Source organism: Phyllobates terribilis, unplaced genomic scaffold, assembly GCF_046119375.1.
Source record: "Phyllobates terribilis strain yellow unplaced genomic scaffold, ASM4611937v1 Scaffold_348__1_contigs__length_1988982, whole genome shotgun sequence".
NCBI lineage: Eukaryota > Metazoa > Chordata > Amphibia > Anura > Dendrobatidae > Phyllobates > Phyllobates terribilis.
Genome location: NW_027363108.1, coordinates 645,112 through 789,290, shown reverse-complemented (window position 1 = coordinate 789,290; position 144,179 = coordinate 645,112). Strand labels below are relative to the sequence as shown.

At 48.4% G+C, this 144,179-nt stretch overlaps 1 pseudogene; it reads left to right on the top strand.

Moving 5' to 3' along the window:
- The first annotated feature begins 62,213 nt into the window (after positions 1-62,213).
- On the top strand, positions 62,214-115,607 carry LOC141222239 (cingulin-like; annotated as a pseudogene).
- Positions 115,608-144,179: the final 28,572 nt, after the last annotated feature.

Genomic DNA, 144,179 nt, shown 5'->3' with positions numbered 1-144,179 from the left:
TCCTAACAGTATGTTTTTGTCATCCTTCAAAACCACACTGGGGTGCTACCCCTGTGGCCACTGCCTGGCCTGCACGAATGTACTTCGCTGCAAGACCTTTGACTCTGCTGGAGGTGACCGACAATTTAAGAGCCTACATTGGATCTTGTGTAGTAGCAGCAATGTGATCTATTATGCTTCATCTATGTGGGACTCACCTCCAGAGAACTCAGTCAGGGTCCGCGAACACGTTAGGGACATTAATGCGGCGAGGCATGTGACCGATGCCTCGAACCTTAAAACGATTCCCCGTCATTTTAAAGAATTCCACAACTGCGACCCTCGATCCCTCATGATTAGGGGTATCGATTTGATACACCTTGGGATAAGAGGTGGCAATAAAAAAAAAACTTCTTGCACGATGGATCGTTACGCTTGACACCATGGCCCCCAAGGGCCTCAATGAGTCTTAGTTTTGCCTCTTTCCTCTAGATGACCTCTTTGTTTTCTTAAGGATTAAAGAATTGTCCAATTTTGTTATTATGTTATTTCCCCTGCTTTTCCCTTTTTTTCTGCTTCAGTTCTGTTTCCCCTTTCTTTAACCCCTCCTACCCCATATTTTCTTTTAGGGTTTTATTTTATCCCCCTTTTTTTCTTTTTCTCAATTCTCATTTTTTGTCATTTGTGGATTTGGTGTTTGCTTTGTCTGTGTTACTGCCCCATTTTATATATTGGTTCTTTATGAGGGTTTATATTAATTTTTGTAATATGTATTTTATTTAGGATCCTTTTTTGTCTCCGATTATTGGCCTTTGCAAGCATCTTAGTATCATATTCTACAATGCACATCACCTCTGGGATGATCGTTTCTGAGGTGGGACATAAACCATTCTTCTTGGATAAATGTTCAAGATTGACACCTGTCTCCTCCCCCTTTTGTGGAACAAATTAAAAATTGATGTTCTTCTTATTTGTTTTTGTTTATTCGTTCCACCTTTAATATTTATGGGGTTCAGGTTGGTTATGCACTGTCAGTATAACTACACTACATGGATAATTTTCTTGTTTGCTTACCATTGGTGGCGCTGTGGAGCGCATGCTCCTCCTGGGGTCGCGTCCCCCTGCCACCTCTCGGTGTCTCTATGCCCGCGCGCGCACTGCGGCAGCTGGCTCGGCTGACTGTCTGCGGTGTGCGCACATTGCGGGCTTGACCGCTGGGAGTGCAGCGGGGGGTCATGGCCTGCCGGACGCACATGCGCCTTTCTAAGCAGTGCCATTGGACTGCAGCCGGTCACATGACATTCGATGTGACCGGTTGTTACGGTTACTTGAAGGTCCTAGAGGGGCAATTCTAGTACCTTCCCTTGAAAAAGCAACGCACGGTCAACACGAAACGCGCATTGGGAAGCTGCAACGGCACCTTTTCCATCCCATTGGGGGGGGTCTCCAGCCTCTGGGTAAGTGACTTACCATAAGTCCAATTTCAGTGACATCCTTGGCACTCTACCTTATGAGGGTTACTAGTTTTTGCTGCTTGGCTCTGGCCATTCGTGAGGCATTTAGCAGCATTGTCTGCCCATCTCTACAGGTTACATATATTTAAAAGGTTCTTCCTGTGCCAGTTTGCTCTATATGTGGACTTGTGCGTTTATGAACTTTTATACAATTTTGCACTTTAATATATCTATACCCTCACTACCCTTGGCTGGTTACTCATCAGAGTGTCTGTTCTCCTCTAACCACACTTGATTGTAAAAAGTCATGTAAAGTACATTAAAATACAAATATGTATTTAATAAAGAATTTTTCTATTTGCATTTAAAAAGCTCCATTTGTCTCCTGTTTCACATGTATTTTGGAGTTATGCTGCTGTTGTGGCACACTCTCGCTTATGGGTGTTGATGTGTTTCCAGACATTATGTATCTGAGTTCTTTGTTACTAAGATCTTGGAAGAGCCCTGACACGACCTGCCTGATGATAATGTGTCCTATAGAGCAGGTCTTGGTACCGGACTGCCCTATACATATTCACCACTAGCTGGGAACCAGTTACTTACAAGGTCTAGTTTCGAATGTGTTTCCAGGATCTGTAGTTATCAGCATTTTATCCTTAAGACTGAGTTATATTATCACTGTAACACTATCGCCTTGTACCTGTATACCTGCACGGTGTGCTGCACAAAAGTATATAACAAAATGTGTGTACACAGATATCTATCTCCTGAATGGTATTATTGCTAGATCTCCTGTAAATAGAAATATGAGGTTCTTAGCGCACATTTTGAGCAAATTGTGCGAGCCCATCTGCCAACATCAAGGCGACCTCTTCAGATGGGTCCCTACACTAACACTACACTAACTTAGTAACTGGGAATAGTTTTTTGTATTATTATTATTACCACCATTTTTACTATTTATTATTATTGCATTAATGCAATTAATTGTAACTTATAAAACTAATTAAAGAAATTTAAATTCAATTTTTTTTTTATTATTCTTGTGATTCTGATAATGGTATTACTAAAATCCCTATGCCTAAGCTGTTGATCCAGAAGAAGGCAAAAACCCCAGGACACCTTCAGCCAATTTGTGTCACAGTGGAAAAATTCCTTCTTGACCCCGGGAAAAGGCGATCAGTCCTAGGACCCCAGATCAAACCTAATAATGTTATTACAAGTTATATAATATTACACTAATTATTGTACTACTGGAGTTATTTTAATTTGTTTTTATAAATCTAACTATTTGATATGGTTATTAACATTGTGCTATCTTATTACAGTATTATTCCTCTTTCCTATCACTATTAATACTGCCCTATACCTACAGTATTACTACTTTCCTGCTATTATTACTTTGGTGGATTTATACTTACCAGCCGGTATTGCCGTATGATGTTATTGGCAGAGAGGTCCCCATGATGTTCCTCTTTCCTCTCAAATAACATTTGATGTAATGGCGGATGTTGGTCTGGTTCTGCTTCTTCCTTTTTGCTGTAGGGTCAATTGTTGTCTTTTCTGGCCTTTGGCCATCCCTTTCCCCCTAGGGATCTTAAGGTGCAGTAAGTCCTCTTCTGTCCTCTTCTGACCTCTTCTGGCCTCTTCTCAGGAAACACAACCAGATATTGGGAGCAATCCTCAACTGACAGAGTGCCACTATTGATCCCCATCCCGCTAAGTAAAAGTGTTTTTCCTCTTTAACACATAATGCAGTCTACCGTGCAGCAACCTCTACGCCAGAGGGGCCACAGGAAACTGGAGTGAATAATGACCTCCTCTCCCTATAGATTACGCTTAGGCCGTGTTCTCACTGATGCTATCGGTTTCCATTGGAGATTTAAGCTTTTTGGTATTTTTGATGCTGTATAGTTAGTCACAAAGTTAACTGAGTCGTAATAAATAGCATGAACGCTGCAGTAATTTTTTTAGAATAAATAGATATATACTGCTCAAAAAAATAAAGGGAACACTTAGACAACAGAATAAAACTCCAAGTAAATCAAACTTCTGTGAAATCAAACTGTCCACTTAGGAAGCGACACTGATTGACAATCAATTTCACAAGCTGTGATGGCAATTATTGGCAATTATCAAGACACCCTCAATAAAGGAGTGGTTCTGCAGGTGGGGACCACAGACCATATCTCAGTACCAGTGCTTTCTGGCTGATGTTCTCAGTACCAGTGCTTTCTGGCTGATGTTTTTGTCACTTTTGAATGTTGGTTGTGCTTTCACACTCGTGGTAGCATGAGACGGACTCTACAACCCACAGAAGATGCTCAGGTAGTGCAGCTCATCCAGGATGGCACATCAATGAGAGCTGTGGCAAGAAGGTTTGCTGTCTCTGTCAGTGTAGTGTCCAGAGGCTGGAGACGCTACCAGGCGATGTGGAGGGGGCCGTAGGAGGGCAACAACCCAGCAGCAGGACCGCTACCTCCGCCTTTGTGTAAGGAGGAACAGGAGGAGCACTGCCAGAGCCCTGCAAAATGACCTCCAGCCAGCCACAAATGTGCATGTGTCTGCACAAACGGTTAGAAACCGACTCCATGAGGGTGGTATGAGGGCCCGACATCCACAGATGGGGGTTGTGCTCACAGCCCAACATCATGCAGGATGCTTGGCATTTGCCACAGAACACCAGGATTGGCAAAGTCGCCACTGGCTCCCTGTGCTCTTCACAGATTTGGCAGTGGGTCAGTAATGGTGTGGGGTGGCATTTCTTGCTGGAGTGTGTCAGCAGTTCCTGCACGATGAAGGCATTGAAGCTATGGACTGGCCCGCCTGTTCCCCAGAGCTGAATCCGATTGAGCACATCTGGGACATCATGTCTCGCTCCATCCACCAACGTCACATTGCACCACAGACTGTCCAGGAGTTGGCGGATGCTTTAGTCAAGGTCTGGGAGGAGATCCCACAGGAGACCATCCGCAATCTCATCAGGAGCATGCCCAGGCTTTGTAGGGAGGTCATACAGGCACGTGGAGGCCACACACAATACTGAGCCTCATTTTGAATTGTTTAAAGGACATTACATCAAAGTTGGATCAGCCTGTAGTGTGTTTTTCCGATCTAGGATGTGTTATTTGCTGTACAGACCAAAAGTTTGAACACACCTTCTCATTTAACGATTTTTCTGTATTTTCATGACTATGAAAATTGTACATTCACACTGAAGGCATCAAAACTATGAATTAACACATGTGGAATTATATACTTAACAAAAAAGTGTGAAACAACTGAAAATATCATCAATATATCTTCAACGTAGCCACCTTTTGCTTTGATGACTGCTTTGCACACTCTTGGCATTCTCTTGATGAGCTTCAAGAGGTAGTCACCGGAAATGGTTTTCACTTCACAGGTGTGCCCTGTCAGGTTTAATAAGTGGGATTTCTTGCCTTATAAATGGGGTTGTGACCATCAGTTGTGTTGTGCAGAAGTCTGGTGGATACACAGCTGATAGTCCTACTGAATAGACTGTTAGCTGCTTTTTTCTTACCATAATACAAATTCTAAGTAAAGAAAAACAAGTGGCCATCATTACTTTAAGAAATGAAGGTCAGTCAGTGCGAAAAATTGGGAAAACTTTCAAAGTGTCCCCAAGTGCAGTTGCAAAAACCATCAAGCGCTACAAAGAAACTGGCTAACATGAGGACCGCCCCAGGAAAGGAAGACCAAGAGTCACCTCTGCTTCTGAGGATAAGTTTATCCGAGTCACCAGCCTCAGAAATCGCTGGTTAACAGCAGCTCAGATTAGAGACCAGGTCAATGCCACAGCAGACACATCTCTACAACAACTGTTAAGAGGAGACTTTGTGCAGCAGGCCTTCATGGTGTAATAGCTGCTAGGAAACCACTGCTAAGGACAGGCAACAAGCAGAAGAGACTTGTTTGGGTTAAAGAACACAAGGAATGGACATTAGACCAGTGGAAATCTGTACTTTGGTCTGATGAGTCCAAATTTGAGATCTTTGGTTCCAACCACCGTGTCTTTGTGCGACGCAGAAAAGGTGAACGGATGGACTCTACATGCCTGGTTCCCAACGTGAAGCATGGAGGAGGAGGTGTGATGGTGTGGGCATGCTTTGCTGGTGACACTGTTGGGGATTTTTTCAAAATTGAAGGCATACTAAGCCAGCATGGCTACCACAGCATCTTGCAGCGGCATGCTATTCCATCCTGTTTGTGTTTACTTGGACCATCATTTATTTGTCCAAGTTCACCTTTTCTGCGTCGCACAAAGACACGGTGGTTGGAACCAAAGATCTCAAATTTGGACTCATCAGACCAAAGCACAGATTTCCACTGGTCTAATGTCCATTCCTTGTGTTCTTTAGCCCAAACAAGTCTCTTCTGCTTGTTGCCTGTCCTTAGCAGTGGTTTCCTAGCAGCTATTTTACCATGAAGGCCTGCTGCACAAAGTCTCCTCTCAACAGTTGTTGTAGAGATGTGTCTGCTGTGGCATTGACCTGGTCTCTAATCTGAGCTGCTGTTAACCTGCGATTTCTGAGGCTGGTGACTCGGATAACTCATCCTCAGAAGCAGATGTGACTCTTGGTCTTCCTTTTCCTGGGGCGGTCCTCATATGAGCGAGTTTCTTTGTAGCGCTTGATGGTTTTTGCAACTGCACTTGGGGACACTTTGAAAGTTTTCCCAATTTTTCGGACTGACTGACCTTCAGTTCTTAGAGTAATGATGGCCACTCGTTTTTCTTTACTTAGCTGATTTTTTCTTGCCATAATACAAATTCTAACAGTCTATTCAGTAGGACTATCAGCTGTGTATCCACCAGACTTCTGCACAACACAACTGATGGTCCCAACCCCATTTATAAGGCAAGAAATCCCACTTATTAAACCTGACAGGGCACACCTGTGAAGTGAAAACCATTTCCGGTGACTACCTCTTGAAGCTCATCAAGAGAATGCCAAGAGTGTGCAAAGCAGTCATCAAAGCAAAAGGTGGCTACTTTGAAGAACCTATATATATATATATATATTAAAACCCCACACGTTCAACTCACCTCCCACTAAAAATAAAGATAATAAAAATATACACATTTGTGGTATGATCTATTCCAGAGGAATACAATCTATAAAAAAAAAACCTGATCAGTAAAGACAGGGAAAAATTCAAAAAGCCAAAATTGCATTTTTTCGTTCGCCACAATACTGCAGAAAATCCTGTAAGAAGCGATGACCATGTCATATGTGTCTCAAAATGTTAAGTTAAATAGAGTCCGATTAGAACTGGACAATATTCACATAGGTGGTCCCCACCAGATAAGTAACTATTTTCTAATAGTCCCAAAATGTTATCAATAAAGTCCTCTTGCCCTTCAAAAAATAAGCCCCCACACAGCTCCATCAACCTGAAAAATGAATATGTTATGGGTCTCAGGAAAAATGGTGACACAATCAAAAAAAGTTTTTTTCTTTTGCCAAAACTAATGGAGAAGTTTGGTCTTGCTGTAATCACACTGCGGAGTAGGATCCTATTACCAGGTCGTTTTTACCACACAATGTACGCCATTAAAACCGTTCCCAGAAAAACAATGTCAGGCTTTTGTTTTTCGTACTTTTACTGCACTTGGAATTTTTTTCCCGTTTTCTAGTACTATGTGGTAAATGAATGGTGTCATTTATAAGTACAGCTCATCCTGCAAAATAAGACCTCACACTTGCTTTGATGACTGCTTTGCACACTCTTGGCATTCTCTTGATGAGCTTCAAGAGTAGTGTTGAGCCACCCCCGTAGTGCTCGAGTTCGGTTCGGTTCGTTGAACACCCGTGTGTTTACCGAACTGTTCGTCGAACTGTTCGTCGAACACCTTCGAACACCGTTAAAACCAATGGCAGGCAAACAAAAACACATAGAAACACATAGAAAACACCTTCAAAGGTGTCCAAAAGCTGACAAACTGCTCAGAAGACACAACTAACACATGGAAAAGTGACAAGTACATATAGTCATGCGAAAAGAAAAGAGGTGGAGGAGTAAAAGGAGGGGGAGACACAGATATAGGCATGTCATGCCCTTCTAAAATCCAAAAAGTGAGAAGCCGACACGTTCAGTCCGCTCCTGTCCGTGCCACCTCCGTGTCGCCGGGTTTGTGCCAGAGCCGCGGTGAACCCTGACGGCTAGCCCCCCTCTCCCAATACTGGTGCCTGTCCGCTGGTGGGTCGAGCGAGCCCCCCTGTGGTGGAGGCAGCTCTAAGCTTTTTAATTTAAATTGTCTCTCTAATTTGAATGAATACACTTTAAATCCATTTACAAGGATCTATTGGAGGGCAAGTCTCATGCCAGCAGCCGCGTAATTCCAGCTCCAGTGGCGTCCACTAAAGCTGCTGCAGTTAAAAAGCTTTTATAAGGATCGAGCTCGGCTGTCCACCGCAAGGCATCCTACTGCCAGTCCCAGCCCCTATGCCTTGGGGTGCCTCCTGATGCTCTTCACTGAGTATCCCATGGTCCCGAAGCATTTCCTTTGAAAAAATTAAGTGTCCAAACTACAGGTGGTGTAGCTTGCTTAACAGCCGGGATAATCCGCTGACTAGCAGACACTGCTACTAGGCACAAAGTATTTCCTGGGCTAGATGCAGTTAAAAATTTGTAATTAGATACTCTCGTTGGATGCTGAGAAAGCATTCCATAGAGTCTCCTGGCACGCCATATATGATTCTCTTAAAAAGCTTGGGGTAGGGGTCTAGGGGACCCTTTTATAGCCAAAATCACGGCCCTGTATCACAATACGTCACCTAGGCTGAAGATAAATGGAACTGTAGCACCCTGAGGGCTCGGTTGCTACAGACGTATTGCACCTCACCCAGAGGTGTGATACCTCACTCTCAGGTAAGGATGGAGTGTGGATCAGGACCCGACACCTGCATGCATTACACCACATTGCCGTGGGGCAGGGCGACCAATATGCCCCTGAGATGGGCACGACAGTCCCTGTCCCTGGCTGGAGGGAACACTGAGGAAGGGGAACCCGGTAGTGCAGGAGCAGGGAGGAAGCAGTTCCTGGGTGCATTGAGAAGGGAGTATAAAAGGTGGGCACCATCTTAGTTCAGTGCAGAGAAGTCTGAGCAGAAGTGGCAGGGAGCAGGGGCTCTGCATGAGCTCTGCTCCGGAGGCGGGCCTAGTAACAGAGGCCCAGGCCTGGAAGAGGGAGAAGGAAGGAAGAGGAGCGGAGAAGGCTCCAGGAACGAGGAATGAAGGGATCCCAGGGGTGCGGACGGGCGAGTCGCCACCGCACGCCCGAATCCACCTGCGTGGAGGGGTCAGGCCAAAGGGGGAGACCGGTCCCCGAACTAGTGGAGGCAGGAAACGACCCTCAGCTAGAAACCGGAGGCTCTGACATTTTATGTGGCGCAGCCCCTCGCTACACCCGCTAGGAAGGCACCACATAGGGTCAGGGAAACTGGCGCCAAGTTTACCAAGAGGAGGCCCGAGGCAGCCGGACAGAAGTGTTGGTAAGAAAGGCCAGACAAAGGACACACAAAGGGGGTCCTGTGAAGTGCTCCAAGGTTATCTGGGAGTTGTCTGAGCCCCTCACCTGGTGAGCACAGTACGACGTGGGCAGCCGTTACCTGCAGACGTGGTCTGGATAATAAGAACTGTGAGTAAAGGCCCTGAACTGCATCACTGACTCCGTGTCGTTACTGCTGCTGCCCTGCACCATCACCTCCATCCTCCGCATACACTGCCCTGAGGCTATACTCCTCCCGTGGGGAGTTATGCTACGCTCTGCTGCACCCACAACACCAGCCTCAGCGGTCTGCCCTGTAGCGGCGGTTCACTCTGACCGCAATCCACGGGTGGCGTAGTCGGACATTTAAACATGAAAACCAAATAAATAGTTCCGCCACTGGTTTGACCGCCCTGAGCCACGGAACCGGGTCGCCGCCACGAAGACTACAACCACCAGCATCCACCAAAAAGGGTCCGGCTCCGGGTGTCCCAAGGCCCAGGGGGTGCGTCAGAACATTTTCATCACCTTTCACAATCACCAATGGGACAAGGCAGTGATGTCCTCTGTCCCCTCTCTTATACATCCTAGTGACGGAGCACCTGCTCTCATCAATTCGCCATAACCCCAATATTAGGTGGATTGAGGTGGGAGGCACCGAGTACAAGTGCTCTCTATTTGCTGATGATGTCCTAGTATATATCACTCAATCACATATATCCATCCATGCTGTTATGGCTGAAATAGATCACTTTGTTACATGGTCAAATTTTAAAATCAATGCAGCGAAGTCTGAGGCCCTCGATGTCTCCCTCCCCAAATCCATATAGGATTCCATCCAGTCCAACTTTCCCTTTGCCTGTCCCTCACAGGGTATCAAATACTTAGGAATTTCTATTCATAGAGACCTCTCCCATCTATGTTATCTTAATTTTGGGCCCTTTATTGAACAACTCCATACAGACCACGGTTGGCAAGTTAGAACTGTAAGATTCACTACGTGAACCGCTGGTGTTTTGTGGAAAAGCACATGTACACTGCGTTCCAAATTATTATGCAAAAAGTGTTTAGGAGTGATAAGGGAAGAATTTGTTTGTTTGTCAGTTAAACTCATTGATGGTGATGTGTGTCAGGGCTCTTTATATCACTGTAAGCAATTGCAGACACCTGTGCTAATTAGTTTGGCAGGTGTGTCCAATGAAAGGCAAGACTACTTAAGAAGGCTCTCTCACATTATTAAGCAGCCTACATTTTCTGCCAAAATGGGAAAGAAAAAGGATGTGTCGGCTGCTGAGAAGCAACAAATTGTGGAGTGTTTAGGTCAAGGCATGACTACAATCAACATTGTGCGATGATCAGGATGAAGTGTCTTGGCAATCAAGAAGTATGTAGCTGATTCACAGTACACACGTGTGCGTGCTGATAAGGGCAAATTGAGGACTCTTTCCTACAGGCAATTACGTCAGGTTGAAAGAGCAGCGGCAAAAAAGCCTTGTCATAGCAGCAGACAAGTTTTTGAAGCTGCTTGTGCCTCCAACGTCCCCCGAACAACAAGATGCAGGGTCCTTCAGAGGTTTGCAGCTGTGCATACGCCATCCTGTCGACCTCCTCTATCCACTTCACACAAGCAGAAACGGCTCCAGTGGGCCAAACATTACATGAAGACTGATTTCAAAACAGTTTTGTTCACGGATGAGTGCCGTGCAGCGCTCGATGGTCCAGATGGATGGAGTGGAGGATGGCTGGTTGATGGACACCCCACGCAAACACGGCTACAGCGCCAACAAGGAGGAGGTGGAGTAATGTTTTGGGCTGGAATCATGGGGAGAGAGATTGTCGGCCCCTTTAGGATCCCTGAAGGCACTAAAGATGAACTCCATAATGTATGTGGATTTTCTCAAACAGCACTTCCTGCCATGGTTCAAGAAGAAGAACCGTGTATTTCACAGCAAGATCATTTTTCTGCATGATAATGCACCATCTCATGCTGCACATAAAACATCTGCATCTCTGGCTGATATGGGCATAAAAGGGGACAAACTTATGGTGTGACCCCCATGCTCCCCTGACCTCTACCCCATTCAGAACCTTTGGAGCATCATTAAAAGGAGTGTCTATGATGGCGGGAGGCAGTTCACATCTAAGCAACAGCTCTGGGAGGGTATTCTGTCCTCATGCAAAACAATTGAAGCAGAAACCATCCAAAACCTGACAAATTCAATGGACGAGAGAGTTCAGAAGCTCCTTTCGAACAAGGGGTCCTATGTGAAAATGTAACATCACCTAGAATAAAGTTTTGAGTTGAAAACTGTTTGATTTCAGTTTCTAACAACCTGCTAATGCTTATAATTTCAAAAATGATCATTTTTTTGGTCTTTATTAAAATGAAAAGGTTGATCGAAAAGTTTGGGGGATCTAAGAGTGTGGCAACCCAGTAGTCATGATTACTTCGAATTCTGACAATATGAGAGTCATGCTGCAGGTAGTGCAGCAAGAAGGCACTTATGTGTCTTGCGCATCTCGGAGCCCCAAAATTATTTTCCGGGCTAGATGCAGCTAAAAATTATTTTTAATTTTAAATCTGGTGAAGCTTTAGTATAGATGGCCTAATAGGATCAGTGCTGCACACTGCTACAAAGCCCAAATTATTTTCCAGTCAAGACACAGATAAACATGATTAGTAATTTGAAAGCTTAAAACGGTTGGTAGGGTGATTTTAACCAATCATCAAGCTTTTACTCTCCCCAGGATGACACAGGGGTAGAAAAGTCGTTTCGGATCCATGATTTGTTCATCTTTATGAACGTGAGTCTGTCTACATTATCAGTGGAGAGCCGCGTGCGCTTATCTGTCAGCACACCACCAGCAGCGCTGAACACACGTTCAGACAGAACGCTGGCTGCGGGGCATGACAAGATCTCCAAGGCGTAAGTGGCTAGCTCCGGCCATTTATCCAGATTGGAAGCCCAAAAAGAGCAAGGGTCCAGTGACACAGTCGTGGCTTCAATGTTTACTTGGAGATACTCCTGTACCATCGTCTCTAGGCGTTGACTATGTGTCAGACTTCTTGTCTCCTGTGGCCTTGCAAAGGATGGGCTAAAAAAGTGGTGAAATGATTCCGCAAAATTGATGTTACCAGCAGATACTGTGGTTCTGTTACGGTTTGAGTGCTGAACACTTGACGGTCCCACGGTTGGCAAGTTGGAACTGTGAGATTCACTACGTGCACCACTGGTATTTTGTGGAAAAGCACATGTAAGATTCTGCAACAGTCTCTGCTGATACTCCTGCATGCGTGCATCCCTTTCTATGGCAGGAATAATTTCTGCAAATTTACTTTTGTACCGGGGATCTAACAGTGTGGCAACCCAGTAGTCAGGATTATTTCTAATTCTCACAATTCAAGGGTCATGTTGCAGGTAGTGTAGCAAGAAGGCACTCATGTGTGTTGCGCATCCAGGAGCACCAAGTCCCTGTTGTGTTGGTGGCGAGGTAACAATCATGCTTCCTTCCTCTGTCCTCTCCCCCCAACCTCGCACAACAGAAATGTGATCAAGGTCTCCCTCATCTGATGAGTCTTCCATCAGTTCGTCCTCCACTTCTTCCTGGGCTCCTGCACCTTCCTCACTAGTTTGGCTGCCACCATGCACCCTGGTAAAACCATCTCCCCCACCCTCACATGCCTGCCGCCTTGGTGCTGCCGACCGTCTGGACCTTGCAGATGTTAGCCCTTCCGCATACAACTCCTCCTCCTCTACTTCCTCCACCTCCTCTTGTGCCACCACCTGACTCCGAATTCTGTTTAACATGTGCTCCAGCATGTAAATCACCGGAATAGTCATGCTGATAATGGCATCGTCAGCACTAAACATCTTCGTCGCCATTTCAAAACTGTGCAGAAGGGTGCATAGGTCCCTGATCTGAGACCACTCCTCCAGCGTGATTTGCCCCACCTCTGAATCTCGTTGGCCCAGGCTATACGTCAGAACGTATTGCACCAGGGCTTGTCGGTGTTGCCACAGTCGCTGCAACATGTGCAGAGTTGAATTCCACCGGGTAGGAACATCGCATTTTAGCCGGTGAAGTGGCAGGCCCAACGACTTCTGTAGAGATGTAAGTCGCTGAGCTGCGGGATGCGAACGGCGGAAGTGAGCACACAGCGACCGTGCCCTCTGCAGAAGGCCATCTAGTCTGGGATAGTGGGCTAAAAATTGCTGGACAACCAGGTTCAACACGTGAGCCATACAAGGCACGTGTGTGACATTGCCCCGGCGAAGGTTTGCAGCATTGTCGCACACGGCCTTCCCTGGTTTCAGGTCCAGTGGAGACAACCATTCATGAAATTGGTTCTCCAGAGCTGACCACAACTCCTCAGCTGTGTGACTCACATTTCCCAGACATTTCAATGTAAATGTAGCACCCTGAGGATTCGGCTGCTACAGGGGTATTGCACCTCAACCCAGAGGTGTGATATTCCACTCCCGGGTAAGGATGGAGTGTGGAACTGAGCTCAGTTAGCTGCATGCACTACACACATCCCATTTCCGAGGAACAGACCGATGGTACTCCCACTAGAGAAATGTGCAGGTACGACAGTGTCTGTTCCTGGCTGGAGTGGGAGGGGGGGTGGAACATCCCAGTAGTGTAGGGGCAGATAGGGGGAGCAGCCTGGGTAAAGCTAGGAGCTCATTGGGTGCTGGTCACCTGAGCTCACACATAGAGGGAGTATATAAGGTGGGCACCATCTTAGATCAGGGTCTTTGTAGAGGAAGAGAGCAGAGGAGAAGAGCAGCTCCAAGGCCAAGAGAGAGAGAGAGGAGAAGGAAAGACCCAGAGGGGGAGAAAGAAGGAACTCCAAGAGCCCAAATAAGACCAGAGGGTGAAGAGTTGGCAACAGGGTACCGGATCCCAAGCTGGCAGAGGCTACAGCACACCTTAGCCAGGAACCGGAGGTCATGGGCAGGATCTGCCACGATCACCCACTAAATCCACCCGGAAGGCAGACCAGGAATAGGGTCAGGGAACCCAGAGACAAGGGTTTACCACCAAGAGGCCCGAGGGAACCGGACATAGGTGGATCCCTGGTGGGGAAGGCCAGAGAAGAGGACAGGACAGAAAGGGAGCTCAGGACCACGCTCCAGAATCACCTGGGGGTTGGCCGAGTCCAGGACCTGGTGGACGCAGCACGGCTCGGGTGGTCACTTAAGGCCGGAGTGACCAGAACAACTGCAGTAAGTAAACAAACCCTGAACTGCACAGCCCGACTCTGCGTCTCATTTCCATCCTCGCTGCACCACTACAACCCCCATCCTCTGCAACTGACCCCCTGAGGCTATACCCCTCCCGTTGGGGGTTATACTACCTGAGCTGCACATACATCACCAGCCTCAGCGGACCCTGCTGCAGCGGCGGCCGTACTGACCGCAATTCAACGGGTGGCGTAGTCGACACAAAAGAACATCTAGTAACATCATAAGGACTGCCACACACTGAGCTTGACACCCTGGGCACGGACCGGGTCACAGCCACTCGGAGACTACAACCCCCATCTGATCCGGCTCCGGGTATCCCTAATAGAGTTGAGCGTTGTTCTACTCGAACTGTTCGCCAATCTCAAATTCGAGCTGTTTTGGGCGGTGTTCGAGCCGGTCGGCGAACACGAACAATTTGAGAAAAATTCGGCTGTTCGAGGTTATGTTCGATAACTGTTCGTGCACCAAAATCATAACTGGATTTTTTCTCAGTAATGATGAAAATTAATGTTAATACGCAGTTTGAGTGTACAGCGGGGCGGGGGGAGGGGCAGGGGATGGATCTCTGCAGGAACAATGAAGATCTCCATTTTTTTTTCTCTTTCCCGCTTTTGCAGTGGGGAGGTGCAATCTGTCAGCCTATCAGCAGCGCACACACAGAGCGAAGTGCTTTTTTTCACACAAGCAAGGGCATGTGTGATTGGCAGTGTATGTCACATGTCCTTGCCCTATAAGACCAAGCCATTTTCCCCGTCGCCACCATTTTCTCACTGCTGCAGCTGCGTGTTAGACGGCACCGCTGTTGCTGTGTGCGCTATACCTTGTTAATTTCAAGCCAATTTTCGCACAAATATACAGATAGCTTGGGAGTAGGGAATAGTTGTGATTGCAGTCCTTTTAAGGACTAGGTTACAGCATTTCCTACGACTTTTATCAGGCAGGTCTGTGCTCTTAAATAGATAGATTGTGGGAGTAAAGACTAATTGTAATTGGAGTCCTTTTCAGGACTAGGTTACATCAGTTCCTATCAGTTTTTGCCAGGCAGGTCTGTGCCAGTGCTGTGCAAGTTTTTTTCACAGCATTTGGCTGAATCTAGCAAAGCTAATCCTTTTTGGCCTATTGCAGAGTGTGTTAGTCAGTGGAGTAGCCTATCTGTGTTGCAAGATATACCACCTGTGTATAGAATACCAATTTTTTTACTGCACCTAGTGAAGTAAAATCTTTTGGGCATAGCATCATTCTATTAGTCCATCTATACTGACCTCCATCAGGTTGCAAACTGAATATAATTTTTTTCTGCATCTAGCTCTGAAAAAATATTTGGGCTTCTAGCAGTGTGTGGGACTTGGTCTATTAGGCCATCTATACTGACCTCCATCAGGTTGCAAATTAAAAATAATTTTTTTCTTCATTTAGCTCTGAAAAAATATTTGGGCTTCTAGCAGTGTGTGGGACTTGTTCTATTAGTCCTTCTATACTGACCTCCAGCAGGTTGCAAATTGAATATAATTTTTTTCTGCATCTAGCTCTGAAAAAATATTTGGGCTTCTAGCGGTGTGTGGGACTTGGTCTATTAGTCCATCTATACTGACCTCCATCAGGTTGCAAATTAAAAATAATTTTTTTCTGCATCTAGCTCTGAAAAAATATTTGGGCTTCTAGCAGTGTGTGGGACTTGGTCTATTAGTCCATCTATACTGACCTCCATCAGGTTGCAAATTAAAAATAATTTTTTTCTTCATTTATCTCTGAAAAAATATTTGGGCTTCTAGCAGCGTGTGGGACTTGTTCTATTAGTCCATCTATACTGACCTCCATCAGGTTGCAAATTAAAAATAATTTTTTTCTGCATCTAGCTCTGAAAAAATATTTGGGCTTCTAGCAGTGTGTGGGACTTGGTCTATTAGTCCATCTATACTGACCTCCATCAGGTTGCAAATTAAAAATAATTTTTTTCTGCATCTAGCTCTGAAAAAATATTTGGGCTTCTAGCAGTGTGTGGGACTTGGTCTATTAGTCCATCTATACTGACCTCCATCAGGTTGCAAATTGAATAAAAAAATTTTCTGCATCTAGCTCTGAAAAAATATTTGGGCTTCTAGCGGTGTGTGGGACTTGGTCTATTAGTCCATCTATACTGACCTCCATCAGGTTGCAAATTAAAAATATTTTTTTTCTGCATCTAGCTCTGAAAAAATATTTGGGCTTCTAGCAGTGTGTGGGACTTGGTCTATTAGTCCATCTATACTGACCTCCATCAGGTTGCAAATTAAAAATAATTTTTTTCTTCATTTAGCTCTGAAAAAATATTTGGGCTTCTAGCAGTGTGTGGGACTTGTTCTATTTGTCCTTCTATACTGACGTCCAGCAGGTTGCAAATTGAATATAATTTTTTTCTGCATCTAGCTCTGAAAAAATATTTGGGCTTCTAGCGGTGTGTGGGACTTGGTCTATTAGTCCATCTATACTGACCTCCATCAGGTTGCAAATTAAAAATAATTTTTTTCTGCATCTAGCTCTGAAAAAATATTTGGGCTTCTAGCAGTGTGTGGGACTTGGTCTATTAGTCCATCTATACTGACCTCCATCAGGTTGCAAATTAAAAATAATTTTTTTCTGCATCTAGCTCTGAAAAAATATTTGGGCTTCTAGCAGTGTGTGGGACTTGGTCTATTAGTCCATCTATACTGACCTCCATCAGGTTGCAAATTAAAAATAATTTTTTTCTTCATTTAGCTCTGAAAAAATATTTGGGCTTCTAGCAGTGTGTGGGACTTGTTCTATTAGTCCTTCTATACTGACCTCCAGCAGGTTGCAAATTGAATATAATTTTTTTCTGCATCTAGCTCTGAAAAAATATTTGGGCTTCTAGCGGTGTGTGGGACTTGGTCTATTAGTCCATCTATACTGACCTCCATCAGGTTGCAAATTAAAAATAATTTTTTTCTGCATCTAGCTCTGAAAAAATATTTGGACTTCTAGCGGTGTGTGGGACTTGGTCTATTAGTCCATCTATACTGACCTCCATCAGGTTGCAAATTAAAAATAATTTTTTTCTGCATCTAGCTCTGAAAAAATATTTGGGCTTCTAGCAGTGTGTGGGACATGGTCTATTAGTCCATCTATACTGACCTCCATCAGGTTGCAAATTGAATAAAAAAATTTTCTGCATCTAGCTCTGAAAAAATATTTGGGCTTCTAGCGGTGTGTGGGACTTGGTCTATTAGTCCATCTATACTGACCTCCATCAGGTTGCAAATTAAAAATATTTTTTTTCTGCATCTAACCCAGCCAATAGTTTTGGCCTAATACCACAGTTTGGCCACTCAGCTCTGCTCGGTTACCATCCATTGTTTTTTTGTGCAAACAACTCCAGAGTTGTGAATTAGTTAACCACCAAAATGAGTGGAAAAAGGCCTGCTGCTGGTGGAAAGGGGAATAGGCGTGTTGGGAAGGGGAAAAAAGGTTGTGTCCGTGGGGTAGGTGCAGAAGAAAGACCATCTTCCAGCCAAACTAAAATGTCTACTTCTTTTAGCAGACAATGTGATAAGATCCCTTTCTTACGGCCACGCCAATCGCTACAAATTCCAGATGAGGCACAAAAACAGCAGGTGCTTCAACGGATATCAAGTGCTCCTTTAAGTGGGCTCTCCTCCACATCAACTTCAACATCTCAAATACTCCAGTCCTCAAAGGTGTCACCCAAATCGCACTTGCTTCCTCACAGCTCCCAAATCTCCAGCTGCCCGTCTGAGTATGAGGTAGAACAGATGGTTGAGTCTGCAGAGCTGTTTACTCATACTATAGCCTGGGAATCAGAGGTCGACTCCAGCGCTTCTGTGAATCCAGACGAGGAAATGATCTGCACTGATGCCCAGAATCTTTATGAGTCGGATCCAGGACCAGACGCAGAAGGTTCTGACCATAATGTAGACCCTCATTCCCAAACTGTAACTCCTGTTGGTGGAGACAATGAGGAAGACGATGATAAGACTCAAATACCTGATTGGAGCGACAACTTTAGTTTTTTGTCAGGGCAGGAACAGGTTGGCTCTGAGGACGACGGGTGTGATAACGCACAGGGTGATGATGATGAGGTCGGAGATCCCACTTACTGTCAACCCACAGTCAGCCAAGAGATGAGGTCAGCAGAGGAGGTGGAGGAAGATGCTAGTGACGACGAGGTCAGGTTGCGCCTTCCTGGACAGAGACGTAGTACTGGAAGCACGTCAACAACTGCATCCTCAAACACAACTCTGCCTCTCACCACAAGTCGTGGTGGCTCTTCAGGTCGCATGGGTGCTAAGCCTTGCATAGCCTGGGCATTTTTTCAGATCGATAAAGATGACCCAACTCGTGTTATCTGTAACATTTGTCAGCAAAAGCTAAGTAGAGGCCAAAAAATACATAGTTTGAGTACTTCATGCATGAACTGGCACATGGACATGAAGCATAAGTTGCAGTGGGAAGCTCAGTGTGCTACAATGCGGTCTAGCCGGCCGGGCCAACCACCGACTGCCATATCTTGTGCATCCGCGGCCTCTTCATCCTCTGTGACTGGGGGGACAGCAGTCACACCTGTTTTGGGGCGCAGACCTGCCACCTCTTTACCCGCAACAGCCAGCGTGATTGGCAGGTCATCATTTTCTTTGGAGGTGGTAACACCAGCTGGTCTTGAGCGCTGTCCGACATCGATAGCACCACCTTTGGATCAAGGCAACCTAACATGTCCGCCTGCATCTTCCTCACAGACCGGCAGTTTGCCGGGGACACCCTTATCAACCCCGTCTAAGCACAATAGCCAGCCCTCGGTCCCTCAGATGTGGACAAGTAAAAGACCATTTCCTCCTAGCCATGAGAAAGCTAAGAGGTTGAATTTCACCATCTGCAAGCTCTTGGCTACAGAAATGCTGCCTTTCCGCCTGGTGGACACAGAGGATTTTCGAGACCTTATGTCCGTCGCAGTGCCCCAGTACCAGATGCCCAGTCGGCACTACTTCTCAAAGAAAGGTGTGCCTGCGCTCAACCAGCATGTCACACACAACATCACCGCTTCTTTGAGAAACTCTGTGTGTGACAGGGTGCATTTCACCACAGACACTTGGACGAGTAGGCATGGACAGGGGCGTTACATGTCGCTGACTGGGCACTGGGTAACTATGGTGACAGCAGGACAAGGGGCTGCTGTCCAAGTCTTGCCGTCCCCACGAGTTGTGCGTCAATCCTCTTTATGTCATTTTTCCTCCACTGCTTCTGCCTCCTCAACCTCCTCTCGGTCTTCCACCTGCACCCAAAGCCTGTCTGGTCATGCCACAAGCTTTCTAACTGCGCAGAAGGGATCCTGCACACCTCCTTATTATGCTGGCAGTAGGGCTCAACGTCATCAGGCGGTTTTTACATTGAAATGTCTGAGAAATGTGAGTCACACAGCTGAGGAGTTGTGGTCAGCTCTGGAGAACCAATTTCATGAATGGTTGTCTCCACTGGACCTGAAACCAGGGAAGGCCGTGTGCGACAATGCTGCAAACCTGGGTGCGGCCCTTCGCCGGGGCAATGTCACACACGTGCCTTGTATGGCTCACGTGTTGAACCTGGTTGTCCAGCAATTTTTAGCCCACTATCCCAGACTAGATGGCCTTCTGCAGAGGGCACGGTCGCTGTGTGCTCACTTCCGCCGTTCACATCCCGCAGCTCAGCGACTTACATCTCTACAGAAGTCGTTGGGCCTGCCACTTCACCAGCTAAAATGCGATGTGCCTACCCGGTGGAATTCAACTCTGCACATGTTGCAGCGACTGTGGCAGCACCGACAAGCCCTGGTGCAATACGTTCTGACGTATAGCCTGGGCCAACGAGATTCAGAGGTGGGGCAAATCACGCTGGAGGAGTGGTCTCAGATCAGGGACCTATGCACCCTTCTGCACAGTTTTGAAATGGCGACGAAGATGTTTGCCATTATCAGCATGACTATTCCGGTGATTTACATGCTGGAGCACATGTTAAACAGAATTCGGAGTCAGGTGGTGGCACAAGAGGAGGTGGAGGAAGTAGAGGAGGAGGAGTTGTATGCGGAAGGGCTAACATCTGCAAGGTCCAGACGGTCGGCAGCACCAGGGCGGCAGGCATGTGAGGGTGGGGGAGATGATTTTACCAGGGCGCATGGTAGCAGCCAAACTAGTGAGGAAGGTGCAGGAGCCCAGGAAGAAGTGGAGGACGAACTGATGGAAGACTCATCAGATGAGGGAGACCTTGATCACATTTCTGTTGTGCGAGGTTGGGGGGAGAGGACAGAGGAAGGAAGCATGATTGTTACCTCGCCACCAACACAACAGGGACTTGGTGCTCCTGGATGCGCAACACACATGAGTGCCTTCTTGCTGCACTACCTGCAACATGACCCTCGAATTGTGAGAATTAGAAATAATCCTGACTACTGGGTTGCCACACTGTTAGATCCCCGGTACAAAAGTAAATTTGCAGAAATTATTCCTGCCATAGAAAGGGATGCACGCATGCAGGAGTATCAGCAGAGACTGTTGCAGAATCTTACATGTGCTTTTCCACAAAATACCAGTGGTGCACGTAGTGAATCTCACAGTTCCAACTTGCCAACCGTGGGACCGTCAAGTGTTCAGCACTCAAACCGTAACAGAACCACAGTATCTGCTGGTAACATCAATTTTGCGGAATCATTTCACCACTTTTTTAGCCCATCCTTTGCAAGGCCACAGGAGACAAGAAGTCTGACACATAGTCAACGCCTAGAGACGATGGTACAGGAGTATCTCCAAGTAAACATTGAAGCCACGACTGTGTCACTGGACCCTTGCTCTTTTTGAGCTTCCAATCTGGATAAATGGCCGGAGCTAGCCACTTACGCCTTGGAGATCTTGTCATGCCCCGCAGCCAGCGTTCTGTCTGAACGTGTGTTCAGCGCTGCTGGTGGTGTGCTGACAGATAAGCGCACGCGGCTCTCCACTGATAATGTAGACAGACTCACGTTCATAAAGATGAACAAATCATGGATCCGAAACGACTTTTCTACCCCTGTGTCATCCTGGGGAGAGTAAAAGCTTGATGATTGGTTAAAATCACCCTACCAACCGTTTTAAGCTTTCAAATTACTAATCATGTTTATCTGTATCTTGACTGGAAAATAATTTGGGCTTTGTAGCAGTGTGCAGCACTGATCCTATTAGGCCATCTATAATAAGCTTCACCAGATTTAAAATTAAAAATAATTTTTAGCTGCATCTAGCCCGGAAAATAATTTTGGGGCTCCGAGATGCGCAAGACACATAAGTGCCTTCTTGCTGCACTACCTGCAGCATGACCCTCATATTGTCAGAATTCGAAGTAATCATGACTACTGGGTTGCCACACTCTTAGATCCCCCAAACTTTTCGATCAACCTTTTCATTTTAATAAAGACCAAAAAAATGGTCATTTTTGAAATTATAAGCATTAGCAGGTTGCTAGAAACTGAAATCAAACAGTTTTCAACTCAAAACTTTATTCTAGGTGATGTTACATTTTCACATAGGACCCCTTGTTCGAAAGGAGCTTCTGAACTCTCTCGTCCATTGAATTTGTCAGGTTTTGGATGGTTTCTGCTTCAATTGTTTTGCATGAGGACAGAATACCCTCCCAGAGCTGTTGCTTAGATGTGAACTGCCTCCCGCCATCATAGACACTCCTTTTAATGATGCTCCAAAGGTTCTGAATGGGGTAGAGGTCAGGGGAGCATGGGGGTCACACCATAAGTTTGTCCCCTTTTATGCCCATATCAGCCAGAGATGCAGATGTTTTATGTGCAGCATGAGATGGTGCATTATCATGCAGAAAAATGATCTTGCTGTGAAATACACGGTTCTTCTTCTTGAACCATGGCAGGAAGTGCTGTTTGAGAAAATCCACATACATTATGGAGTTCATCTTTAGCGCCTTCAGGGATCCTAAAGGGGCCGACAATCTCTCTCCCCATGATTCCAGCCCAAAACATTACTCCACCTCCTCCTTGTTGGCGCTGTAGCCGTGTTTGTGTGGGGTGTCCATCAACCAGCCATCCTCCACTCCATTCATCTGGACCATCGAGCGCTGCACGGCACTCATCCGTGAACAAAACAGTTTTGAAATCAGTCTTCATGTAATGTTTGGCCCACTGGAGCCGTTTCTGCTTGTGTGAAGTGGATAGAGGAGGTCGACAGGATGGCGTATGCACAGCTGCAAACCTCTGAAGGACCCTGCATCTTGTTGTTCGGGGGACGTTGCAGGCACAAGCAGCTTCAAAAACTTGTCTGCTGCTATGACAAGGCTTTTTTGCCGCTGCTCTTTCAACCTGACGTAATTGCCTGTAGGAAAGAGTCCTCAATTTGCCCTTATCAGCACGCACACGTGTGTACTGTGAATCAGCTACATACTTCTTGATTGCCAAGACACTTCATCCTGATCATCGCACAATGTTGATTGTAGTCATGCCTTGACCTAAACACTCCACAATTTGTTGCTTCTCAGCAGCCGACACATCCTTTTTCTTTCCCATTTTGGCAGAAAATGTAGGCTGCTTAATAATGTGAGAGAGCCTTCTTAAGTAGTCTTGCCTTTCATTGGACACACCTGCCAAACTAATTAGCACAGGTGTCTGCAATTGCTTACAGTGATATAAAGAGCCCTGACACACATCACCATCAATGAGTTTAACTGACAAACAAACAAATTCTTCCCTTATCACTCCTAAACACTTTTTGCATAATAATTTGGAACGCGGTGTACATGTGCTTTTCCACAAAACACCAGTGGTTCACGTAGTGAATCTTACAGTTCTAACTTGCCAACCGTGGTCTGTATGGAATTGTTCAATAAAGGGCCCAAAATTAAGATAACATAGATGGGAGAGGTCTCTATGAATAGGAATTCCTAAGTATTTGATACCCTGTGAGGGCCAGGCAAAGGGAAAGTTGGACTGGATGGAATCCTATATGGATTTAGGGAGGGAGACATCGAGGGCCTCAGACTTCGCTGCATTGATTTTAAAATTTTACCATGTAACAAAGTGATCTATTTCAGCCATAACAGCAGGGATGGATATATGTGATTGAGTGATATATACTAGGACATCATCAGCAAATAGAGAGCACTTGTACTCGGTGCCTCCCACCTCAATCCACCTAATATTGGGGTTATGGCGAATTGATGAGAGCAGGTGCTCCGTCACTAGGATGTATAAGAGAGGGGACAGAGGACATCCCTGCCTTGTCCCATTGGTGATTGTGAAAGGTGATGAAAATGTTCTGACGCACCCCCTGGGCCTTGGGACACCCGGAGCCGGACCCTTTTTGGTGGATGCTGGTGGTTGTAGTCTTCGTGGCGGCGATCCGGTTCCGTGGCTCAGGGCGGTCAAACCAGTGGCGGAACTATTTAAGTGGTTTTGATGTTTAAATGTCCGACTACGCCACCCGTGGATTGCGGTCAGAGTGAACCGCCGCTACAGGGCAGACCGCTAAGGCTGGTGTTGTGGGTGCAGCAGAGCGTAGCATAACTCCCCACGGGAGGAGTATAGCCTCAGGGCAGTGTATGCGGAGGATGGGGGTGATGGTGCAGGGCAGCAGCAGTAACGACACGGAGTCAGTGATGCAGTTCAGGGCCTTTACTCACAGTTCTTATTATCCAGACCACGTCTGCAGGTAACGGCTGCCCACGTCGTACTGTGCTCACCAGGTGAGGGGCTCAGACAACTCCCAGATAACTTTGGAGCGCTTCACAGGACCCCCTTTGTGTGTCCTTTGTCTGGCCTTTCTTACCAACACTTCTGTCCGGCTGCCTCGGGCCTCCTCTTGGTAAACTTGGCGCCAGTTTCCCTGACCCTATGTGGTGCCTTCCTAGCGGGTGGAGCAAGGGGCTGCGCCACATAAAATGTCAGAGCCTCCGGTTTCTAGCTGAGGGTCGTTTCCTGCCTCCACTAGTTCGGGGACCGGTCTCCCCCTTTGGCCTGACCCCTCCACGCAGGTGGATTCGGGCGTGCGGTGGCGACTCGCCCGTCCGCACCCCTGGGATCCCTTCATTCCTCGTTCCTGGAGCCTTCTCCGCTCCTCTTCCTTCCTTCTCCCTCTTGCAGGCCTGGGCCTCTGTTACTAGGCCCGCCTCCGGAGCAGAGCTCATGCAGAACCCCTGCTCCCTGCCACTTCTGCTCAGACTTCTCTGCACTGAACTAAGATGGTGCTCACCTTTTATACTCCCTTCTCAATGCACCCAGGAACTACTTCCTCCCTGCTCCTGCACTGCAGGGTTCCCCTTCCTCAGTGTTCCCTCCCCCCACTCCAGCCAGGGACAGGGACTGTCGTGCCCATCTCAGGGGCATATTGGTCGCCCTGCCCCACGGCAATGTGGTGTAATGCATGCAGGTGTCGGGTCCTGATCCACACTCCATCCTTATCTGAGAGTGAGATATCACACCTCTGGGTGAGGTGCAATACGTCTGTAGCAACCGAGCCCTCGGTGCTACAGTTCCATTTATCTTCAGCCTAGGTGACGTATTGTGATACAGGGCCGTGATTTTGGCTATAAAAGGGTCCCCTAGACCCCTACCCCAAGCTTTTTAAGAGAATCATATATGGCGTGCCAGGAGACTCTATGGAATGCTTTCTCAGCATCCAACGAGAGTATCTACTTACAAATTTTTAACTGCATCTAGCCCAGGAAATACTTTGTGCCTAGTAGCAGTGTCTGCTAGTCAGCGGATTATCCCGGCTGTTAAGCAAGCTACACCACCTGTAGTTTGGACACTTAATTTTTTCAAAGGAAATGCTTCGGGACCACGGGATACTTAGTGAAGAGCATCAGGAGGCACCCCAAGGCATAGGGGCTGGGACTGGCACTAGGATGCCTTGCGGTGGACAGCCGAGCTCGATCCTTATAAAAGCTTTTTAACTGCAGCAGCTTTAGTGGACGCTACTGGAGCTGGAATTACGCGGCTGCTGGCATGAGACTTGCCCTCCAATAGATCCTTGTAAATGGATTTAAAGTGTATTCATTCAAATTAGAGGGACAATTTAAATTAAAAAGCTTAGAGCTGCCTCCACCACAGGGGGGCTCTCTCGACCCACCAGCGGACAGGCACCAGTATTGGGAGAGGGGGGCTGGCCGTCAGGGTTCACCGCGGCTCTGGCACAAACCCGGCGACACGGAGGTGGCACGGGCAGGAGCGGACTGGCCGTCTCGGCTTCTCACTTTTTGGATTTTAGAAGGGCATGACATGCCTATATCTGTGTCTCCCCCTCCTTTTACTCCTCCACCTCTTTTCTTTTCGCATGACTATATGTACTTGTCACTTTTCCATGTGTTAGTTGTGTCTTCTGAGCAGTTTGTCAGCTTTTGGACACCTTTGAAGGTGTTTTCTATGTGTTTCTATGTGTTTTTGTTTGCCTGCCATTGGTTTTAACGGTGTTCGAAGGTGTTCGACGAACAGTTCGACGAACAGTTCGGCGAACACACGGGTGTTCGACGAACCGAACCGAACTCGAACACTACGGGGGTGGCTCAACACTAATCCCTAACAGCACTGGCCCAGGGGGCGCGTCAACTTTGGCGTAGTCGGCAGGATAACGTGCCCGCAACAACCGGGTACTGCGTGCCTGAAGAAAAGTACACCGTTACCTTAAAAAGAAGTCTCCCGCCGGTTCCGGAGGGTCCCCGTCATCGGGCCCCATCACAGGTCGTTTCCCGCCGGTTGTCCGCCATTTGCAGCTTTTTCCCGCCATCCATGTAGTTTCCCGCCACTGGGAGACGATTCCCGCCATTTCCAAAGATTTCCCGCCTTGGAAGAGCGGACGCCATTATGGGCGTGCCAGAGGGTGGCAAGAGGCCACCTCCCATCGTGGGCCAGGTCGAAGAATGGCGCCAAAAGCGGAAACCGCGCCCACCAACAGAGACTGTGATGCTGGAAGTGTCCATCAGCGTAAGAGAACTGCCCCTGGAACTGACAATCACTAAGTTGCCCCGGTACCACCCCCAATGTGGGCGTAGACAGAAGAAGAGAACAAAGATGGGTGTCGCCTGGAGCAGTCTGGAGAGAGCGCACCCGGAGACAAGACGTCTGGAAGAGAGTCCAGAGAGAGCCTACCCGGAGATGGAGGGAGAGTCAGGCAGCACCGACCCAGTGGTCAGGAGCCTGCTGCAAGCAACAACCCCACTAGGCTTAGTGGAGATCCTAACACAGCTCCCCCGAGACCGGGAGTGTGCACAGACCGCGCTGGAGGGCCTCGCACGGAGGATGGCCCGGGTGCAGCGAGAGACGTTGGCGGAGTGGAGCCGAGAGATGGCCCAGCAGACCGAAACCCGTCAGCGGAGCACGCCACCCGAGACGAGGAGACAGACCGCCTCTGAGGATGGCGCAGGAGGAATGAAGGCAGGAGACGGCGCCGAGAAGGGAGCTGAACGGACGGAGGCAGGTAAAGGGGACGTCTCTACCCCGAGCCGGGAAACCGCGTGCCTGCCCCAGCTCCCCGTCGCAGAGCCCGAAATTCCCCCTGCCGTGCCCGTCGCTGCATCGTCACCGCCGCCGACTAGGCCTCAACCGGAAACCGCGGCCGCGACCCCTGTGACGTCACACGCCTCGACCTTGAGCGCGGCAAAGCAGGAAATACCATCGGCCTGGTCGCAAGGCCTAGTACCCCCGGGCGCCGCAATACCAACAGCGCCCCCTACCTCCGCGGAGCCACCGGCCTGGTCGCAGGGCCGAATAACCCAGGGCGCCGCCGTTCTTACGGTGCCCTTTGCCTTTAAGGTGCCCCAGGCCTGGTCGCAAGGCCTGGTCAACCCGGGCGCCGCTACCATCAACGCGCCCTCAACATCTCGAGTGCCGCACCTGGGTGAAGATCTATTCGCCCAGCATACGTGCCCGGATGGGCAGCCCTTCATATGGCCCCAGGAGTACATTCAGCTGGAACTCCAGAGAGCAAGGCCCATGTGCGAGCCCCTGATTCCGGCTCCGAAGCCTGTAAAGAGGACCTCGCCCCCGCTGGAGGAGGCTCAGTTCGAGTGGGACCCCACCGGAGAAGACCTCATGGGGTTCACTCAGGAGACTCGGGCGGCCGCAGCGGAGCGTGCAGAGTGCTGCCGCCAGCAGCTCGAGGTCTTCGAGAGGGAGCGGAGAGAGAGGCGGGTCCGGGAACAGCAAGCGCAGATAAGGAGCGCGGAGCAGAAGAGCCGGACCAGGAGGAATCCCCGTGCAGCTCATGGTCCCCCTTCCACCGGGACTGTGATAAAATTCAACATGCAGCACGGATGGGGCTTTATCAGAGACCATCAGACCCCCGGCGACGTCTTTGTGACCCGCAGAGACGTAGAAAGCCATCTGCCGGAGGGACACAGAGGTCGTGACCTGTATGTAGGGGACGAGGTCACCTTCACCCGGCACAAGTGTGCCAAAGGACCCTACGCCCTCCATGTGCATCGCCTGACGGAGGAGGAGCTGCGGTGTGAGGAGGAGCAAGAGGACCCGGACGGGTCTGAAGAATCTAAAGAAGGAGCAGGAGGACGCCGTCGTTGAAGTACGGTAGAGAGAGACTGTATAAAGTTGCCCGTCGGGGTACCAGGAACTGTTGCTTATTTAAATATAGTCCCCGTTGGGACCAGCCAAGAGTGAACTGTTAACCCCGTGTGTCCCTATTCCCACTGACCGAGGACTGAGAGCGGTCAATCCTCCCTAATACCTGGCCGAGGACTGAGAGCGGCCATATTTCCCTTGTATATAGTTGCGCTTCCTAAAGCGCCCCCTACCGGTTTTATAGGAAACCGTGTTTCTTCAAGAGACTGTCGCACTTTACCCGGTCACAAGTTGCGCCGTGGCCGGAGGAACAAGAGTGTTATTTATGATAAGTTTTATATATGAAAAGTTTATTGCTGCTGATGATGTTTTATATGTTTTATATGTTTATGTTTATGAAAAAAAAAAAAAAATGTATGTTTGTGGATGTTTATATCTTACAGCCCAAGGACGTGCTGTGATTTACCAGGGGGGAATGTAGCACCCTGAGGATTCGGCTGCTACAGGGGTATTGCACCTCAACCCAGAGGTGTGATATTCCACTCCCGGGTAAGGATGGAGTGTGGAACTGAGCTCAGTTAGCTGCATGCACTACACACATCCCATTTCCGAGGAACAGACCGATGGTACTCCCACTAGAGAAATGTGCAGGTACGACAGTGTCTGTTCCTGGCTGGAGTGGGAGGGGGGGTGGAACATCCCAGTAGTGTAGGGGCAGATAGGGGGAGCAGCCTGGGTAAAGCTAGGAGCTCATTGGGTGCTGGTCACCTGAGCTCACACATAGAGGGAGTATATAAGGTGGGCACCATCTTAGATCAGGGTCTTTGTAGAGGAAGAGAGCAGAGGAGAAGAGCAGCTCCAAGGCCAAGAGAGAGAGAGAGGAGAAGGAAAGACCCAGAGGGGGAGAAAGAAGGAACTCCAAGAGCCCAAATTAGACCAGAGGGTGAAGAGTTGGCAACAGGGTACCGGATCCCAAGCTGGCAGAGGCTATAGCACACCTTAGCCAGGAACCGGAGGTCGTGGGCAGGATCTGCCACGATCACCCACTAAATCCACCCGGAAGGCAGACCAGGAATAGGGTCAGGGAACCCAGAGACAAGGGTTTACCACCAAGAGGCCCGAGGGAACCGGACATAGGTGGATCCCTGGTGGGGAAGGCCAGAGAAGAGGACAGGACAGAAAGGGAGCTCAGGACCACGCTCCAGAATCACCTGGGGGTTGGCCGAGTCCAGGACCTGGTGGACGCAGCACGGCTCGGGTGGTCACTTAAGGCCGGAGTGACCAGAACAACTGCAGTAAGTAAACAAACCCTGAACTGCACAGCCCGACTCTGCGTCTCATTTCCATCCTCGCTGCACCACTACAACCCCCATCCTCTGCAACTGACCCCCTGAGGCGATACCCCTCCCGTTGGGGGTTATACTACCTGAGCTGCACATACATCACCAGCCTCAGCGGACCCTGCTGCAGCGGCGGCCGTACTGACCGCAATTCAACGGGTGGCGTAGTCGACACAAAAGAACATCTAGTAACATCATAAGGACTGCCACACACTGAGCTTGACACCCTGGGCACGGACCAGGTCACAGCCACTCGGAGACTACAACCCCCATCTGATCCGGCTCCGGGTATCCCCAACAACACTGGCCCAGGGGGCGCGTCATAAAAACCGCCTGATGACGTTGAGCCCTACTGCCAGCATAGTAAGGAGGTGTGCAGGATCCCTTCTGCGCAGTTAGAAAGCTTGTGGCATGACCAGACAGGCTTTGGGCGCAGGTGGAAGACCGAGAGGAGGTTGAGGAGGCAGAAGCAGTGGAGGAACTTTGACATAAAGAGGATTGACGCACAACTCGTGGGGACGGCAAGACTTGGACAGCAGCCCCTTGTCCTGCTGTCACCATAGTTACCCAGTGCCCAGTCAGCGACATGTAACGCCCCTGTCCATGCCTACTCGTCCAAGTGTCTGTGGTGAAATGCACCCTGTCACACACAGAGTTTCTCAAAGAAGCGGTGATGTTGTGTGCGACATGCTGGTGGAGCGCAGGCACACCTTTCTTTGAGAAGTAGTGCCGACTGGGCATCTGGTACTGGGGCACTGCGACGGACATAAGGTCTCGAAAATCCTCTGTGTCCACCAGGCGGAAAGGCAGCATTTCTGTAGCCAAGAGCTTGCAGATGGTGAAATTCAACCTCTTAGCTTTCTCATGGCTAGGAGGAAATGGTCTTTTACTTGTCCACATCTGAGGGACCGAGGGCTGGCTATTGTGCTTAGACGGGGTTGATAAGGGTGTCCCCGGCAAACTGCCGGTCTGTGAGGAAGATGCAGGCGGACATGTTAGGTTGCCTTTATCCAAAGGTGGTGCTATAGATATCGGACAGCGCTCAACACCAGCTGGTGTTCCCACCTCCAAAGAAAATGATGACCTGCCAATCACGCTGGCTGTTGCGGGTAAAGAGGTGGCAGGTCTGCGCCCCAAAACAGGTGTGACTGCTGTCCCCCCAGTCACAGAGGATGAAGAGGCCGCGGATGCACAAGATATGGCAGACGGTGGTTGGCCCGGCCGGCTAGGCCGCATTGTAGCACACTGAGCTTCCCACTGCAACTTATGCTTCATGTCCATGTGCCGGTTCATGCATGAAGTACTCAAACTATGTATTTTTTGGCCTCTACTTAGCTTTTGCTGACAAATGTTACAGATAACACGAGTTGGGTCATCTTTATCGATCTGAAAAAATGCCCAGGCTATGCAAGGCTTAGCACCCATGCGACCTGAAGAGCCACCACGACTTGTGGTGAGAGGCAGAGTTGTGTTTGAGGATGCAGTTGTTGACGTGCTTCCAGTACTACGTCTCTGTCCAGGAAGGCGCAACCTGACCTCGTCGTCACTAGCATCTTCCTCCACCTCCTCTGCTGACCTCATCTCTTGGCTGACTGTGGGTTGACAGTAAGTGGGATCTCCGACCTCATCATCATCACCCTGTGCGTTATCACACCCGTCGTCCTCAGAGCCAACCTGTTCCTGCCCTGACAAAAAACTAAAGTTGTCGCTCCAATCAGGTATTTGAGTCTTATCATCGTCTTCCTCATTGTCTCCACCAACAGGAGTTACAGTTTGGGAATGAGGGTTTACATTATGGTCAGAACCTTCTGCGTCTGGTCCTGGATCCGACTCATAAAGATTCTGGGCATCAGTGCAGATCATTTCCTCGTCTGGATTCACAGAAGCGCTGGAGTCGACCTCTGATTCCCAGGCTATAGTATGAGTAAACAGCTCTGCAGACTCAACCATCTGTTCTACCTCATACTCAGACGGGCAGCTGGAGATTTGGGAGCTGTGAGGAAGCAAGTGCGATTGGGGTGACACCTTTGAGGACTGGAGTATTTGTGATATTGAAGTTGATGTGGAGGAGAGCCCACTTAAAGGAGCACTTGATATCCGTTGAAGCACCTGCTGTTTTTGTGCCTCATCTGGAATTTGTAGCGATTGGCGTGGCCGTAAGAAAGGGATCTTATCACATTGTCCGCTAAAAGAAGTAGACATTTTAGTTTGGCTGGAAGATGGTCTTTCTTCTGCAGATGTTACTGTTGCTTTAACACCTACCCCACGGACACAACCTTTTTTCCCCTTCCCAACACGCCTATTCCCCTTTCCACCAGCAGCAGGCCTTTTTCCACTCATTTTGGTGGTTAACTAATTCACAACTCTGGAGTTGTTTGCACAAAAAAACAATGGATGGTAACCGAGCAGAGCTGAGTGGCCAAACTGTGGTATTAGGCCAAAACTATTGGCTGGGTTAGATGCAGAAAAAAATTATATTCAATTTGCAACCTGATGGAGGTCAGTATAGATGGACTAATACAACAAGTCCCACACACAGCTAGAAGCCCAATATTTTTTCAGAGGTAGATGCAGAAAAAAATATATTCAGTTTGCAACCTGATGGAGGTCAGTATAGGTGGACTAATAGAACAAGTCCCACACACTGCTAGAAGGCCAAATATTTTTTCAGAGCTAGATGCAGAAAAAAATTATATTCAGTTTGCAACCTGATGGAGGTCTGTATAGATGGATTAATAGAACAAGACCCACACACAGCTAGAAGCCCAATATTTTTTCAGAGGTAGATGCAGAAAAAAATATATTCAGTTTGCAACCTGATGGAGGTCAGTATAGATGGACTAATACAACAAGTCCCACACACAGCTAGAAGCCCAAATATTTTTTCAGAGGTACTGTAGATGCAGATAAAAATTATTTTTAATTTGCAACCTGATGGAGGTCAGTATAGATGGACTAACAGAGAAAGTCCCACACACTGCTAGAAGGCCAAATATTTTTTCAGAGCTAGATGCATACAAAAAATTATTTTGAATTTGCAACCTGATGGAGGTCAGTATAGGTGGACTAATAGAACAAGTCCCACACACTGCTAGAAGGCCAAATATTTTTTCAGAGCTAGATGCAGAAAAAAATTATATTCAGTTTGCAACCTGATGGAGGTCTGTATAGATGGATTAATAGAACAAGACCCACACACAGCTAGAAGCCCAATATTTTTTCAGAGGTAGATGCAGAAAAAAATATATTCAGTTTGCAACCTGATGGAGGTCAGTATAGATGGACTAATACAACAAGTCCCACACACAGCTAGAAGCCCAATATTTTTTCAGAGGTAGATGCAGAAAAAAATATATTCAGTTTGCAACCTGATGGAGGTCAGTATAGGTGGACTAATAGAACAAGTCCCACACACTGCTAGAAGGCCAAATATCTTTTCAGAGCTAGATGCAGAAAAAAATTAGATTCAGTTTGCAACCTGATGGAGGTCAGTATAGATGGACTAATAGAATGATGCTATGCCCAAAAGATTTTACTTCACTAGGTGCAGTAAAAAAATTGGTTTTCTATACACAGGTGGTATATCTTGCAACACAGATAGGCTACTCCACTGACTAACACACTCTGCAATAGGCCAAAAAGGATTAGCTTTGCTAGATTCAGCCAAATGCTGTGAAAAAAACTTGCACAGCACTGGCACAGACCTGCCTGGCAAAAACTGATAGGAACTGATGTAACCTAGTCCTGAAAAGGACTGCAATTACAATTAGTCTTTACTCCCACAACCTATCTATTTAAGAGCACAGACCTGCCTGATAAAAGTCGTAGGAAATGCTGTAACCTAGTCCTTAAAAGGACTGCAATCACAACTATTCCCTACTCCCAAGCTATCTGTATATTTGTGCGAAAATTGGCTTGAAATTAACAAGGTATAGCGCACACAGCAACAGCGGTGCCGTCTAACACGCAGCTGCAGCAGTGAGAAAATGGTGGCGACGGGGAAAATGGCTTGGTCTTATAGGGCAAGGACATGTGACATACACTGCCAATGACACATGCCCTTGCTTGTGTGAAAAAAAGCACTTCGCTCCGTGTGTGCGCTGCTGATAGGCTGACAGATTGCACCTCCCCACTGTAAATGCGGGAAAGAGAAAAAAAAATGGAGATCTTCATTGTTCCTGCAGAGATCCATCCCCTGCCCCTCCCCCCACCCCGCTGTACACTCAAACTGCGTATTAACATTAATTTTCATCATTACTGAGAAAAAATCCTGTTATGATTTTGGTGCACGAACAGTTATCGAACATAACCTCGAACAGCCGAATTTTTCTCAAATTGTTCGTGTTCGCCAAACGGCTCGAACACCGCCCAAAACAGCTCGAATTTGAGATTGGCGAACAGTTCGAGTAGAACAACGCTCATCTCTAGTTCCTACCTCCTGGAGAATTAATCCGGTATTTCATGTCTCTCTGTTGAAAAAAGCGGTTGTATCGGATTGTGACGCCTCTGCCTCTGTTCCTCCGGTGGTGGAGGACGGGGAATATGAAATTTCTCGCATCCTTAACTCTAGACGGTATAGAGGTAGTTTGCAGTATCTTGTGGCCTTGAAAGGTTTCGGACCCGAGGATAACTCTTGGGTGAGGTCGGATGATGTTTCCGCGTCCAGACTTATCAGAGCGTTTCACAGGAGATTTCCTGATAAGCCTGGTCCTAGGGGATCCGGAGGATCCTCTTAGAAGGGGGGGTACTGTTAGAACCTTGCTCTTAGGTTTTTTCCTTCGCTGGTCACATGACCTTGTTGGCCTATTTAATCCTGCTCCGCCCTTCTGGCTTTGCTGGACTTCATTGTATAACTACATTCTAGCTAGCCTGTGCTCTGTATCTAACTCTGTTAGTTTGCTTGGTCTACGGACCTCTATGTTCTATATATTTTGTTTGTTCGTCTGTCTGCTACTATTTCTGTTAGGAGGTGTCCCATTTTCCTCCCAGTCCTTAGTACTTGTAGGGATTCCTTCCCCACATCTATAGGTCTCCGTACAGACTAGCTTAGGACTTTAGCAGGTCTGATCGCAGGATCAGGTTCCCTGTTACATCGTAGGGATTCAGCTGAGTTCTATCGTAGGGACAGATCTCCTCTCTTTCCTTAGCTCTGGTAGCAGAACATAACAGATGAATAGCGCTACCGCACAAGGAGTAGAACCCTCTCAAGGAGGATCACAAGGAAATGGACACCATGTGACTTAAATATGAGTGTCTGAGCAAAGGGTCTGAATACTTATGACCATGTGATATTTCAGCTTTTGTTTTTTTTAATAAATTTGTAAAAATTTCTACATTTCAGTTTTTTTTTTCAGTCAAGATGGGGTACAGAGTGTACTTTAATGAGAAAAAAATGAACTTTTTAAAACTTATAAAATGGCTGCAATGAAACAAAGTGAAATATTTAAAGGGGTCTGAATACTTTCCGTACCGACTGTATATTCTGCTCCTCAGGCATGTTGTGATGCGGGATAAACAGGTGTACTTCAGACGCATGCCCTGCTATATGGTTTGCAGCTGGAAAATGGAGATCCACGTGAAGGGACACATATTTTTTATTGCTCCTTCAAACCCCCAAGAAGACACATGGTCACGGATCACTCTAAACAAATGGGATATACCCTGATATTTTTATAAACACACAGTGGTACTCTAAAGAGGCCGATGGTCTCAGAGGTACATCACAGTTATATATATTAATGGGGTATAGAACAAGAAAATGATTGGGCAAAGATATTTTACCATTATTTATTAGTTATGTCAGGGGGGTCTAGATCAAGAATGAGATTAGGCACTTAGCTTCCCATTAGGGTCAAGAAATGATACAGATACACATGCATGGATGCCCTACATGTGCTAAGCTAGTAGGGTGATACCACCAACCTGCAGTATTTGGAAAAAACTGGGAAGGAAAGTGTCTATTATTCCCTACTCTCTCCCTTTTCTATATTGTCCCCTACCTCACATGGTGGTTGGCACCCTAAAAAGGAAGGTCTTAAGTAGCAAATAGAGGTAACTAAGAAATTCTCATCAGAACTGGACTTCGCAAAAAAAGGACTTCTTATCTTCTCTTCCCACAATCGCACACAAACTTTATCCCATGCATCCCTCCTACTCTGGAACTCTCTATCCAATCATAAAAGACTCTTGCCTACCTTGGAAACCTTCAAAAGGAACCTGAAGTCCCACCTCTTCCGACAAGCCTACAACCTGCAGTAACCTTCTTTGCACCATACTGCTGCATGACCAGCTCTACCCTCATCTACTGTATCCTCACCTATCCTTTGTAGATTGTGAGCCCTCGCGGGAAGGGTCCGCTCTCCTCCTGTTTGGCTTTACAGACATTTTCTTAGACTCTGTCTCTAGGACCCAGCGGCTACCTTCCTCTCGCTAATTAACACCCTGCCTGGCTGTATAAATATCTGCTGTGTATTCATTACAACTTGTGAAGGCTTTAGCAAGAGCAGTACTTTTTGCTGTTTGGAGCTTGAGAACGTGTGCGAATTTGTCTGGAGTTCGTCTAAAGCTAAGTAATTTCCCCCTGTTTGTCTACTTCTGTTGTCTATAGTGATTAATTGAGATCAACTAGTGCTCATCTCCTCCCTTCCCTAGCCTTATCCATATGCCAGGGAAAGACAGGGCAAGGCACATGTGCGGCGATTGTTGAAAAGCCAATACAAGGAGGTTAGGGAATACATGGTTATGATAGATCAACCTAGGAGGTCTCCACTTCCCCCCTTTCCCTAGAATCTGGACTTCCTTTCCTTCTTGCCTTTGTGTTGCAGTAGGTTTTTTCCACATCTTGCGTGACACATGGATACCTAAGATGTTGCAATGATCTGTGCATGGGGTAAGCAACATAGTGAATCAGAAGAACTATACTACATTTATAATTGGAGGAATTTGCTAATATTATTATTACACCTAATACACTTTGAGTTATGATCTTGGAGATGAGAATAAACCTTTAACTGTCAGAGGGTTCTCATCTATGCAAGGTCACCGAAGTTGTTAATATTTAGTAGAAATTAAACCATGTGTGTGGTTCACAGATATGATCATATCTGTGATAAAGTGATTGTGTATTAACATCCTTTGTCGTGGTTGACTGGGTCCATTATGTGTGCCTAAGTTGTAGGTATTCGTAAAAAGATAATGAGGCAAGTTGATCTCCTTCTGGAGTTTCTTTAAACTTTTAGGCACCCCATCTTCAAGCAGATAATCTATTATCTGGATTGCTAAGGTTATTGTATTAATGATTAGTGACCACATTAGAAAAGTAAGTGCATGTCAACAATGATTTTGCTACTAAGAGAAAAATATTTTGATTTATTGTGATTTACACTAAATTGAATGCGCTGATTCCAAACATGAACTCCGAATTTGCCTGACACGTTTATATTTTAAGTTATACATGCAAAGCCTATTCACTTATAATATTAATGCATTATATATTGGAAATATTCCAACGTACATGCCCAGACCTGTCCGAACATTCTCATACAGGTCTATCAGTTGATGTCAGCAGGAAGCACCGTATTTTTCGGACTATAGGACGCACCGGACCATAAGACGCACCAAGGTTTTAGAGGTGGAAAATAGAGAAAAAAAAACTTTTTTGGATTGCGATAGCTGATGCATGCTGCCCGTGGATCAGGCAGAATGTATCAGACACCGGATGTACGACGTAAGGCTGATATGGTATGTTTCAGTCTTCCGTCTGAAATGCTGCGGCAGAGGAAAACATACCGTCCTTTGGCTTCTCCTCTCCTGCTGTCAATGACTGAGTGGTCTAACTGTACACACACGCAGGAAGAAACGCCAAAAAACAAATGTGGCTGAAGTCATACAGCCAGTATGCTGCTCGATCCACTGGTTGCTTGTATCATGTACTGGCTGTATTCAGCCATGTATGGTATGTCCTCTTTAAGATCCCACAGGTATTGTGGTTGACTTTGAGGGGCACTATAACTCGCAGCATGTCCTACAGCTCTTTTGCCATGCTGGGAGTTATAGTTCACCACATATTTGTCATGTGGTTGCTCTGAGGAGAACTATAACTTCCAGCAAGTCCTTCAGCTCTTATGGCATGCTGGGAGTTATAGTTTACCACAGGAGTAGTACAATGTTTTATGTCATGTGCTTTTTCACTTTACTTTATATTTTACTTCTAGGGGCTGTGGCAGCGGAGGTGGCTGGGGCTGTGGCAGTGCTGGCGGCTGGGGCTGTGGCAGCGGAGGTGGAGGGAGCTGGGGCTGCAGCGGCGGAGGGGGCTGTGGCTGGGGCAGTGAAGGCAGCTGGGGCTGGGGCAGCGGAGGCGGCTGGGGCTGTGGCAGCGGAGGTGGCTGGGGCAGCGGAGGGGGCTGTGGCGGCGGAGGGGGCTGTGGCAGGAGGGGGCTGGGGCTGTGGCAGCGGAGGCGTCTGGGGCTGAAAGGGGCAGTGGCAGGAGGGGGCTGTGGCGGCAGGGGGCTGTGGCAGCGGAGGAGGCTGTGGCAGCGGAGGGGTCTGTGGCAGCGATGGAGCGAATTTACCCAGTAATGAGCGGCGGCAGCAGAATATTTGTGGGCACAGCCATGAATTCACTATGGCCATGCTCGAAATCAGGAGGTGGGCGGTCTCTCATCCTGATCAAGCGCTGCAGTGACGTTACAAAGAGGCAGGGTCGGTAATGACTGCGCGCTGTGCTGTTCTGTGTTGCCCCGGCCCTGCCTCTTTGTAACATCATTGCAGCGCGCGATCTGGACTTGAGACCGCCCACCTCCTGATGTCTAGTGTGGACGTAGTGAATTCATGGCTGCGCCCACAAGCATGCTGCTGCCACCGCTCGTTACTGGGTAACACAATTCCATCGCCACCCCAGCTGCTGCAGCCCCCGTCGTTGCCGCAACCCCAGCCGCCTCCACATCACGAAACAGTATATTCAGACCATAAGACGCACCCCCATAAATTGGGGGAAAAAAGTGCGTCTTATGGTCCAAAAAATACGGTATATAAGGCAAACTGGACAGAGCTCAATAAAGTGATCTCTTATAGGGCTATCAGTTTGGAAACTTAAGGCTGGAGTCATACTAGCGTATAAAAAATTGGTCCAATGTTGATCCAGAATAGTAGGATGAGTGTATGGCGCTATGTTATGCATACTGCTGAATAAAAAGGGTTCAATAAAATATTATGTACCCAAAAATAAATGTTTTAATTGTGCAAAAGCAGGAAAACATTAAAAATCTTATATTAATCTGGTATCGCTGTAATCGAACTGACCTACAGAATAAAGTCGTCATATCACTTATACCCTGGGCTGGCGCCAGCACCTGGCGCACACGGGCAAGTGCCGCTGCCCTGAGCAGGCGGGGGGGGGGCCCACTCGCCGTCTAGCACCGTGCCGCGCTATGGGACCTGTGAGAGGAGGAGAGCGGTGTCAGCGCCCCTCCCCCCGCGCTTGCTCATGGCCTCAGGGCCCCTACAGCCTGCGGCTCATCACTTATCTGTCCCCGTTCCTCCGCAGCCGCGCCAGTCTCTTCGCGGCTGCTGCACTGTGATGTCTCAGGTCAGAGGGTGCGGTGACATCTTTTCACCGCGCTCTTTCCTGAGCCGTCACAGCGCAGAGTGGGAAGACGCCGGGTTGTCCACTACTATTGAAAATAGTCCAATGTATTTTTATGATGAATAGAAGCTTCTTTGTAAATACCTTACTCTGCTGTTTCTGCCTGTGATCGGCGCTATCACTGGCTGCTCACAGGCATCACGTGACCCCCAGCTGCAGTCGGCGCTGACAAGTTCAGGCTGCAGCCGAGGGTCCCTCTTCTGCGGTCCATGGTGGCTGCTGGGTTGTGGGCGGGGTTACCCCGCGCATCACACCCGGCATCCACCGCGTGCTCTCCCTCTCCCCATTCATTGGGAAAGCAAGTGGTGGATGCAGAGTGTGACGCGGGGGTAACCCTGCCCACAACCCAGCAGCCACCGCGGGGATCCCAGCGCTAAGTCACGCCTCACTTGACAAGACCTCAGCGGGGGTCACATGCTGCCTGTGAGTGGCCAGTGATAGCGTTGCTCACAGGCAGAAACAGCAGAGGAAGGTAATTACAAAGAAGCTTCTGTTCATCATAAAAATACATTGGGCTATTTTCCATAGTAGTGGACAACCCCTTGAAGCATATCAATAAAAGAACACTGTCCCTACTGTTAAACATGGAGGAGGTGTGACACCCCAGGGGTCTGGTTGCCACAGTGATAGAGATGTTATGTCTGAGAGCAGGTGGGAGGTCCTTTGGTCAGGGATCCTGTGCATGCCACACCTCCTGCCCAGTCTTGGGAGGGGAAGGACTTCCCCTATATAAACCCGGGGCTGAAGCAGGGTTAGGAGTCAAGGAGAGTAGAGACAAGAGACAGTCATAGGAAGAAACAGCTGGAGCTCAGTGGGAGCAATACTACTACGAGTCAGGGGCTGGCAGCTGCAGAGCTCGCCCTGACTGAGAAGCTTTCTTACCGGACCCGGCGTCCGAGGCTGTGGGGACTAACTCTTACCCAGCAGCAGAAGCCGACCGGCAGGGGATTTCAGGTCCTCAGGCCCAGAAACCCGAAGGCACGGTCACACGTGTGGGACCAGCACCGCCATCGTGGAGCGGAAGCCAATAGAAGGCCCCGAGTCACCGGCCATACGGGTGAGCACCACACGGTACACTCAGGGACGTGGGCTACTTATATCCGCTTCTAGCAAGGTAGCCAGAAGAGTACAGTCAGTTTGGGAGGCCTACAACTCCACCTGGCCAGGGGAGATCCCATCTGCTCAAGGACTGACCAGGCCCCGTTCGCTAGCAAGTACTCCGGGAGGGTCTATCGTTGTTACCAGTAAAGACCCTGAATTACACCGCACCGTCTCTGAGTGGTTCCTGCTACCCCCATCTTCCACGTCGGCTGCCCTGAGGCCATACCCCTCCCGTTGGGGGTTATACTATCACGCTGCACAATTCTACACCGGCCTCAGCGGTCTGCCCTGCAGCGGCAGCTCCATAGCTGCAAATCAACGGGTGGCGTAGTCGACACTCAAATAACATCTATCAAGACTGCCACACACTGAGTCTGACCCCCTGGGCACGGACCGGGTCCCCGCCACTCGGAGACTACAACCCTCATCTGATCCGGTTCCGGGTAAGCCCCCGTGCGCGAGACGCTGCGCGACACAGCAGGCCCAGGGGTGCGTCAACTTTGGCGTAGTCGGCAGGATTTCGTGCCCGCAACCACCGGGTACTGCGTGCCTGAAAAGCAAAGACTGTTCAAACTTACCAGTGGTGAAGATTCCCGCCATCTGTGAAGATTCCCGCCATCCGTGGAGTTTTCCCGCCATCCGGCGCCATCTTCTGCCTTCTTCCCGCCATCCGAGGAGTTTTCCCGCCATCCGGCGCCATCTTCTGCCTTCTTCCCGCCATCCGAGGAGTTTTCCCGCCATCCGGCGCCATCTTGGAGACGCCGCGCGGGAAGAAGAGGGGCGTGGACTCCGAAAGCGCGCGAGAACTGAAGCCCCGCCTCACGTCCGGACGTTGCGTAAGGTCCTGGAAGGAGCCCAGCAGACGCCGACGTCACCGGAGCGCGACGGAAGGTCCTCAACCCTGACGATCTACTGCGGAGCCGCGGCCTACGGAACAGGATCATCGCAAGGTAGGCCACGGTCCACTAGGGGGGAGGAAGATGTCGGATACGGAGGAGAGCTTCACTGCCTCAACCTCCGCCAGCGCCACCGCTGCTGCAGTTATGCCCTTCACCATGCCCTATATCCCGGGAGCAGCTTGGCTACCCCAGTACTCAGGGGAGTCACATACCCTGCATGACTTTAGAGAAAAGCTGGATAGCCTCTTCCAGGTGTACCCCCTCACAGAAGAGCAAAAAGTGAGCATCCTGGTGGCCCAACTAACCGGGGCAGCTAAAAGGGAAGTAAAATCCTGGCCACCTGGGAGGAAGACTGTCGCAGGGATACTAACCCGGCTGAAGGATACCTTTGATACCCGCACCTCAGCCGAGATTAAGCTTAGATTCTACGGGTGCAAGCAGCGAGCGCATGAGAGTATAAGGGACTATGCACTAAACCTACAAGAGGCCCTGAGGGCCATTAAGCAGACCGACCCTGATGGAGTGGGAAACGAGGACAGGCTGTTGACTGAACAATTTATAGAGGGACTGTATTGTAATGCCCACCGAACCCAGTTGCGGGCGATGGCCTTACAGGATCCCCATCTGGGCTTTGCACAGTTCAAGGACAGAGCCATCCGGGTGCTCCGAGAACCGGCACCGGGTGGCGTTATGACCCACAGGCGCCCAGCAATTACTTACCACCAGGAGGCGGCGCCCTTGTCGGCAGGGCCTGTGGGAGCTGATGCGCAGGCTTTGGACAATGACCCGGCTCCAGACCTACACCATCAGGTCCAAGAGCTAGCTAAGAGCGTTGCTGCGCTAACCCGAACTGTGCAGTCTTTACAGGTTTCCACCCCAGGGAAGATCCAGCTGGCATCCGGACCGGAGGACATCCCGTGGCGTCGACCAAGGAGGACCCCACCGGCCAGAGGAAGACCCAGTGACCGATACAGCGAGGACGGACGACCCATCTGCCGCCGCTGCAATCAACCCGGACATATGGCAAGGTACTGTTCTTTAAACGGGCACAACCTGGGGTAGAGGGCCAACCCCCAGGAAAAAGATCACCAGGCCCATCGAACTGGCGCGACAGATATGTGGGAGGACGTCCAGTCTTGCCGGTGGTACTGGATGGCATTCCCATGAGTGCCCTACTGGACACCGGGTCGCAGGTCACCACCATCCCGTACGTGCTCTTTAAGCAGTACTGGAATGACTCGGATACCCTGACGACGACTTGAGTATCATCGCCAGCAATGGCCAGCCCGTGCCACAGATCGGATTTAAAGAAGTGACCATCAAAATCGGTAGAGTCGAACTGGCAGCACAGGGACTGATCACTGTAGATATTGACAAACATGAGAGTCACCCAAAAATAACTCTAGGAACTAATGTAATTGAAAATTGTCTTGCAGAGGTGATTTTCCTTTTACAGCAGGTTGCCAAGAACGCCAGCTCCGGCGAGCAGCGGGTGCTCCAGAAAGAGATCCGGGCACTGATGCGACGGCAACAGGTGGAACTCTCCGGCGGTGAGATTGGTAGCGTAAGAATGTGTGACCCTTTTCCTATTGCCATGCCCCCAAAAAGTGAAATGATGATTTGGTGCCGGGCAGCTATTGGTCTGAGAGGTAGGGATTACCAGGCAATGGTAGAACCAGTTTACTCAGACAGTAGGCCCACCATTTTGACAGCACGGGGGGTGGTTGATGTACGCCATGGGAGGGTGCCCGTTCGCATAATAAATATCGGGGAGAGGGAAGTGTACCTGCCCCGGTATGCCACGCTAGCCAAATTATATACCATTAACCAAAATTCTATACAATCTGTGGAACCCTTGCCTCCATCTCACCCGGAGGAAGGTAACGGCTCTAAGAAAAACATGGAGGACTGGTGTCAGCAACTACATCTGGGTACTGACTCCACTCCCTCACACCAGAAACAAGGAGTCTATCGGGTGGTTCAGGAGTACGAGAGAGTGTTCAGTAAACACCCGTTAGACTTCGGGCGAGTCAAGGGGGTAGAACACCACATCCCCACGGGAGACCATCCTCCTATAAAAGAGAGGTATCGACCCGTACCCCCTGCCCACTACCAACACGCCAAGGGGATGCTTAGAGACATGAAGGAGGCTGGGGTGATCAGGGATAGCTGTAGCCCCTGGGCAGCTCCACTAGTCTTAGTCAGAAAAAAAGACAACACCATGAGGATGTGTGTAGATTACCGGAAAATCAACCGTATCACACACAAGGATGCGTACCCCTTACCAAGGATAGAGGAGTCATTGGCTGCTTTAAGATCTGCTAACTTCTTCTCTACCTTGGATCTCACTAGCGGGTACTGGCAGGTTCCTGTAGCAGAGGCGGACCGGGAGAAGACCGCATTCACCACCCCGATGGGACTTAGCGAGTTCACCTGCATGCCGTTCGGACTCTGCAACGCACCAGGAACCTTCCAACGACTAATGGAGTGTTGTCTGGGCCACAGAAACTTCGAGACGGTCTTGTTGTACCTGGACGATGTCATCGTATATTCCAAGACGTATGAGGACCACCTGAAACACCTGGCGGAAGTGTTCGAAGCTCTGGCCAGTTACGGCCTAAAGGTGAAACCCTCCAAGTGTCACCTCTTGAAACCAAAGGTGCAGTACCTGGGACACGTGGTGAGCGCTGACGGAGTGGCTCCCGACCCTGATAAGATCACCGCAATTAAGGAATGGCCAAGCCCCTCCAGCGTAAAAGAAGTGCGGCAGTTCCTCGGGTTGGTAGGCTACTACCGAAGGTTTATTCCCGGTTTCACCAAAAAGGCAGCACCTATGCAGGACCTCCTGATAGGCCAGTCCCGGAAGGCCAAGAACCAGAAGCCGCCCTTCAAATGGGAGGAGTTGGAAGAAGAGTCCTTCCGCCAGCTGAAGATGGCCCTCACGGGGGACGAAATCCTGGCGTACCCGGATTATAGCCAGCCCTTTATCCTCTACACCGACGCCAGTAACATCGGGCTAGGAGCCGTACTGTCCCAGATCCAGCAGGGGAAGGAACGAGTAATCGCCTACGCCAGCCGAAAACTGCGACCCACCGAAAGGAACCCCGAGAATTACAGCTCATTTAAGCTAAAGTTCCTGGCCGTAGTATGGGCAGTCACCGAGCGCTTTAAGCATTACCTCGCTTCTTCCCGGTTCACCGTGTACACGGATAACAACCCGTTGACACACCTGGACACGGCAAGACTCGGTGCCCTGGAGCAGAGGTGGATGGCCCGTCTGTCCAACTATGAGTTCACAATCAAATACCGGGCCGGACGCTCCAATACCAACGCGGATGCCCTGTCCAGGATGCCCAACCTGCCGGACGAAGGAGAAGATCCGGAGGGACTGGAAGAAGTTGAACTCCCTGCGTTCCACCGTCATGGGACTATCCAGTATTCCTACCGGGTAAGGAGTAAGCAGGCTGCTACGTTGAACCCCTTACCTCACTGCAACTGGGCGGAAACGCAAGACAGCGACCCTGCCGTCCGACTGGTGAAGGAGATGCTGACTCGCCCGGAGGCTTGCCTTGAACCAGACGCTCCGGAGGAAGCCAAACAACTATGGGCAGAGAAGAGTCGACTGTTCCTTTACAAGGGGAAGTTGTGCCGCAGAATGGTTAACTCCCGGACGCATAAACTACTCTGGCAAGTAGTGGTGCCACGAAGAGACGCAGCCATGTTGATGGAGGCATACCACGACGGAGCTGGACACTTCGGGTGGAAGAAGCTGGAGTTCCTGCTGCGCGAGCGATTCCACTGGGTAGGCATGAGGGGAACCATTGAGAAGTGGTGCAGAGACTGTGGCCCGTGCAACCTGAGAAGGAAGGACCGTGCCAGCCAGAAGACTCCCCTGCAGTCCATCGTCACCCGGCAACCGTTGGAACTGGTAGCCTTGGATCATGTAAAACTGACCCCAAGCAGAAGTGGCTACGTCTACGCGTTAACCATCGTGGATCATTACTCCCGGTTCTTGGTTGTCGTCCCCGTCAAGGACTTAACGGCTCAAACAGCAGCTAGAGCCTTCCAGCAGCACTTTTGCCGTCCACACGGGTACCCGGACCAAGTGCTGACGGACCAGGGACCTGCCTTTGAAGCGGAGGTCTTCCAGGAATTCTGCAATCTGTATGGCTGCCGGAAGATAAGGACGACACCCTACCATCCGCAAACTAATGGACTTTGTGAGAAAATGAACCAGGTGGTAATGGATCTTTTAAAAACGTTGCCCCTGGAAGAACGCAGTCTGTGGCCTGAGAAGTTGCCCGATCTGGTGGACCTATACAACCACATCCCGGTAGGTTCCACCAACTGTACCCCGGCTTACCTAATGAGGGCAAGACCTGGTAAGTTACCTGTTGACCTGGAAATGGGAGTCCTGACACCCGAGGACACTTCACCAGAAACAGACTGGGACACGGAGAGGCAGCAGCAGTACCGGAGAGTACAGGAGAGCGTGGAGCGAAGTCTCTGTCAGGCTAGGGAAAGACAAGAGAAAACTTACAACCAGTATGCTCCCGCTGTTCCCCTGGTACCCGGAGAGCAGGTCTTGAAGAGGAAGAGACGGCTCCACAAGTTGGACGACCAGTGGGAAAAGGACCCGTACACCGAACTGCCCTCAAGCCACGAGAACCCGAAGGTTTGTACCATCAGTAAAGACGGAGGGGAAACCACAGCTATTGTATCCCGGGACCACCTGAAGAAGTGTCCCGAACAACTGAGGAACCCTGAAGAGGAACAAGAAGACCATCGACCCGTAGAGGAAAGGGAAGATATGGTTAGTACTGTGCTCGGGGACTTCCCTCGGTCTTGGACTCAAGTCAATGGTGCAGTTGTGGTACCCGTACTCACCTTCCTCCAACCAGCATCCCAAGCACCTACGGAGCAACAGGTAGAGCTGGAAGAACAGCCGGTCCAGGAGGCAGAAGACCCCACACCCGCAGACCAGGAGGATCAACCCTCTGCTTGCAGTGAGCCTGCCATATCCCTAGTGAGCCAAAGAGCCGGTAGACAGCTGCCCAGTTTACCCTTGACAGCTCCTACACCCTGTAGTTTAGGGCTAGGCAGTCAGCTCCGTAGGTCCACTAGGGCCACTAGAGGCCAGTTACCCGCACGGTGGAGGATTTGAAGTGTATAAATTGTTTTATTTATGTTTACCTGTGTATTGTTGCTTGTGTATAATTTTGTGTTTCTAGTTATTTGTAGGAGTCCTTGGTGGATTTACCGGGAATCCTTGTACATAGTTGGAGCGTAACCCAGGACGGACTAAAGACTGTTAAGGACTCGGGGTAGGACAAACCCCTACCTGGTTACGTCTCCCTGTTTTGGTGAAATGGACACCTTGCTTTTCTTCAAAGACTGCACCCGGTTACGGACATGCCGTAACCATCTTTATATGTTTTTCTTATTGTATTATTATTGTTTTTATCTTGTTATGTTTTTCTAAAATATGTTTAGTCCCGGAGTACTAAATTTCACTAGGGGGGAATGTGACACCCCAGGGGTCTGGTTGCCACAGTGATAGAGATGTTATGTCTGAGAGCAGGTGGGAGGTCCTTTGGTCAGGGATCCTGTGCATGACACACCTCCTGCCCAGTCTTGGGAGGGGAAGGACTTCCCCTATATAAACCCGGGGCTGAAGCAGGGTTAGGAGTCAAGGAGAGTAGAGACAAGAGACAGTCATAGGAAGAAACAGCTGGAGCTCAGTGGGAGCAATACTACTACGAGTCAGGGGCTGGCAGCTGCAGAGCTCGCCCTGACTGAGAAGCTTTCTTACCGGACCCGGCGTCCGAGGCTGTGGGGACTAACTCTTACCCAGCAGCAGAAGCCGACCGGCAGGGGATTTCAGGTCCTCAGGCCCAGAGACCCGAAGGCACGGTCACACGTGTGGGACCAGCACCGCCATCGTGGAGCGGAAGCCAATAGAAGGCCCCGAGTCACCGGCCATACGGGTGAGCACCACACGGTACACTCAGGGACGTGGGCTACTTATATCCGCTTCTAGCAAGGTAGCCAGAAGAGTGCAGTCAGTTTGGGAGGCCTACAACTCCGCCTGGTCAGGGGAGATCCCATCTGCTCAAGGACTGACCAGGCCCCGTTCGCTAGCAAGTACTCCGGGAGGGTCTATCGTTGTTACCAGTAAAGACCCTGAATTACACCGCACCGTCTCTGAGTGGTTCCTGCTACCCCCATCTTCCACGTCGGCTGCCCTGAGGCCATACCCCTCCCGTTGGGGGTTATACTATCACGCTGCACAATTCTAGACCGGCCTCAGCGGTCTGCCCTGCAGCGGCAGCTCCATAGCTGCAAATCAACGGGTGGCGTAGTCGACACTCAAATAACATCTATCAAGACTGCCACACACTGAGTCTGACCCCCTGGGCACGGACCGGGTCCCCGCCACTCGGAGACTACAACCCTCATCTGATCCGGTTCCGGGTAAGCCCCCGTGCGCGAGACGCTGCGCGACACAGCAGGCCCAGGGGCGCGTCAGAGGCTCTGTTATGTTTGGGGCTGCTTTGCTGCATCTGGCACAGGATGTCTTGAATCTGTGCAGGGTACAATGAAATCTCAAGTCGATCAAGGGATTCTAGAGAGAAATGTGCTGCCCAGTGTCAGAAAGCTTGGTCTCAGTCACAGGTCATGATTCTTGCAACAGGATAATGACCCAAAACACAGCTAAATAGACCCAAGAATGTCTAAGAGGAAAACATTGGACTATTCTGAAGTGGCCTTCTATGAGCTCTGACCTAAACCCTAGTGAGCATCTTTAGAAAGAGCTGAAACATGCCGTCTGGAAAAAGCAACCTTCAAACACGAAACTACTGGAGCAGTTTGCTCATGAGGAGTGGGCCAAAATACCCGTCGAGAGGTGCAGAAGTCTCATTGACAGTTACAGGAATCGTTTGATATCAGTGATTGTGACGCGCCCGCTGGGCCTGTGCTGTGCAGGGGATACCCGGAGCCGGATCTCTGGGGGTTGTAGTCTTCCATGGCTGTGACCCGGTCCGTGCCCAGGGCGGTCAAACCAGTGGCAGTCTCAGTGCAATAACAAATGTCCGACTACGCCACCCGTGGATTGCGGTCAGTGGGGACTGCCGCTGCGCTGCAGACCGCTGAGGCTGATGTTGTATGCGCAGCCAAGTATGGGATAACTCCCCACGGGAGAAGTATTGCCTCAGGGCAGCTAGTGTGGATGATGGGAGTGATGGTGTGAGCGTCCCAGTACTAATGGTGCTGGTGCGGCGATGAAACACAGAGACGTGTGGTGCAGTTCAGGGTCTTTACTGATGGTATAAAGCAGACCCTCCCGGGAGTACTGGCTAGCAGTAGAGGCCTGGTCAGTCTGAGAGCTAGCAGGATCTTCCCCTGGCCTGGTGGAGTTGTAGGCCTCCCCGTCTATCTGCACTCTTTCCTGGCTACCTTGTTGTGTGCGGGTAGAAGTAGCCCACGTCCCTGAGTATACCGTGTGGTGCTCACCCGTATGGCCGGTGACTTGAGGTCTTCTGTTAGCCTCCGCTCCTGGATGGCGGTGCTGGTCCCTTGCTTGTGACCGTGCCTCCGGGCTTCTATGGCCAGAGGACATGGAATCCCCTGCCGGTTGGATTCTGCTGCTGGACCTGGATGTCCCCACAGCCTCGGACTCCGTGTCCGGGTTTAGTGTCTTCAGCCAAGGCGAGCTATCTAGCTTCCAGCCTCTGGCACTCGCTCCTGCTCCTACAGATCTCCTAGTTCTTGCTTTCCCTGTGTCTGCTGTCCTCCAGACCTGACTGCGTCTCTGTCTGGGACTTCACTTACTAGGCTCTGACTGCTCTGCTTGTTCTGCAGGCTCTGACTCACCTAATCCTGCCCCAGACCCAGTTTATAAGGGCAGATTCCTTCCCTCCCGGGTCTGGGTGGGCAGTGTTGCATGCTTAGGGCTCCTGACCAGAGAAACCTCCCACTTGTTCTCAGACATAATATTTCTATTACTGTGGCAACCAGACCCCTGGGGTGCCACATTCCCCCCTAGTAAACTTTAGTACTCCGGGACTAAACACATTTTTAAAGAAACATAAATGCAGGGTATAACAATAATACGATAACATATTTACAAGAAGCTTTAGTCTGTAGAGGTCACGGTGTTTCCATAACGGGGTGTCCATATCACCCAAGGTGAAGTCTTAAGCGAGGGAGGGGACCTGTCCAAATCCAAAGCAAACCCCTTGCGTTGGCCTTGGGCGTGGCTGCAAGGCTGAAGCTAACTACTTTGGGCCGCAAGGAGGCCACGCCAGACAGGTTTTCTCTTCCGCGGCCGTCTTCACAAGAGGCACAATGTGCAACTATCTACAAGTAGTTCCGGTTATTCAGTGTCCATAACCTGTTAGTCCATAGAAATCTGCAGGGTAACTGAGAAACATAATTAATAACAGGCAACAAACATAAACCATAAACAGTTAAACAGATAAATTCACAGTGCATTAATTTAGATTTTCCAGCGAGCGGGCATCTGACCTTTAGTGACTCTAGTGGACCTACGGAGCTCACTAACTGGTTCTGCACTACAGGGTGTAGGGGATGTTATAGGTAAGCTGGGCAGCTGTCTGCACACTCTTTGGCTCACTAGGGGCATGGCAGGCTCACTACTAGCAGAGGGTTGATCTTCCTGTGCTGCTGGTGTGGATTCTTCTGCCTCCTGGGCCGGCTGCTCTTCCAGCTCTACCTGGTCTTCTGTAGGCACTTGAGGGGCTGGCTGGAGAAAGGTGAGGACGGGCACCACGATAGCGTTGTTTACTTGTGTCCAGGACCGGGGAAAGTCTCCGAGTACGGTGCTGATCATTTCCTCCTTTTCCTCTACGGGTTGAGGGTCTTCCTGATCTTCATCCGTGCTTTGCAACTTCTCGGGGCACTTCTTCAGGTGGTCTCTGGAGACAGTGGCTGTGGTTTCTCCTCCATCCTTGCTGATGACGTACACCTTTGGATTATTGTGGCTTGAGGGCAGTACAGTGTACGGGTCCTTTTCCCACTGGTCGTCCAACTTATGGAGCCGCCTTTTTCTTTTCAAGACCTGCTCTCCAGGTACCAGGGGAACAGTGGGAGCATATTGGTTATAAGTCCTCTCCTGCCTTTCTCTTGATTGACAGAGACTTCGCTCGACGCTCTCTTGTACTTTCCGGTACTGCTGCTGCCGTTCTGTATCCCAGTCTGCCTCTGGCGTGGTGTCCTCGGGCATCAGGACTCCCATATCCAGGTCAACAGGCAGCTTACCAGGTCTTGCTCGCATTAGGTAAGCCGGGGTACAGTTGGTGGAACCTACCGGGATGTGGTTATACAGGTACACCAGATCGGGCAGTTTCTCAGGCCACAGACTGCGTTCTTCCAGGGGCAATGTTTTTAGCAGATCTATCACCACCTGGTTCATCTTCTCGCAGAGTCCATTGGTTTGTGGGTGATAGGGCGTTGTTCTTATCTTCTTGTAGCCATACAGGTTGCAGAACTCCTGGAAGCCCTCCGCTGGTCCTTGGTACGTCAGCACTTGGTCCGGGTACCCGTGTGGGCGGCAGAAGTGCAACTGGAAGGCTCTGGCTGCTGTCTGAGCCATCAAGTCTTTGACAGGGACCACCACCAGGAACCGGGAGTAGTGATCCACGATGGTTAGGGCGTAGACATACCCGCTTCTGCTTGGAGCCAGTTTAACATGGTCCAGAGCAACCAGTTCCAGCGGCTGCCTGGTGATGATGGGCTGCAGGGGAGTCCTCTGGCTGGCACGGTCCCTTCTTCTTAGATTGCACGGGCCACAGTCTCTACACCACCTCTCAATGGCTCCTCTCATGCCTATCCAGTAGAACCGTTCACGCAGCAGGAACTCCAGCTTCTTCCATCCGAAGTGCCCTGCCCCATTGTGGTAGGCCTCCAGCACCATAGCTGCGTCCCGTCTCGGTACCACAACCTCCCAGATCAGTTCATGTGTCCGGAAATTGACCATTCTGCGGCACAACTTCTCCTTGTAGAGGAACAGTCTGCTTTTTTCCGTCCACAGTTGCTTGGTCTCTTCCGGAGCGTCTGGGTCCAGGCGGGCGTCAGCCTGGGTCAGCATCTCCTTCACCAGACGGACTGCTGGGTCACTGTCTTGCGTCTCTGCCCAGTTGTAGTGGGGTAAGGGGTTGAACGTAGTGGATCGCTGGCCCCTCACACGGTGGGAATACTGGGTAATCCCATGGCGGTAGAACGCAGGGAGTTCAACCTCTTCTAGTTCCTCTGGATCTTCTCCTCCATCCGGTAAGTTTGGCATTCTAGACAGGGCATCCGCGTTGGCATTTGAGCGCCCTGCCTGGTATTTGATCGTGAACTCATAGTTGGACAGGCGGGCCAACCATCTCTGCTCCAGGGCACCCAGTCTTGCAGTGTCCAGGTGTGTCAACGGGTTGTTGTCCGTGTACACAGTGAGCCTGGAAGAGGCAAGGTAATGCTTGAAACGTTTGGTTACTGCCCACACCACTGCCAGGAACTCTAGCTTGAACGAGCTGTAATTCTCAGGGCTTCTTTCCATGGGTCGCAGTTTTCGGCTGGCGTAAGCAATTACCTGTTCTCTCCCCTGCTGGATCTGGGACAGTACGGCTCCTAGCCCGATGTTGCTTGCGTCCATGTGGAGGATAAAGGGCTGGCTGTAATCAGAGTACGCCAGGATTTCATCCCCCATGAGGGCCATCTGCAGCTGGCGGAAGGACTCCTCTTCCAGCTTTTCCCATTTGAAGGGTGGCTTCTGGTTTTTGGCCTTCCTGGACTGGCCTATCAGGAGGTCCTGCATAGGAGCTGCCTTCTTGGTAAAACCGGGAATGAATCTTCGGTAGTAGCCTACCAACCCGAGGAACTGCCGCACTTCCTTTATGCTGGATGGTCTTGGCCAGTCCTTAATCATGGTGATCTTGTCAGGGTCGGGAGCCACTCCGTCAGCACTCACCACGTGTCCCAGGTACTGTACCTTTGGCTTCAGTAGATGACACTTTTAGGGTTTTACCTTTAAGCCATAGTTTGCCAGAGCTTCAAACACTTCGGCCAGGTGTTCCAGATGGTCCTCATAGGTCTTGGAATAGACGATGACATCGTCCAGGTATAATAGGACCGTCTCGAAGTTCCGGTGTCCCAGACAGGATTCCATCAACCGTTGGAAGGTTCCTGGTGCGTTGCAGAGCCCGAACGGCATACAGTTAAATTCGCTGAGTCCCATCGGGGTGGTGAATGCGGTCTTCTCCCGGTCCGCCTCTGCTACAGGAACCTGCCAGTACCCGCTAGTGAGATCCAAATTAGAGAAGAAGTTAGCAGATTTTAATGCAGCTAAGGACTCTTCTATCCTTGGTAACGGGTACGCATCTTTGTGTGTGATACGGTTGACCTTCCTGTAGTCTACACACATTCTCATGGTGTTGTCTTTCTTTTTCACTAAGACTAGTGGAGCTGCCCAGGGGCTACAGCTGTCCCTAATTACCCCAGCCTCCTTCATGTCTTTTAACATCCCCTTGGCGTGTTGATAGTGTGCAGGGGGTACGGGTCGGTATCTCTCCTTTATGGGAGGATGGTCCCCCATGGGGATGTGATGTTCTACACCCTTTACTCGCCCGAAGTCCAGCGGGTGTTTACTAAACACTCTCTCGTACTCTTGAACCACCCGATAGACTCCCTGTTTTTGGTGTGAGGGAGTGGAGTCAGTACCCAAATGCAGTTGCTGACACCAGTCCTCCATTGGTTTCTTAGAGCCGTTACCTTCCTCTGGTTGAGATGGAGGCAAGGGTTCCACGGCCTGTACAGAGTTCTGGTTGATGGTGAACAATTTGGCTAGCGTGGCATACCGGGGCAGGTATACTTCTCTCTCTCCGATATTTATGATGCGGACGGGCACCTTCGCATGGCGTACATCGACCACCCCCCGTGCCGTCAAAATAGTGGGCCTACTGTCTGAGTAGACGGGTTCTACCATTGCTTGGTAGTCTCTACCTCTTAGACCAATAGCTGCCCGGCACCAAATCATCATCTCACTTTTTGGGGGCATGGCAATAGGGAACGGGTCACACATTCTCACGCTACCTATCTCACCACCAGATAGTTCCACTTGTTGCCGCTTCATCAGTGCCCGGATCTCTTTTTGGAGGACAGGCTGCTGGCTGGAACTGGCGTTCTTGGCAACCTGTTGCAAAAAAAGAATCACCTCTGCAAGACAGTTTTCGATTACGTTAGTACCTAAGGTTATTTTTGGGTGACTCTCGCGACGGTCAATGTCCACGATGATCAGTCCTTGTGCCGGCAGTTCAACTTTACCGACCTTGATGGTCACCTCTTTAAATCCTATCTGTGGCACGGGCTGACCATTGCTGGCGATGATGCTCAGGTCGTCTTCTGGGTAGCGGGTTATGTCCGAGTCATTCCAGTACCGCTTAAAGAGCACGTACGGGATGGTGGTGACCTGTGACCCGGTGTCCAGTAGGGCACTCATAGGAATGCCATCCAGTACCACAGGCAAGATCGGACGTCCCCCTACGTATTTATCACTCCAGTTCGATGGGCCTGATGATCTTATGCCTGGGGGTTGGCCCTCTACCCCAGGTTGTGCCCGTTTAAATGACAGTACCTTGCCATATGTCCGGGTTGATTGCAGCGGCGGCAGATGGGTCGTCCGTCCTCGTTGTATCTGTCGCTGGGTCTTCCTCTGGCCGGTGGGGTCCTCCTCTGTCGGTGGCACGGGATGTCCTCCGGTCTGGATGCCAGCTGGATCTTTTCTGGAGAAGAGACCTGTAAAGACTGCACAGTTCTGGTTAGCGCGGCAACGCTCTTAGTCAGCTCTTGGACCTGATGGTGCAGGTCTGTAGCCGGGTTATTGTTCAAAGCCTGAGCATCAGCTCCCACAGGCCCTGCAGACAAGGGCGCCGCGTCCCGGTGACAAGTGATAGCAGGGCACCTGTGGGTCACAGCGCCACCTGGTGCCGGTTCTCGGAGCACCCGGATGGCTCTGTCCTTGAACTGTGCAAAGTACATGTCAGGGTCCTGTAAGGCCATTACCCGCAACTGGGTTCGGTGGGCGTTGCACAGTAGACCCTCAATAAATTGTTCGGTCAACAGCTTGTCTTCATTCCCCACGCTGTCAGGGTCTGCCTGCTTAATGGCTCTCAGGGCCTCTTGTAGGTTTAGAGCATAGTCTCTTATACTTTCATGTGCCCGCTGTTTGCACCCTTAAAATCTGAGCTTTATTTCGGCTGAGGTTCGGGTATCAAATGTGTCTTTCAGCCGGGCTAGTATTTCTCTGACAGTCCTCTTCTTCCCAGGTGACCAGGACTTTACCTCCCTTTGGGCTGCCCCGATTAACTGGGCCACCAGGATGCTCACTTTTTGCTCTTCCGTGAGGGGGTATACCTGGAAGAGGCTATCCAGTCTTTCCCTAAAGTCACTTAGAGTATATGACTCCCCTGAGTACTGGGGTAGCCAGGTTGCCCCCGGGATATAGGGCATGGTGAATGGCATGACCGCTGCAGCGGTTGCGCTGGCAGTGGCTGTGGCGGTGGAGCTCCCCTCGGTATCCGTCATCCTCCTCCCCCCTAGTGGACCGTGGCCTACCTTGCGATGCTCTTGTTCCGTAGGCCGCTGCTCCGCAGTCAATCGTCGGGGTAGAGGACCTGGCGTCGCACTCCGATGACGTCAGCGTCGCACTTCCTCCCTTCCAGGACCTTGTGCAGCGTCGGTGCGTGGGACGGAGCTTCGGGTCTTGCGCTCTTTCGGCGTCCACGCCCCTCTTCTTCCCGCGCGGCGTCCTGAAGATGGCGGGAAGCAGCTGCGGATGGCGGGAAGACGGCAGAAGATGGCGGAAACTACCCAAGATGGCGTCTGATGGCGGGAAACGACTCCGGACGGCGGGAAACTTCGCCAGAGGTAAGTTACAAAAGTCTTTTTCAGGCGCGCAGTACCCGGTGGTTGCAGGCACGAAATCCTGTCGACTACGCCAAAGTTGACGAGTCCCCTGGGACTGTGCAGGGGATACCCGGAGCCGGATCGCTGGGGGTTGTAGTCTTCCATGGCTGTGACCCGGTCCGTGCCCAGGGCAGTCAAACCAGTGGCAGTCTCAGTGCAATAACAAATGTCCGACTACGCCACCCGTGGATTGCGGTCAGTGAGGACCGCCGCTGCGCTGCAGACCGCTGAGGCTGATGTTGTATGCGCAGCCAAGTATGGGATAACTCCCCACGGGAGAAGTATTGCCTCAGGACAGCTAGTGTGGATGATGGGAGTGATGGTGTGAGCGTCCCAGTACTAATGGTGCTGGTGCGGCGATGAAACACAGAGACGTGTGGTGCAGTTCAGGGTCTTTACTGATGGTATAAAGCAGACCCTCCCGGGAGTACTGGCTAGCAGTAGAGGCCTGGTCAGTCTGAGAACTAGCATGATCTTCCCCTGGCCAGGTGGAGTTGTCGGCCTCTTTCCTGGCTACCTTGCTGTGTGCAGGTAGAAGTATCCCATGTCCCTGAGTATACCGTGTGGTGCTCACCCGTATGGCCGGTGACTTGGGGCCTTCTGTTAGCCTCCGCTTCTGGATGGCGGTGCTGGTCCCTTGCTTGTGACCGTGCCTCCGGGCTTCTATGGCCAGAGGACATGGAATCCCCTGCCGGTTGGATTCTGCTGCTGGACCTGGATGTCCCCACAGCCTCGGACTCCGTGTCCGGGTTTAGTGTCTTCAGCCAAGGCGAGCTATCTAGCTTCCAGCCTCTGGCACTCGCTCCTGCTCCTACAGAGCTCCTAGTTCTTGCTTTCCCTGTGTCTGCTGTCCTCCAGACCTGACTGCGTCTCTGTCTGAGACTTCACTCTCCAGGCTCTGACTGCTCTGCTTGTTCTGCAGGCTCTGACTCACCTAATCCCGCCCCAGACCCAGTTTATAAGGGCAGATTCCTCCCCTCCCAGGTCTGGACGGGCCGTGTTGCATGCTTAAGGCTCCTGACCAGAGAAACCTCCCACTTGCTCTCAGACATAATATTTCAATTACTGTGGCAACCAGACCCCTGGGGTGCCACAATTGTCTTAAAAGTTTGTTCAACAAAATATTAAGTTAAGAGTACCATCATTTCTGTCCAGGCCTACTTCATGAGCTTAATTTTTTTAAAAATTCTGTGGAAGCAGAGTTGAAAAGCAATGTCTGACTTTCATTTGTTCATTTTAATCATTTATCATTTTTAATTTATTATTACTTTTGTCAGATTCAAGTTATTTCTGTGACCATTGTGGGTTTTTCTTTCATTAAAGGAGGGGAACCAATAATTTTGACCACGTGTGTACTATTGAACAGTTTTTCTATGTACCTTAGTTCAGAAATGGCAATGCTCATTCAAACTAGGTGAGCATTCAAGTGGTTACTAGTGGATCCCCTTTTCTTCAACTGTGGAGCACAATGACAATGACGATGACAATAATTAGCATATATCAGTCAGACATCCTCTATAAACCTGTCCACTTTGGTCAAAGGGGATAACACTCTTATAGGCGCAGCTACATACATGCAGCGACATAGGGCTATGATCTCAACATACCACTGTCACCCTGTATGCACAATAATGCGGTATTGGTGTAACTGTGTGCACACGTGATTATTCACCAACCGTAGGAAAACAAAGGGAATAATCTCACCCAAGTTGAATATATACCATGCCGGTTCCCTAGTTCATTCATTTCCTCCATTCTCCCGACGCGTTTCTTCAAACACATTGATTCATCAGGGGAGGTACTTATTCCTACCGTGTAGACGGTAATATCATTACAGACACGTTTGTGGGATAACGTGCTCAATGTTGCAGTAGAGGCACTCACCTCACTGTCTCCATTTTAAACCAACACTGCGCTGTTGTGGCTCCATCTACAGTGTGTGACGCATTTCCAGTCCGAAGATCTCACTTCCGGTCTGTGAAACGCAGGACATGGCCGCTGGAACTCACTGGTTCCGGAAGCGACTCCTAAGGCGCCGCCCCATGGTAACAGTGTCCAGGTCTCACAATCCTTGTCCTTGCCCCCCAGACTCGAGATACAAGGTAGAAGGGTTGTAACCTCCTACAGTGAGTACAGAAAGTATTCAGGGCCCTTTAAATTTTTCACTCATTGTTTCATTGCAGCCATTTGGTAAATTCTAAAAAGTTATTTTTTTTTCTCATTATAGTACACTCTGCACCTCATCTTGACTGAAAAAAAAACAGAAATGTAGAAATTTTTGCAAATTTATTAAAAAAGAAAAACTGAAATATCACATGGTCATAAGTATTCAGACCCTTTGCTCAGTATAAAGTAGAAGCACCCTTTTGAGTTAGTACAGCCATGAGTCTTCTTAGGAAGGATGCAACAAGTTTTTCACACCTGGATTGGGGGATCCTCTGCCATTCTTCCTTGCACATCCTCTCCAGTTCCGTCAGGTACGATGGTGAACGTTGGTGGACAGCCATTTTCAGGTCTCTCCAGAGATGCTCAATTGGGTTTAGGACAGGGCTCTGGCTGGGCCAGTCAATAATGGTCACAGAGTTGTTCTGAAGCCACTTCTTTGTTATTTTAGCTGTATGCTTAGGGTCATTGTCTTGTTGGATGGTGTACCTTCGGCCGAGTCTGAGGTCCAGAGCACTCTGGAAGAGGTTTTCATCCAGGATATCTCTGTACTTGGCCGCATTCATGTTTCCTTCAATTGCAACCAGTCGTTCTGTCCCTGCAGCTGAAAAACACCCCCATAGCATGATGCTGCCACCACCATGTTTCTCTGTTGGGATTGTATTGGGCAGGTGATGAGCAGTGCCTGGTTTTCTCCATACATATCATTTAGAATTATCACCAAAAAAGTTGTATCTTTGTCTCATCAGACCAGAGAATTTTTATTTCTCATAGTCTGGGAGTCCTTCATGTGTTTCTGATCAAACTCTATGCGGGCTTTCATATGTCTTGCACCGAGCAGAGGCTTCCGTCGGGCCACTCTGTCATAAAGGCCCGACTGGTTGAGGGCTGCAGTGATAATTGACTTTGAACTTTCTCCCACCTCACTACTGCATCTCTGGAGCTCAGCCACAGTGATCTTGGAGTTCTTCTTTACCTCTCTCACCAAGGCTCTTCTCCCACGATTGCTCAATTTGGCTGGACGGCCAGGTCTAGGAAGACTTCTGGTGGTCCCAAACTTCTTCCATTTAAGGATTATGGAGGCCACTGTTCTCTTAGGAACCTTGAGTAATGCAGAAATTCTTTTGTAACTTTTACCAGATCTGTGCCTTGTCATAATTCTGTCTCTGAGCTCCTTGGGCAGTTCCTTTGAGCTCATGATTCTCATTTGGTCTGACATGCTGTTACTCTCACGCCCGGACTGTTTGGCGTGAGCGTGGTTAGTGGTTCCACTGGGCCACGAACCGAGGAGTGCCTGGATGGGTGTGACTATGTGCCTTGCAAGATCCGACCACGGACACATGGCGGCTTAATCGACTCCGTAGTCTGAGGAGGGATGAGGAAGGTGGCCCAGGTGCTACTCCAGGTCAGACCTCGGTCACACAGCTGTTGACCCACACCAGGGAATGCAGGAACGGACAGGTTTGGCTGGTATGCAGATGGGCGGGTACTGGCAGGCACGGCTGGTATACAGACTGGCAGGTACTGACAAGTAGGTAAACAGGCTGGTTAGGGACCAGTACAGACTTGAATACAGGAGCAGAGACGCAGGAGCGGAGGACAAGTGGAGCAGAGCAGTGCCGCAGGTGCGGAGGACAAGCGGAGCAGAGTCGCAGATGCAGATGACAAGCGGAGCAGAGCAGAGCCGCAGGTGCGGGGGACAAGCAGAGCAGAGCGGAGCAGAGCCGCAGGTGCGGGCAGACAGGACAACGCTCTGTTCACATGGAACAGACTGGGAAACACAGGAAGATAGCTGGAACACAGGCGGTAGATACAAAGGCAGGGAAACGGGACAAGCTGAACCAGATACACACAAGGTACTTGCAATGAAGTAGCGAGTGGACACAAAACTCACAAACAGAAGTACAGAGACAATGAGTAGGAGTTAGGTACTGGTTCAGACTCTGCAGGAAAAGGGAAGGATCGGACATAGAGACAAACAGGTAACGGGCTAGGACACAGTTCAGACCGGAACTGACACTGGAAAGAGATACAGGAACAAGCCTGTGCATACAGCCCCCAGAGTGGCGGAAAAAAAAAGAAGTCACAGATGCAGGTAACGGGCCTGGGTTCTCAGCCCCCGGGGTGGCAGAAACAGACTAGAAGTCACAGATGCAGGACAGGACCTGGCTACTCAGTTGCACAGAACACACTGAAAGAAAGTGTTGCTCAGGCACCTCCCACTGGGTGGAGGAGGTTTAAGTATCCAGTGACTCACAGCAATAGGCTGGGGACACATTAGGACTGTGCACACTGTAACTTTAACCCTCAACTGGTGAGGTGGGGTTTGCCACAACCCAGGGAATTTTTGTTCGGCTTCCATTCATTGAAAAATGCTGGTATGAGGATCCGTGTCTCATTAGCTTCCATCCATTTGTGGGTGTCAAAAATTTGTTATACTCATGTGTAATCACTCGCCAATAAGAAAACGATTAAAACAAACGTGATCTTTGAATTTTCTGTAAAAATAAGAGATTTCTAAACACTGGGTTATAGGAAACCCCACATTACCAGTTGCGTGACAAAAACCCCACCTCACCAGTTGAGGGTTAAGAATCAGGAAGTGCCAGCGCCGCCGCCCTAAGCCAGCAGACAAGAGACATGCACACAGCAGGTAGAGGAGCATAGTGTGCAGCCTGGACTGGTAGGTAAGTTGGCGGTCTTGCATAGTTGGAGATGGTAAGCCATGTCAGCACGCCGCCAGGGATGTTACACATGTGCTGTGAGCTGTGAGGTCTTATATAGAGAGGTGTGTGCCTTTCCAAATTAAGTCCTATCAGTTTAATTAAACACAGCTGGACTCCAATGAAGGATGTAATGCAGCGGCTTGCTGCATTGCCAAAATGTCTGAGGGGGTGTGTTCTGGCTCACCGCGTACCTCCCCTTCAGGTGACTGATCACATGACTGTGACCTCATCACAGGTCCTGTGTGCACAGAGTGATATATATTCGGGGGGGTTTTGAAACGCAGTGAGTCAAGAGACCTGATCTCTGTGCCTGGGACCCCATTAGACCTGGAAGGCATGAGGCCTGTAGGCCATGTAGAACGAGCAAAAAAGCTTGCAAAAGAACTTCAACATGACGTTTCAAGGATGGAGCGAGACTGCCATCTACTGGCCAGAGACAGTCAAGCAGAACCAAAATATACAAAGGAAGTTGCAGGGAGGGCTGATTCAGGGGCTGGACCCGATCAGGTGACTTCCAGGAAGGAGTTCAGAGAGATAAGAGGCCAGCGCGCCAAACCTGACGGGTCTTTGGCACCAAGCAGCAGAGAGGAGCAGACATGCTCCCTGCGTCCTGAGAAACCCCGCGTGACAGGCCAAATCCAGAGGCCTGAGAGGTGCTCCAGCCAGGCACCGGTAAAAGAGCTCCGGATCCCTCACAGTTGTGACTCGAGTGCTGTGCCTGCTGAGGATACTAGGAACCTGATCGCGGTGCTGAGTGAGTTCGCGGAACCCGACGTCCGCCGCCGACAGACGAGGCCTGGACCCCCCTATCCAAGGCTCGAGAGACTGCCCCCAACAGCCAAGCAGAGAGGAGCTGCATACGTGAGCAGGGCCGTCACTTCCACTGTTCACCCACGGTACCGGGGACAATTGGGTTTAAGCACTCAGGTTGGGAGGGGGACGGTTGGGGCTAAAGTAGCACAACGTGATTTAATTGAATTCATCCGGAAAGAGACTCACGGCCTAGCGGGAATATCCGGTGACCCCCGCTAGGGCCAAATTCACGGTTAAAGAACTTGTGTGGTGCTTCTCATGCTTGAGGGCATCACCTTACTTTAAGAGACTGCGCCTTATTTTAAGAGACTGCGCCTTATTTTAAGAGACTGCGCCTTACTTTGAGAAATTTCGCATTTTTCTGATGTTTCAAACCACTGTTCATCACCCTTGTTGCTAATCGCTTGTTTCAGTATACCTGTTGTATAAAACTGTTTACAAACATCTCTGACTGTTCTCGCCTTGTGTCTCTGTGCGTTGCATTCCGGTACCTGCATTACAGCCACATCTGGTGAGCCTTAAACCACAGCTTTGGCAGAACAGAGATGATGGAAGCAGCTAGACCTGGCAAAGGTAAAAGACCGTGCTTGATATGGACATTGATATTGTTACTTTGCTTAGGACTGTTTCTGAAGCCAAGCGGGCATAGCTACGACTGAAAAGGGTCTAGGATATTTCGTGTGTAACATTCCTGCGAGCCACTGAGATGGACTATGTTATAAGCAGTTTATGATGTGTAATAAACTGCTGGACTTTAGATTACAGGAAAACATTGCATGTGTGCTTTAATTGACCCGGTGAAGTGAGTGCCCCTCAACATGATCAATAGCGCTACCTCACAATTGGTTAGAGAATGCGGGCAACTGCAGTCTGGTTGCAAGGGGTAACGGCACAGGACGACTAATATGGATGCAAGCATCTGACTGTGGCTCGACGGGGCCACGAAGATTAAAGCATCTGTCTGTAACTCGGCGGGGTTATGAAAATTGTCATCGCACTCAAATCTGGTTTGCTGAGGCTTGGTGGGGCCACGAAAATTTTTCTGGGGAGAGCGGTGTAAAGTGTCTGGTGTGAACAGCGCACTGCGATGGCTATGAATGGAGCAGTATAACCAGATGGAATGGAGAAAGGGTTAGATGACCGGCTGCAAACGCTCTTCAGCAAAATAGAGTGTGCTAAAGAAATGCAGGAGCTGATAAAGATGGCTGTGAATGGGGCAGAAAATGAGACTGAAGTTATTGAGCGACTAAAGTGCCTGTTAAAATTGCAGGTATTTGGGAAACGGCAACAGGACATGGTGCTGGAACAGCAGGAGCTGTTGGCACATTACAGAATTGCGGCAGCGGACCATTCCTTGAGTTCTCCTGTGGCGCCGGCACTATCCCAGAGTGCCCAGGGAGTTACTAAGATATGTTGTGAACTGGATCCTAAGACTATGGCGTTTTTTTTTTTTAAAGCACCCCCTACAGGTGTGGTTGTCCAAAAGAGGTGGAGTCTCAAAAGGGGGTGGGGCATACAAAACCAGAATCGGTTACTGGTCGTGTGTTGGTACCGTTTAAAAATGACAACTCAACCGTTGATAACTGGGTAGCTCCAGAAGAAGGGTTTAACACCATGGGGAGTGACACTATGAAAGTAGAAAGAGAGTTCAGTCAGGAGGAGTTAAATGAGGTGAGAAAGTCCCACTTTCATCGACGAAGGTACAAGGGCCACAAAATTTGCTCCTGTAGTCTTTGCTGAAAGGGTAAATAAAGAAAATGCAATGCTGTGTGCCTTTATTCCGAGTGTGGATTCTCCTTTAGAAGCAGAGGAGATCAGGATGGAAGAGGAGGTGACGCTGCCAGTAGCAACCTCTGATACAGTATCAGACAATAAAGAAGACCAGGAGGACGAGTTGGATGCAGTTCTGTAGATTCAGTACAAGCAGGATGATCTACTGAGACAGAAGGTTCAGGAACTGACAGCCCTGAAGGGAGCGCTGAAAGAGGAGGTGGCCAATCATGACCAAGAGCTGGAGCCTTTCAGGCAGCAGTATCAGAGTGATGTACAGCAACTAAGGAAAAACATGGAGAATGTGTCCCAGGACCAGCTGAACCTGGAGTCTGAGCGGCAGAAAATAAACCAGATTTTGAGGAACTTGCAGTGAGAACTGGAGTAAAGCAGAGAGGAAATCAACCAATGGAAGGAAATGTTCCAGAAAAATAAAGAGGACCTCAGCAAAACCAAGGAAGAGGTTTTGCAGTTGAAGCTTGAGAAAGAGGAGTCTGAAGATGAGCTGAATGAAATGAAAAATCGATTCTCCCTGGTGTAGTCAGAGCTGAACCAAGTGAAGAAAGGCTCTGTGGATGCGGAGGAAGCAGAGGTCACAAGAAAGGAAGTGCAGAGATTTCAAGAGCAGGTGAAGCAGCTGATGCAGGCGAAGCAAAGGCTGGACGAGGGTCTACACCAGCGGGATAGGGAGCTATCTGCCTTAAAAGGGGTGCTGAAGGACGAAGTTTCTGGACGTGATCAAGACCTAGAACAACTGCGCACACAGTTCAACCAGGAGCTGCGTGAATCCAAGAAGGAGTATGATGAACACAATAGGGACCTGCAATAAACCAAGAGGGACTATGAGGATCTCCTGCAGGTTAAGAAAAAACTAGAGGATGATAAGGCTGATGTGACTCGCCCCCTGGGCTGTGGGCACTCGAGACCGGACTTCAAGGCAATGCTGGGAGTAAGAGTGGCGACCCGGTCCCGTGGCTCAGGGTGGTCAGACCAGTGGCAGTCTTTTATATGTTTTAGGTAATGTCCGACTACGCCACCCGTGGATTGTGGTCAGGGAGGACCGCCGCTGCAAGGCAGACCGCTGAGGCTGGTGTTGGGGATGCAGCAGGGAATAGTACAACTCCCCACGGGAGGAGTGTAGCCTCAGGGCAGGTAGTAGGATGCTGGGGGTGATGGTGCAGGCGCAGCAGTAACCACACAGAGTCCAATAATGCAGTCCAGGGTCTTTTACTGATCTTATCACAGAACCACCAGGAGTACAGGGTAGGAATGGACCTAGGTGTCTGAGGGCATTCGGACGAGCTCCGCTGGTCAGGGTGAGTGGGTAGGCCTACCATTATCTCTCTCTGCCCTTGCTGAATATCTCCCCCTTTAGTGGTATGATAGCCCATGTCCCTGAGCTTGCCGTGTACTACGCCTGTATGGCTTGCGACTCGGGTCTTAGGAACCTGTAGCTTCTCCGTGCTGTACCGGTCCCTCTGTGTGGCGGAGCCTCCAGGCTTCTTAGGCCAAGGGACATAAAATCCCTTGCGGGTTGGTTATCTGCTGCAGGGCTTGAAACCCTGACAGCCTCGGACCCCAGTGTCCGGTTGAGTAGTCTCTCTCTTCCAGGACCGGCTCTCGTCGCCTCTGTCCCTGGCTTTCTGTTCCTCCTTTGCCTCCTGGACTCCTCAGCTGCAGCTGGCCTGTCCATCTCTTCTGGGAACCCTTCTGGATACTTCAGAAGTGGGTCCTGGTCTCCCTAACCCAGCCCTCACTACCAGTTTTTATAGGGGCAGCCTGCTCCCCCTACTGGCCTGGGACAGGAGGTGCTGCATGCAAATGGTCCATGACCAGAGAACCTTCCTCCTGCTCTCAGACACAGCCTTACAAGTTTGTGGCATCCAGGCCTGGGGTGACACAGATGCAGAGCACATGCTACAAATGATTGAGACCACTCAGCAGGACACCCATGATGAGAATGATGATCTCCGTAGAAAGATCCTAGGACTGGAAGCTCAGGTGAAGGAGCTGAAGACGTTCTGTGATGATCTGCAAAGGGCAGAGACGTTCCTTCAGGATAGAATCAGCAGGAAGGAAACTGAGTGGAAAAAGATGGAGGAGTCTATCGGAGAAGCCACAGACCAGGGTCAGGAGTTTGCCACTGAAGAAGGGTGGTATGAAGCAAATACCTCCTCGAATAATGCGAGCTTGGATGATTCGGTGGATGTAAGAGCCGAGATCAAGGAGCTCAAGGAGACGCTACAAGCCCATTTGAAGCAAGAGAAGCTTGAGAGACTGGCTGTCGAGTGCCGAGTGGGCGCATTGGAGACAGAGAGGGCTGAGAGAATTCTGCTGATAAAGTAGCAGTTGAAGCAGGAAGAGCTTCAGAGATGAGCTGCTGAGAGGCAAGTAGCTGAGCTAGAGGAAGAAGTTTTCGAGCTCAAAGGTCGCCTGGCAAAGTACCAATCAGTGAACGAGGCCGCCTCGGAGAAGGAAAAGGGCAAACAAGTTGCGCTTAATCCTTTATACTATGAGAAGGTGGAACTGAGGAGAGCTGAGGAAGTGTTAAAAGAAGATCAGTATGGGAAGGAAAATGTCAAGAGGAGAATTCTTGAGTTCATAGCTGTGAGTCAGCTAAGGGGAAGCATACAGGGTGAAGAATCTGAAAGTCAGTTGTCCCTGAAACCTGAGCCAGATGATCGTTTGGAGACCACTGGTTAGACAGAAACTTCTCGGTACAAGTGCCTCATAGATGTACCCGAAGATTTGAGAGAAGAATGCACCAGAGAGTCAGTGCATGAAGAGTTTAAGAAGGCCGTGGGAGCATGTAAGGTGTACTCGACCTCAGAAGCTAAACAGCTGGTGGTCCTGTCCACAACCGAAGTCACAGTGAAGAGGGTGGCTGTCCTAAGTGACATGCACTGGCGATGTGTTTGCACGAAGCGGATTGTCCGGTTGAAGACTGAACAAGCCATTAGACAACTGGAGCTTATGAGAAAAGCTCAAAGTCTGCGGGAAGAAGTTATCTGGGTGCCCCATGCTCTGGTAAGAAAGCTCATTGGGAGAAATGGCCAAGCCATGCAAATGATGGTAAAGAAGTCTGGTGTGATGAAAATAAGCAGTCCACGTGATCAGCAGGACTGGATACTGGATGAAGACAGCATGGTGTCATTCTCCGCTGTAGGAACGGAAGAAAATCTTGCATATGTAAGAATGCTGATGGAGTACCGAGTGACCTACCTGCAAGAGGTAGAACAGTTGAATCTTGCCAGACTGTGAATGGAAAGACAGCGTCGCCTGAGCAGCAGAAGATGGCAGCCGTCTATAAATTGTGAGACCAGACAGAGAAAGGGCCCTCCAAATAATAGAACGGCTACAGCAGAAGTTAGAGACCTTTCAAGATATTCTGAGGATAGTGGGTGTGGGTTTAGAGGTCGTGAATCCTCCAGTAACTCAGGTCTGAGAGGCCCATACAAACAACCCAATACAGTACGAGACAGTACGGAGTCGAACCTGACCTTAGATACAAGGGCAAGTGAGTCGCACTGCTATATTGACTGCTGGGAGCGAGGGGGGTCTGACAAGGTTACGACTCGGAAATGTGACTTGACGAAGTTAGTGACAATGACTGATCACACGACTGTGACATCATCACAGGTCCTGTGCGCACAGAGGGATATATATTCGGGGGGTTTTTGAAACGCAGTGAGTCAAGAGACCTGATCTCTGTGCCTGAGACACCATTAGACCTGGAAGGCACGAGGCCTGTAGGCCACATCTGGTGAGCCTAAAACCACAGCTTTGGCAGAACAGAGTTAATGGAAGCAGCTAGACCTGAAAAAGGTAAAAGACGGTGCTTGATATGGACCTTGATGTTGTTACCTTGCTGAGGACTGTTTCTGAAGCCAAGCAGGCATAGCTGCCACTGAAAAAGCTCTAGGATATTACATGTGTAATATTCCTGCGAGCCCCTGAGATGGACTATGTTATAAGCAGTTTATGATGTGTAATAAACTGCTGGACTTTAGATTACTGGAAAACGTTGCATGTGTGCTTTAATTAACCCGGTGAAGTGAGAGCCCCTCAACATGATCAATAGCGCTACCGCACAAGGAGTAGAACTCTCTCAAGGAGGATCACAAGGAAATGGACACCATGTGACTTAAATATGAGTGTCTGAGCAAAGGGTCTGAATACTTATGACGATGTGATATTTCAGTTTTTGTTTTTTTTAATAAATTTGTAAAAATTTCTACATTTCAGTGTTTTTTTCAGTCAAGATGGGGTACAGAGTGTACTTTAATGAGAAAAAAAATGAACTTTTTAAAACTTATAAAATGGCTGCAATGAAACAAAATGAAATATTTAAAGGGTTCTGAATACTTTCCGTACCGACTGTATATTCTGCTCCTCAGGCATGTTGCGATGCGGCATAAACAGGTGTACTTCAGACGCATGCCCTGCTATATGGTTTGCAGCTGGAAAATGGAGATCCACGTGAAGGGACATATATTTTTTATTGCTTCTTCAAACCCCCAAGAAGACACATGGTCACGGATCACTGTAAACAAATGGGATTTACCCTGATATTTTTATAAACACACAGTGGTACTCTAAAGAGGCAGACGGTCTCAGAGGTACATCACAGTTATATATATTAATGGGGTATAGAACAAGAAAATGATTGGGCAAAGATATTTTACCATTATTTATTAGTTATGTCAGGGGGGTCTAGATCAAGAATGAGATTAGGCCCTTAGCTTCCCATTAGGGTCAAGAAATGATACAGATACACATGCATGGATACCCTACATGTGCTAGGCTAGTAGGGTGATACCACCAACCTGCACTATTTGGAAAAAACTGGGAAGGAAAGTGTCTATTATTCCCTACTCTCTCCCTATTCTATATTGTCCCCTACCTCACATGGTGGTTGGCACCCTAAAAAGAAAGCTCTTAAGTAGCAAATAGAGGTAACTAAGAAATTCTCATCAGAACTGGACATCGCAAAAAAAGAAACATAGTTACAGAACAAGGTAGAATGGTACCAATACCACCTAAAAGAGTGTAAACACAAGTTCTTTATTACCTTGAAGAATTCAGGGAATACAAGGCATATTAGGTGCCGATTACCGGACAGAATTATATTCCTTAGATAGACTTATCCTCCTCTGAAACAGAGGTCTCACATACTGATACAAAATCCAAAACCCAAAAGGGGAAATTAAAAGGAAGGGGTGGATTTCGGGGGAGAGGAAATAACAGGAGAACCCCGCAGAGAGGGAGTTTTTTAGAGCTGAACTACCTGCTCAGGAGCCGATCCAATCAGCCGAATCCCGTTTAACAACACAGGTCATCAATCTATCATCAATGCCCCTCACTACTGATGAAATATGCGTACTGAGTAAAGGTTTTACCCACACCACTGATTTTGATGAATCTGTAATAATAATAGACCTGCATCTATTCATCAGACGTTTGAAATGAAAATAGCACTTCCTTAGGGAGGATAGAAAGGAGTGTGACAACTTGGGAATACCCAATAACCTTCTACAAGGCGTGAGGTTGCTATACCATCTTGATGAGGTGAACCTTAATACAATGATCCCTTCACGAACATTAAAAATAAAATTTCTAGAATGCCACCTCCTACCAGAGACTTAAGTTCCATAGATTTCTTCCTTAATTTGGTTTACGGAGGACATCATACAACTGACAAAAACTAAGCATTGGGAATAACATAACCTTTCAAGAGGTGAAATGGTTTCACTATGCAGACTTGAAAAGGATCAAACCATAACCATAAAGCCGTCCGACAAAGGCTGCAATGTGGTTGTGATGTATACCACTACAGAATCTCTCATCTCTCGGCATCACAGACTTGGCCCTATCTTGTATCTCCTCATAGACAGACAGGACATCAGTATCTCCCACTCACACACCACCTCCTCATCTCACCCGACTTTGCTGCCCGACTAATCCACTTGTCTCCCCTCTATTCCTCTGCGTCTCCCCTCTGTCAATCCCTTCAGTGGCTCCCCATTGCCCAGAGACTCCAGTTCAAAACCCTAACCATGGCACATAAAGCCATCCACAACCTGTCTCCTCCATGTATCTGTGACTTAATCTCCCGGTACATACCTGCACGCAACCTCCAATCCTCACAAGATCTCCTGCTCTACTCACCTCTTATCTTCTCTTCCCACAATCGCACACAAACTTTATCCCATGCATCCCTCCTACTCTGGAACTCTCTATCCAATCATAAAAGACTCTTGCCTACCATGGAAACCTTCAAAAGGAACCTGAAGTCCCGCCTCTTCCGAAAAGCCTACAACCTGCAGTAACCTTCTTTGCACCATACCGCTGCATGACCAGCTCCTCCTCTTTGGCTTTACAGACATTTTCTTAGACTCTGTCTCTAGGACCCAGCGGCTACCTTCCTCTCGCTAATCAACATCCTGCCTGGTTGTATAAATATCTGCTGTGTATTCATTACAACTTGTAAAGGCTTTAGCAAGAGCAGTACTTCGTGCTTTTTGGAGCTTGAGAACGTGTGCGCATTTGCCTGGAGTTCGTCTAAAGCTAAGTAATTTCCCCCTGTTTGTCTACTTCTGTTGTCTATATTGTTTAATTGAGATCAACTAGTGCTCATCTCCTCCCTTCCCTAGCCTTATCCATATGCCAGGGAAAGACAGGACAATGCACATGTGAGGCGATTGGTGAAGAGCCAATACAAGGACGTTAGGGAAGACAGGGTGATGCTAGATCAGCCTAGGAGGTCTCCACTTCCCCCCTTTCCTTAGAGTCTGGGCTTCTTTTCCCTCTTCCCTTTGTGATGCACTATGTTTTTCCCACATCTTGCGTGACACATGGATACCTAAGATGTTGCAATGATCTGTGCATGGGGTAAGCAACATAGTGAATCAGAAGAACTATACTACATTTATAATTGGAGGAATTTGCTAATATTATTATTACACCTAATACATTGAGTTATGATCTTGGAGATGAGAATAAACCTTTAACTGTAGTTCTCATCTATGCAAGGTCACAGAAGTTGTTATTATTTAGTAGAAATTAAACCAAGTGTGTGGTTCACAGATATGATCATATCTGTGATAAAGTGATTGTGTATTAACATCCTTTGTCGTGGTTGACTGGGTCCATTATGTGTGCCTAAGTTGTAGGTGTTCGTAAAAAGATAATGAGGCAAGTTGATCTCCTTCTGGAGTTTCTTTAAACTTTTAGGCACCCCATCTTCAAGCAGATAATCTATTATCTGGATTGCTAAGGTTATTGTATTAATGGTTAGTGACCACATTAGAAAAGTAAGTGCATGTCAACAATGATTTTGCTACTAAGAGAAAAATATTTGATTTATTGTGATTTACACTAAATTGAATGCGCTGATTCCAAACATGAACTCCGAATTTGCCTGACACGTTTATATTTTAAGTTATACATGCAAAGCCTATTCACTTATAATATTAATGCATTATATATTGGAAATATTCCAACGTACATGCCCAGACCTGTCCTAACATTCTCATACAGGTCTATCAGTTGATGTCAGCAGGAAGCTCCGTATTTTTCGGACTATAAGACGCACCGGACCATAAGACGCACCAAGGTTTTAGAGGTGGAAAATAGTGGAGAAAAACCTTTTGAAGCATTCTGCCCATGGATTGCGATAGCTGATGCATGCTGCCCGTGGATCAGGCAGAATGTATCAGACACCGGATGTACGACGTAAGGCTGATATGGTATGTTTCAGTCTTCCGTCTGAAATGCTGCGGCAGAGGAAAACATACCGTCCTTTGGCTTCTCCTCTCCTGCTGTCAATGACTGAGTGGTCTAACTGTACACACACGCAGGAAGAAACGCCAAAAAACAAATGTGGCTGAAGTCATACAGCCAGTATGCTGCTCGATCCACTGGTTGCTTGTATCATGTACTGGCTGTATTCAGCCATGTATGGTATGTCCTCTTTAAGATCCCACAGGTATTGTGGTTGACTTTGAGGGGCACTATAACTCCCAGCATGTCCTCTTTTGCCATGCTGGGAGTTATAGTTCACCACATATTTGTCATGTGGTTGCTCTGAGGAGAACTATAACTTCCAGCAAGTCCTTCAGCTCTTATGGCATGCTGGGAGTTATAGTTTACCACAGGAGTAGTACAATGATTTATGTCATGTGCTTTTTCACTTTACTTTATATTTTACTTCTACGTTATAATGCTTGCCTCTCATTCTGGACCCACGATAGGCAAGGAGCGGGGTCACACTGGCTGGGGGCTGCGGCAGCAGAGGTGGCTGGGGCTGCGGAGGGAGCTGTGGCAGCTGAGGTGGCTGGGGCTGTGGCAGCGGGCGGAGGCGGTTGGGGCTGCAGAGGGGGCTGGGTCTGTGGCAGCGGAGGTGGCTGAGGCTGCGGCAGCGGAGGCGGCTGGGGCTGCGGAGGCGGCTGGGGCTGTAGCAGTGGAGCTGGAGGGAGCCAGGGCTGCAGAGGGGGCTGTGGCAGTGTAGGCGGCTTTGGCAACGTAGGCGGCTGGGGCTGTGGCAGCGGAGGTGGCTGGGGCTGTGGCAGTGCTGGCGGCTGGGGCTGTGGCAGCGGAGGTGGAGGGAGCTGGGGCTGCAGCGGCGGAGGGGGCTGTGGCTGGGGCAGTGAAGGCAGCTGGGGCTGGGGCAGCGGAGGCGGCTGGGGCTGTGGCAGCGGAGGTGGCTGGGGCAGCGGAGGGGGCTGTGGCGGCAGAGGGGGCTGTGGCAGGAGGGGGCTGGGGCTGTGGCAGCGGAGGCGTCTGGGGCTGAAAGGGGCAGTGGCAGGAGGGGGCTGTGGCGGCAGGGGGCTGTGGCAGCGGAGGAGGCTGTGGCAGCGGAGGGGTCTGTGGCAGCGATGGAGCGAATTTACCCAGTAATGAGCGGCGGCAGCAGAATATTTGTGGGCACAGCCATGAATTCACTATGGCCATGCTCGAAATCAGGAGGTGTTCGGTCTCTCATCCTGATCAAGCGCTGCAGTGACGTTACAAAGAGGCAGGGTCGGTAATGACTGCGCGCTGTGCTGTTCTGTGTTGCCCCGGCCCTGCCTCTTTGTAACATCATTGCAGCGCGCGATCTGGACTTGAGACCGCCCACCTCCTGATGTCTAGTGTGGACGTAGTGAATTCATGGCTGCGCCCACAAGCATGCTGCTGCCACCGCTCGTTACTGGGTAACACAATTCCATCGCCACCCCAGCTGCTGCAGCCCCCGTCGTTGCCGCAACCCCAGCCGCCTCCACATCACGAAACAGTATATTCAGACCATAAGACGCACCCCCATAAATTGGGGGAAAAAAGTGCGTCTTATGGTCCAAAAAATACGGTATATAAGGCAAACTGGACAGAGCTCAATAAAGTGATCTCTTATAGGGCTATCAGTTTGGAAACTTAAGGCTGGAGTCATACTAGTGTATAAAAAATTGGTCCAATGTTGATCCAGAATAGTAGGATGAGTGTATGGCGCTATGTTATGCATACTGCTGAATAAAAAGGGTTCAATAAAATATTATGTACCCAAAAATAAATGTTTTAATTGTGCAAAAGCAGGAAAACATTAAAAATCTTATATTAATCTGGTATCGCTGTAATCGAACTGACCTACAGAATAAAGTCATCATATCACTTATACCCTGTGCTGGCGTCAGCACCTGGCACACACGGGCAAGTGCCGCTGCCCTGAGCAGGCGGGGGGGGGGCCCACTCGCCGTCTAGCACCGTGCCGCGCTATGGGACCTGTGAGAGGAGGAGAGCGGTGTCAGCGCCCGCTCCCCCCGCGCTTGCTCATGGCCTCAGGGCCCCTACAGCCTGCGGCTCATCACTTACCTCTCCCCGTTCCTCTGCAGCCGGTCCATTCTCTTCGCGGCTGCTGCACTGTGATGTCTCAGGTCAGAGGGTGCGTTGACATCTTTTCACCGCGCTCCTTCCTGAGCCGTCACAGCGCAGAGTGGGAAGACGCCGGCGACGCTGGAGTCCAGAGCAGCGGCAGCAGGTGAGAAGAAGTGAGGTGAGTATTTGATTATTTTTTTTTAATGTATGGAGGCATGGGGCATTATAAGGGAGGGGGGTGTGATATCCTGCATGGGGCATTATAAGGAAGGGGAGTGGTGACATCCTGCATGGGGCATTATAAGGAAGGGGGGGTGACATCCTGCATGGGGCATTAAAAGGGGGGGGAGTGAAATCCTGCATGTGGCATTATAAGGAAGGGGGGGTGACATCCTGCATAGGGCAGTATAAGGGGTGTGTGACATCCTGCATGGGGAATTATAAGAGGGGGGGAGAGGTGACATCCCGCATGGGGCATTCAAAGGGGGGGAAGTGACATCCTGCATGGGTCATTATATGGGGGGGAGTGACATACTGCATGGGGCATTATAAGCGAGGGTGACATCCTGCATGGGGCATTATAAGGGGGGGTGACATAATGAATGGGGCATTATAAGCGGGGTGACATCCTGCATGGGACATTATAATAGGGGTGACATCCTGCATGGGGTATTATAAGGGGGGAACTGCCTGCGTGGGGCATTATGTGGTGGGAACAGCTTGCATGAGGTATTATGTGGTTGGAACAGCCTGCATGGAGCATTATGTGGGGGCACAGCCTGCATGGAGCATTATATGGGGGCACATCCTGCATGGAGCATTATATGGGGGCCAGTATTCTTTATGGAACGCTATATGGGGACCAGTATCCTGTATGGAGCGTTATATGAGAGCCAGTATCCTGTAGGATCGTTATAAGAGGGACAGTATGCTGTATGGAGCATTATATGGGGTCAATATCCTGTCTGGAGCATTTTATGGGGGCCAGTATTCTGCATGCAGCGATTCGCTGGTTTCTGAGCTATTGTGGAATTTACAATAGATATCGGTCATGTAATGTAAGAAGTGAAATCTTCTGCATTGTATTATATATATATATTTCTCTGCGGCATCTGTGCGTCATGAATCGTGGTATGTGATAAAGGGTCCCACTGAGACTCTTTCGCCCAGGGCCCATGAAAACCTGGAGCCGGCCCTGCTTATACCGCACGGCGAATGTCATGAAAAATATAAAAAGCAATTCTTGAACTTTTGTTCATATTTATCCTGTGAATGCTGGGAGTTGTTGTTTCACAAAAACTGGAATGTCCATAGTTCCTGCACCTACAAAATGTGTGAAAATGTGTAACAATGGGAATGGTTTCTCTCATAGACAATGATTCCTGCTCTTACCTGTCATTTGTCCATTGCTAGATGTATCACCAGCAAACAAAACACTCAATGTTCTTGATTTCAGGCCTTAAATACACTAAAGCTGGAATTGGACTGGTTGCTATGGGCTATAGGTCTTTGTTCCTATGGTAACAGTGTAGTGTTGTCATAGAGCCTAGCATTTAATTACATTTGAAGTAATATAAAGTTATTTATTTTTTTCAGTCACAGTAAATGCAGTTTACTTTTGGGAACTTTTCCTTATTCGTCCTGCTCCTCCAGCCTTGATGCTAACCAATGTGATCTGCCATATTATTACTACTTGTTATTAATATTAATTAATACCTATGGAGATATCACTCATGGTCATATGTGACATCATCAAATCCAGGAGGCCATTGTTACCTCACAGCATGATGTCACAATGACTGTGGGGCTATATAAACGGGTGTTCAGGAGGCAAATGCTCATTTCAAGAGATGAAGACAAGGAGAGCAGAGGATCCAGGATCGAGGACACAGATTCTCATTTCAGGAGATGAGACGAGGAGATTGGAAGTTCCTGGATTGAGGATACAGGTAAATGAGAAATTTTACAGGGATTTGTTAGTGAACTTAGCGCCAACATGGACATCGATCCTCCAAGTCTACAGATTGTGGCTGTAAGGTTCTAGCTTTCTCCAGTCTTTGCTGGCAGAATCTCTAGACTTGGGTGATGAAGGTTCTTTGTGAGGTCACACAGCGGAATGTTGGACACTGAGAGTTCTATGCAGCAAACATGGGGACATCCCTGGGGCTATCACAGAGGTCAGTAACAAGATGGGACCTCGGATGGAGACACTACAGTAGCTACTTCGGTCAGTGACAGTTCCAGTGGTATCTGTGGCTGGCACAGATTGCTGGTGGTGGTTCTGTCACTTTAATTTCAGATTTTTGGGCAAAAAAAATCTACCCTTGTTCCCCCACATGGGAGAGAGGTTGGTGTACATACATTGGGGAGATACTGTATATTTATTTATTTTACTCTTTATTTTACATATATATATATATTTGCATTTTACACAATTTTTTTTAAATTAAATTTATTGCACCATTTTTAAATATCTACATCAAAATTTAAAAATGCAAAGAAAAGAGGGCATAAAGTACAATATATTTATGACTGATTTTCTATGGGTCTTTGCCTGATCTGTCTCATATTATTTTTTTCTTACCAGGAAAAATATCTGGATCCTGGAAGGAAGACTGAAGAATCTAACAAGAGCCACGGGATTATTTAGTGTTAATCATTTAATATGTCTGTAGATAATATTTGTTGTCTTATGAGGTCATTATATACTGATTATATAGATATAATTCTGGAATCAGTGCATCATGACATCATATTACATAGGTGTCTGCTGTCTAACCTAATTTTATAAGGGGCCTGATATGATATAACTGCCCTATGTCTGTATCCGAAGGGCTAGTGTTTGTGGGGTGTAGTGTTTGTGGGGTGTAGTGTTTGTGGGGGTTAGTGTTTGTGGGGGGTAGTGTTCTGTATTTTTACAGGGGAGATCAACATAGACAAGCTATAAGCTCAGAGTCCGATCTGATAAGGAGAGGTGAGGCGTGTTACCAGGACAAAGAAGATCTGCTCTCCGGAAACGAGTCATTGCTCTATATATCAGTTAGTTAGTTGTAGTATGGCCTTGGTCCAGGGTTCTCGAACTGATCGCCTTTTCTCGGGGTCAAGAAGGAATTTTTTCCCTGTGACACACATTGGCTGAACGTGTCCAGGTTTTTTGCCTTCTTCTGGATCATTGGCTTTAGGTAGGGGTAAACATTTTATTTAATAAAATGTTTAAAATTAATGCTCTGTCTCCTTGTGTCTTTATTTTATAGCACTCAGGTAGTTGTATATGTCAGTTCTCATTTTTATGATCCACGGCTGCCACAATATGAAGGCAAACTGAAATACAAGGGCGGTAATTATGTGTCTACTAACGTAATGACTGTATCTATGATGCAGAAAATATAGTCAAAAAAGCAAGGGGTAGATGCCCAAACAGATTTAAGTCAAGAAAAGCAGTAATTGGACTAATTAAAAATATCTTTTTATTAGAATTGATTAAAAAAACTCAATAAAAATCACCCAAAAACGCCAATAACAAATATCAACAGTGATGAGGTAGGTCACCTCAGGGACCAGAAGGTGCTTAGAATAGTGCCAGTATTCCAAAACCAATTGTCACTGGACATGCAGCCAAACACACAGCAGGTACAAACAACAATTTAGTGACCAGCTAGGGGTGGCCACAAACTGTACAATAAATGCTCATATCCTCATATACTATTGAACAGTTTTTATATGTACCTTAGTTCAGAAATGGCAATGCTCATTCAAACTAGGTGAGCATTCAAGTGGTTACTAGTGGAACCCCCAGTGCTTTTCTTCAACTGTGGAGCATATTATGCCTTTTCTCAGGTATTTATGTAGGATGGCAATAATTAGCATATATCAGTCAGACATCATCTATAAACCTGTCCACTTTGGGAAAGGGGGGATAACACTCTTATAGATGCAGGTATATACTGTACATGCAGTGACATAGGGCTATGATCTCAATGTACCACTGTCACCCTGTGTGCACAATAATGCGATATTGGTGTAAGTGTGTGCACACCTGTGATTATTCACCAACAGTAGGAAAAAAAGGGAATAATCTAACCCAAGTTGAGGATATACTATGCCGGTTCCCTAGTTTATTCATAGGTGTTGGTCCCTTTTTCCTCTATTCTCCCTACGCGTTTCCTCAAACACATTGATACATCAGGGGAGGTACTTATTCCGATCGTGTACCACAGTAATATCGTTACAGACACGTTTGTGGGATAACTTGCTCAACGCTGCAGTAGAGGCACTCACCTCACTGTTTCCATTTTAAAGAAACACTTCGCTGCGGTGGCTTCGTCCACAGTGCGTGACGCATTTCCGGTCCGAAGACCTCACTTCCGGTCTGTGGAACTCAGGACATGGCTGCTGAAACTCACTGGTTCCAGAAGCGACGCATAAGGCGCCGCCCCATGGTAACAGTGTCCAGGTGTCACACTCTTCGTCCTTGCCTCCCAGTCTCGAAGATACCATATAAGAGGGTTGAAACCTCCTGTATGCTGCTCATCAGGCATGTTGCCATGTGGCATAAACAGGTATACTTCAGACGCATGCCCTGCTATATGGGTTGCAGCTGGAAAATGGAGATCCACATTAAGGGACACATATTTTTTATTGCTCCTTCAATCCCCCAAGAAGACACATGGTCACGGATCACTGTAAACAAATGGGATATACTCTGATATTTTTATAAACACACCGTGGTACTCTAAAGAGGCAGATGATCTCAGAGGTTGCGGTATAAAAAAAGAAAATTATTGGGCAAAGATATTTTACCATTATGTACAGTGTATATTACTTACTTAAGGAGGGTGTAGATCAAGAACGAGATTGGACCCTCAGCTTACCATTAGGGTCAAAAAATGATACAGATACTCATGCATGGATACCCTACATGTTCTAGCATAGTAGGGTGATACCACCAACCTTCACTATTTGGGAAAAACGAGGAAGGAAGTGTCAATTATTCCCTACTGGCACCCTAAAAAGGAAGCTCTTAAGGAGCAAATAGAGGTAACTAAAAAATTCTCGTCAGAACTGGACTTCGCAAAAAAAGAAACAGTTACAGAACAAGGTAGAAAGGTACCAATACCACCTAAAAGAGTGTAAACACAAGTTCTTTATTACCTTGAAGAATTCAGGGAAAACAAGGAATATTCAGTGGCGCTTACCAAACAGAATTATATTCCTGAGATAGACTTATCCTCCTCTGAAACAGAGGTCTCACATACTGATACAAAATCGAAAACCCAAAAGGGAAAATTAAAAGGAGGGGGTAGATATCAGGGGAGAGGAAATAATAGGAGAACCCCGCAGATAGGGAGTTTTTTAGAGCTGAACTACCTGCTCAGGAGCCGATCCAACCAGCGGAATCCCGTTTAACAACACAGGTCATCAATCTATCATCAATGCCCCTCACTACTGATGAAATGTGCGTACTGAGTATAGGTTTAAGTTTTATCCACACCACTGATTTTGACAAATTTGAAATAATAAAAGTCCTGCATCTATTCATCAGACGTTTGAAATGAAAAGAGCACTTCCTTAGGGAGAATAGAAAGGAGTGTGACAACTTGGGAATACCCAATAACCTTTTACAAGGCGTGAGGTTGCTATATCATCTTGATGAGGTGAACCCGAATACATTGGTCCCTTCACGGACCTTAAAAATAAAATTTCTAGACTGCCACCTCCTACCGGAGACTTAAGTTCCATAGATGTCTTCCTTCATTTGGTTACGGACGACATCATACAACTGACAAAAACTAAGCATTGGGAATAACATAACCTTGCAAGAGGTGAAATGGATTCACTACGCAGACTTGAAAAGGATCAAACCATAACCATAAAGCCGTCCGACAAAGGTGGCAATGTGGTTGTGATGGATACCACTACAGACTCTCTCATCTCTCGGCATCACAGACTTGGCCCTATTTTGGATCTCTTCATAGACAGACAGGAAATTAGTGTCTCCCACTCACATACCACCTCCTCATCCCACCTCCTATCTGTCGGTGTCCCCTAAGGAACATTTCTGGAACCCGTGCTCTTCTCCATCTAAACCTTCGGCATTGGACAGCTCATAGAGTCTCATAGCTTTCAGTATGACCTCTATGCCGATGTCACACAGACCTACCTCACCGAACCTGATATCTAGTGATAAGCGAGCACTAAAATGCTCGGGTACTCATTGCTCGGGACGAGCAAATTGGAATACTCGGGTGCTCGACCCGAGAAACGAGCTCAATGAAAGTCTTTGGGAAACTTGAGCATTTTTCAGGCGGTTCCCCCAGGCGGTCTGCAGAGGGCCTAAAAATTGCCCAAATCGATGGGAACAGTGCTCAAATGACATGGGAACAGCATTGGGAAGGCCTCTGGAAGCATTTCTGACTCCCTGGTCACTGATGTCAACAATGTTGTCAGAGTATTACGCCACTTTTAAGGACTCACAATAAAACATACAAAAACAAAACCAAAATGGATTTTCCTGGGAAATATGTTAAGGAACATCCTTTCCAGGGTAATGACTTGTATACAGTGGTGGCCAAAAGTATTGGCACTCCTGCAATTCTGTCAGATAATGCTCAGTTTCTTCCTGAAAATAATTGCAATCACAAATTCTTTGGTATTATTATCTTCATTTAATTTGTCTTCAATGAAAAAAAGGATTGTACTAAAGCCAAATTGGATATAATTCCTCACCAAACCAAAAAAATGGGGTGGACAAAAGTATTGGCACTGTTTGAAAAATCATGTGATGCTTCTCTAATTCGTGTAATTAACAGCACCTGTAACTTACCTGTGGCACCTAACAGGTGTTGTCAATAACTAAATCACACTTGCAGCCAGTTAACATGGATTAAAGTTGACTCAATCTCTGTCCTGTGTCCTTGTGTGTACCACATTGAGCATGGAGAAAAGAAAGAAGACCAAAGAACTGTCTGAGGACTTGAGAAACCAAATTGTGAGGAACCATGAGCAATCTCAAGGCTACAAGTCCATCTCCAAAGAACTGAATGTTCCTGTGTCTTCCGTGCACAGTGTCATAAAGAAGTTTAAAGCCCATGGCACTGTGGCTAACCTCCCTAGATGTGGACGGAAAAGAAAAATTGACAAGAGATTTCAACGCAAGATTGTGCGGATGGTGGATAAAGAACCTCGATTAACATCCAAACAAGTTCAAGCTGCCCTGCAGGACTGTATGGTAGGATACCCAGGAAGACCCCACTTCTTACCCCGAGACATAAAAAAGCCAGGCTGGAGTTTGCCAAAACTTACCTGAGAAAGCCTAAAACGTTTTGGAAGAATGTTCTCTGGTCAGATGAGACAAAAGTAGAGCTTTTTGGGAAAAGCATCAACATATAGTGTACAGGAAAAAAAAGAGGCATTCAAAGAAAAGAACACGGTCCCTACAGTCAAACATGGCGGAGGTTCCCTGATGTTTTGGGGTTGCTTTGCTGCCTCTGGCACTGGACTGCTTGACCGTGCGCATGGCATTATGAAGTCTGAAGACTACCAACAAATTTTGCAGCATAATGTAGGGTCCAGTGTGAGAAAGCTGGGTCTCCCTCAGAGGTCATGGGTCTTCCAGCAGGACAATGACCCCAAACAAACTTCCAAAAGCACTATAAAATGGTTTAAGAGAAAGCACTGGAGACTTCTAAGGTGGCTAGCAATGAGTCCAGACCTGAATCACATAGAACACCTGTGGAGAGATCTCAAAATGGCAGTTTGGAGAAGGCACCATTCAAATATCAGGGACCTGGAGCAGTTTGCCAAAGAAGAATGGTCTACAATTCCAGCAGAGCATTGTAAGAATCTCATTGATGGTTACCGGAAGCGGTTTTTCGCAGTTATTTTGGCTAAAGGTTGAGCAACCAAGTATTAGGCTGAGGGTGCCAATACTTTTGTCTGGCCCATTTTTGGAGTTTTGTGTGAAATGATCAATGATTTGATTTTTGCTTCATTCTCTTGTGTTTTTTCCTTGCAAGCAAATGAAATGAAGATAATAATACCAAAGAATTTGTGATTTCAATCATTTTCAGGAAGAAACGGAGTATTATCTGACAGAATTGCAGGGGTGCTAATACTTTTGGCCACCACTGTATAAGTCAAAATAAATAACCAAAAACAAAAATACTCCTCCACATCTTGGGCTATATTCACATGTAGCTTTTTTGATGCGTTTTTGCACTTTTGCTTTCAACAAAGACAAATGCATTCACTGGGAAATGTAATTTTAATACTTTACAACCTTATCTGGCCATGTGGTGTGTGACATATCATCAGACACATGCATATGTGTCACCCCAGGCCTGGATGCCACAAATTTGTAAGGCTGTGTCTGAGAGCAGGAGGGAGGTTCTCTGGTCATGGAACATTTACATGCAGCACCTCCTGTCCCAGGCCAGTAGGGGGAGCAGGCTGCCCCTATAAAAACTGGTACTGAGGGCAGGGTTAGAGAGACCAGGACCCACTTCTGAAACATCCAGAAGGGTTCCCAGAAGAGAGGGACAGGTCAGCCGCAGCTGAGGAGTCCAGGAGGCAAAGGAGGAACAGAAAGCGAGGGACAGAGGCGACGAGAGCCGGTCCTGGCAGAGAGAGACTACACAACCGGACACTGGGGTCTGAGGCTGTCAGGGTTGCAAGCCCTGCAGCAGATAACCAACCCGCAAGGGATTTCAGGTCCCTTGGCCAAGAAGCCTGGAGGCGCCGCCACACAGAGGGACCGGTACAGCACGGAGAAGCTACAGTTACCAAAGGCCCGAGTCGCAAGACATACAGGCGTAGCACACGGCAAGGTCAGGGACGTGGGCTCTCATACCACTAAAGGGGGAGATAGTCAGCAAGGGCAGAGAGAGAGAACGGTAGGCCTACCCACTCACCCTGACCAGCGGAGCTAACCCGAATGACCTCAGACACCTAGGTCCATTCCTACCCTGTACTCCTGGTGGGTCTGTGATAAGATCAGTAAAAGACCCTGGACTGCATTATTGGACTCTGTGTGGTTACTGCTGCGCCTGCACCATCACCCCCAGCATCCTATTACCTGCCCTGAGGCTACACTCCTCCCGTGGGGAGTTGTATTATTCCCCGCTGCATCCCCAACACCAGCCTCAGCGGTCTGCCTTGCAGCGGCGGTCCTCCCTGACCGCAATCCACGGGTGGCGTAGTCAGACATTATCTAAAACATATAAAAGACTGCCACTGGTCTGACCACCCTGAGCCATGGGACCGGGTCGCCACTACTTCTCCCAGCATTGCCCTGAAGCCAGTCCCGAGTGCCCCACGGCCCAGGGGGTGAGTCAGCTTTGGCGTAGTCGGCAGAATTGGGACCAACCCGCCACAAACGGTATTGCGTGCCTGAAAAAGACTGTACACGTACCTTAAAAAGAAGTTTCCCGCCATCCGGAGCCGTTTCCCGCTGTTTTCAGCCGTCTCCCGCCATCTTCAGCAGTTTCCCGCCATTTTCCCGCCATCTTCAGCCGTTTTCCCGCCATCGGACTCCATCTTCAGGACGCCGCGCGGGAAGAAGAGGGGCGTGGATGTCCAAAACGCGCGGGACTTGAAGCCCCGCTGTAGCGCCGGCGTCCCTGCCCTCTGCTAGGCAGGGACGCTGTTCCCCTCACCTCTCTGCTCCGTGCCCGGCGTCCTCCTCCCGCACTGCTGGCAGCGCGCGCTCCTTCCCGGCCACTGTGCTTAGGGCGCGCGCGCGCGCTCTCCCTCCCTCTTAAAGGGGCCGCGCGCGCCGTCCTAAGGAGTCCCCGGCCAATGGCCGGAGGACTTCACCATATATAAGGCACCTCCTCCAAAATGGAGGTGCCCGAGCAATGTTGTTGCACTGTTCACTACTCTGCTTCAGCCCTCAGGTCCCGTTGCCAGTTACCTGCCAGATACCTGCTAGATTCCTGCCAGCTTGCTGTCTTATTCCTGCCTGATATTCTGCTACCTGCCTGCTAGCCTGAGGTCCGACGGTCTGCCTTACTACTCCTGTCAGTCTGTCTAAGGACCAGCTTGCCCGCTCACCTGGGAGCGCACATCAACTACCTGCCTGCTTGCCTGAGGTCCGACGGTCTGCCTTCCAACTCTTGTCAGTCTGTCTATGGACCAGCTTGCCCGCTCACCTGGGAGCGCACATCTGCTACCTGCCTGCTAGCCTACCTGGAGGCTCTGCCGTCACGTGCTGTGACCACCTGCCTGTCCAGTGACTCCTGCCCGCTCACCTGGGAGCGCTCATCTGCTGCCTGTCTGTTAGCCTACCTGGAGGCTCTGCCGTCACGTGCTGTGACCACCCGCCTGTCCAGAGACTTCTGCCCGCTCACCTGGGAGCGCTCATCTGCCGCCTGTCTGTTGGTCTTCCTGGAGGCTCCGCCGTCACATGCTGTGACCACCCGTTTATCCAGAGACTCTCGCCTGCTCACCTGGGAGCTCACGTCTACCATCAGCCGCCACAGGTCGTACCAACCCTTTACCCAGAGACTGCCCCGGTCACTTGCCGTGACCATCTGCCCGTTCACCCAGAGACTGCCCCGGTCACTTGCCGTGACCATCTGCCCGTTCACCCAGAGACTGCCCCGGTCACTTGCCGTGACCATCTGCCCGTTCATCCAGAGACTGCCCCGGTCACTTGCCGTGACCTCCTGCCCGTTCTTCTAGAGACTGTCCCGGTCACCTGCTGTGACTGCCTGCCTGGTCGCCACCCGCTCCCTTACAAGGACCGCCCCCTTGTATAGTAGCTCAGAGGTTCCGCCTCCCAGACCCGTTACAGTTTGCTCGGGCCATGGAACCCGGTGGCACCCAAGCTCCCTCGCTCTCGGACCTGTGTCATGAACTGTCCCGTCAGAGGTCCCAACAGGAGTCCATCCTGGGTCACCTGCGGAATGTCAATTCTCGCCTGGACACTCTGACTGCCCCGCCAGCAACCTCCGCCAGTGCCATGACTCGCAATCCGGCAGCTCCGCTGTCCACTAATACCATGGTATCCTACCCCGGACCCCGGCTTTCTGCACCTCCTCGCTTCGGAGGCGACTCCGCCCAGGCTCGGGGCTTCATAAATCAGTGCACCCTGCACTTTGAACTCCTGTCCCACCAGTTTAACTCCGACCGGGCCAAAATTGCCTTCATCATGTCCCATCTCACCGGGGAGGCTCTGGCCTGGCTAAATCCTCTATGGGAGAGAGGAGACCCCCTGGTGTCCGACTTGCCTGCCTTTCTCATGGCTTTCCGGAAAGTCTTCGACGAACCTGGACGGAAGACCTCATCCACATCATCACTGCTACGCCTCCGTCAGGGAAGTCTCACCGTGGGCCAATATGCCATACGGTTCCGTACCCTTGCCTCGGAGCTGGCCTGGGATAACGACGCTCTGGTATCCGTCTTCTGGGAGGGTCTGTCCGGCCGTATTAAAGATGAACTTGCCGGTCGGGACATTCCTACCACTCTCGATGACCTAATAACTCTTGCCACCCGGATTGACCTACGGTTCCAGGAGCGTGCCAAAGAGGTCACCCGTGAGAGGAGGTTTCCACGTCTAGCTCCTACTTTTCAGAAATCCGTCTCTCCCCAGGTACACTCTCCTGAGCCTATGCAGGTCGACCAGACCAAGATGGTCAAAACCCGTCAGGACTTACGCCGTGCCGAGGGGAGCTGCTTCTACTGTGGCAGTAAGGAGAACCGGATCCGTGCCTGCCCGGAGAGGTCGGGAAACGCCTGTGTCTAGGTTCGCTCAGAGAGGTCGACCTAGACAAGAATAAATCCTCTCCATCTCTGCTGCTGTCAGTCTCAATTGTCTGCGGGGAGAACCGTTATTTCGAACTAGCCCAACTTGACTCTGGAGCAGCCGGGAATCTTATTTCACAGTCCCTGGTAGAGAAATACCGCATCCCCACCAAACCTCTGGCTGTACCCTTGTCTGTTGCTGCCGTGGATGGGGGTCTCTTACCACGCCCCATCCAACTCATCACCGAATCCATTACTCTGCAGGTGGGAATGCTGCATTCTGAGAGTATCTCCTTTCATGTTCTGCCTGGACTCTCTCACACCCTCTTGCTAGGTCTACCTTGGCTCCAGAGACATGCACCCGTGCTTGACTGGCAGACCGGAGAAGTCCTTCGCTGGGGACAGGACTGCCATAAGACCTGTCTGGTTCCCGTCCATCGCGTCCGTTCTTCTCCTACCCCAGCTAATCTACCTGGACTTCCGATTCCTTATTGGTCTTATGCTGATGTCTTTAATAAAAAGGAGGCAGAGACACTACCCCCTCATAGACCATACGACTGCCCTATCGACCTGTTACCTGGTACTACTCCTCCCCGTGGGCGTATTTATCCATTATCCGCTGCTGAGACCCGGTCGATGTCCGAATATATTGAGGAGAATCTGGCCAGGGGATTCATCCGGAAATCTACCTCCCTGGCGGGAGCAGGCTTCTTTTTCGTCAAAAAGAAGGACGGCTCTCTCCGTCCCTGTATAGACTATAGAGGCCTTAACCAGATCACGGTGAAGAATAAGTACCCCCTTCCGCTCATTCCGGAGTTATTTGATCGTCTGAGGGGGGCTGGAATCTTCACCAAACTGGACCTCCGTGGGGCGTACAACCTGGTTCGTATCCGTCAGGGGGATGAATGGAAGACGGCATTCAACACCCGGGACGGCCACTATGAATATCTGGTAATGCCCTTTGGTCTCTGTAACGCTCCTGCCGTCTTTCAAGAGTTGGTCAATGACATCTTCCGGGACCTTCTCTACTCCTGCGTAGTGGTGTACCTGGACGACATCTTGGTCTTCTCTCCGGATCTCCAGACTCACCGGAGGGACGTTCGTCAGGTCCTGCTCAGGCTCAGGCAGAATCACCTCTTCGCTAAATACGAGAAGTGCCTCTTTGAGCAGACCTCGCTTCCGTTTTTGGGCTACATTATTTCTCAGACCGGCCTATGAATGGATCCAGAGAAACTGTCTGCCATCGAGAAATGGCCTCGACCGGAGGGGTTGAAGGCCATTCAGCGGTTCCTGGCCTTCGCCAACTACTACCGCCTCTTCATACCGCACTTCTCTTCCCGGACTGCCCCAATTTCCGCGCTCACCCTTAAGGGTACTAATCCCAAAGAGTGGCCGCCCGAAGCAGAGGAGGCCTTTCTTTCCTTAAAACAGGCCTTCTCTTCCGCCCCGGTGCTGCATCGCCCGGACGGCAACAAGCAGTTCTTCCTGGAAGTTGACGCCTCCTCCTCTGGAGCCGGAGCGGTACTTACTCAAAAATCATCTTCCGGGAGGATGGTAACTTGCGGCTTCTTCTCTAAACTCTTCTCCTCCTCAGAGCGCAATTATTCCATAGGAGACCGAGAGTTATTGGCCATCAAACTGGCATTGGAGGAGTGGCGTTACCTGCTCGAGGGGGCTCTTCACCCGGTAATAATTTACACTGACCACAAGAACTTGGCTTACCTCCAGCATGCCCAGAGACTTAACCCGCGCCAAGCCCGGTGGTCCTTGTTTTTTGCTCGCTTTGATTTTGTTCTTCATTTTCGCCCGGCTGACAAAAACGTCAAGGCGGACGCCTTGTCTCGATCCTTTCTGGTGTCTGATCTCGAGGAAGATCCGAAACACATCATCGATCCCGCCAGAGTAATGCAGGTGGCTCCCGTGAGTCTAAATCGTCTCCCTCCCGGAAAGACGTTCGTATCAGTACCTGATCGGGAGAAGATCCTTCACTGGGGTCACTCGTCTAAACTGGCTGGCCACGCCGGTCAGAAAAAGACCCTCCAGCTTATTACCCGGCACTACTGGTGGCCTACCCTGCACAAGGACGTAATAGACTTTGTTTCTGCCTGTGTGTCCTGCGCCCGCAACAAGGTTCCGAGACATCTGCCAGCCGGTCGCCTCCTTCCGCTTTCTGTACCTGCTGCCCCCTGGCAGCATATAGCAATGGACTTTATAACTGACCTCCCAGTCTCTGCCGGTTATACGGTCATTTGGGTGGTCGCTGACCGCTTCTCCAAGATGGCTCATTTCGTTCCCCTGCCAGGCCTCCCGTCTGCACCCGAGCTAGCAAAAGACTTTATTCGTCACATCTTTCGTCTTCATGGCCTGCCCCTCCACATCGTGTCGGATCGTGGGGTACAGTTCACCTCACGCTTCTGGAGAGCCACTTGTAAACTGCTAGACGTCACCCTGGACTTCTCTTCCGCTTACCACCCACAGTCCAATGGTCAAGTGGAGCGGATCAATCAGAACCTGACCAGTTACCTCCGGCACTTCGTTAATGCCCATCATTCAGACTGGGTGGATCTCCTACCATGGGCCGAGTTCCACCATGGTATGAGAAGCAACTCCCAAATATCAGGGAATTACTATTCAGGCAATTCTCTGTTAAGCATGGAGCTGCACAATTTCAGTGTAAAATCTGCTGCGATCACTGGTAGAGACATTTTCTAATTCCCCCATCCATCGGCCGAGTTCTCCATATTAAAATCTTCTTCAACTTCGGGTTCAAACCAACCATGCACATAAAAGCCTCTGTCAGGACTGCACACATACTGGCTGGCGACCAGTCCATGTATTATTATTTATCCTATTCAGTATATCAAGGCTGCATTATACAATATATGTACTTTTTACCTTTTGTGTCTCCCCCACTTCCTCATAGACTGTAAGCTTGCGAGCAGGGCCCTCACTCCGTTCGATATGAGATATGCTTATTCTGTATTGTCTGTATAAGTCCCCCCTAAAATTTGTAAAGTGCTGCGGAATATGTTGGCGCTATAAAAATAAACTATTATTATTATTATTATTATTATTCTCTTATAACAATCACGAGAGCGAATCCTCCTCCAAATCCCCGTTTTTTGTAGTCTTCGGTCAGCATCCTCGGATTCCTTTTCCTGTCTCCACCTCTGTGGACAACCCGGCTGCGGAATCTCTCGTTAGCAAATTTTCCTCCATTTGGGAGAGTACCCGATCCGCACTCCTTCAGTCGTCCGAACGGATGAAAAGACACGCTGACAAAAAACGCCTGGATCCTCCACAATTTTGTCCTGGAGATAAAGTCTGGCTCTCATCTAAATATGTCCGACTCAAGATACCTTCTTACAAGTTAGGGCCTCGGTTCATCGGTCCTCTGGAGGTCATCAGTCAGATCAACCCGGTGGCCTATAAATTGAAACTCCCGGCCAACTTACGGATCCCTAACTCCTTCCATGTATCTCTCCTCAAACCTGTGGTACTTAACTCTTTTTCCAAGTCTACAGGTACGCCTCCTGCTCCGGTTTCTGCTGAGGACGAGTTTGAGGTAGAGAACATTCTTGCCACCAAAAGGGTAAGAGGAAAGACCTTTTTTCTAGTAGATTGGAAGGGGTTTGGTCCTGAGGAGAGAACGTGGGAGCCCCGGGAGAACATCCATGCCCCGCTCATCCTTGCTAAATTTCTGTCTGGCCTAAAAAAGGGGGGGCCTAAAGGGGGGGGTACTGTAGCGCCGGCGTCCCTGCCCTCTGCTAGGCAGGGACGCTGTTCCCCTCACCTCTCTGCTCCGTGCCCGGCGTCCTCCTCCCGCTCTGCTGGCAGCGCGCTCTCCTTCCCGGCCACTGTGCTTAGGGCGCGCGCGCGCGCTCTCCCTCCCTCTTAAAGGGGCCGCGCGCGCCGTCCTAAGGAGTCCCCGGCCAATGGCCGGAGGACTTCACCATATATAAGGCACCTCCTCCAAAATGGAGGTGCCCGAGCAATGTTGTTGCACTGTTCACTACTCTGCTTCAGCCCTCAGGTCCCGTTGCCAGTTACCTGCCAGATACCTGCTAGATTCCTGCCAGCTTGCTGTCTTATTCCTGCCTGATATTCTGCTACCTGCCTGCTAGCCTGAGGTCCGACGGTCTGCCTTACTACTCCTGTCAGTCTGTCTAAGGACCAGCTTGCCCGCTCACCTGGGAGCGCACATCAACTACCTGCCTGCTTGCCTGAGGTCCGACGGTCTGCCTTCCAACTCTTGTCAGTCTGTCTATGGACCAGCTTGCCCGCTCACCTGGGAGCGCACATCTGCTACCTGCCTGCTAGCCTACCTGGAGGCTCTGCCGTCACGTGCTGTGACCACCTGCCTGTCCAGTGACTCCTGCCCGCTCACCTGGGAGCGCTCATCTGCTGCCTGTCTGCTAGCCTACCTGGAGGCTCTGCCGTCACGTGCTGTGACCACCCGCCTGTCCAGAGACTTCTGCCCGCTCACCTGGGAGCGCTCATCTGCCGCCTGTCTGTTGGTCTTCCTGGAGGCTCCGCCGTCACATGCTGTGACCACCCGTTTATCCAGAGACTCTCGCCTGCTCACCTGGGAGCTCACGTCTACCATCAGCCGCCACAAGTCGTACCAACCCTTTACCCAGAGACTGCCCCAGTCACTTGCCGTGACCATCTGCCCGTTCACCCAGAGACTGCCCCGGTCACTTGCCGTGACCATCTGCCCGTTCACCCAGAGACTGCCCCGGTCACTTGCCGTGACCATCTGCCCGTTCATCCAGAGACTGCCCCGGTCACTTGCCGTGACCTCCTGCCCGTTCTTCTAGAGACTGTCCCGGTCACCTGCTGTGACTGCCTGCCTGGTCGCCACCCGCTCCCTTACAAGGACCGCCCCCTTGTATAGTAGCTCAGAGTTTCCGCCTCCCAGACTCGTTACACCCGCCCTGCGCACCGACGCTGTGCAAGGTCCTGGAAGGGAGAGAGAGCGACGCTGACGTCACCAGGACGCGATGCAAGGTCCTCACACGGAGCAGCACCAGCGGAGCCGCGGCCTACAGAAGAGGATCGTCGGAAGGTAGGCCACGCTTAACTAGGGGGGAGGAAGATGACGGACGCGGAGGGGCCCTCTACAACCAGCGGGGCTGCAGCAGCGGTGATGCCGTTCTCTATGCCCTACATCCCCGGAGCAGCCTGGCTACCCCAATACTCAGGGGACCCTCATACCTTAACTGACTTTAGGGAAAGACTGCACAGTTTATTCAAAGTTTATCCCCTGACAGAAGAACAGAAAGTGAGCATTCTGACGGGGCAGCTCACCGGTGCAGCCCAGCGGGAAGTGAAATCATGGTCAGATGAGGAGAAAAGGACAGTAAAGGACATTCTGACCCGGCTGCGGAGTACCTTTGATACCCGTACCTCAGCAGAAATCAAAATGCGGTTCTATGGCTGTAAGCAGCGGGCCCAGGATAGTATCAGAGACTATGCCTTGAACCTGCAAGAAGCCCTGAGAGCTATCAAACAAGCTGACCCTGGTAGCGTGCAGGACTCTGATAAACTGTTGACAGACCAGTTCATAGAAGGTCTGCTGTCCAGCGCCCACAGAACCCAGCTGCGCCTCATGGCCCTACAGAACCCCGATTTGACTTTTGCGCAGTTCAAGGATAGGGCCATCTGGGTGCTCAGAGAACCCGCACCAGGTGGCGCTGTAGTTTCCCGGCGCCCTGCCATCACTTACCACCAGGGGGCAGCGCCCTACCCCGCAGACCTTGTGGGGGCTGATGCACAGGCCCTAAATCCATGCCAGCCTGCAGACCTGCACCATCAGGTCCAGGAGCTAACAAAGAGTGTGGCTGCATTAACCAGGACCGTACAGTCGTTGCAGGTGGAACAGTCAAGGCCAATCGAGCTGGCTTCCAGTCCGGAGGATGTCCCGTGGCGTCGACAGAGGAGGATCCCACCATTCAGAGGGTGGCCCGCCGACCGCTACACTGAGGATGGACAGCCGATTTGCCACCGTTGCAGTCAGCCAGGAAACATAGCAAGGTACTGTACTTTAAATGGGTCCGACCTGGGGCAGAGGGCCAACTCCCAGGCATAAGGTCATCAGGCCCGTCTAATTGGTGTGATAAGTACGTGGGGGGACACCCGGTCTTACCCGTAGTGCTGGACGGTATCCCCATGAGTGCACTGCTGGACACCGGGTCTCAAGTGACTACCATCCCCTACGTACTTTTCAAGCGGTACTGGAGTGACGCTGACATAACCCGCTACCCAGACGATGACTTAAGCATCATTGCCAGCAATGGCCAACCCGTGCCGCAGGTGGGGTTCAGAGAGATGACCATCAAGATTGGTAAGGTGGAACTGCCGGCACAGGGAGTGATCATTGTGAACATTGACCGTCGTGAAAGTCACCCTAAAATAACTGTGGGTACTAATGTAATTGAAAACTGTCTTTCAGAAGTAATTGGGATTTTGCAGCAGGTGGCGATGAATGCGAGCTCCAGCCAACAGAGGGTCCTCCAGAAAGGGATAAGAGCCCTGATGAGACGGCAGCAGGTAGAACTGTCTGGTGGTGAGATCGGTAGCGTAAGAATGAGTGACCCATTACCCATTTCCATGCCTCCCAAAAGTGAAATGATGATCTGGTGTCGGACTGCAATCGGGTTGAGAGGCAGAGACTACCAAGTCATGGTAGAACCCGTGTACTCAGACAGCAGGCCCACCATTTTGACAGCGCGGGGGTTGTTTGAGATCCGTCATGGGAGGGTGCCCGTTCGCATTCTCAACATTGGGGAGAGGGAGGTACACCTACCCAGGTACGCTACACTTGCCAAACTGTTTGCTGTTGAGCACAAAGCTATCAGGGCCATGGAACCGTTGCCCCCATCTCCACAGGCGGAGGGTAATGGCTCCCAGAAACAAAAGGAGGACTGGTGCCAGAAACTCCATGTGGGTGCTGACTCCACTCCCCTGCACCAAAAACAAGGAGTCTACCGGGTGGTTCAGGAGTATGAGAGAATTTTTAGTAAGCACCCGCTAGACTTCGACAGAGTAAAAGGGATAGAACACCATATCCCCACGGGGAGCCACCCACCAATAAAAGAGAGACACAGGCCTGTACCCCCTGCACATTATCAGAGTGCCAAGGGTATGCTGAGAGAAATGAAAGAAGCTGGGGTCATTAGAGATAGCTGTAGCCCCTGGGCAGCTCCCTTAGTTTTGGTAAAAAAGAAAGACGGTACCATGAGAATGTGCGTGGACTATAGACAAATCAATCGTATCACCTATAAAGATGCGTACCCATTACCTAGGATAGAGGAGTCTTTAGCAGCTCTAAAATCAGCTAATTTATTCTCTACTTTGGACCTTACTAGCGGGTACTGGCAGGTTCCTGTGGCAGAGGCTGACAAGGAGAAGACCGCCTTCACCACCCCGATGGGACTGAGTGAGTTCAACTGTATGCCCTTCGGGCTCTGCAACGCATCAGGGACCTTCCAGAGGCTGATGGAATGCTGTCTAGGGCACCGAAACTTCGAGACGGTCCTCCTTTACCTGGACGATGTGATCGTCTATTCGAAGACTTACGAGGACCATCTAAAGCACCTGGCCGAGGTGTTCAAAGCCCTGGCAGGCTACGGCCTGAAAGTGAAGCCTTCAAAATGCCACCTGTTAAAACTGAAGGTCCAGTACCTAGGACACGTGGTGAGTGCAGAGGGAGTAGCCCCCGACCCCGACAAAGTTACAGCCATCAAGAGCTGGCCAAGCTCCTCTAACATCAAGGAAGTGAGGCAATTCCTCAGGTTGGTAGGCTACTACCGAAGGTTCATCTCCGGGTTCACTAAGATGGCAGCCCCTATGCAGGACCTCCTGATAGGGCAATCTAAATCCAGAAGTCACAAGCCACCCTTCAAGTGGGACAAGCCGGAAGAGGAGTCCTTCCGCCAGTTGAAGATGATCCTCACGGGGGATGAGATACTAGCCTACCCTGATTATGGCCAGCCTTTTATTCTCCACACAGATGCCAGTAATGTGGGACTGAGAGCCATACTGTCACAGAACCAACAGGGCAGAGAAAGAGTGATCGCGTATGCCAGCCGGAAGCTGAGGCCCACTGAAAGAAACCCGGAGAACTACAGCTCCTTCAAGCTAGAATTCTTGGCAGTGGTGTGGGCCGTCACAAAACGGTTTAAGCATTACCTGGCCTTCGCAAATTTCACCGTGTACACGGACAACAACCCGTTGACACATCTGGACAATGCAAGACTAGGTGCCCTAGAACAGCAGTGGATGGCCCGACTATCCAATTATGACTTCACAATCAAATACCAGGCAGACAGAACCAATGCCAACGCAGACGCCCTATCAAGAATGCCCCACCTACCTGAAGGAGAAGACGACTCGGAAGAGCTGGAGGAAATAGAGCTCCCTGCGTTCCACCGGTATGGGGCCACTCAGCATTCTCACCGGGTAAGAGACAAAGACTTAACCACCGTCATGTTCAACCCCTTACCCCACCATGGCTGGGCTGAAACGCAAGATAGTAACCCTGCAATATGCCTGGTGAAAGACATGTTAACCCAGGAAGATGCTAGCCCTGGCCCGGACGCTCCAGAGGAAGCCAAGCAGATATGGAAGGAGAAAAGCAGGCTATTCCTCTACGAAGGTAAGCTGTGCAGAAGGCTTGTCAACCACTGGACGCACGAGCTGTCCTGGCAGATAGTGGTCCCAAGGCGAGATGCAGCAATGGTCCTGGAGGCCTTCCATGACAGAGCGGGACACTTCGGGTGGAAGAAACTGGAGTTCCTACTGAGAGAGCGGTTCTACTGGGTCGGCATGAGAAGGGCCATCGAAAAGTGGAGCAGGTACTGTGGCCCATGTCACCTCAGAAGGAAGGACCGTATCAGCCAGCAGACACCCTTGAGGCCCATCGTCACCAGGCAGCCTCTTGAGCTGGTAGCTCTGGACCATGTGAAATTGGCTCCAAGCCGGTCGGGCTACGTCTATGCCCTGACAATTGTGGACCATTACTCACGGTTCCTGGTAGTGGTTCCTGTTAAAGACCTGACAGCCCAAACAGCGGCCAGAGCCTTCCAGCAACACTTCTGCCGTCCACATGGGTATCCGGAACAGGTCTTGACAGATCAAGGTCCAGCATTTGATGCTGAAGTATTCCAGGAGTTCTGCAACCTCTACGGCTGTAGGAAGATTCGGACAACGCCTTACCACCCGCAAATAAACGTGCTGTGTGAGAAGATGAACAATATCATCATTGATCTCCTCAAGACGTTACCCCTGGAAGAACGCAGCCTGTGGCCGGAGAAGCTGCCAGACCTGATTGACTTGTACAACCATATGCTACAAATTGCACCCCGGCTTACCTGATGTGAGCAAGACCAGGTAAACTGCCGATCGACCTAGAAATGGGAGTCCTGACACCTGAGGACACCTCCCCAGACGCGGACTGGGATACAGAACGGCGGCTACAGTACAAGAAGGTACAGGAGAGTGTGGAGAGGAGTCTGGCTCAAGCGAGAGAAAAGCAAGAGAGGCTCTTCAACCAACATGCCCCTGCTGGTCCCCTGGAACCTGGTGAGCAGGTCCTGAAGCGGAAGAGAAGGCTTCACAAGCTGGACGACCAGTGGGAGAGAGACCCGTACACAGTACTGCAGTCCGACCACGACAACCCGAAGGTATGTGTGATTACCAAGGATGGAGGAGAAACCACTAGCACCGTCTCCAGAGACCACCTAAAACGGTGCCCCGAGCAACTACAGAGTCCAAGTGAAGATCAAGATGACCTTGAACCCGCAGAGGACAAGGAAGAGATGATCAGCACAGTTCTCGGAGAGTTCCCCCGGACCTGGACTCAGATAAATGGCGCAATAGTGGTACCCGTCCTACACTTCCTTCAGCCTACCCAGCAGGAGCCTACAGGAGGACAGGAAGAACAAGAAGAGCAAGCGGCCCCAGAGGCGGAAGAACCCACGCCAGCAGCCCAGGAGAGTCAACCCTCTGCTGACAGTGAACCTGCCATGCCTGCAGTAAGCCAAAGGACCCACAGACAGCTGCCTGCCCTGCCTGTACACCCAGATAGTAGCTGTACCCTCAATGATAGTGGGGAAAGCCAGGTTGGTCCACCACCAGACAGTGGGTTAAGGAGGTCAACCAGGAGCACTAGGGGTCAAACACCAGCTCGCTGGAGGATATAGGTACAAGATCTAAATGTACCATGTATATATTTAATATGTTTGTTACCTGTAACTAATAGTGTTTTCTCCAGTTTTTCTAGATATATGGACTGACAGGTTATGAACTTTGGATAACCGGAAATACGTTGTAAATAGTTGCACTTTGTGCCTTTTGTGAAGACGGCCACGGAAGAAAAACCTGTCTGGCGTGGTCCCGAGTGGTCCAAAGTAGTTTGCTTCACCTTGCAGCCACGCCCAGGGCCAACGTTTGGGGTTTGCTTTGGACAGGTCCCCGTACCGGTTGAGACTTCGCCTTATTGGGTGAAATGGACACCCGGTCACAGGCCATACTGTGACCTAAAGAACTCAATATGTGGTGTTGTTTGCTGTTTTCTTCTCTGTTATGTTTATGTTATAATTTATACCTTGTATCGTGTTTCTTGTTTAGTCCCGGAGTACTAAGCTTTCCTAGGGGGGAATGTGTCACCCCAGGCCTGGATGCCACAAACTTGTAAGGCTGTGTCTGAGAGCAGGAGGGAGGTTCTCTGGTCATGGACCATTTGCATGCAGCACCTACTGTCCCAGGCCAGTAGGGGGAGCAGGCTGCCCCTATAAAAACTGGTACTGAGGGCAGGGTTAGAGAGACCAGGACCCACATCTGAAGCATCCAGAAGGGTTCCTAGAAGAGAGGGACAGGTCAGCCGCAGCTGAGGAGTCCAGGAGGCAAAGGAGGAACAGAAAGCCAGGGACAGAGGCACTACACAACCGGACACTGGGGTCCGAGGCTGTCAGGGTTGCAAGCCCTGCAGCAGATAACCAACCCACAAGGGATTTCAGGTCCCTTGGCCAAGAAGCCTGGAGGCTCCGCCACACAGAGGGACCGGTACAGCACGGAGAAGCTACAGGTACCTAAGGCCCTAGTCGCAAGCCATACAGGCGTAGTACACGGCAAGCTCAGGGATGTGGGCTATCATACCACTAAAGGGGGAGATAGTCAGCAAGGGCAGAGAGAGAGAACGGTAGGCCTACCCACTCACCCTGACCAGCGGAGCTCGCCCGAATGCCCTCAGACACCCAGGTCCATTCCTACCCTGTACTCCTGGTGGGTCTGTGATAAGATCAGTAAAAGACCCTGGACTGCATTATTGGACTGCACCATCACCCCAAGCATCCTATTACCTGCCCTGAGGCTACACTCCTCCCGTGGGGAGTTGTACTATTCCCCGCTGCATCCCCAACACCAGCCTCAGCGGTCTGCCTTGCAGCGGCGGTCCTCCCTGACCGCAATCCACGGGTGGCGTAGTCGGACATTACCTAAAACATATAAAAGACTGCCACTGGTCTGACCACCCTGAGCCATGGGACCGGGACGCCACTACTACTCCCAGCATTGCCCTGAAGCCCAGTCCCGAGTGCCCCACGGCCCAGGGGGTGAGTCACATACAGTGCTGAAAAGACATGGGAACAGCATGGGGAAGACCTCTGGAAGTATTTCTGACTCCCAGGTCACTACCTAAAAGTGTGCCCTTCATAAGTGATCCTTGGTGCATGTGAAGATGCCTCCCACCATGCATATGTCATTGCAGACTTGCAACAATCACCGTCCACTTCCTAGTCCCTGTGCAGGGTTCAGTTGTCTCTACCCCATTCCTTGGAATGCAAGCGCAAGTATGCAGCCAGCCACCCACCCACCCACAGGCTGCAATACTATACTATACTGCCAAATTTTTGATAGCTGCTTGCACTTGAAATGTGGCCTTTTAGGCTCGTGGAGGCAGAAGCTTTTCATAACCTCATGCCAGCAGCGGCCGGGTGTCCATACTCGGTCCCCAGCCGCCACTGTTTCTCCCGGTGTCGTCTCCGCCTTCCACAAGCACGGGTCCCACAACATTACCCATGCCCTGCCCAGTGCACTTCCTGGGAAGGACCGCCTAACCACAAACACGTGGACAGGTGAATGTGGCCAGGGACGGTACAGAGCCAGTCCAGAGCTTTATTTGCTGAGTTGTATTTCACCACAGCCGCATTCTTTAGCTTGGTGAAAGGACATGGGAAACCATATCTACCCAGCTGTCATTTCTCCCAAGAAGTCCTCTAAAGCTGCTTTCACTTGAAATGTGGCCTTTTAGGCTGGTGGAGGCGGAAGGTTTTCATAACCTCATGCTGGCGGCGGCCCGGTGTCCATAGTTGGTCCCCAGCTGCCACTATTTCTCCCATTATAGTCTCCGCCTTCCACAAGCATGGGTCCCATAACATTACCCGTGCCCTCCCCAGTGCACTTCCTGGGATGGACCACCTACCTACAAACACGTGGACAGGTGAATGTGGCCAGGGACGGTACGGAGCAAGTCCACAGCTTTTTTTGCTGAGAGTTGTATTTAGCTCGGTGAAAGGACTTGCATAGAGGGAAACCGTATCTACCCTCGGTGTAATTTCTCCCAGAAGTCCTCTAATGCAGCTTGTTGCAGAAGCAATGGCAGCACGTCCAACATCAACTCGCACTTGTCGGTGGTGCTTTGACACACAAACATCTTTCTTTGTGCATTTAATTTCATGAATACAGAGTTGGACAATGGCCTGATCTGTAATGCGGTTTAAGAAATAACATGCATAAGCATGTCCGATCCACATTAAAAAGGCAGCCATAGAGTGTCAGGGAACCTTCCCCCACACTTTTCTTAGCCAGGGCTGCTTCTCGGCAGGTTTGGACGGGCCCACCAGAGAACTGGAGTCTACTCCGGTGGGCCCTGGCTTCTCCTTCAGGAGAGTTCATAGTGCCGAGGTGAGGCCATGATGATGATAGAGGCCACCATCTGCTTAGTTTTCAGTTACTTGGAATGCAAGCGCAAGTATGCAAACAGCCACCCACCCACCCACATGCTGCAGCACAAAAGTGCCATATTTCTGGGCAGCTGCTTGCACTTGGAATATGGCCTTTTATGCTCGTGGACGCAGAAGCTCTTCACAACCTCATGCCGGCGGCCGAGTGTCCATACTCAGTCCCCAGCCGCCACTGTTTCTCCCAGTGTCATCTCCGCCTTCCACAAGCACAGGTCCCACAACATTACCCGTGCCCTCCCCAGTGCACTTACTGGGAAGTACCGCCTAACCACAAACACGTGGACAGGTGAATGTGGCCAGGGACGGTACAGAGCCAGTCCAGAGCTTTATTTGCAGAGTTGTATTTCACCACAGCCATATTATTTAGCTTGGTGAAAGGACTTGGGAAACCATATCTACCCAGCTGTCATTTCTCCCAGGAAGTCCTCTATAGCTGCTTTCACTTGAAATGTGGCCTTTTAGGCTGGTGGAGGCGGACACTTTTCATAACCTCATGCCAGCGGCAGCCGGGTGTTCATACTTGGTCCCCAGCCACCACTATTTCTCCCGGTATCGTCTCCGCCTTCCACATGCACGGGTCCCACAACATTACCCGTGCCCTCCCCAATGCACTTACTGGGAAGGAACGCCTACCCACAAACATGTGGACAGGTGAATGTGGCCAGGGATGGTACGGAGCAAGTCGACAGCTTTTTTTGCTGAGAGTTGTATGTAGCTCGGTGAAAGGACTTCCATAGAGGGAAACCGTATCTACTCTGGGTGTCATTTCTCCGTCACCAGGTTTCGCCCATTATCACACACGACTAGGCCTGGCTGTATGTTCAGCGGTGAGAGCCACAGATCAGGCTGCTGGCTGTGTTACAGTTTTCAACAACTCTGCAGCGCTGGGCGGTTTGTCAATTAAGCGTGTTATCTTCAGCACAGCCTGTTGCCGCTTGGCCAAGGCAGTGCTGCAGTGCTGTCAGCTTGTGACTGATGTGGTCATTTCGGAGATGGAGGAGGAGGTGCAAGAGCTGAACAATGTGATTACATTGAGGTTAAATTGGTGACACTGTTTTTTATACTAAAGAAAGATCCTATTGTTTTGTTTTTTTTTACGTTATTTTTTAAGACAAATGCATTCACCGGGAAATGTCATTTTAACATTTTACAACCTTATCTGGCAATGTGGTGTGTGACACATAATCAGACACATCCTGTTTTATTTATGATGGAGGGACGCTGAAAGTCATAAAGCCTATTTTTATAGGGCCATCAGACGGGCCTTACTATCCTTAAAAGGCCAGCAGTCGGCCCTCGCTATTGTTAGAGAGCCATTAGCCGGCTATGCTTTGTTGTTCCCATTATTAACAAGTGGGTCTCCTATACTGTTATTGCAAATCCAGTAACTGCAAGGGCTGCCAAAAATTTAGATGCAACCCAATACCCCTTTGAAGAGACATAGAGGAGGGTCTCAGTAACAAAAATGTTCCCATTATGAAGGATCGGGTCTCCAATAGTGGTAATGCCCATGCTGTGACTGCAAGGGCTGCCAAAATTTGGGAAAAACCCCACTAAGAATTTAAAGACACATAGAGCAGGGCCACAGTAACGACAAATTCCCATTAGAAAGGAGAGAGTCTGCTATACAGTTATATGGTATGTAGTGAGTCCAATGGCTGACCAATTTTAGGAAAAATCCCACTAAGAATTTAAAGACACATAGAGCATGGCCACAGTAACAAGTACGACATTTTCCCATTAAAAAGGAGAGGGTCTGCTATACAGTTATAGGGTATGCAGTGAGTCCAACGGCTGACCAATTTTAGGAAAGACCCACTAAGAATTTAAAGACACATAGAACCGGACGACAGTAACAAGTATGACATGCAGGGCACGTATCAGGTTAGCTAAAGCTGACAATGAATTAAGGCTTGCAAGAGATGTCAAAAGCAATAAAAAAGGATTCTGGGGGTATGTCAAAAGTAAAAGAAAAGTCAAAGATGCTATAGGATTTTTACAGGATGAAAATGGAGAAATGGTAAGAGAGGATGTTGAGAAGGCCGAACTTTTTAATTCCTATTTTGCATCTGTTTTCTCTCAGAAAGAAAATGTAACATCAACTGATCTTCACTGTCCTTTTAAAGGAATAGAGGAATCCAAGTTATCTGTAAACAGAAAGATTGTGAGGGAATATTTAGCTAACATAAATGAGTTCAAGTCTCCAGGTCCAGATGAATTACACCCCAGAGTACTGAAGGAGATCGTAGAAGAAATTTTAGAACCACTCTCCATAATTTTTGAAAATTCTTGGAGAACAGGAGAAGTCCCAGAAGACTGGAGAAGAGCAAATGTTGTTCCTATCTTCAAAAAGGGGAAGAAGGTGGACCCAGGGAACTATAGGCTGGTGAGTCTGACTTCTATACCAGGAAAGATCTTTGAACAAATTATTAAACAACATGTATGTAAGTACATGGATAAGAATGAAGTGATTAACCAGAGTCAGCATGGGTTTGTAACTAACAAGTCATGTCAGACTAACTTAATTTCCTTCTATGACAGAATCACTGACTGGGTGGATCAGGGAAATGCTGTAGATATAGTATATCTTGACTTCAGCAAAGCATTTGACAAAGTATCTCACACCATCCTTATTGAAAAAATGACCAAGTATGCAATGGACCAGGCAACTGTTAGGTGGATTCATAACTGGCTTAGTGATCAGACTCAAAGGGTGGTTGTAAATGGCTTTACATCCAGCTGGATGAATGTCTCAAGTGGGGTACCACAGGGCTCCGTCCTGGGACCTGTATTTTTCAACATCTTTATCAATGATTTAGATGAAGGAATTGAGGGTAAACTGATTACATTTGCTGATGACACAAAGCTAGGAGGGATAGCTAATACTAGAGAAGAGAGAGAGAGGATTCAAAAAGACCTAAATAAACTGGAGCAGTGGGCAGCAACCAACAGAATGGTTTTTAACAGGGAAAAATGCAAAGTACTATATCTGGGCAATAAAAATGAAAAAAGCATATACAGAATGGGAGGAATAGAGCTAAGCAACAGTACATGTGAAAAAGACTTAGGTATACTAATAGATCATAGACTGAACATGAGTCAACAGTGTGATGCAGCAGCAAAAAAGGCAAATACAATTCTGGCATGTATTAACAGAAGCATACAGTCTAGATCACGTGAAGTCATTATCGGTCTTTACTCCTCTTTGGTCAGACCTCATCTGGAATACTGTGTACAGTTTTGGGCACCACATTTTAAAAAAGACATAGACAAACTGGAGCAAGTTCAGAGAAGAGCGACCAGAATGGTGACTGGTCTGCAAACCATGTCCTATGAGGAACGGTTGCAGGATTTGGGAATGTTTAGCTTGCAAAAAAGAAGACTGAGAGGAGACTTAATAGCTGTCTACAAATATGTCAAGGGCTGTCACATTGTAGAAGGATCATCTTTATTCTCATTTGCACAAGGAAAGACTAGAAGCAATGGGATGAAACTAAATGGGAGGAGACACAGATTAGATATTAGAAAAAACTTTTTGACAGTTAGGGTGATTAATGAGTGGAACAGGCTGCCACGAGAGGTGGTGAGTTCCCCTTCAATGGACGTCTTCAAACAGAGGCTGGACAGACATCTGTCTGAGATGATCTAGTGAATCCTGCTTTGAGCAGGGGGTTGGACCAGATGACCCAGGAGGTCCCTTCCAACTCTACCATTCTATGATTCTATGATTCTATGTTCCCATTAGAAAGGAGAGGGTTTGCTATACAGTTATAGGGTATGCAGTGAGTCCAACGGCTGACCAGTTTTAGGAAAATCCCCACTAAGAATTTAAAGACACATAGATCAGGGCCACAGTAACGACAAATTCCCAGAAGAAAGGAGAGAGTCTGCTATACAGTTATAGGGTATGCAGTGAGTCCAAAGTCTGACCAATTTTAGGGAAAACCCCACTAAGAATTTAAAGACACACAGAGCAGGGCCACAGTAATGACAAATTCCCATTAGAAAGGAGAGAGTCTGCTATACAGTAATAGGGTATGCAGTGAGTCCAAAGGCTGACCAATTATAGGAAAAACCCCACTAAGAATTTAAAGACACATAGAGCAGGGCCACAGTAACAAGGTATGACATGTTCCCATTAGAAAGGAGGGAGTCTGCTATACAGTTATAGGGTATGCAGTGAGTCCAACGGCTGACCAAATTTAGGAAAAACCCCACTAACAATTTAAAGAGACATAGAGCAAGGCTACAGTAACGACAAATTCCCATTAGAAAGGAGAGAGTCTCCCATAGTGTTGGCCTATGCAGTGAATGCAAGGGCTGCCAAAAATTTGGAGGCACTTCAATGCCCCTTGGAAGAGACGTGAAGGGCCTTATAAAAAAATGTTCCCATTAGAAAGGAGCAGGCCTCCTATACTTGTAATGCCCATGCTCAAGTGTATGGGCTGACAAACATTTATCCCTGGGGGGTATGCATGAACATACGGTATACAATTTTTTTTTACGGGCATCATAAACACCCTTTAAAAAAATTATGTGGGTGTTGCATCACGGACCACGGTCACCCTGGTGATGTGGTGGTGGAGGATGAGGAGAAGGGCAAGAGCAAATAGTCAAAATCAGGAAGCGTATACCCATGTGTGGGTGTGAAAGGTGCATGTGAATACGCCTCCCAAGAAAAGACACTGGATTTGAGTTTATGTTACGCTGCTATAATTCAGTGGTGTTGAGAAGTCTGGCCCAATCCAGTCCTTGTTCATTTTTATATGTGTCAGCCTGTCAGCATTTTCATTTGACAGGCGGATGCGCTTATCAGTTATAATTCCACCAGCGGCACTAAAAACCCACTCTGATAAAACACTGGCGGCAGGGCAGGCCAGGACCTCCAAGGCATAGATAGCCAGTTCATTCCACGTATCCAGCTTGGATACCCAATAATTATAAGGCACAGAGGAATCACGGAGGACGTTGGTGCGGTCGGCAAGGTACTCCCTCAGCATCTTCCCAAACTTTGCACTTCTTGTGAGAGTACCCCGCCCCTCAGGGCCTGTGCGATGGTAGGGGCTGAGAAAACTCTCCCAGAACTTTGACAGTGTTCCCCTTCCTCTGCTGGATTGAAGTTGTGTCTCTCTCGCCTGTACTCCTTGGTTGTCCAACGAAGTGTGCCCTCTGCCGCCAGCATTTTCAGATGGGAATTTATTTTACTAGTTCCGCAACAAGGTCCTTCTGGTGCAGCCCCATTTTTGTAGACCTGTCCGCCTCAGGAATAAGAGATATAAAGTTCTCCTTGTAGCGTGAGTCTAGAAGTGTCACCAGCCAGTAATGACTGTCACCCAAAATTTTGAGAACGCGAGGGTCATGAGAAAGGCAGCGTAACATAAACTCAGCCATGCGTGCCAGACTACTGACAGACAAGACTTCTGTGTCCTCACCAAGAGGATGACTAACCATGCTCTCCTCCTCCTCCTCCTACTCCTCTCTGTCCTCCGGCCATCCACACTGAACAGACGGTATGACAGCTGTGCAGGTAGTACCGTCTATAGTGTATGAAACTAGCTCCTGTCCTTCCCCCTCCTACTCTTCCTCATTGTCACCCAATCCACTTTGGGATGAGATGAGGCTTGGCTGTGTGTAATCACCCTGTATGGTTCCTTGCTCCATCTCATCGTGCTCCGCCTACAATGCATCCTCTTTGATTGTGAGCAGAGAGCATTTCAGAAGACAGAGAAGCGGGATGTTGATGCTAAATATGGCGTCATCACCGCTCACCATCTTGGTGGAGTCCTCAAAGTTTTGGAGGATGATACATATGTCTGACATTCATGTCCACTCCTGAGGTCTTATGTGTGGAGTCTGAACTGAATACCGACGGCCTTGTTGATGCTGGTAGTCAAAAAATGCCCTCTTCTGCTCACAAATCCCTCCCAACATCTGCAGTGTAGAGTTCCAACGTGTGGGGACATCACACACCAGTCTGTGAGCCGGAAGCTGCAAACGCTGCTGAAACACGGCGGAAGCTGTAGCTAACTTTCTAAAATGGGCACATAGGCTGAGCACTTTAACAAGCAGATCTGGCAGCTCCGGGTAGGATTTGAGAAACCGCTGAACCACACACATGGGCCAGGCATGGTACGTGTGTGAGCTCGCCTCGCCTCAGAGCCACCACCAGGTTCCGGCCATTGTCACACACGACCATACCTGGCTGTAGGTTCAGCAGTGTGAGCCACAGGTTCAGAGCTGTCCACAACTCTTCAGCATTGTGCGGTTTGTCACTTAAGCATATTAGCTTCAGCACAGCCTGTTGCCGATTGGCAGAGGCAGTGCTGCAGTACTTCCAGCTTCTGATTGATGTGGTCGTTTCGGAGATGGAGGCTGAAGAGGAGGAGGAGGCTGAGGAGGCTGAGGTGCAGGAGCTGTAGACCGTGGGGGCAACCCTGATTGACCTAGGGCCCGCAATCCTTGGCATCGGGAAGACGTGTTCCGTCCCAAGGTCAGACTGGGTCCCGGCTTCAACTATGTTAACCCAGTGTGTTGTCAGCAAGATGTACCGTCCCTGCCCACAAGCACTTGTCCACGTGTCCATGGTTAGGTGGACTTTCCCGGTAACTGAGTTGTTGAGGGCACAGCTAATGTTTTGGGAGACGTGCTTGTGTAATGCGGGGACGGCACACCAGGAGAAATAGTGGCGGCTGGGGACCAAGTACCGAGGGACGGCCGGCGCCATCAGGTTGCGGAATGCTTTCGTCTCCACGAGCCTAAAAGGCAACATTTCTAGCGCAAGCAGTCGTGAAATGTGAGAATTTAGTAGTGTGGCCTATGGGGGGTTGGCTGCATATTTGAGCTTGCGTTTCAAGGACTGGGGTATGGACAATTGAATGCTGCGCTGTGACAAGGACATGGATGTGCTTCCTGATGCTGCTACTTGAGAGTGCGCAATGACAGGTTCAGGGCAGGAGGCATCTTCGCATGCACCATGGACAGGGGATTGGCTTGCATGCACAACAGCAGAAGAAGCAATGGTGCCACCTGCAGTCACTGTTCCTGATCCCTGGGGTTCGGCCCACAAAGTCGGGTGCTTTGCTGTCATGTGCCTGACCATGCTGGTGGTGGTCAGGCTGCTCCTTTTGCCCCCCCCTGCTGATGCCGGCCTGGCAGGTGGTGCAAATGGCCTTTTTGGGGTTATCGGCAGAGTCTTTAAAAAACAACCAGACTCGGGAAGATGTAACAGTTGTACTGGCAACTTCCTTCATGCTGGTGTTACGGGGAACGGTTGCCTGCCTTCTGTCTGCGGCCACAACACTGCTTCTTCCCGCCTGTTGGGGTGCTCTGCCTCCCTCCCCCTGTGTGCTGCTGTCCTCGCTCTGCATGTCCTACTGCCAGGTTGGGTCAGTTACTATATCATCCACCACCTCGTCTTCCACTTCCACACCCTGGTCCTCCTCCTGACTTTCTGGCAATTGTGTCTCATCATCGTCAACCTCTTGTGACACTATCCCACCGTCGCCTTCGTGTGACCGTGGCTGCTCAAATATTTGGGCATTACTACACGTGATCTCCTCTTGCCCCACTTCAAGTGGACCTGAATCTATAAATGGAAAAGTGACCAGCTCTTCAGAGTGTCCAATTGTGGGATCAGTTGTCTCCGTGCACTCGGCATGGTGGGAGGAAGGAGGATCAGGGTGAGGAATATGCGGTCCAGACTCACGGCTACTGAGACTTGACCATGTGGAATACAGGGTGGTGGTGGTGGCTAAGTGACTGGAAGCATTATCCGCTATCCAAGCAACAACCTTTTGACACTGCTCTGGGTTCAATAGTGGAGTGCTGTGGTCCCCTAGGAATTGGGACAGGAAGGTCAGGCGAGAAGATGTGGGTGTTTGTTGTGGCACAATTTCCACTTGCCCACGGCCTTGTCCTCGGCCTCTGCATGAACCATCACCATCACATCCAGTTCCCCGTCCCTTGCCACTTGCCTTGCCCATTTTAAATTGAGGACAGTATCTTCCACGCTCACTACAAATGACTGAGTTTGGAGCGAATTTATATGTAGTGTTGAGCGAGCATGCTCAACACTGCTCGGTACTCGCCCGAGCATCACGCTACTCGGGATGTTCGGCGAGCACCGAGCATTTCCGGGTTACTCGGACGGGAGCTCGGGTCTCCGCCCTGCATGTTTGGCGCTCTTTACAGAGCCAATGAACATGCAGGGATTGCCAGCCAGTCACTGTAATGTCGCAGCCATGTTGTTTGTGGGCATTACAGTGATTGGCTGGCCGCACAGCGTCTCTTCAAGTATTTAAAACCGGGCGCCGCCATTTTGGACACAGTTGCTCCGGATCAGACAGTGTAGGGACAGCGCTGCTGATTTAGAGAGAGATATATCCTGCGAAATAGTTAGTGTAGGGTCTGTAAAGGCTGCCAGATCAAACAAACAGTCCTTCTCAGGACTAATATCCATCCCAGATATCAGGCAGGCAGGCTGTATAGGAGACGCAGTGGTTATACCAGCAAACGCTGCATTACAGTCCTGTGTGCTCCTGTTGCTGAAATTGCTGGACTTAGCTCCAGGTCTCGGGGGCCAGGAAAAATCTAAATCTTTTTTTCATCTAAATCCTCTTTTTTTTTTCCTCCTTCACACTGTACAAATACCCGTCTTATTAACCTTTTGGTGTCCCCCCCCCCAAAAAAAAAGCGTGTCTCTGATTTTTCAGACACAAATATATTTGTTGAAAATAGTCTGGTGTAGGCCAGAGAAATAGAAGTGTGGTTTTGCAGTTCCATGGGCCATTTGTATCTAAAAAAAACAGTTTGAGTGTGTCGCTCACTGTTCATCCGCAAATATATATATTTAGAAAAGTCTGGTATACACCAGTAAATTATAACTGTGGTTTTGCTGTTCCACGGTAAAAAATCTCTATTATCCTGTTTTTGGCATTTTTTGCCGTAAAAAAAATAATAGTGTCTCCCTGATTTTTCAGACATAAATATATCTGTTGAAAGTAGTCTGGTGTAGGCCAGAGAGACAGAAGTGTGCTTTTGCTGTTCCACGGTAAAAAATCTCTATTATCCTGCTCTTGGCATTTTTTGCCGTAAAAAAAAAGATAATAGTATCTCCCTGATTGTTCAGACACAAATATATATGTTGAAAATAGTCTGGTGTAGGCCAGAGAAATAGAAGTGTGGTTTTGCAGTTCCATGGGCCATTTGTATCTAAAAAAAAAACAGTTTGAGTGTGTCGCTCACTGTTCAGCCGCAAATATATTTATTTAAAATAGTCTGGTATACACGAGTAAATTATAACTGTGGTTTTGCTGTTCCACTGTAAAAAATCTCTATTATCCTGTTTTAGGCATTTTTTGCCGTAAAAAAAATAATAGTGTCTCCCTGATTTTTCAGACACAAATATATCTGTTGAAAATAGTCTGGTGTAGGCCAGAGACACAAAAGTGTTATTTTGCTGTTCCACGGTAAAAAATCTCTATTATCCTGCTCTTGGCATTTTTTGCCGTAAAAAAATAAATATTAGTGTCTCCCTGATTTTTCAGACACAAATATATCTGTTGAAAATAGTTTGGTGTAGGCCAGAGAGACAAAAGTGTGCTTTTGCTATTCCACGGTAAAAAAATTCTATTATCCTGCTCTTGGCATTTTTTGCCGTAAAGAATAAATAGTGTCTCCTGATTGTTCGGACACAAATATATCTGTTGAAAATAGGCTGGTGTAAGCCCGAAAAATACAAGTGTGGTTTTGCAGTTCCATGGGTCAAATCTCAGTATTATCCTACTTTTCGCAATTTTTGGCCGTAAAAAATAAATAATAGTGTCTCCTGATTGTTCAGACACAAATATATCTGTTGAAAATAGTCTGGTGTAGACCCGAGAAATACAAGTGTGGTTTTGCAGTTCCACGGGTCAAATCTCTGTAGTATCTTGTTTTTTTGCATTTTTTGCCGTAAAGAAAAATAGTAGTGTCTCCTGATTGTTCAGACACAAATATATCTGTTGAAAATAGTCTGATGTAGGCCCGAGAAATACAAGTGTGGTTTTGCAGTTCCACGGTTCAAACCTCTGTATTATCCACTTTTGGGCCATTTGTATCTAAAAAAAAACAGTTTGAGTGTGTCGCTCACTGTTCAGCCGCAAATATATTTATTTAAAATAGTCTGGTATACACCAGTAAATTATAACTGTGGTTTTGCTGTTCCACAGTAAAAAATCTCTATTATCCTGTTTTAGGCATTTTTTGCCGTAAAAAAAATAATAGTGTCTCCCTGATTTTTCAGACACAAATATATCTGTTGAAAATAGTCTGGTGTAGGCCAGAGACACAAAAGTGTTATTTTGCTGTTCCACGGTAAAAAATCTCTATTATCCTGCTCTTGGCATTTTTTGCCGTAAAAAAATAAATAATAGTGTCTCCCTGATTTTTCAGACACAAATATATCTGTTGAAAGTAGTCTGGTGTAGGCCAGAGCCACAAAAGTGTGCTTTTGCTATTCCACGGTAAAAAATTCTATTATCCTGCTCTTGGCATTTTTTGCCGGAAAAGAATAAATAGTGTCTCCTGATTGTTCGGACACAAATATGTCTGTTGAAAATAGTCTGGTGTAAGCCCGAAAAATACAAGTGTGGTTTTGCAGTTCCACGGGTCAAATCTCTGTATTATCCTGCTTTTCGCAATTTTTGGCCGTAAAAAATAAATAATAGTGTCTCCTGATTGTTCAGACACAAATATATCTGTTGAAAATAGTCTGGTGTAGACCCGAGAAATACAAGTATGGTTTTGCAGTTCCACGGGTCAAATCTCTGTATTATCTTGTTTTTTTGCATTTTTTGCCGTAAAGAAAAACAGTAGTGTCTCCTGATTCTTCAGACACAAATATATCTGTTGAAAATAGTCTGATGTAGGCCCGAGAAATACAAGTGTGGCTTTGCAGTTCCATGGTTCAAACCTCTGTATTATCCACTTTTGGGCCATTTGTATCTAAAAAATCAGTTTGCGTGTGTCGCTCACTGTTCAGTCGCAAATATATATATATATATTTAAAAAAGTCTGGTATACACCAGTAAATTATAACTATGGTTTTGCTGTTCCACGGTAAAAAATCTCTATTATCCTGCTTTTGGCATTTTTGCCGTAAAAAATAAATAGTGTCTCCTGATTGTTCGGACACAAATATATCTGTTGAAAATAGGCTGGTGTAAGCCCGAAAAATACAAGTGTGGTTTTGCAGTTCCACGGTTCAAATCTCTGTATTATCCTGCTTTTCGCAATTTTTGGCCGTAAAAAATAAATAATAGTGTCTCCTGATTGTTCAGACACAAATATATCTGTTGAAAATAGTTGGTGTAGACCCGAGAAATACAAGTGTGGTTTTGCAGTTCCACGGGTCAAATCTCTGTATTATCTTGTTTTTTTGCATTTTTTGCCGTAAAGAAAAACAGTAGTGTCTCCTGATTGTTCAGACACAAATATATCTGTTGAAAATAGTCTGATGTAGGCCCAAGAAATACAAGTGTGGTTTTGCAGTTCCACGGTTCAAACCTCTGTATTATCCACTTTTGGGCCATTTGTATCTAAAAAAAACAGTTTGAGTGTGTCGCTCACTGTTCAGCCGCAAATATATTTATTTAAAATAGTCTGGTATACACGAGTAAATTATAACTGTGGTTCTGCTGTTCCACTGTAAAAAATCTCTATTATCCTGTTTTAGGCATTTTTTGCCGTAAAAAAAATAATAGTGTCTCCCTGATTTTTCAGACACAAATATATCTGTTGAAAATAGTCTGGTGTAGGCCAGAGACACAAAAGTGTTATTTTGCTGTTCCACGGTAAAAAATCTCTATTATCCTGCTCTTGGCATTTTTTGCCGTAAAAAAATAAATAATAGTGTCTCCCTGATTTTTCAGACACAAATATATCTGTTGAAAGTAGTCTGGTGTAGGCCAGAGCCACAAAAGTGTGCTTTTGCTATTCCACGGTAAAAAATTCTATTATCCTGCTCTTAGCATTTTTTGCCGGAAAAGAATAAATAGTGTCTCCTGATTGTTCGGACACAAATATGTCTGTTGAAAATAGTCTGGTGTAAGCCCGAAAAATACAAGTGTGGTTTTGCAGTTCCACGGGTCAAATCTCTGTATTATCCTGCTTTTCGCAATTTTTGGCCGTAAAAAATAAATAATAGTGTCTCCTGATTGTTCAGACACAAATATATCTGTTGAAAATAGTCTGGTGTAGACCCGAGAAATACAAGTATGGTTTTGCAGTTCCACGGGTCAAATCTCTGTATTATCTTGTTTTTTTGCATTTTTTGCCGTAAAGAAAAACAGTAGTGTCTCCTGATTGTTCAGACACAAATATATCTGTTGAAAATAGTCTGATGTAGGCCCGAGAAATACAAGTGTGGCTTTGCAGTTCCATGGTTCAAACCTCTGTATTATCCACTTTTGGGCCATTTGTATCTAAAAAATCAGTTTGCGTGTGTCGCTCACTGTTCAGTCGCAAATATATATATATATATTTAAAAAAGTCTGGTATACACCAGTAAATTATAACTATGGTTTTGCTGTTCCACGGTAAAAAATCTCTATTATCCTGCTTTTGGCATTTTTGCCGTAAAAAATAAATAGTGTCTCCTGATTGTTCGGACACAAATATATCTGTTGAAAATAGGCTGGTGTAAGCCCGAAAAATACAAGTGTGGTTTTGCAGTTCCACGGTTCAAATCTCTGTATTATCCTGCTTTTCGCAATTTTTGGCCGTAAAAAATAAATAATAGTGTCTCCTGATTGTTCAGACACAAATATATCTGTTGAAAATAGTCTGGTGTAGACCCGAGAAATACAAGTATGGTTTTGCAGTTCCACGGGTCAAATCTCTGTATTATCTTGTTTTTTTGCATTTTTTGCCGTAAAGAAAAACAGTAGTGTCTCCTGATTGTTCAGACACAAATATATCTGTTGAAAATAGTCTGATGTAGGCCCGAGAAATACAAGTGTGGCTTTGCAGTTCCATGGTTCAAACCTCTGTATTATCCACTTTTGGGCCATTTGTATCTAAAAAATCAGTTTGCGTGTGTCGCTCACTGTTCAGTCGCAAATATATATATATATATTTAAAAAAGTCTGGTATACACCAGTAAATTATAACTATGGTTTTGCTGTTCCACGGTAAAAAATCTCTATTATCCTGCTTTTGGCATTTTTGCCGTAAAAAATAAATAGTGTCTCCTGATTGTTCGGACACAAATATATCTGTTGAAAATAGGCTGGTGTAAGCCCGAAAAATACAAGTGTGGTTTTGCAGTTCCACGGTTCAAATCTCTGTATTATCCTGCTTTTCGCAATTTTTGGCCGTAAAAAATAAATAATAGTGTCTCCTGATTGTTCAGACACAAATATATCTGTTGAAAATAGTCTGGTGTAGACCCGAGAAATACAAGTGTGGTTTTGCAGTTCCACGGGTCAAATCTCTGTATTATCTTGTTTTTTTGCATTTTTTGCCGTAAAGAAAAACAGTAGTGTCTCCTGATTGTTCAGACACAAATATATCTGTTGAAAATAGTCTGATGTAGGCCCAAGAAATACAAGTGTGGTTTTGCAGTTCCACGGTTCAAACCTCTGTATTATCCACTTTTGGGCCATTTGTATCTAAAAAAAACAGTTTGAGTGTGTCGCTCACTGTTCAGCCGCAAATATATTTATTTAAAATAGTCTGGTATACACGAGTAAATTATAACTGTGGTTCTGCTGTTCCACTGTAAAAAATCTCTATTATCCTGTTTTAGGCATTTTTTGCCGTAAAAAAAATAATAGTGTCTCCCTGATTTTTCAGACACAAATATATCTGTTGAAAATAGTCTGGTGTAGGCCAGAGACACAAAAGTGTTATTTTGCTGTTCCACAGTAAAAAATCTCTATTATCCTGCTCTTGGCATTTTTTGCCGTAAAAAAATAAATAATAGTGTCTCCCTGATTTTTCAGACACAAATACAGTTATATGAAAAAGTTTGGGCACCCCTATTAATCTTAAGCTTAATGTATTATAAAAATTGGTGTTTTTGCAACAGCTATTTCAGTTTGATATATGTAATAACTGTTGGACACAGTAATGTTTCTGCCTTGAAATGAGGTTTATTGTACTAACAGAAAATGTGCAATCTGCATTGAAACAAAATTTGACAGGTGCATAAGTATGGGCACCCTTATCATTTTCTTGTTTTAAGTACTCCTACCTACTTTTTACTGACTTACTAAAGCACTTTTTTTGGTTTTGTAACCTCATTGAGCTTTGAACTTCAGAGCCAGGTGTATGCACTCATGAGAAAAGCTACTTAAAGTGGCCACTTGCAAGTTGTTCTCCTGTTTGAATCTCCTCTGAAGAGTGGCATCATGGGCTCCTCAAAACAACTGTCAAATGATCTGAAAACAAAGATTATTCAACATAGTTGTTCAGGGGAAGGATACAAAAAGCTTTCTCAGAGATTTAACCTGTCAGTTTCCACTGTGAGGAACATAGTAAGGAAATGGAAGAACTCAGGGACAGTTCTTGTTAAGGCCAGAAGTGGCAGGCCAAGAAAAACATCAGAAAGGCAGAGAAGAAGAATGGTGAGATCAGTCAAGGACAATCCTCAGACCACCTCCTGAGAGCTGCTGCATCAACTTGCTGCAGATGTGCATCAGTCAACTATACAACGCACTTTGCACAAGGAGAAGCTGTATGGGAGAGTGATGCGAAAGAAGCCGTTTCTGCAAGCATGCCACAAACAGAATCGGCTGAGGTATGCAAAAGCACATTTGGATAAGCCAATTTCTTTTTGGAAGAAGGTCCTGTGGACTGATGAAACCAAGATTGAGTTGTTTGGTCATACAAAAAGGCGTTATGCATGGCCGTAAAAAAACACAGCATTCCAAGAAAAACACTTGCTACCCACAGTAAAATTGGGTGGAGGTTCCATCATGCTTTGGGGCTGTGTGGCCAATGCCGGCACCGGGAATCTTGTTAAAGTTGAGGGACGCATGGATTCCTCTCAGTATCAGCAGATTTTTGACAATAATGTTCAAGAATCAGTGATAAAGTTGAAGTTACGCAGGGGATGGATCTTTCAGCAAGACAATGATCCAAAACACCGCTCCATATCTACTCAGGCATTCATGCAGAGGAACAATTACAATGTTCTGGAATGGCCATCCCAGTCCCCAGACCTGAATATCATTGAACATCTGTGGGATCATTTAAAGAGGGCTGTCCATGCTCGGCGACCATCAAACTTAACTGAACTGGAATTGTTTTGCAAAGAGGAATGGTCAAAAATACCTTCATCCAGGATCCAGGAACTCATTGAAAGCTACAGGAAGCGACTAGAGTCTGTTATTTTTGCAAAAGGAGGATCTACTAAATATTAATGTCACCTTTCTGGTGAGGTGCCCATACTTATGCACCTGTCAAATTTTGTTTGAATGCAGATTGCACATTTTCTGTTAGTACAATAAACCTCATTTCAAGGCAGAAACATTACTGTGTCCAACAGTTATTACATATATCAAACTGAAATAGCTGTTGCAAAAACACCAATTTTTATAAAACAATAAGCTTAAGATTAATAGGGGTGCCCAAACTTTTTCATATAACTGTATATCTGTTGAAAATAGTCTGGTGTAGGCCAGAGAAATACAAGTGTGGTTTTGCAGTTCCACGGGTCAAATCTCTGTATTATCTTGTTTTTTTGCATTTTTTGCCGTAAAGAAAAACAGTAGTGTCTCCTGATTGTTCAGACACAAATATATCTGTTGAAAATAGTCTGATGTAGGCCCGAGAAATACAAGTGTGGTTTTGCAGTTCCACGGTTCAAACCTCTGTATTATCCACTTTTGGGCCATTTGTATCTAAAAAAACAGTTTGAGTGTGTCGCTCACTGTTCAGTCGCAAATATATATATATATTTAAAAAAGTCTGGTATACACCAGTAAATTATAACTATGGTTTTGCTGTTCCACGGTAAAAAATCTCTATTATCCTGCTTTTGGCATTTTTGCCGTAAAAAATAAATAGTGTCTCCTGATTGTTCGGACACAAATATATCTGTTGAAAATAGTCTGGTGTAAGCCCGAAAAATACAAGTGTGGTTTTGCAGTTCCACGGGTCAAATCTCTGTATTATCCTGCTTTTCGCAATTTTTGGCCGTAAAAAATAAATAATAGTGTCTCCTGATTGTTCAGACACAAATATATCTGTTGAAAATAGTCTGGTGTAGACCCGAGAAATACAAGTGTGGTTTTGCAGTTCCACGGGTCAAATCTCTGTATTATCTTGTTTTTTTGCATTTTTTGCCGTAAAGAAAAACAGTAGTGTCTCCTGATTGTTCAGACACAAATATATCTGTTGAAAATAGTCTGACGTAGGCCCGAGAAATACTAGTGTGGTTTTGCAGTTCCACGGTTCAAACCTCTGTATTATCCACTTTTGGGCCATTTGTATCTAAAAAAAACAGTTTGAGTGTGTCGCTCACTGTTCAGTCGCAAATGTATATATATATTTAAAAAAGTCTGGTATACACCAGTAAATTATAACTATGGTTTTGCTGTTCCACGGTAAAAAATCTCTATTATCCTGCTTTTAGCATTTTTGCCGTAAAAAATAAATAGTGTCTCCTGATTGTTCGGACACAAATATATCTGTTGAAAATAGTCTGGTGTAGGCCCGAGAAATCCAAGTGTGGTTTTGCAGTTCCACGGGTCAAATCTCTATTATTCTGCTTTTCGCAATTTTTGGCCGTAAAAAATAAATAATAGTGTCTCCTGATTGTTCAGGCACAAATATATCTGTTGAAAATAGTCTGATGTAGGCCCGAGAAATACAAGTGTGGTTTTGCAGTTCCACGGGTCAAATCTCTGTATTATTCTGCTTTTCGCAATTTTTGGCCGTAAAAAATAAATAATAGTGTCTCCTGATTGTTCAGACACAAATATATCTGTTGAAAATAGTCTGGTGTAGACCCGAGAAATACAAGTGTGGTTTTGCAGTTCCACGGTTCAAACCTCTGTATTATCCACTTTTGGGCCATTTGTATGTAAAAAAAAACAGTTTGAGTGTGTCGCTCACTGTTCAGCTGCAAATATTTATTTTTAAAAAAGTCTGGTATGCATACACCAGTAAATTATAACTGTGGTTTTGCTTTTCCACGGAAAGAAATCTCTATTATTCAGCTTTTGGTATTTTTTCCATAAAGAAAAATAGTAATATTTTCTCCCTGATTGTTCAGATTATTTAAAAGAGTCGGGTGTAGGCCAGAGAAATAGAACTGTGGTTTTCCTCTTCCACGGTTCTAATCTACTTTTTATTACCCTTTTTCCATTGATAGTGCGAGTGTAAGCTATTTAACTCACTTTACAATGGGCAAGGCGCGTGGCAAGGGACGTGGAACTGGACGTTCTGGTGATGGTGCGTGCAGAGGACGGGGCCGTGGCCAAGGTGAAAATGTGCCACAACCAACAGCCACATCTTCTCGCTCCCACTTCTTGACCGAATTACTAGGGAAGCACAGAACAACACCAGTATTGCGAACTGATCAGTGTGAACAGGTTATTAATTGGATAGCAGATAATACTTCCAGTTACCTGGGCACCACACCTCCGGCCTGTCTTCCACACGGTCGACTCTTAGTAGCCGTGAGTCTCGACCGCATACTCCTCCTCACCCTGATGCTCCTTCCTCCCACCATGCAGAGTGTCGTCAGACAGCAACTGATCCCACACTAGGACACTCTGAAGAGCTGTTCACTGGTCCAATTCCAGATTTGTGCCCCTCGCCTGGTATTTTCAGAGATGTCATCAATATTTTTAATCTTTTGCAAAAAGTCTCCTGTATCAAGTAAAAAAGATTTACTTTTTTTAGCAAAGGGGGTCAAAATTCGTTCATAAAACAATCGACAGAGGGCTCAACACAGATTCTGATGAAGCTACTATTGGCCTCCAATAGATTAAAAATATTGATGACATCTCTGAAAATGCCATTATTGCCACTATTGATGTGGTTAGTTTATATACTTCTATTGAACACCAGAAGGGGTTAAATGCAGTTAATTGGACATTCGAGGAATTTCAAGTTCCTGAAGCACGGCGAGAGTTTATATCTGATCTACTTGAAATTGTTCTATATGAGAATTACTTTTTATTTCAAGATTTTTTTACAAACAAAAAAGGGGATCAGCGATGGGTGCTAATATGGCCCCCCCATATGCAAACCTATATATGACATTTTTTGAAGAAAAATTCGTCTATTGTCATGAATTATTTAAAACCCATGCTAAAATTTGGTTAAGATTTATAGATGATATTTTTTGCATATGGGAGGGGCCACATGAAACACTCATGGAGTTCCAGAATTATTTAAATGGTATATGGCTAGAATTAAAATTTACTTTATCATGCGATGGTCTACGCATGAATTTTCTAGATACAATGATTATTAAGACTGGCACTGGACGTGTGGATATTGATCTATATAAAAAAACTACAGATAGAAACAGTTTTTTACATTTTAAAAGTGCCCACCCGTATTCTATGAAACAGGCGATTCCTAAATCACAACTTTTAAGAGTAAAAAGGATTGTTACAGATCCTATAATTTGTGAACAGCGCATGAAAGAAATGAGGAACAATTTTCAACACCGTGGTTACCCCAAACATGTTTTGGATCAGGCAGAGAGAGATATGGAATTGAACAGGGTTAAAAGAGATGATAATATGTCTCGGATATCTTTCGTTAGACAACATCACCCGATTAATGTTAAAGTTGAAAAATCATTAAAAAACATTGGCATATTTTGAAGGAAGCTTTTCCAAATGTGAATGAGTTTCAAACGCTTCCCAGAATCTGCAACAAAAAGGTTCCTAATATCAGGGATAAATTAGTGCGTGCTGATGTAGGCAGTGATTTATTGATACCCAGACAGACATTCCTTAGTACAAAAAACAGAGGCACGCATCCCTGCTTGGGATGCGCGCAATGTAATAATGTTATTAGAGGAGAATATTTTTGCCATCCCCATACTGGGAAGAGATTTAATATAAAAGGTTTCTTCAATTGTAAATCTACCAATGTTGTCTATTTAATTAAGTGCCCCTGTGGTTCTATTTATATAGGTGAGACTACGCAGGCTGTCGGTGTACGCATTAACAAGCATAAATCTACAATTAAATGCAGCGATGTCACACTCCCGTTGCCACAACATTTCAAAGAAAATAACCACTCTGTGGCACAATTAAAATACCAAGTAATTGAGGAAATCCACACACCTAGAAGAGGGGGAAGCCTCAAAAAACTTCTTTTGAAGAGAGAGGCATATTGGATCTTTACACTTAATAGTTTATTTCCCAATGGTCTCAATAGGGATTATAATGTAAGTCAAATGTTCTAAAAGATTTTTTTACACTATTCAAGATCAATGAACATTTTTTCTGGATATTACAATATTGGATGAGGTCAATGAAAAAACAACCTGCGGATATGGCTATATTCTGCAGTAGTGTTACATATTATTTGGGGTATGAAATTATGTGCTTCTGAGACTTTTTATTTATTTTTTATTTTTTATTACTTTGAGTCGATTTATTCCTATTATAGGATTCATTATTGGTGCCATTTTATAAGATCAATCTCTTCACATATTGAATCTAGAGAACATCATAGGGTTAATAAACAAATAAATAGAATATAAAAAACCTCTACAATCAGGGGTATATATCTGCAAAAAATTCTTCATGGAACTATCATGATTTGATTATGCATGATATTACTTGATTATTGATATTATGAAGAGGTGATCTGTGGATATGGCTATATTCTGTAGCAATATAATATATTATTTGAGACATGAAATTATATGTTTTTGAGATTTTCCATCATCTGGAATTTATTTATCCTCACAATAGGACTAGTAGTTGGATGATTATTAGCATGATATGTGATGCCACAATTGTGATCTGATTCTATATAGAAAGATCTTGTTATTTAGTATATACACATAGAGATTAGTCTCTTCTCAATTCAGAGAGCATTATTAGATGAATAATAACAATAATAACAAATAATAAAAAAATCTTCATCAAAATTTTTTTAGATATGATGTTTATATTAAGGAACTTTCCATGTAATAATTGCATTTTGCGATGTTGCAGTTGGGATATTACATTATATATGACATGATTTAAATATTGGTAGTATTTTAATGATTGGAGTCAATATGTTGGGGCTACTAATTATATAGAGTAAGCATTATAAAATTAACAATAAAAATTATAAAATTAATAGAAACAATAATAAAAAATATAAAAATATATATAATTAGCGATGTATAAAAGTATTCTATAAAATTATACCATTTATAGCAATTTGTGGATTGTTCACCCATACATTTTGATTAGGTGGATTGGACTATTTAAAATGGGATATTTTATTTTCATTTTTATTTTTGTTTTTGTATCAGTATGGAGATATTATTTGTTTTTCATGATACTTTATTATTATTTTGTACATGTTGTATTTTGTGTTATATTCTGTTGTGGTTTTTGTATATTCCTTTGTAAAAAAAAAATTATGATGTAATTTCCTTTGAATTCCTCTATATATATGTGAAAGTCTTTTTTGTTATCCACAATTGAAAAAAGCCTGAGAGGGGCTGAAACGTCTTGTTGTAGTTTTCCTACATGTGGAATAAATGAACTGATCGAATACACATGAGTGTCGGGATTTCTTCATTATACTTGTAATCTCTCCACGTGCACCACTATTACTAACGAGGACTACGGAGTGCCGACTGTTTCTTTGTATTTGGAATTTTTTTAAAGGCTCTGCTGATAACCCCAAAAAGGACATTTGTACCACCTGTCATGCCAGCATCAGCAGGGGTGACAAAACTACCAGCCTGACCACCACCAGCATGATCAGGCACATGGCAGCAAAGCACCCGACTTTGTGGGCCGAAACCCAGGGTCCACGACCAGTGGCAGTGGGTGTCACCACTGCCTCTTCCACTGCTGTGCTTGCAATAGAGCCCCCTGTTGTGTGTGCAAGGCAATCCCCTGTCCATACTGCATGCAAAGATGCCCCCTCCTCTCAGTCTTCACTTGCTATGGCAGTTTCTCAAGAAACAGCATCAACGTCCACGTCCCACCGCAGCGTTCAATTGTCCATATCCCAGACCTTTGAATGAAAGCGGAAATTCGCAGCTAACGCCCCACAGGCCACAGTCCTAAATTCACACATTTCACGACTGCTTGCGTTGGAAATGCTGCCTTTTAGGCTGGTGGAGACGGAATCCTTCCGCAACCTTATGGCGGTGGCCGTCCCTCGGTACTCGGTCCCCAGCCGACACTCTTTTGCCTGGTGTGCCATCCCCGCACTACACAAGCACGTGTCCCAAAACATCTGCCGTGCCCTCAACAACGCAGTTACTGGGAGAGTCCACCTGACAACGGACACGTGGACAAGTGCTTGTGGCCAGGGACGGTACATCTCCCTAACGGCACATTGGGTAAACATAGTGGAAGCCAGGACCCAATCGGACCTTGGGACGGAACCCATCCTCCCCACACCGAGGATTGCGGGCCCTATGTCAGTCAGAGTTGCCCCCACAGTGTACAGCTCCTGTGCATCATCCTCCTCCTCCTCATGTTCAGCCTCCATCTCAGATATCACCACATCAGTTATAAGCTGGAAGCACTGCAGTACTGCCTCCGCCAAGCGGCAACAGGCTGTGCTGAAACTCCTAAGCTTAGGTGAGAAACCTCACACTGCTTGTGAGTTGTGGACAGCTGTGAAAGAGCAGGCAGATCTGTGGCTGAGACCGCTGAACCTACATCCAGGCATGGTGGTGTGTGACAATGGCCATAACCTGGTGGTGGCTCTGAGGCGAGGCGAGATCACACATGTACCATGCATGGCTCATGTGCTTAACCTCGTGGTTCAGCGGTTTCTTAAATCGTACCCCAAGTTGCCAGATCTGCTCATTAAAGTACGCCGCCTGTCAGCTCATTGTCGCAAGTCGGCTACAGCTTCCGCCGCCCTTGCTGTGTTGCAGCAGCGTTTGCAGCTTCCGTCACACCGACTGGTGACCCGCCCCCTGGGCCGCGTGGGGCACCCGGAACCGGGCCTCTTGTGGGATGCTGGGGGTTGTAGTCTCTGTGTGGCGGCGACCCGGTCCGTGGCTCAGGGTGGTCAAACCAGTGGCAGTCTTAGTGTAATAACAAATGTCCGACTACGCCACCCGTGGATTGCGGTTAGTGGGGACCGCCGCTGCGCTGCAGACCGCTGAGGCTGATGTTGTATGCGCAGCCAAGAATGGGATAATTCCCCACGGGAGAAGTATTGCTTCAGGGCAGCTAGTGTGGATGATGGGAGTGATGGTGTGAGCGTCCCAGTACTAATGGTGCTGGTGCGGCGATGAAACACAGAGACATGTGGTTGCAGTTTCCAATGCTTTACTCACAGTTCTTTGCTGGTCCTAGTCACCTCGGTACCGGCGGTGACTGCCCAAGCCGTGCTGCGTCCACCAGGCAAGGGGCTCGACGAACTCCCAGGCAATTCCAGAGCGTGGCAGAAGGCTCCCTTCTCTTCCCTTCTCTGGCCGTCCCCACCAGTGACCCACCTTTGTGCAGCTTCCTTGGGCCTTCTCTTGGCGAAACCTATCTCCGGTTTCCCTGACCCTATGTGGTATGCTTTCCTGGTGGATGTAGTGAGGGGTCGCACCAAGATGTGGTCACAACCTCCGGTCTTTGGCTGAGGAATTTGTTGTCTCCACCAACTTGGGTTCCGGTACCCTGCTCTGCCAACCCGTCACCCGCAATCTCCTGGGCCTATGGGGTTCCTTCTTCTCTCGTGTCTCTGGGCCTCTCTTAAGGTGCTGTTCCTTGTTTCCTTTCTGTTCCAGTTCCTTGCTGTTTCTGTTGCTCTCCTCTGGCTCTGGCCTCCTCTCCAGGCCTGCCTCGTGGAGCTGGGCCCAGACTGAGCAACAGCTCCCTGTCAGCCCTCTCTGGCTGAACTCCTTCTCTCAACTCACTTCCCGGACTGAACTGAACACTGTTCTAAGATGGTGCCCACCTTATATACCTCCCTCTATGTGTGAGCCCAGGTGACTAGCAACCAATGGGCTCCTACCTATGCCCAGAGACCCACCCCTATCTGCTCCTACACCACTGGGTTTTCCTCCCCCTCCCCACTCCAGCCAGGGACAGATGCTGTCGTGCCTGCACTTCTGTGGGAGCACCGTTGAGCTGTCCCTCGGAAATGGGGTGTGTGTGGTGCATGCAGCTAAACGAGCCCTAGTCCACACTCCATCCTTACCCGGGAGTGGAATATCACACCTCTGGTTTGAGGTGCAATACCCCTGTAGCAGCCGAGCCCTCGGGGTGCTACATTCCCCCCTGGTAAATCACAGCACGTCCTCGGGCTGGAAAAGAAAAAAAACAATTTAAAACATACAAATTTTTAAAGTGCACTCGCATATAAGACATTAACCAAAGAAAAACTCATCCCTTTATGGGAGGTACTCTTTTCTTTTTAACGTTACTGGTATAAACATTATAAAACATTTTGCTAATGCCACCGGAACTCTTTTTGCAAAAACAACATATAAAACTTTGGCATTTCTATTTTAGCAGCACGTAGACTTTTCACATTAAGGCATTTTCAAGTAAAACATTTTCAAAACATATTCTTGAGTTCTGGCCGCTGTGCAACTTGCGACCAGGTAAAGGTGCAACAGTCCACTTAATCTTGAGGTAGACGTTGCAGTTTTTGTATAAAACCAGTAGGGGGCGCTTTAGGAAGCGCAACTATTTACAGGGATAGCCGCTCTCAGTCCTCGGCCAGTGGGGATAGGGGAATGGCTGCTCACAGTCCTCAGCCTGGTAGGGGATAGGGGAATGGCTGCTCACAGTCCTCAGCCTGGGGGGTAACTTTGGCAGGTAACAGTCCCTTTAACAGTTCCACACTAGTCCCAATGGGGACCACACTCCACTCAGCAACAGTTCTTGTACCCCGACGGGTAACTATTTACAGTTGTGCACTGTCACCTTTCAGTGGCGATGTCCTCCTTGCGCATCTTCCTCATAATCTTCAGACCCGTCCGGGCCCTCAGGGTAGTCCATGTCAGGGTGGTACCGCAGCTACTCCTCCATTAGACGGTGGACATGGAGGGCGTACAGTCCCTTTGCGTCCTTGTGCCGGGTGTAGGTGACCACGTCACCGGGGTACAGGTCACGGCTGTGATGTCCCTCTGGCAGGTGGCTTTCAACGTCCCTTCTAGTGACGAAGAAGTCGGTGTCAGCCTCCGGGTCTCTGACGAAACCCCAGCCATGCTCCAGCTGGAATTTTACTACGGTCCCGGTGGCTCGGGGACCGCGGATGGCTTGGGAGTCCTGACGGGCCCTCCTCTTCTGTTCCGCGCTCCGGGCTTGGAGTCGCTCCTCCCTGATGCGCCTCTGCCGCAGCTCCCTTTCAAAGGTGGCCAGCTGTTGACGGCAGCAATCCAGGCGACGGGCTGCGTCCGCCCGGGTTTCTTGGGGGAACCCCATTAGATGTTCGCCAGTGGGGTCCCACTCAAATTGGGCGTCTTCTAGCGGGAGCGGGGTGTTCTCTACGGGCTCCGGAGCCGGTATCAGAGGCTCGCGCGGGGGCTGGGTTCTCCAGGGCTGACCGTTGGTCAGTTCAGCTGGCCACACCAGGGGCATTCCATCTGGGCCCGTATGCTGGGCGAAAAGATCCACGCCCAGGGGTGGTATGGCACGGGACCCCCTTCGGGGAGCAGCGCCCGGGGGCACTCGGCCTTGCGACCAGGCCGGTGGTCATCTGCTGATCGCGCCTGGAGATGGCACAGTCATGGTAGGGGACGCTGGTTGGGCAGAGGCGCCCGGGTGTACTAGGCCTTGCTTCCCGGCCTGTGACGTCTCCTGCTTTACGGCGCCCGGGTTCAGAGGGCACAGCGTGGGGCAGAGCGTGACAGCGCCGCTTGCAGCCTGAGGCCTAGCTGGCGGCAGTGGAGGCGTGGTATCAGGTACGGTCCCCGGGGCTTCGGGTCCCGCAACGGAGGGTGGGGGCAGGCTGGTGGTCTCAGGGCGTGGAGTGGTGGCGTCCCCGTTACCTGCCGCGGTCTCCGTTGCCTCCTCCGCGGCATCGTCTGCAGCCGCAGGTCCATCCTCACCGCCCTCAGAGGCAGGCGCACTGCTCGGTCCTTGCGGTGTCTCCTGCTGGCCGGTTACGTGCTGCCGGGCCAACTCCTCCTTCCACCCGGCAAACACATCTCGCTGCGCCCTGACCATCCTCTGATTTAGGTCTTCCAGCGCAGCTCGTGCGCACTCCGGGTCTCTGGGCAGCTGCGCCAGCAACTCCGCTATGCTGCAGGGTGGCTCAGCTTGCAGGAGGCTGCGGGCCAGGGTGCTGGTGGGGTTCGCTGCTCTCTCCATCTCCGGGTGCGGTATGTCCAGACTGATCCAGGCCGCACCCGGCCCCACAGTTTTCTTTCCTATCCGCCCCCATGGGGGTTGGTCTTGGGGGCATCTGCTGACAATCACCTTCAGGGGCAGCCCCCCCACATTGATGGACATCTCCACTGCCGCACTCATAGTTGCTGGGGGCGGGCCCCTTCTTTGGCGCCACTCTGGGACCTGGCACACAATGGGAGGCGGCTTCCTGCTGTCTTTTGGTGCGCACATAATGGCGTCCGCTCTGCCGGGGCGGGAAAAACAGATGAAGGTGGCGGGAAACGACCCAAGATGGCATCTGATGGCGGGAAACGACTCCGGATGGCGGGAAAACTTCACCACTGTAAGTATCTCAGTCTCTGAAGGCGCGCAGTACCCGGTGGTAGCGGGTTGGTTTGAATCCTGCCGACTACGCCAAAGTTGACTCGCCCCCTTGGGCCGCGTGTGGCACCCGGAACCGGGCCTCTTGTGGGATGCTGGGGGTTGTAGTCTCCGTGTGGCGGCGACCCGGTCCGTTTCTCAGGGTGGTAAAACCAGTGGCAGTCTTAGTGTAATAACAAATGTCCGACTACGCCACCCGTGGATTACGGTCAGTGGGGACCGCCGCTGCGCTGCAGACCGCTGAGGCTGATGTTGTATGCACAGCCAAGAATGGGATAACTCCCCACGGGAGAAGTATTGCCTCAGGGCAGCTAGTGTGGATGATGGGAGTGATGGTGTGAGCATCCCAGTACTAATGTTGCTGGTGCGGCGATGAAACACAGAGACGTGTGGTTGCAGTTTCCAATGCTTTAGTCACAGTTCTTTACTGGTCCTAGTCACCTCGGTACCGGTGGTGACTGCCCAAGCCGTGCTGCGTCCACCAGGCAAGGGGCTCGACGAACTCCCAAGCAATTCCAGAGCGTGGCACAGGGCTCCCTTCTCTTCCCTTCCCTGGCCGTCCCCACCAGTGACCCACCTTTGTCCAGCTTCCTCGGGCCTTCTCTTGGCGAAACCTATCTCCGGTTTCCCTGACCCTATGTGGTATGCTTTCCTGGTGGATGTAGTGAGGGGTCGCACCAAGATGTGGTCACAACCTCCGGTCTTTGGCTGAGGAATTTGTTGCCTCCACCAATTTGGGTTCTGGTACCCTGCTCTGCCAACCCGTCACCCGCAATCTCCAGGGCCTATGGGGTTCCTTCTTCTCTCGTGTCTCTGGGCCTCTCTTAATGTGCTGTTCCTTGTTTCCTTTCTGTTCCAGTTCCTTGCTGTTTCTGTTCCTCTCCTCTGGCTCTGGCCTCCTCTCCAGGCCTGCCTTGTGGAGCTGGGCCCAGACTGAGCTACAGCTCCCTGTCAGCCCTCTCTGGCTGAACTCCTTCTCTCAACTCACTCCCCGGACTGAACTGAACACTGTTCTAAGATGGTGCCCACCTTATATACCTCCCTCTATGTGTGAGCCCAGGTGACTAGCAACCAATGGGCTCCTACCTATGCCCAGAGACCCACCCCTATCAGCTCCTACACCACTGGGTTTTCCTCCCCCTCCCCACTCCAGCCAGGGACAGATACTGTCGTGCCTGCACTTCTGTGGGAGCACCGTTGAGCTGTCCCTCGGAAATGGGGTGTGTGTGGTGCATGCAGCTAAACGAGCTCTAGTCCACACTCCATCCTTACCCGGGAGTGGAATATCTCACCTCTGGTTTGAGGTGTAATACCCCTGTAGCAGCCGAGCCCTCGGGGTGCTACACTGGCGTGTGATGTCCCCACATGTTTGAACTCTATCCTCCACATGTTGCAAAGGATTTGTGAGCAGAAGAGAGCAGTTGTGGAGTACCAGCTGCTACAAGGCCGTCGATATTCAGGTCAGACTGCACACATAAGACCTCAGGAGTGGACCTGGATGTCTGACATCTGTACCATCTTGACAAACTTTGAGGAGTCCACCCAGATGGTGAATGGTGATGACGCCATCATTAGTGTCAGCATTCCACTTATCTGTCTTTTGCAACGCTCTCTGCAGAGAATTAAAGAGGAGGCATTGCAGCCAGAGTATGATGAGATGGATCAAGAAGCCGTAGCGGTCGATTACACACAGCCCAGCCTCATCTCATCCCAACGTGCATTGGGGGACAATGAGGGAGAGGAGGAGGAGGAGGAACAGGAGCTTGTATCATGCGCTGTAGACGGTAGTACCTGTACAACTGTCATACCGTTGGTTCAGCGTGGGTGGCCTGAGGACAGGGGGGAGGAGGAGGAGGAGAGCATGGTCAGTCGTCATCTTGCTGAGGACACGGAAGTCTTGCCCGTTACCAGTCTGGCACGCATGGCTGACTTTATGTTACGCTGCTTTAACATTGACCCTCGCGTTGTAAAAATGTTGGGTGACAGTCATTACTGGTTGGTGACACTTTTAGACCCCCGCTACAAGGAGAACTTTCACTCTCTTATTCCTGAGGTGGAGAGGTCTACAAAAATGGGGCAGTACCAGAAGGCCCTTGCTGCAGAACTGTTAAAAAAATTCTCATCTGAACACGCTAGCGGCAGAGGTCACAGTTCGTTGACCAACCAAGGCGTACAAGCGAGAGAGAGGCAACTCCAATCCAGCAGAGGCAGGGTAACACTGTCAACGTTCTGGGACAGTTTTCTGAGACCCGCCCAGCTTACAGGCCCTGAGCTGCGGGGTACTCTCACAAGGAGTGGAAAGTTTCAAAAGATAGTGAGGGAGTACCTTGACGACCGTACCAGCATCGTCCGTGATTCCTCTGTGCCTTTTAATTATTGGGTATCCAAGCTGGACACTTGGAATGAACTCGCTCTGTACGCCTTGGAGGTCCTGGCCTGCTCTGCCGCTAGCGTGTTATCGCAGCGTGTTTTTAGTGCCGCTGGGGGAATTATAACTGATAAGCGCACTCGCCTGTCAACTGACAATGCTGACAAGCTGACCCTTATCAAAATGAACAAGGGTTGGATTGGGCCAGACTTCTCATCACCACCAAATGACAGCAGAGTAACATAAAGTCAAATCCACTGTGTTTTTTCGGGAGGTGTATTCACATGCACCACTTCACACCCACACATGGGTATACTCTTCTTCATTTCGGCTGTTATATGTTCTTCTCCTTATCCTCAGCCTCCACCACCACTATACCACCAGGGTGACCGTGGTCTGTGTTGCCATTGTTGAAAGTTCCTCCATCCTAATTTTTGGCAGCTTTTGCTTGGAAGGCATAAGCAAATACTATGGGAGACCCACTCCCCAATAATGGGAATAATGTTTGTAATATGCTGTACTGCATGGCTCTTGTAAGGGGCATTGCAAGTTCCTCCGTCCTAATTTTTGGCAGCTTCTGCTTGGAAGGCATGAGGAAAGACTATGGGAGACACAATCCCCAATAATGGGAATAATGTTTTTAAGATGCTGTACTGTATGGCTCTTGTAAGGGGCATTAAAACCATCTTGTTAAGCTACTGTGACCTCCACCAGTTTTCCAAGGGGCATTAAAACCGTCTTGTTAAGCTACTGCGACCTCCATGTCTCTTCCGAGGGGCATTAAAACCGTCTTGTTAAGCTACTGCGACCTCCACGACTTTTTCAAGGGGCATTAAAACCGTTTTGTTAAGCTACTGCAACCTCCACCTCTCTTCCGAGGGGCATTAAAAGCATCTTGTTAAACCACTCTGAACTCCACAGCTCTTCCAAGGGGCATTGAAATGTTGTTTTTAATTAACTCTAACCTCCACGACTCTTCGAATGGGCATTGCATTTCCTCCTAATTTTTGGCAGCTTTTGCTTGGAAGGCATAAGCAAATACTATGCGAGACCCACTCCCCAATAATGGGAATAATGATTATATTATGCTGTACTGCATGGCTCTTGTAAGGGGCATTGAAAGTTCCTCCATCCTAATTTTTGGCAGATTTTGCCTGGAAGGCATAAACAAAGACTGTGGGAGACCCACTCCCCAATAATGGGAATAATGTTTGTAATATGCTGTACTGCATGGCTCTTGTAAGGGTCATTGCAAGTTCCTCCGTCCTAATTTTTGGCAGATTTTGCTTGGAAGGCATAAGCACAGACTATGGGAGACCCATTCCCCAATAATGGGAATAATGTTTGTAATATGCTGTACTGCATGGCTCTTGTAAGGGGCATAGCAAGTTCCTCCATCCTAATTTTTGGCAGCTTTTGCTTGGAAGGCATAAGCAAAGACTATGGGAGACCCACTCCCTAATAATGGGAATAATGTTTGTAATATCCTGTACTGCATGGCTCTTGTAAGGGGCATTGCAAGTTCCTCCGTCCTAATTTTTGGCAGCTTTTGCTTGGAAGGCATAAGCAAAGACTATGAGAGACCCACTCCCCAATAATGGGAATAATGTTTGTAATATCCTGTAATGCATGGCTCTTGTAAGGGGCATTGCAAATTGCTCCGTCCTAATTTTTGGCAGATTTTGCTTGGAAGGCATAAGCAAAGACTATGCGAGACCCACTCCCCAATAATGGGAATAATGTTTGTAATATGCTGTACTGCATGGCTCTTGTAAGGGGCATTGCAAGTTCCTCCGTCCTAATTTTTGGCAAATTTTGCCTGGAAGGCATAAGCAAAGACTATGGAGACTATGGGAGACCCACTCCCCAATAATGGGAATAATGTTTGTAATATGCTGTACTGCATGGCTCTTGTAAGGGGCATTGCATGTTCCTCCGTCCTAATTTTTGGCAGATTTTGCTTGGAAGGCATAAGCAAATACTATGGGAGACCCACTCTCCAATAATGAGAATAATGTTTGCAATATGCTGTACTGCATGGCTCTTGTAAGGGGCATTGCAAGTTCCTCCGTCCTAATTTTTGGCAGCTATTGCTTGGAAGGCATAAGCAAAGACTATGGGAGATCCACTCCCCAATAATGGGAATAATGTTTGTAATATGCAGTACTGCATGGCTCTTGTAAGGGGCATTGCAAGTTCCTCCGTCCTAATTTTTGTCAGATTTTGCTTGAAAGGCATAAGCAAAGACTATGGGAGACCCACTCCCCAATAATGGAAATAATGTTTGTAATATGCTGTACTGCATGGCTCTTGTAAGGGGCATTGCAAGTTCCTCCGTCCTAATTTTTGGCAGCTGTTGCTTGGAAGGCATAAGCAAAGACTATGGGAGACCCACTCCCCAATAATGGGAATAATATTTGTAATATTTTCACTGCATGGCTCCTGTTATGGGCATTGCAAGTTCCTCCGTCCTAATTTTTGGCAGATTTTGCTTGGAAGGCATAAGCAAAGACTGTGGGAGACCCACTCCCCAATAATGGCAATAATGTTTGTAATATGCTGTACTGCATGGCTCTTGTAAGGGGCATTGCAAGTTCCTCCATCCTAATTTTTGGCAGTTTTTGCTTGGAAGGCATAAGCTAAGACTATGGGAGACCCACTCCCCAATAATGGGAATAATGTTTTTAAGATGCTGTACTGTATGGATCTTGTAAGTTGCATTAAAACCATCTTGTTTAGCTACTGTGACCTCCACCACTTTTCCAAGGGGCATTCAAACCGTCTTGTTAAGCTACTGTGACCTCCACCACTTTTCCAAGGGGCATTAAAACCGTCTTGTTAAGCTACTGTGACCTCCACGTCTCTTCAAAGCGGCATTAAAAGAGTCTTTTTAAACCACTCTGAACTCCACAGCTCTTCCAAGGGGCATTGAAATGTTGTTTTTAATTACCTCTAACCTCCATGACTCTTCCAACGGGCATTGCATTTCCTCCTAATTTTAGTCAGCTTTTGCTTTTCAATGCAAAGGCGAAAACTAAGGGAGACCCACTCCCCAATAATGGTTAGAAGGTTTTTGGTACGCTGTAATCCATGTCTGTTTCAAGGGGCATTGCAGTTCCTCATAATTTTTGGAAAGCCTTCCATTCACTGCTTAGGCCAACAGTGTACAGGAGACCCAGTTGCTATAAATGGAAAAAACGGTTTAGTTTAGGCCCTCTGACCTCCATGTCACTTCCAAGGGGCATTGGAGTGCCTAGAAATTTTTGCTAGGCATTGCACTCACTGTATGCCCTATAACTGCCCTTGAGAAAGCAGCCTGGGATGGCGCGAAGCACGCATTGGGCCTTCACCTTTTTCACCCCCCCACTTAGGCTGTGCTTCCTTGCCAGGTAATTATCCCATTGGATTAATACTTTTTCAGCATTTAGTTTTGGGCACAGAGTTTCCCATGATATAACACTGGTTCTTCCCCCACCCCTGTCTATTTAACAGTTAGTGGGATTATACAGTATAGGTTGATCCTGTGTTCCTGACTCCAGTTCACCTATTTAAATCTAATATTTACAATTTTTATTATTATTATGGGCAAATGTGCATTTATGCTAATTCATGGGTTTATTATGATCATACTATTACAAGTGTATCAGACCTGGAAGCACTTTACCATCTGGTTACCTCATTGTCTAAGGCTGTGTGCCCACGTAGCGTTTTTCAAGCGTATATGCTGGGGAATTTCCGCAGCGTAAACGCTTGAAAAACGCATGTATATCCGCACCCCATGGTCCCCAATGGCATTCCGCAATGTCAATGCCCATGCTGCGGATTTTTCCGCAGCGTATATGCTGCGGTCAAAAATCCGCAGCATGTTCATTAATTTTGCGGAAGCGCAGCGGAATCAATGTGCGGATGGTACCCAGGTCTGGAGGAGAGGAGACTCTCATCCAGACCTGGGTACCAAAGAAAAAGGAAAAAAAAGAATAAAATAAAGTTTATACTTATCTTCTGATGTTTTCCCTCCGTCGCGCTGTTGTCTGAAGGACCTGCCACGTCATTGAGTCATGTGACCCACCACATGACTCAATGACGTCACCGCAGGTCCTGCACACAACAGCGTGAGCCGCTCAAGACTCCGGACGGGGCAGAGAATGCATCGGAAGGTGAGTATAAAGTTTATTTTTTTAATTTTTACCATTCTGAACAAGTTGTCAAGCACTTTTCCAAGTAATGCTTGGAGAAGTGCTTGATAACCCGCATGCGGAAATGCATGCAAAGACGCCTCACAAACGCTTCTACCTGCCGGGAAAACCGCATGTAATATCCGCATGCGATTTTCCCACCAGGGAGAAGCGTAAAAAATATGCTTCAGGTCCGCAACGTGGGCACATAGCCTAAGTCTTTATCTATCTTTTTATATTAATAAATAAATATTTTCTTGCAATATATACTGAGCCGTTCTCCTCTTTGCCCATGCCCTATAACTGTGTAGCCGAACCGCTCCTTTTGTTACAGAATCATATCTTACAAGACGTGTGGTTGACAAGCCTGATATTGATGTGAATGGTCCCTGTTCCTCCTGCTCTTTCTCCTTTGCCACCACCCTTTCCATCATTTATCACCTGAAGCTTTGTTTTAACGGGAGTCATAGAACTGGGATAGTAGCAGAAAAACATCCAGCAATCCTCGGAGAAGGTAGGATATGCGCCAAAACGCTGACCACCTAAGGCTTAGCCGCTACTACATACATGCGCTTGCATTCCAAGAAAACAAAGCAGATGCTAACTTCTATCATCATCATCATGCTCCTCACCTTGGCACTCTCAATTCCCCTGATGGAGAAGCCAGGGCCCACCGGAGGAGTCTGGTTCTCTGGTGGGCTTGTCCAATGCTGCCCTAAAGCAGGCCAGGCTAAGAAAAGTGTGTGGGAAGGTAACAAGAGAAATAGGGGCGACTGGGGACCGTTTATAGACACCCGGCCGCCCCCAGGGGGCTGGGGACCGTGTGTGGACACCCGGCCGCGGGGCGGCTGGGGACCGAGTATGGACACCCGGCCGCCCCCTGGCGGCTGGGGACCGAGCGTGGACACCCGGCCGCCGGGCGGCTGGGGACTGAGTATGGATACCAGGCCGCCGAAGCAGCCATGAGGTAGTGGCCAGCCTCAGCCTCCTCCAAACTAAAAGGCCCCATTTCAAGTGCAAGCAAGCAGTATGGCATTGCAGCCTGGGGGTGGGTGGGTGGCAGGCTGCACACTTACGCTTGCATTAAAAGAAAACAAAGCAGACGCTAACTTCTATCATCATCTTCATGCTCCTCACCTTGGCACTCCCAGCTCCATTGATGGAGAAGCCAGGGCCCACCGGAGGAGTCTGGTTCTCTGGTGGACTCGTCCAATGCTGCCCTACAGCAGGCCAGGCTAAGAAAAGTGTGGGGGAAGGTGACAGGAGAAATAGGGGCGGCTGGGGACCGTCTATGGACACCCGGCCGCCCCCAGGCGGCTGGGGACCGTATGTGGACACCCGGCCGCGGGGCGGCTGGGGATCGATTATGGACACCCGGCCACCCCCTGGTGGCAGGGGACCGAGCGTGGACACCTGGCCGCCCCCTGGCGGCTGGGGACCGAGCGTGGACACCCGGCCGCCGGGAACTGAGTATGGATACCTCGCTGCCGAAGCAGCCATGAGGTAGTGGCCAGCTTCAGCCTCCACCAAATTAAAAGGCCCCATTTCAAGTGAAAGCTAGCAATATGGTATTGCAGCATGGGGGTGGGTGGGTGGTTGGCTGCATATTTGCGCTTGCATTGCAAGGAATGGGGGAGGTACAATTGAACACTGCCCTGGGACAAGGACTTGCACAGGGATAGTTGCAAGTCTGCATCTTCTGATGCGGCAAGGATCACTTCTGATGGGCACACTTTAAGGCAGTGACCTGGGAGTCAGAGATGCTTCCAGGGGTCTTCCCCATTCTGTTCCCATGTCTTTTCAGCACTGTATGCATGTGTCACACAGCACATGGCCAGATAAGGTTGTAAAATGTTAAAATGACATTTCCCGGTGAATGCATTTGTCACGGTTGAAAGCAATAAAAAGTGCAAAAACGCATCAAAAATGCTACTTGTGAACATAGCCCAAGGTGTGGAGGAGTATTTTTGTTTTTGGTTATTTATTTTACCTTATACACAAGTCTTTACCCTGGAAAGAATGTTCCTTAACATATTTCACAGGAAAACCGTTTCAGTTTCGTTTTTGAACGTTTTATTGTGAGCCCGTAAAAGTGGCTTAATACCTCTGACCACGTTGTTTACTGCAGTGACTTGGGGGTCAGAAATGCTTCCTGGGGCGATCCCCATGCTGCCCCCATGTCTTTTAAGCACTGTCACTATCGTTTTGGGCACTTTTTAGGCTTTCTACAGACTGCCGGGGGTGCCGCCGCAAAAATGCTCGGGTCTCCCATAGACTAACATTGGGCTCGTTGCTCGGGTGGAGCACCCGAGTATCACGGTGAGCTCGGACCGAGCTTCGAGTACCCGAGCATATTAGTGCTCGCTCAACACTAGTCACATCTAATATATATTCTTGCATTACATCAGGATACGGACTGTACTTTTCCAAATGGAATCTCAATGCTTCCATAGCTATATAACATGGTATAGAAGTATATAAAGAATTAACATCACAGCCTATCCAGGTGTAATCTGATGACCATCTTTTGTTTGACAACTGATCTAAAATATCCTTGGTGTGTTTGATATATCCAGGCACGCGCTGTACCAAAGGTTGTAAGATCGAATCTAACCACTCACTGAGACGTTCACTACATGATCCAATTCCATTGATTATTGATCGCATTGGGGGTGGAAGGATGTCTTTACGTATCTTTGGCAGAGCATGCATTGTAGGTGTTACAGGATTCAATGATATTAAATATTCACTGATTTTTTTTGTTAATATGCCCAATTTTACACCCTCCGCTATTAAGATGTTCATTAAGATTAATTAAGATTAAGATTTGCTCACTAAATTTTTTGTTGGATTAAATTTTAAGCGGGAATATGTCTTTTCATCAGATAAAAGCTTCAAAATCTGCGTCCTATAAGTTTCAGTGTCTAAAACAACTATAAATAAAGATATGATACCGAGGGGTCTGAGACTTAAAAAGATACCAACTAAAGCTTACAATGTGGATTTCATGAATGACTGGAACAGTATTTTGAATATTTGCTCCTTGAACCTCATGAAATTAATTATAAAATGTGAGAACATACAACTCCAGGTACAGCGCGTGCCTGGATATATCAAAGACACCTAATTATTTTGTTTTTGACAGAATTTTTTATTTACAGATCCAAGGTGTCTCAATGGGTGCTCGTTTCTCACCTTCTTTGGCAAATCTGACTATGTCATATTGGGAACATTGTTTTTTGTATTCAGACAGTAATCCTTATATACCTAATTTGTCCTGGTATGGTAGATTTATTGATGATATGACATTCATCTGGCAAGGAGATGAATCTGCCATTCCAGGATTTCTTACATTTTTGAATGACAATTCATTTAATTTGCGGTTTACTGTTTCTTATAGTTCAAAAGTTTTGGTGTTCTTAGATTTGATTCTTACGGGCATTCCAGGTGAAATTGTATCCACTGCTATTCATCGCAAACCATCTGCAGGTAATTCCATCATGCATTTTTCTAGTAGTCAACCACAGCATGTAGCTAAAGCCATACCAGTAGGTGAGTTCACAAGAATTGTCAGAAATCGCTCTCATCCCATAGTTGCTGAAAATGAAGTAATAATAACCTCAAAAAGATTAAAACAACGGGGTTATCCCCAATGGGTATTGGACAGGGGTAAAAAAATAATTTCTGACAAAAAACGGACTGATCTATTGTGTCCTAAAACAAAAGTAAAAAATGAGTTTTTGAAAAGTAAACCTGTCATCTCGCTGCAATATAGTGCACAATTTTCAGAAATAAAAAAATAGTTTACTAAACATTTATCAATACTTTTTGAAGATGAAATATTAGCATGCATTTTGATAAAAGGCTGTAATGTTGTGGCAGAAAAGGCATCTTCATTAGGTGACTCACTATCTCCAACATTTTTTCTGATCCACACATAAAAAAGCACTTGGTTACAGCTAAAAGGGCAGTTTAAATGTGGATCAGTGAAATGTCGCATGTGTTCATACACACTGTGCAGTTCTGTTTGTCATGATTCTGATCATTCAAATGAATATAAAATCAAACAGTATATTAATTGTGATTCAGAGAACGTGGTATACAAAATAAATTGTACTATATGCGATACATTTTATATAGGTTGTACTACACGTAAATTAAAAACTAGGTTTAATGAACATTATAATGACATACTTAATTCAAATAACACCAGTAGAAATGTCTCTGCTATCGCAAAGCATTTTATTATTGAGCACAATCGTGACATGTCTTCTTTGCAAGTTTTAGGTATTGAAAAACTTTTTCCGCATGCAAGAGGTGGAGATATAAAGCGAAAACTATTGACAAAAGAAGCGTATTGGATATTTAATCTGGATTCAAGAAGCCCAAAGGGTTTTAATCTGAAGAGAGAAACCATGTATCGCTATTGACTGTTTTCATGCACCTGCTGCTTAATGTGGTAATTATGTCATGTGATTTGTTCCAACTGTTTTCATTGGCACATTTTTAGTATTTTAGAAAATCCTTTTCATTGTGTAGCTATGCAGTGATAAAGGACACAAGTGAGCGTTCGAAACGCGTCTTGCTCCCCTACCCTGTCTATGCAACCTTTGTAATTATTTGCAAGTTTTTAATGTACAAAAATTAAAGAAAGAATTATTTTACCAGACGCTGGAACAACTATTGCATTTTTTTTTTACTTGACAGATGTCCAGAAGACAGTCATTGGCACACTCCACAAGGTCCCAGAGTTCCCATTTTCATCTGGAAATCAAGGTCCCAGAGTCTGGAGGAAGAGTGGAGGCCACAATCCAAGCTGCTTGAGGTCTAGTGTGAAGCTTCCACAATCAGTGATGGTTTGGGGAGCCATGTCATCTGCTGGTGTAGGTCCACTGTGTTTTATCAAGACCAAAGTCAGCGCAGCCGTCTACCAGGAAATTTTAGAGCACTTCATGCTTCCCTCTGCCGACAAGCTTTTTGGAGATGGAAATTTCATTCTCCAGCAGGACTTGGCACCTGTCCACACTGACAAAAGTACCAGTATCTGGTTTAAAAACAACAGTTTCACTGTGCTTGATTGGCCAGCAAACTCGCCTGACCTTAACCTCATAGAAAATCTATGGGGTATTGTCAAGAGGAAGATGAGAGACACCAGACCGACAGTGCAGACGAGCTGAAGGCTGCTATCAAAGCAACCTGGGCTTCCATAACACCTCAGCAGTGCCACAGGCCGATCGCCTCCATGCCACACCACATTGATGCAGTAATTGATTCCAAAGGAGCCCCGACCAAGTATCGAGTGCATTTACTGAACATACATTTCAGTAGGCCAACATTTCAGATTTTAACCCCTTTCTGATGTATGTGGTAATAGTTTTTCCTTGTGCCATGGGCCTATTGGGCCAAGGACGTACTTGTAGCGCCCCGAGGGTTCGGACGCTACAGGGGTATTGCACCTCAACCAGAGGTGTGATATTCCACTCCCAGGTAAGAATGGAGTGTGGACCAGGGCTTAGTTAGCTGCATACACCACACACACCCCATTTCCGGGGGACAGCTCTACAGTGCTCCCATTTATATATATATGCAGGCACATCTGACTATGTCCCTGGCTGGAGTGGGGAGGGGGGAGGAAAACCCAGTGGTGTAGGAGCAGATAGGGGTTGGGTTCTGAGCATAGGTAGGAGCTCATTGGGTGCTGGTCACCTGAGCTCACACACAGAAGAGTAGGTATAAAAGGTGGGCACCATCTTAGTTCTGAGAGTAGTACAGTGGAGAGGTGACAGGGAGCAGAGGCTCTGTAGGAGCTCTGCTCAGAAGGCAGGCCTAGAGAAGAGGCCAGTGCCAGAGTGGAGGAGCGATGAAGGAACAGGAAAGAAGGAGAAGAGACAGAGAAGTAGAAAGGCTCCGAAACAAGAAGGCAGAAGGGACCCTAAGAACCCACGAGATAACGGGTGAAGGGTCAGGCAGAATAAGGGTACCGGATTCCCAAGTTGGTGGAGGTAAATTATCCCTCAGCCAAAGACCGGAGGTCGTGATCATTTATTGGTGCGACCCCCCGCCAAACCTGCTAGGAAGGCACCATATAGGATAGTGGGAAAAGGGGCCCACGTTTGCCCGCATAGATCCGCGGCAGCTGGACAGAAGTTTGGTCACTGGAGCCAGAGAAAGGACAGAAGGGAGTCCTGTGCCATACTCCTGAAATGCCTGAGGGTTGACCGACCCCCTCACCTGGTGGACGCAGCACGGCTTGGGCAGTCATTACCGGCGGAAGTGACTTGGATATCAACTGTGAGTAAAAGACCCTGGACTGCAACACGTTGTCTCTGTGTTTCTTACCGCGCCAGCACTAATGGCACTGGGACGCCCTGCACCACAACCCCCACCATCTACGCTCACTGCCCTGAGGCTACACTCCTCCCGTGGGGAGTTATACTATTCTCTGCTGCACCCACAACACCAGCCTCAGCGGTCTGCCCTGCAGCGGCGGTTCACTCTGACCGCAATCCACGGGTGGCGTAGTCGGGCATTCATAACTATACTAATAGACTGCCACAGCATTTGGTCTGACCACCCTGAGCCACGGGATCGGGTTGCCACTACTACCCCCATCAGCACCATACACTAGAAGGCCCGGTTCTGAGTACCCCACGGCCCAGGGGGCGAGTCATACTATTACTTCATACTGTGATCGCGCCCACACACAAGCGGTGCCGGGGCGATTGGCACCGGGTGTCAGCTGATTGTCACAGCTGACACCCAGTGCTATGTGCAAGGAGTGGTTCCACACCGCTACCTAAACATTAAGCCCCGAAATGCTGTGATCGAAATCAATCACAGCCTTCCGGTGGCAAGGGGAGGTAAGCCAATACTGAGCCAGGTGCTGGTGGTTGTCATGGTGACTTGGATGTCGTCATGACAACATCCGAGTCACCAGACACGTCACTGACAGTGTGGGAGAATTCTCTCACGCTCACCGCATGCGCAGGAGAATTCTCCCACGCTGTCACTGACGTACATGAGGTGAGCTGAGTTCATTGGACATGAACTTGGCTCATCTGGATGCCGTCACAGCGAGACACTGAGGAGCGCAAGCATGCCTGCGCTTCTCAGTGTCTGCGGCATGGCAAGCTGGATGGCAGCTTTCTGCTGCGATCCAGCCTGTCATGTCAATGTAGCAGAGCTGAAGCCATCCTGGGAACCATGGAAAAGTAAGGATGAGGTTGGTTTATTATTTTACTTTTATTGCAGAAGATATTGGCTTCCGCTGGAATGGGAATGACGGTAAGTATGGTTTAATTTAGAACATTAAAGGAATGTGTCTTTATTTCAATTAAAGGACTTTATTCTGGGTGTTTGTGTTCTTTTTAACTTTGACTATGGGGTTAGTAATGGGGTGTCTTTTAGACGCCTCTCCATTACTAACCTGGGCTTGATGTCAGCTGGCATTATAAGCTGACATCAACCCTAGCCCTATTACCCCACTGCCACCGCTACAGGGCAGTGGGAAGAGCGAGGCTAAGTGCCAGAATTGGCGCATCCTATGGATGCGCCATTTCTGGGGCGCCTGACGGCTGGTGTTTCTAGCCTGGGAGGGGGCCAATATTCATGGCACCCTTCCTGGGCTACTAATATCAGCCCCCTGGCTATCTGCCTAGCCTTTGCTAGCTATTAAAATAGGGGGAACCCCACGTCATTTTTTTGGGGGTCCCCCATTTTAATAGCTAGTAAAGGCTAGGTATTCAGCTGGGGGCTGATATTAGTAGCCTGGGAAGCTCTGTGGGTATTACCCCCTTCCCCGGCTTCAAACATCTGCCCCAGCCATCTGCTTAACCTCCGCCAGAGACTAAAATTACGGGGAACCCCACGCCAATTTTTTTTTAATAAATCCTTTATTTTAACACTAAATGACAAGTACAGTAATCAACACTATCACTGTACTTCTTATATATGTGACTGAGATGTTTCTATCGATCTAATCTATGTGTGATGCTCTATTCTTTCTGTTCTAAATTGTCGGGTACCGATGCTGAATTGCCGGCCGGCTTTTTTAAAGAGAGTGTCTTCTGAGCAGTTTGTCAGCTTTTGGACACCTTTGAATGTGTTTTCTATGTGTTTTTGTTTGCCTGCCATTGGTTTTAACGGTGTTCGACGGTGTTCGACGAACAGTTCCACGAACATCCCGGTGTTCGATGAACCGACCCGAACCTGAACACTACAGCGGTGGCTCAACAAAAAGTAAAAAAAGTAAAAATTCCAAAAGTGTCAGAAAGTGTAAAAAAATAACAAACTGTAAAACTATTTTAAAAAAAATGAAAAAAATAATCCACAAAAATAAAAATATACTGTACCCATAAATAAACATTCTTATGAAAAAAATAAATAAATAAAAGTACACATATGTGGTATCACTGCGTCCGTAACGACCTGACCTATAAAACTGTCCCGCTAGTTAACCCCTTTAGTGAACACAGTAAAAAAAATACACAAAGCAAAAAATGTTGCTTTATCATCATACCGCCAAACAAAAAATGTAATAAAACGCGATCAAAAAGATGAAAGCAAATAAAAATGGTACCGCTGAAAATAACATCTTGTCCCGCAAAAAACAAGCCGCCATACAGCTCCATCAGCCGAAAAATAAAAAAGTTATAGAGACAGAATTGTTTTTTTCTATAAAATTGTTTTTATTGTGTAAAAGCACCAAAACATAAAAAAAATATAAATGTAGGATCGCTGTAAACATACTGACCCAAAGAATAAAGCTACCTTATCAATTTTACCACACGCGGAACGGCATAAAAAAAAACACAAAAAAAAACAATTCCGGAATTGTTGTTTTTTATTTATTCTGCCTTCCAAAAATTGGAATAGAAAGCGATAAGAAAATGTCACGTGCCCGAAACTGGTATCACTAAAAACGTCAACTGGTCCCTCAAAAAACAAGCCATCACATGACTCTGTCGGCCAAAATATGGAAAAATTATATCTCTCAAAATATGGCGTCTTTTAGTATGTGACAGCTGTCAATCATAAAAAAACTATATGAATATGGTATCGCTGTAATCGCACTGAAGAATAAAGTTGTCTAATCAATTATACCGCACGAGGAACGGTGTAAAATAAAAACTTTAGGGTTGTGATAGGGTTAGGGTTGAGCTAGGGTTAGGGTTGGGCTGGGATTAGGGTGGGGCTAGGGTTAGGGTTGCGCTATGGTTAGGGTTGGGCTAGGGATAAGGTTATGGTTGGGTTATGGTTAGGGTTGGGCTAGGGTTAGGGTTAGGCTAGGGTTAGGGTTGGGCTACGGTTATGGTGGGCTACTGTTAGGGTTGGTCTAGGGTTATGGTTGGAGTAGGGTTAGGTTGGGTTTGTGCTAGGGTTGGAGTTGTATTAGAGTTAAAGTTAGGGTTGTGTTGGGGTTGGGATTTTTTTCAAAAGTAAAAAAAAAACAACAACGATATGGCGACTGTAGCATCGGCGTCTCTGCCCCGTTCTAGGCAGAGACGCCGTCCCTCTCACCTCCCCGCTCCTGGCGCGGCGTCCTCCAGCGCTTCTCTCCCCGCTGCTTCCGGCACGCGCTCCTTCCCCGGTAGTGTGCTTAGGGCGCGCGCGCGCGCTCCCCCTCTCTTAAAGGGACCGCGCGCGCCGTCCTAAGGAGTCCCCGGCCAATTGCCGGAGGACCTCCCATATAAAAGGCACCTCCTCCAAAATGGAGGTGCCCGAGCAATGTTGTAGCACTGTTCACTACTCTGCTTCAGCCCTCAGGTCCCGTTGCCAATTACCTGCCAGATACCTGCCAGATTCCTGCCAGTCTGCTGTTTAATTCCTGCCTGATATCCTGCTACCTGCCTGCTAGCCTGAGGTCCGACGGTCTGCCTTCCAACTTCTGTCAGTCTGTCTAAGGACCAGCTTGCCCGCTCACCTGGGAGCGCTCATCTGCTGCCTGTCTGCTAGCCTACCAGGAGACTCCGCCGTCACGTGCTGTGACCACCCGCCTGTCCAGAGACTCCTGCCCGCTCACCTGGGAGCGCTCATCTGCTGCCTGTCTGCTAGCCTACCAGGAGACTCCGCCGTCACGTGCTGTGACCACCCGATTATCCAGAGACTCTCGCCTGCTCACCTGGGAGCTCACGTCTATCATCTGCCGCCACAGGTCGTACCAATCCTTTACCCAGAGACTGCCCCGGTCACTTGCCGTGACCTCCTGCCCGTTCATCCAGAGACTGCCCCGGTCACTTGCCGTGACCTCCTGCCCGTTCATCCAGAGACTGCCCCGGTCACTTGCCGTGACCTCCTGCCCGTTCATCCAGAGACTGCCCCGGTCACTTGCCGTGACCTCCTGTCCGTTCATTCAGAGACTGTCCCAGTCACCTGCTGTGACTGCCTGCCTGTCTACCCTGATCGCCACCCGCTCCCTTACAAGGACCGCCCCCTTGTATAGTAGCTCAGAGGTTCCGCCTCCCAGTCCCGTTACAGTTTGCTCGGGCCATGGAACCCGGTGGCACCCAAGCTCCCTCACTCTCGGACCTGTGTCATGAACTGTCCCGTCAGAGGTCCCAACAGGAGTCCATCCTGGGTCACCTGCAGAATGTCAATTCTCGCCTGGACACTCTGACTGCTCTGCCTGCAACCACCGCCAGTGCCATGACTCGCAATCCGGCAGCTCCACTGCCCACTAATAACATGGTATCCTACCCCGGACCCCGGCTTTCTGCACCTCCTCGTTTCGGAGGCGACTCCGTCCAGGCTCGGGGCTTCATAAGTCAGTGCACCCTGCACTTTGAACTCCTGTCTCACCAGTTTAACTCCGACCGGGCCAAAATTGCCTTCATCATGTCCCATCTCACCGGAGAGGCCCTGGCCTGGCTAAATCCTCTATCGGAGAGAGGAGACCCCCTGGTGTCCGACTTGCCTGCCTTTCTCACGGCTTTCCGGAAAGTCTTCGACGAACCCGGATGGAAGACCTCATCCGCATCATCTCTGCTACGCCTCCGTCAGGGAAGTCTCACCGTGGGCCAATATGCCATACGGTTCCGTACCCTTGCCTCGGAGCTGGCCTGGGATAATGACGCTCTGGTTTCCGTCTTCTGGGAGGGTCTGTCCGGCCGTATTAAAGATGAACTTGCCGGTCGGGACATTCCTACCACTCTCGATGACCTAATAACTCTTGCCACCCGGATTGACCTGCGGTTCCAGGAGCGTGCCAAAGAGGTCACCCGTGAGAGGAGGTTTCCACGTCTAGCTCCTACTTTTCAGAAACCCGTCACTCCCTCCGTCTCTCCTCAGCTACACTCTCCTGAGCCTATGCAGGTCGACCAGACCAAGATGGTCGGTTCTCGCCAAGAATCTCGCCGAGCCGAGGGAAGCTGTTTCTATTGTGGCAGTATGAAGCACTTCATCCGTTCCTGCCCGGAAAAGCCGGGAAACGCCAGTGTCTAGGACCACTCGGAGAGGTCGTCCTAGACAAAAGTAAGCCCTCTCCGTCTCTGACCTTACCGGTCTCTATTGCTTGGGGAGAAAACTGTCTCTTTGAACTCGCCCATCTGGATTCTGGAGCTGCTGGAAACCTCATCTCCCAGTCTCTGGTAGAGAGATACCATATTCCCACCAAGTCCCTGGCTGAACCATTGTCAGTCGCCTCCGTGGATGGAAGACTTCTCTCGGAGACCATCCTGCTCGTCACCGAACCCATAACCCTGCAGGTGGGAATGCTGCACTCTGAGGAGATCTCATTCCATGTGCTGTCCGGACTTTCTCACTCCCTGTTGCTAGGTCTACCTTGGCTCCAGACACATGAACCCGTATTGAACTGGCGGTCCGGTGAAGTACTCCGATGGGGTCCTGACTGCCATAGGACCTGCCTGGTCCCGGTCCGTCCACTTCGCCCTCAGCCTACTCCAGCTAACTTACCTGGTCTCCCGGCTCCCTACTGGCCCTATGCGGACGTCTTCGGTAAGAAGGAAGCTGAGACGTTGCCACCCCATAGGCCATACGAGTGCCCGATTGACCTGGTACCTGGCACCACTCCTCCCCGTGGGCATATCTACCCGTTGTCTGCAGCCGAGACCCGAGCCATGTCTGAGTACATTGAAGAGAATCTGGCTAGGGGATTTATCCGAAAATCTACCTCCCCGGCTGGAGCCGGATTCTTCTTTGTCAAAAAGAAAGACGGCTCGCTACGTCCCTGTATTGACTACAGAGGACTCAATCTCATCACGGTAAAAAACAAATATCCCCTGCCACTCATCTCCGAATTGTTTGACCGTCTCAAGGGCGCCAGGATCTTCTCCAAGCTGGATCTACGAGGAGCGTATAATCTGGTCCGTATCCGTCAAGGAGACGAGTGGAAGACGGCATTCAATACCCGGGACGGTCACTACGAGTACCTTGTGATGCCCTTCGGTCTCTGTAATGCTCCCGCGGTCTTTCAGGAACTAGTCAACGACATCTTCCGTGACCTCCTGTACTCCTGCGTAGTGGTATACCTGGACGATATCTTGGTCTTCTCTCCGGATCTCCCCACACACCGGAGGGATGTTCGTCAGGTCCTGCTTAGGCTTCGGCAGAACCACCTTTACGCCAAATACGAGAAGTGCCTCTTCGATCAGACCTCCCTTCCGTTCTTGGGCTATGTCATCTCCCAAACAGGTCTGCAAATGGATCCCGAGAAGCTCTCTTCCGTTCTAAAATGGCCTCGTCCTGAAGGTTTGAAGGCGATACAGCGATTCCTGGGCTTCGCTAATTATTATCGTCTTTTCATCCCACACTTCTCGTCTCGGACTGCTCCCATATCTGCACTAACCCGTAAGGGGGCTAACCCCAGGACATGGTCGCCTGAAGCCGAGGAGGCCTTCCTTTCCCTAAAGAAAGCCTTCGCCTCTGCTCCCGTCCTGCACCGTCCGGACTGTAATAAACAATTCTACCTGGAGGTTGATGCCTCCTCCTCCGGAGCCGGAGCGGTGCTCACCCAGAAGTCTTCTACCGGGAGAATGGTAACGTGTGGCTTCTTCTCCAAAATCTTCTCCTCGTCGGAGCGCAACTACTCCATTGGAGACCGGGAATTGCTAGCCATCAAATTGGCACTGGGAGAGTGGCGCTATCTGCTTGAAGGGGCTCTCTACCCGGTAATTATCTACACGGATCACAAAAACCTGGCATATCTCCAAAATGCCCAGAGACTCAATCCTCGCCAGGCCCGGTGGTCGTTGTTTTTTGCCCGCTTCGACTTCATTCTTCATTTCCGTCCGGCGGACAAGAACGTCAAAGCTGATGCCTTGTCCCGGTCCTTCCTGTCCTCCGATCAAGAGGAGGAACCTACGCACATCATCGACTCCTCCAAGGTGATGAATGTGGCCCCCTTGGATCTGACTCGTCTTCCACCCGGTAAGACGTTCGTAGCTGTGCCAGATCGGGAGAGGCTTCTTCGCTGGGGACATTCTTCTAAACTAGCTGGCCATGCTGGCCAAAAGAAGACCTTCCAACTTATTACCCGGCATTACTGGTGGCCTACCCTGCGTAAGGACGTGGTAGACTTCGTCGCGGCCTGTTCATCCTGTGCCCGTAACAAAGTTCCCCGACATCTACCTGCCGGCCATCTCCTGCCCCTTCCCGTACCTGCTGCTCCTTGGCAACACATCGCTATGGACTTTATCACCGACCTTCCAGTTTCTGTGAGTTGTACTGTCATTTGGGTTGTCGCTGACCGTTTTTCTAAGATGGCCCACTTCATTCCCCTGCCTGGTCTTCCGTCTGCACCCGAGCTGGCTAAAGACTTTATCCGCCACATCTTCCGTCTCCATGGTCTGCCCCTCCACATCGTGTCGGATCGTGGGGTTCAGTTCACCTCTCGCTTCTGGAGAGCCACATGTAAGCTGCTGGACATTACCCTGGATTTCTCCTCCGCTTACCACCCTCAGTCCAATGGTCAAGTGGAGCGGATCAATCAGATCTTGTCCAGCTACCTCCGGCACTTCGTTGATGCTCACCACTCGGACTGGGTGGATCTCCTACCATGGGCCGAGTTCTCTTATAACAACCATGAGAGCGAGTCCTCTTCCAAATCCCCGTTCTTTATAGTCGGTGGCCAACATCCCCGGATTCTACTTCCTGTCTCCGTTTCTGTGGACAACCCTGCTGCGGAGTCTCTTGTCAGCGAATTTTCTACTATTTGGGAGAGCACCAGGTCCGCTCTTCTTCTCTCCTCTGAGCGGATGAAGAGATATGCTGATAAGAGACGTCTCTATCCGCCCCAATTCCGTCCGGGAGACAAGGTTTGGCTCTCATCCAAACATGTGCGGCTCAAAGTACCCTCCTACAAGTTGGGTCCTCGATTCATCGGCCCCTTCGAAGTCCTCAGGCAAATTAACCCTGTGGCCTACAAATTAAAACTCCCGGCCACCCTACGGATCCCCAACTACTTCCACGTATCTCTCCTCAAACCTGTTGTCTTTAACTTTTTTTCCAAAAATCCAGGTGCCCCTCCTGCTCCGGTTTCTGCTGATGACATCTTTGAGGTAGAGAGTATTCTGGCCTCCAAGAGGGTAAGAGGAAAAACCTTTTTTCTGGTAGATTGGAAGGGGTTTGGTCCTGAGGAGAGAACTTGGGTTCCCAGGGAGAACATCAACGCCCCGCTTCTCCTTGAGAAATTTCTTTCTGGCCAAAAAAAGAGGGGGCCTAAAGGGGGGGGTACTGTAGCATCGGCGTCTCTGCCCCGTTCTAGGCAGAGACGCCGTCCCTCTCACCTCCCCGCTCCTGGCGCGGCGTCCTCCAGCGCTTCTCTCCCCGCTGCTTCCGGCACGCGCTCCTTCCCCGGCAGTGTGCTTAGGGCGCGCGCGCGCGCTCCCCCTCTCTTAAAGGGACCGCGCGCGCCGTCCTAAGGAGTCCCCGGCCAATTGCCGGAGGACCTCCCATATAAAAGGCACCTCCTCCAAAATGGAGGTGCCCGAGCAATGTTGTAGCACTGTTCACTACTCTGCTTCAGCCCTCAGGTCCCGTTGC